Source organism: Ptychodera flava, chromosome 13, assembly GCF_041260155.1.
Source record: "Ptychodera flava strain L36383 chromosome 13, AS_Pfla_20210202, whole genome shotgun sequence".
Lineage (NCBI taxonomy): Eukaryota > Metazoa > Hemichordata > Enteropneusta > Ptychoderidae > Ptychodera > Ptychodera flava.
The window spans coordinates 8,341,284-8,485,462 of NC_091940.1; the positions used below are offsets into that span (position 1 = coordinate 8,341,284).

At 37.4% G+C, this 144,179-nt stretch overlaps 5 protein-coding genes and 1 long non-coding RNA gene across 6 annotated transcripts in view; 5 read left to right on the forward strand and 1 right to left on the reverse strand.

The window, feature by feature from the left end:
* Positions 1 to 1,232, forward strand: part of LOC139147314 (steroid 17-alpha-hydroxylase/17,20 lyase-like) — a 22,329-nt gene extending 21,097 nt beyond the window's left edge. Inside the window, exons 9-10 of the mRNA XM_070718368.1 lie at positions 1 to 79; positions 434 to 1,232. The exon at positions 1 to 79 is cut by the window's left edge and continues 20 nt beyond it. Coding sequence (XP_070574469.1) covers positions 1 to 79; positions 434 to 702 — 348 coding nt within the window. The 3' untranslated portion in view covers positions 703 to 1,232. The remainder of the gene's footprint in view (positions 80 to 433) is intronic.
* Positions 1,233 to 19,539: 18,307 nt separating this feature from the next.
* LOC139147319 (steroid 17-alpha-hydroxylase/17,20 lyase-like) lies at positions 19,540 to 75,268 on the forward strand. Its single transcript, XM_070718374.1, has 10 exons — positions 19,540 to 19,743; positions 30,156 to 30,342; positions 32,135 to 32,308; positions 33,630 to 33,723; positions 64,129 to 64,290; positions 65,534 to 65,742; positions 68,799 to 68,924; positions 69,690 to 69,926; positions 72,525 to 72,623; positions 73,361 to 75,268. The coding sequence occupies exons 2-10, from the start codon at positions 30,177 to 30,179 to the stop codon at positions 73,651 to 73,653; spliced, it is 1,560 nt and encodes a 519-aa protein (XP_070574475.1). The 5' UTR covers positions 19,540 to 19,743; positions 30,156 to 30,176; the 3' UTR covers positions 73,654 to 75,268.
* On the reverse strand, positions 48,656 to 62,924 carry LOC139148628 (uncharacterized). Its single transcript, XM_070720113.1, has 10 exons — positions 62,342 to 62,924; positions 60,230 to 60,313; positions 59,353 to 59,431; positions 58,890 to 58,960; positions 57,106 to 57,177; positions 56,578 to 56,642; positions 52,002 to 52,033; positions 50,842 to 50,935; positions 50,310 to 50,411; positions 48,656 to 49,919 (listed from the first exon to the last, which is right to left on the reverse strand). The coding sequence occupies exons 7-10, from the start codon at positions 52,012 to 52,014 to the stop codon at positions 48,656 to 48,658; spliced, it is 1,473 nt and encodes a 490-aa protein (XP_070576214.1). The 5' UTR covers positions 52,015 to 52,033; positions 56,578 to 56,642; positions 57,106 to 57,177; positions 58,890 to 58,960; positions 59,353 to 59,431; positions 60,230 to 60,313; positions 62,342 to 62,924.
* Positions 75,269 to 84,607: 9,339 nt separating the features above from the next.
* On the forward strand, positions 84,608 to 108,025 carry LOC139147315 (steroid 17-alpha-hydroxylase/17,20 lyase-like). The gene is made up of 10 exons (XM_070718369.1): positions 84,608 to 84,739; positions 91,014 to 91,197; positions 93,440 to 93,613; positions 94,585 to 94,678; positions 97,327 to 97,488; positions 98,728 to 98,936; positions 101,749 to 101,874; positions 102,921 to 103,157; positions 105,470 to 105,568; positions 106,307 to 108,025. The coding sequence occupies exons 2-10, from the start codon at positions 91,032 to 91,034 to the stop codon at positions 106,573 to 106,575; spliced, it is 1,536 nt and encodes a 511-aa protein (XP_070574470.1). The 5' UTR covers positions 84,608 to 84,739; positions 91,014 to 91,031; the 3' UTR covers positions 106,576 to 108,025.
* Positions 108,026 to 117,311: 9,286 nt separating this feature from the next.
* Positions 117,312 to 144,179, forward strand: part of LOC139147320 (steroid 17-alpha-hydroxylase/17,20 lyase-like) — an 80,415-nt gene continuing 53,547 nt past the window's right edge. Inside the window, exon 1 of the mRNA XM_070718375.1 lies at positions 117,312 to 117,450. The gene's annotated coding sequence lies outside the window, so the exon portion shown is untranslated. The remainder of the gene's footprint in view (positions 117,451 to 144,179) is intronic.
* LOC139147316 (uncharacterized) lies at positions 123,659 to 126,780 on the forward strand. Its single transcript, XR_011555703.1, has 2 exons — positions 123,659 to 123,785; positions 125,984 to 126,780. It is a non-coding gene; the product is annotated as an uncharacterized lncRNA (long non-coding RNA).

Sequence of the window (144,179 nt, forward strand, 5' to 3'; positions counted from 1 at the left end):
GGAACCCAAATATGGACAAACCTGTGGAAAGTGCATATGGATGAGAAATACTGGAAGGAACCCGAGCAATTCCGTCCAGGTGAGTTCAAAAAGTCTTTACGAAAGGAATGAGGTCACTATGCCAGTGGGGTTAACGACTGTACATAGCGGGCCCTTGCGACTACATAAGCTGAATTGAATTGAGAAAGAGTACAAAGACAAACTTGAAAGTTGATGTCATCAAATTGTTCGTTGTGCTAACATAACAAAGTTAAAACCTTTCCTGCGACCTGACTTTAGTTTCAAACAAATATGCGGTACTGGTAACAACATGACTTGCTTTGCAAAATGTCTGAACACATTCATGGAAATAATACTTATGGAGAGTGACTTTGTTATTCACATTTAATAAATTTAAAAGTCCTTTTAAAAGCATTTTCTTTTCTGCTTTCAGAACGGTTTTTGGATGAGGATGGCAAGACTTTGCCAAAACAAGACAGTTTCCTTCCATTCTCTGCCGGACGTCGTGTATGCGTTGGAGAGGTTTTGGCAAAGAATGAAATGATGCTAATATTCGCCTGCTTATTCCAGCAATTCACTTTCTTACCTCCACCAGGCAAGGAGAAACCTAGCTTGAAACCAAATTTCGACGGCCTTGCCACCAGATGTAATCCGTACGAAGTAGTTGCCAGGGAACGCATATCTGGAGAATCTGACGCTTAATATTCGCGTTTTATGTAGCGGTTACGGCTACAAAAATAGATGTGCCTGATTAAGTGTGCGTATATTTGTACTTGCATTGAATCATATCACACCGAGAGGTAGTTTATACTGTAGTCCATGCTATTCAAAAAGAATTACTATCTTTCACTGTCAGATTTGTCCAAGTGGATAGCTTCAACCCTGTTATGATGAACGTCTACCTAAAATCCAGAGATTTAGAATATATTGACAACCTTTTATAGCAAAGAAATGTTTAAGGATTTTACGATTTACCAACCTTTTCCCACACAGTTTTAAATAAGCTTGCTTTTCATTAAAAAAATCAAACACCTAAGGAACATGGAACTTCAACTGTCATTAATAACCCCTTCTTCAAAGATTTTCAGTACTTATGGTACATATTTACACTGATTACATTTTTAATTGTTGTATTTCCCCGTCGGGTTTAATTTTAGAAGCTATGGTTCGTTATAGTTTGTTTTGAATTCCAAGTCTTTCGAGAGAGTCTAGAAATAAACAGTCATATTGTTCTTCAAATACTGTAAAAAAGTTGTCCCTTCGCTCCTGTCTCTCGGAGAAATGTAACTTTGTTTTAAACAATTTATTAGATGTGTGAATTGATCTTTCTGACTGTGTATCACAGATTAGAAAAAATGATCATGGCAACTCCGTCCTAACACAAAGCGAGATGGTCGCTTGTGTGGCATTGTCAGTTTTTCGCGAAGCGCTGCTGTTAATACACTCAGTCTGGCATGGTCTAACTGAAATGTTCAATGATGACAAACGTGTGGAAACCATTACCGTACCAATTATAACACTAACAAACAACCAAGATACTTTGACGTAACTCGATGGTTAACATTGTGCCGACATCTAAATGTCCAATTCAGGAAAAGCTGTCAATGAGAATTTGGGAAAATAGGCATGATTTTAGCTCCACTGTCAGATTTCCGGTTCAATGCCTTGAAGTGAAGATATCTTGACAAATGTGAACAAAAGCCGATAGAATTTATGCAAAAAGCGTCAAGTTGACTTTTGAGGCTTGCTGTGCGAAAACAAAAGCTCATTTCAAAAATCCACGACACAGTTTTAAGCCAAGTATACCCAGCTGTCGATGGCTGTAAACAGATCACCAAGGTCAATTTGGTATTTGTGCTAAAACTTTTTTGAGTAAAAATTAAAAAAACACGCGGTATTTGGTAAAACAATCGTATGCGCACTGTTTTTGAAAAACTGACAATTTTTTTGAACTCTTCGATGACCGAACTGGTAAAAACATGTAGGGTGTGTGACTTCTTCTTAGGATTGAAAATACGTGTCAATGAACCTGAATCACATCCTTTAAAGAGGCACTCCCACTTGGTATAATTTTTAAAACACATTTTTTCAATGCCAACGGTCGATATTTGACGTGGCGACTGCGCGCGGATCGCGAGATATCGATAAAAACATGTCATTTCCCGAGCGTATTTTTCACATCCCGAAGTTTTACGATCGCTTATTTTGACCCGAAATCCCCCGAAGGTTTGTTGTTGTGCTGATTGACGATATTCTAGGGAGTCTACAATAAGTTCGAACGACACAATTAATTTACTTCCCAATGCAAAGACTTTATATACAGCATTATGCCTTTACCTCAGGTAAGTTTTTAAAAACTTCTCCTTAGTTTTTGTCTTTCCCATTATTTTTAACCAATACCACATAAACATCAGTTTTTACGTGTTAAATATTAGCCGCCTCCGATGACTACATTTTGTCATCTGCCACACAGTACGTGTGGTTCGCCGCGTGCGTGGTATGAGTCTATGCATACCACGCGGCGGCCGTTATGTATCAATCTCACGTAACTGTGCTAGTCACCTATGCGAATTTTGGTGGAATCAGCAAAAAATTGTGTTTCGTTTTTTTGCCAAGTCAGTAAGACTCAGCTTTCTCCCAAGGGGCATGACCGATCACCGACACGAGGGTACTGTGGCGTACAGCAGCGTTAGTGTAGACTCGTACTCCATAGCTTAGTTGACAATGGTCCCAGTGCCGAACGTTCGATGTTCGGAAGCTGAATTTAGGTGGGCCACCGGAATTCAAACTTTTACTTTTTTGGAGACATGTTTTTATCGATATCTCGCGATCCGCGCGCAGTCGCCACGTCAAATATCGACCGTTGGCATTAAAAAAATGTGCTTTAAAAATGTTACCAAGTGGGAGTGCCACTTTAAGAGATCATTTAAAGGGACATTAGCGTTATTTATTGGGTATAATTTAAGTTTTCTGTGTCAGTGTATCAACAACATTTTCACGTTCTATTCGCTATAGCATACTGAAATGGCCAACCTTGTCAACATAGACTAGGCCAAAGTAAGTAAATTCTTTGTTTTGCGTCCGCGCGCGCCTAGGTTTTTGGAGATTTTTCGGGAAAAAAAACACAAACTTTCCTTTCTAAATTTCGCCGTTGGTGGCGCTATTTTGTCGCAAAAACAAGTTGTGGCTTTTAACTTTGCGATGAAAAACTCCTTTACGGCAGTCAGATTTCACTAATGGACCATGCGGTGACGTAAAACAGTACTCTCTACACATTTACCCATGTCGATACTCTCAGCCTCACGCGCGCCGGGGCCTCACGTTCTCCCTGTTTGTTGTTGCTTTGCCTGTTGTGGCTTTGTCGTCACGATAAAAAATGGATGAAAGCAGGGAAAAAATCGAAGTTAAAAAACAGGAAACCTTTGCACGGCAACTTGAAGGCATGGTCACTGTGAGCAATCGGGACTTGAACAGAGAGAGATTCAGTCGGCCGATTAACGCGATTGGACTTGGGTACCACGACTTAGAGAGTATGGAAGACCGAAAAATCGGAAAGTGTTGAGCCTATCCCTGGTAATTGGTCTTTTAGGTTTGCCAAAAATTTGGTTAATTTGTCCATTTTAACTTGAAACAAAAAATAAACCAGTGATCAGTCGTGTAAACGAAAGGCCTTTACGTACTTTTTTGTTCAGTTTGGGTATGGGAAAGTATATTAGAATCCCTTTGTGAAAGTTCAAACTTGTAGTAGGCGGTCGTAGCTGCTCTTGAAGGAGGTCACACTTTCTGCATTAATGACATCGGCTGGTTATTTATTCCAGATGTCCACAACTCTTGCTGAAAAAAGTACTTTCTTGTGTCAGTGTTGTGTTAAGTCGAACGGTTAGTTTACGAAGTTTGGGACAGTGTCCTCAAGTTCTCGAGTCGGCTGCTAACTCAAGTGAAAGGTTACAGTGGTCATGGCCTTTGAAAACTAATTCTAGAGTTGAATCGTGTCGCCGGGAATTCTTTTTTGTTCAAGTGTTATTAAACCAAGCTTTTTAAGTCTATTTTGATAATTGTAGTGTTGAAGTTTAGGTATTAGTTGCCGTGCTAAGATTTTTATGTCCTTTTGTAGCCATGGTGACCAAGCTTGTACTGCATGTTCAAGCTGTGGGCTCTCAAGTTGCTTGTAAAGACGAAGAATTACATTTTTTTGATTTGATCGACAATGATCGTTTGATGAGATCAACATTCTGTTTGCTTTTTTGCAAACTTATCACATTTGCTTGAAGGTTTTAAGGTAGAATGAAGTAGATCGCCCAAGTCATTTTCTTCAGTTGTACGTCCCAGTGAAATATTGTTCATTGAGTATTTATTGAAGGGGTTGTTGTAGCCAATATGCGTCCGCCAGTGTTCACTCATTTTTTGTAGCTTGTCCAAATCAGCTTGTAGAATATAAGGATCACTACAATTTCGCAAGGGATGATATGTCTTTGTATTGTCAGTAAATTTTTGAGTTCAGAACTAATTTCACAGCCAGTATGATTGATGTAGATTAGAAAGAGTACTGGTCCAAGAACTGAACCCTTTGGGACACCACTTGTGACGTATTCTCCATTCAGATGATGCTCCATTTATGACTACTCGCTGTTCTGTATTTGTCGATCATGCTTTGACCCACTGTAGAATATTTCCATTTATGCCATGATACTTCATCTTTTCAATCTATCTTAGGTGTGGTACTTTGAAAGTGCAAGGAATATAGATGTGAAGCTTCCACCTAAATTTGGGTCTGATGAGTCTGTGTGTGGAGACTGACAATTGCGAAATGTTTTCTTTTATTTGATGGAAAGGAAAGGTGCTGGTTTTACGGATGGTCCCGAGGAACCTACAGTGAATACTTTTGTCAATTATATCACCAATTTCTTCTTCTCTCTGATGCCCCATCTTTCTAAAATTGAATGCAGAGGCTACAAGTTACCATTTTTGTTTGGTGTTTTCTTTCAAAACAGACACCTTTCAGCAAAACTATGACATTACATCAGAGCACAGACATTACAGGAAACTTGAAAAAAACGTACAAGAACTTGAGGACAAAAGATGTACTGTATACTGTTATAGTGTACCCATTCCTCAAACTGTCCAGATTTAAGTAATTTGATGAGGCTGTCAAGTTGCTGTGCAATGGTATTGACATGTGGACACTTTGAGTGCACAAGAAAAAAATCTAAAACTAATAAGAGAAAAGCAAACGTCAAAGAATGGCTGTTTATTTTGATCCATTTGTTATGAAAATGCATACAGTGATCACACAGTGTGTCACACTATGACAGGAGTATTCATGTGGTTTGAGAAAAATTGTCCAATAAAGGCAAACAAATTTTGTGTTAAATTTTCTGTGTGTGTTTTTTAGCCGCTTACCCGCGTACCTTTTAGGATTTTGAGTGGACGCAAAACAAAGAATTTACTTACTTTGGCCCTATGTATGTGTAAATTAATGACCACTGTTATCATTGACAAATGACTTCCACTCCAGACTTTGATTCAACATTCATTGAATAATAACAATGCTGACAGTGATAAGTCAGTGATAAGTGATGCTTCAGTGATCAGAACCAAGTACTGCATTTTGACATTTAGAACAAAATATTGTCTCCGAAAAACACAGTGGATGAAATTAAAACAATGATTAACCTTCCAACCATATTCAGATATTCTTCCTCAGACCCATCATGACTGTCTTCCAAACCATCAACAACACTTGGTGTTTCTGGTAACCTGACCTACCGTAGTCAAACCAAACGCAGAAAAGCTTTTCCTTCATTGAAAAGCGACCCCGCAAAATATGGGAAGAATGCCTCTCTTGAAAGTGATATCTGCATACTTTAACATACATAAACTGTAGCAGCATCATAGTTGAAAAGGTTGTTCATAATCAATCGCTATTCTTTCAGTTTTTTTACTTTTAGTTTTCTCTGTTTGACGTCATCATATAGGAGCCGTACAACTTCGAACCGAAGACGAGTTTTGTGGCTTTTGTGCAAAACACGACTATACGATAACGTCAAACAGAGAAAAATTTCCTGTGATTATATATTTATCAAATGAACAGTCTGTTTACTTTTCGTTTGATGTGGATGGATCAAAATCATTATCAAAGATTGTAAAAATAACTTTCTTTGAAAAACGGCCCATCACCCTGGAGATATGCAAGTATTTATTGGTTACTTTCATTCATAAAGCCGATCAAGTTGAAATTTTGATACACTGAATGCTATCTTAACCAATCAGACTTACGGATTCGGTCACGTGAACTTGTCAATCATTGTCTCCCGCTATCCCGACGCCAAAGAAATATGTGACATCGGTGGGTAAGGAGGGCTTCACCCCGCTAGCGCCTGGTGGCCATAGTATTATGACCAGAGTCATATAGAATATTTTCAAATATATTTATGACGGAAAAGCAACAACAAGATCGAAACAGCAGTTCTTATTCTAGAAGGTTGCGTAGCTTTCAAAATATCACGAGCCTACGATCTTGGCAAGCCCGAAAAGTTCAGTTCGCTGGCACCCTCTGACCCAGACTACGTACGCGACTACAACGGGCCGTCACCACCAGCATCAACTCGTCAATCTCGATCCCGGTCGTCAATATTTATGTCTAATCATGGACCTACCAGTACGTCCACGGTCTTACGAACTTTGATGTTTGCAGTCACTGTGACATTATGCTTCCAAATTTTGTCTCTTGACGGAGAGTCTGTTCTGTTGTCGGAGTCAACAATTACATTCGCAGCGCTGCACTGCACAGTCCAGGCTACAGCTGACAGCTGCAGGTTTGATTTTATTTAATTTTTTGTGTGATGAAGGAAATTATCGTTGTTCATTGAACGACTTAATGTTTTTTGACTTATGTCGTTTTCGAAAGATCATACGGTGCAGTAATTATTTATTAAGTTGAACTTGCGTTGAAGAGTGGCTTTCGGGTTTATGGCCAGGTTCTTTTCCTGGGTTCAAGTAGTGATCTTTCACTAAACGAACGTGAAAAACGAACGGGCTCGTCGTGTTTCCAAGCATGCTATTGGTCAGCTTTCGTCACATTTGAATGTCTCGTCGCAAAATCTGCAACCAGGTCGGACACTAGCCTGATTAATTAGTAACCGTCAGTTCTTTCCGTTATTCAAACATCGTAGTCGTTACGGTAATTTGACATGGCTAAGAGGAGAGGTGTCCAGGTAAATGCAAGTATACATGTTTGGTGATAGAAACAATTTATGAAACGGGGACAATGCAGTCTAGCTTATGTTAGACAATGAACATACAGAAGTGAACATGTGAAATGTGAAAGAAAGTTGTATTGACGTCGGATTGTTGGTATCTCGCTCAGGGTCTAGTATGAAAAGAGGTAGAATGGAGGTAGTAATTTCTTCCCACCTCTATAAGTAAATAAACTAGGATTAGGAAAGTGCATGAAACAGGGAAATACGCACCGAATCCCAAAAGGCCATACGCTGTGGACAACAATTTGCGCTGACAGATGACGCTTGACTCTTTAACGTAACATTTTATGCAGTAAGAAATGTTATGTGTGCGCTGTGTGGTAGATAGGAAGATCCGTCGCTCGAGGACGCTCCCCACGCTCCCCTCCTCTTTTGTTGAAAAGGATAAATTTATTTGAACAAAATCGCAAATAAACTAATCTACATAACTGTATATGTGTCAAAATGACAATGCAACTTGTCGGAAAAACAAAAATCAGTCATTTAACTAAAGATCATTGTATAAATACATTCTGAATGCATTCTTCTCCTTCAAGTCTTACAAGTCTTACAAGTCTTTGAAAACATTGTGATAAAATCCTCAGCTTTGTTCATCATCTTATAAGTGAAATAAAATGTATTCATCCACGAGGAAAGATAACATTTTAATCGCATAACAGGTTTTCATACATGTTAAACTGTTTCAAAGACTGTGTAATGCTTGCTACACTTATCAAGTATAGAGTCGTATCATCTGCATAACTTTAATCTGTTCTTCTTGTTTGTTTGGCGGTATGAAACCTCTTATACTGATTCCTTTTAAGAGTGGGGGGCGTATAGAGCGCCCTCGAGCGACGGATCTTCCTAGCTGTGTAGTCTGGTTCCCTGACCCATTTCCCCGGTAGAGGGCTTGGGGAAATATAGGGTCAGACTCTATAAATATGTTTGGGCGCACTGTTCTCGACACAAGAACGGTGCTCGGATGTGCCGAGCGCGCTCGATTCTCTTCGATACATTTCCGGAAATAGCCGATCTTCGTTCCGAGAACGAAGAACACAACCCTGGTCTGATCCGGGAGCAGACGAGAACAAGATGGCGGAAACAAGCCGCGCGAAATGAAAATGTCAGTGCTATGTTGCTATTGTATGAAAAACGTCTCAGGATACAAGTCGAGATAGGTGAATTATTATTACAAGTTTGATCTTTCCAAACATTTGATGTTTTTCGTTTTTGGAGAGTTGTCGAAAATTTTTGAGAGTAAACTGTTGTACAAATGTACAACAAACGTCTTCAACGTAATATTTGGGTAAAGCTTATGTATGAACGATGATTAAAATATAGCGAAACAGGATTTCCTTCGTGAAAGTTGTTTGTTGCCGTGACTATAATCACATTTGTACCAAGTTCTGCCAAAGCGAGGCTGTGTCGTTTGGTCGTCAAGAACAAGAACAGCTATCGGAAGCTCGCCCTCGTCGGATGTTCTCCTGACGAGAACGGTACGCCCAAACGCACCCATAGTTCCCCACGCCCTCTACCGGGGAAATGGGTCAGGGAACCAGACTACCTAGCTGTGTGGATGCAAAGAAAGATGACGAGTCGAACACAAATATCTATCCACGGGTCCCTCAATCACGTGGCAGAGAGACCGTGATCTCTCCATGCCTGCTAAAGCCACAGTATGGGAGGGACCGTGCTACAAGTCCACCCAAGAATCTATCAAAATAGAGTCCCGCCATCGAGGAACAAGCCTTGCAAAAAGCAAACGTGCTCAATACTGCCAAATTTCATCATTACATCATTATAAATTCTACCTTTTAAAGAAAAATCGGCAATGATATCGTCTTTCACGCAGTGCGGACGCTATAATCAACTGTCTGTGCATGCTTACGATCTCGGTTTAGCTTTGTGCGTGTTGAAGTCGTGGGCCGTGCGGTTTTTATTTTTAAATTCATTCGGCAACATTTGCCCGTTTGATTTATCCGACGCTTTCGTGTTTCCATCAACTTGCTATCATTACGTAACGCGTCAAAATGTCGTACACGTTACCTTTCCCATTTTGGCAACTATGTCAAAGCCATAAAACGATAATAACATTGACGTCCAACGCGAGAGGATTTGATAGCGCATGATATCCACATGTACAGGTGACGATATGATAAGTTCACATTTCAGTTGAATGCAAATAACCACTATATACTTTACGAGTATACGTACGTGCGAATACTGGCTGTAAATGTAATATCAATGTATAAGAAATAAACGAAGTTATCTTTGAAGATTTTGAACCATTAACGTATTTCTGTATCTCGACGACTCTCGTTGGTTATTCCCTGATGGGAGACGGGGAAGTCTTATATTAATCCTCTAAACTCTCACAGTCCCTCGTTTGCTACGCAGCTCTATCTTCAGCCATATGGTGATGCGCCCTCAATGATCTTTCTATCAAGTGTGGCTTACCGAGCCAGCCGGGCTATAGCGCCGTATGAATACTGTGTAACAGAATGAGAAATAAAAACATCTGTGCAGAATCAAGGTCATATTTGCAGAAATTTTAACAATTTCAATGATATAAATTGCCATTCATACATTGTAGTTAATGCACGGTTTCGCTATGACAAGTTATTTTACTCTGAAGTAGAAAACATAATCGGACTACTACGCTCACGCTGAGAACAAGATATAATTACCAATTCTGATTGCAAGGAAAGTACATGTACATAATCGAACAATGACTAGAGAGCACCCGCGCTCCTGCGATGGCCGCCTCCAGATACATATTTGAACTGGCGGTTTTCGTCATACTGTTACAATACGATACAGTTTAACGCAACAGATTGCGCTGAATCCCACGCGTGTAAATTTCTGACTGGTCCTTTGCCAGAAACCAACCCAAAGTAATTCTTCGTCACAGAGTATCAGCTCGTCTATCAAATGTTTTCTCGAACAATTGGAGCCATTCAGAGCTTCTCCAGCAGTCCTACCAATGTGTCATCGGTGACGGTACTCTTGTTAGTCATCGCTGCACTATGGACCATCCAAATACCTGTTGGTTTTCTTCCAGGACCGAGAGGCTTACCGTTCATTGGAAGAATGGAACGTAAGTTTCTTAACATGCGCCTCGGGGACAAATATTAGATCTCTCAAATTATCTCTAAAATATCATTTTGGCCTTCCGCATGAGTGGGATAATTTTGAAGCTTACGAGTAACTAAAATTCACTGGCTTACTTTTGTGAAAATCTTTCCCCACAGAGATAAAACTGGGATCGCGGCCATTCTGAATTTCAAACATCGGTAAATGTCGGGTAATTTGTTTCTCTGGTACCAAAATTTGCAAAATTTGCATTGAACTAGGGAGATAAGTTTCTTACCTCAACAGAATGCGCCTCAGGCAGATCTTTTGACTCAAATTCTACTCTATAATATTCTTTTGGCGGACCACTATGGAGAATGATTTTGAAGCTTACAGAGTCACTAAAATTTTCACTAGCTTACTTTTTTTATGAAAATCATGAATTTTATTTTTCCCAATAAAGATAAAACAGGGATCGCGGCCATAAGGATAATTTATTTCGCTAGTACCAGAATTTGCACCGTGAGCCCCGATTTTTATTCGAGCAAAAGTTAAAATGTTTCATTTTCATTAAATCTTTTATTTTGTACTACCTTCAAAGAAAGTTCACATCAAATTTTACGATATTTGGCAACAAACTTGGAGAGCGCAATTCGTATGTGGCTGATTAGTCTCGGTTACCCAGACTACACTTCGGGCACTACATCTTCTGATCTCCAAGTAAGATGGCGCGATATGAACAAGAGTCACGCAAATGTAGCTTCAACATGTTCAAGGGTAGTAGTACAAGTGACTTTCGAAGCCCTACCTCGCTCAGTGATGAGGGTGACTATGACTTCGTTATCTTGGATCAGATGTACTGTACTTGTCAATAAACTGATCCAAGATAAAAGTCATAGTTCACATTCATTACCAAGAAATGACTTCGAAAGCCACTTGTACATAATCCTGAAGCATATGTGATATATTCTCTGTGACTTTTTTCCGTAAAACATATAATAACATCAAAGATCAGTTGCTCCCAGGATGCATCACCACTGTCCGTGTCACGCCATTTTGCTCGGAGAATTTGATTGGGATTTCCTAAGACTTTGTTTTTGGCCGGACGAGAGCCTCGGCAATCTGATGGGTAGTGAGGCTAGTGGCCGATTTACAGAGGTAAACTAACTTTCCCTTTTAGCACCGGAGAGGGGTTCCTGGCGATCATTGCCGTTTTGTACAAATTTCAATAGTACATTGTGTAGATCGGATGTTCTTTGAACTACTTTGGTTTTTCTAGTTATGTTAACTTATTGGAAAGATGATTTTAAAGTACATGTACATCAGGGGAAAACCGTAAAGAGAGATTGACCATGGGTGCTGTAGAGTTCATGAAGCACTCGTGCTCATAACATTGCAAATAAACTTTCAGAAAAATAGTGACAACTTAGCTCTGTTATTGAACCAACCTTTTTAAGGATGGGGATTTGGCCGATTGGTTTGGACTCAGATGTCTTCACTAGATGACTGGTGCCGTACGTTGTGAGTTTGAATCCCATCGAAAATCTACTGCATTATCAAAGCAATGAATACATAGACCATGCTGTCCACCAGTAGAGCAAGAAAAACACGTGAATTCGTGTGTGTCCACATGAATACTAGCTTGCTGAATATAAGCAATGGATTCTTGACTGTATTAATGTGGATGTACACTATCCGGCTAAAATATAGGCAATAATCCATGCTAATACTGTAAGCATTAGATGTTTTTATGGAGTGATTTCATTCACGATTACTCCACTAAAGTGACCGTATGCTATCCAAGGTTTCTGAGTAATATAACTCCAGAAGTGCAAATCTTTCTTTAAACTCAAATATAAACCGGAATTTTCCAAGACAAATACGTTTACCGTATATTTTTAAAAAAGAGTTCCCGAAATTGTATTGCATGAAGTATGTGTAGGGCCTCATTTTAAGCTTGAAAATCATTATATACTCGAACAAGTATTAGCTGTTGAAAAATGATGAATCTCAACATGATGGTACAATTTACTTTTCACAACACCGGTCGAACTACATAACGACTTCAGCGAAATCTCAAACATACCAAACAGTTCTGTTATATTATAGGTGATGTGTACATGGCATGCAACTTCAAAACCGTAGCTGGTGGCCGTCTGTTAACCCGCTCGTACTTCAATAACGTTTAAAGGTTACGAAAAAACTCAGATACGTAACAGAGTACCTATTTTTGTCAAATTTGAGAATTATAATAATCGCTTTCAAAATCATTGCTCATACTTCAGTAACGCTTATAAGGGTTACAAAAAGTCTAAGTTATGCAACAGAGTACCTATCTTTATCAAATTTGAAAATTAAAATAAAGCTATGGTTTACAAACCAACGAAGACGAACGCTCCTTCCTCGTGTATTCAAAAATCCTGTTTGTCAGTTTTCGTCACATTTGTATGTCAAAGCGCAAAATAAAATGAGTTATAGGATAGTTATGTAATTTAGTATCATTGGGCCCAGTCAAACAAGGCGAGATAGGTTGATATTTGTCGGATTAGCGATTTTTCACCAAACGAACTTGAAAAATGAACGAGAAGGAACGGGCTCGTTATGTTTCCAAGCATTTTATTGGTCAGCTTTCGTCACATTTGCATATCTTATCGCCAAATATACATCATGATTGGACTGAAGAGTAATTAATTAGCAGCCGTTGAGGACTCGTCAGTTCCTTTCGTCGTCTTTCGTCGCATTATAATCTTCAGACACTGCTTTGTATTGCCGCAATGGTAGCGGTTGATGCATGCCTTCCAATTAGAAAATGGCTTCGAGTGTGACAGATGGATGGCAGGACTGTAAGTGAGTGTCGATATAAATGCACACCATTCGTTGTTTCCTGCAATATTAGGGATTCTTCATTTTATGAAAACACGCGGGTGTTTCAAGTATTGAAGGCAACGCAACCTCTTTAACTCGAGTCGCCTCTTACATTCACATACCCCGCGTCGCCTATTGTGGTAAATCATAATATATTACAAATTACTCATAAAAACAAGTGTGTAACGTAAAAAGAAAAGCAGACGAGCTTATATTTGCAGATTTTAAAGATAGTACTTCACCATCCAATTATCTCAAATTAGTTCCAATCGTGTTTATAACCCTGCTGTCTGTTTAGAGGCCAAAGTCCTCTTACACAGTAAATATGCAATGATGAAATGATATGCTCACTCATGTACGCAATGCCTTTTTGTATCAAAATATGTTTCATTTTTACTTTAAGTCACCAATTCTCGCGCATGATAGCTTGAGAGTTCCGAAATTTTAATTTTAAATGTGAGACATGTCAAGTTTCTGAGATATGGATCTGTGATCCGAATCAGAGATCTGAATCTTAGATCTGAGTCACTCTGAGAATATGAAAAGTAAATTTTACCGAGTGATATCAAAGCTTTCTAAAACCGATCGCGAAATAAATGCCACTCGTAATATTTCATCGTATGTGAAGGAGCAAATTATTTTTACTGGGACTTAGAAAAAATAGTGCTGCTGAAAGTGACCAATATTGAACATAAAGTAACTTAAATAAAGTTTAACAAAAACGTTCGCAGTTGTGTACTTTTTGTACATACACATTAGAAACTGATACTGTCTTACGTCCCTAAACTAATATAAAACACATAAACTTGTTCAATCCGCTTTGCTGTGGAATGTTCGGGAATGTCTATTTAGCAGTCTGTGCACACTAATTTGCAGTATTTTCCAGCAGAGACGTTAAGCCATAGGAGCGTTTAAGTTGCCTGACTAATACAGTAAGCACTTGATGGTTCTAAAAGACCATAAGGCAAGCCCTTTCGCCACATTCACAATGGACGACGCTGATTGGTTGGTTTATTATTATTATTATTTATTTTAGACTGGGTTGTCCATATACAGAAAAGAAATTTAGTAAATGAAAATGAATACAAAACTCAGACTTTTGGAAAAAAAGAAAGAAAAGGAAAAACTACTTCAAATACAGTTGTTTTCTCCAGAACTTGAAGAATGCACTATCAATTACTCTATCTGATGAGGAGATAGCGGCAATAAGTACATTTGTTGATTTTTCAAGTCTACATTTAAAGCTATAGATATTTCTGCGCATAACTTCTCCAAGAGACATGATATGATTTGTAGCATACATCGCAGAAGCACTACTAAATGAAGGAAGACCTAAAAGTCTTCTCCATACATTATTATACATAACCTTTAACTTATTCATAACTTTAACTATATAAGTTACCCAAAGATGGCAACAGTATAGATTTCCACAGTAAGCTGCAAATAAAGTCTTTTTCACTTCTGGACTACAACATTTAAATTGCCTCAATAACATGTTCGCTCTAATACAAAATGCCCGTCTCTGTCTTTCAATATCGTCATCGTCATACATACCTCTACAAATGACATGACCAAGGTAGGTATGCGTGGAAACAAAACTCAGTGTTTTATCATTGAGTGTCAGTTTAGGAATTCTTTGGACTTTTACTTTTGTCCCATTAAAAATCATGCACACAGTTTTACATGGATTGAAAGTGATGTCAAACTCTTTGGCGTAAATTTCACATATTCTAAGGAGACACTGTAAGCCCTTCGCACTTGGGCTGGGTTTATACATATTGAATTTTCATTATCCCTCATTGACCGGTTTAAAGGAATAAAAGTGAAAGTGTAAATTATTAAATTCTATTTTTGACACTAACTATAGTTGAACAGATCGATGACGCAATAAGTAAACGCACATGAAAAATATCGATAAGGGTACCTTTGACAAACCGTAGACCCCGAAGGGCCTATGCGCCAACCACATCGAGTGTGTACAGGCCAATCAGCAAGGAGGAGCAATACGAGGACAGGTGATATCACTGTGTCAATGCAAACAAAACAAAATCAGTGTGAATTACATCTGTATACGCAATGTCTTGTTGCTTCTGAAAATAACGAAAACTTAGTGTAAAGAATGATGTAATGCTTCATCATAACCCGGATTGGTCCGATTGAATGTAACAGAGGCCAGATTTAAGTATATTTATTGTTTGAAAAAATATTGAATACATCATATCAATATTCGTACCAGATATTTTCTTCCTTGTCATTACATTACAATAAAAAGACAGAGTGATTAATATTAATATAAAAAAATTATTCCTACACTCCCGTTACTGTTTTTAGGATACTTTGCTATTCAGTCACTCTCCAACCACTCACGGCTAATTTTAGGAGTGAGATTTTCAGCTCGCCAGCTGCAGTAACCTAGTGTATAGGTACTATTTAACACAGTTGGAGATCTTATATCACAAATTATGTTAGAATATACTCAAAGGTTGAGGCCAAAGTGAACGTATTCTATCAAGAGTTGCAGCTCCACCATAACGTCATAAGCAAGAGTCGTTGTTTGGTGATATAAAATAGACATAAATTATAGATAGATTCATAGATAGAGATAGTTTTATTGTTAGCATTGAAACTTCAAATACTCTTGTTATTCCATGCATTTCATAAATGGCCGTCTTCAAGGAACGATTCAAATAAATTAAAAAAACTAAGACAAAGAAGACCAATCACTTGATGGTTAGTGGTTCGTAAAGCATTGCAAAAAACGAAAGTGTGGCGACAGCATAATTATATATTATACCCATATATTGTTCTTCGTTCGACTAAGGAAAATACGAGTGATGTAATGACCGTGTCGACAAGTGGTGACACGGTTATTACGTCGTGAGTATTTTTCGAGCTGAGCGAAGAAAACTATTATTAGAAAACTTTTAGGAAATAATATAGTTAATATCATGAGCACAAGTCAAGAATTCGTTATTGTTTTGCAAAATCCTAGTAGTTTTCCATAACAATTCCACGGTTAACCTTTTGAACTTCTATAGGAATGATATCATTACGCCGTGGGCGAGTTGTCAATCATGTCTATTGATCAGTAGCGTGAGCGAGGAATACGGCGTTCACATTAAACTTTGTGTACGGTGTAAATGCAAGAAGACCTCTCGGTTTACACATACCTTACGCGAAGTTTACATGATTTTAAAGCAAGCATGTAGGCCTAAAACTTTAGCTCAAAACAAAGTTACGCTATTTTCGACTACAAAAGTCCACTGACCACTGTTGCAATACTTACGGAACCAAGATATTTGCAAGCAACAATGGCGGGGAAACATTATGAAAAGAAATAAAATGCGTACATATATTAAGTTTAAGAGCGCCCTTGAACCAGAGAAATACATTTCTTTAAATATTAATTTTAAAATCCGCCAAACAATAGCATGCTTTCGTTGTTCATGCCTTCCTTTAAATATAGAAAAAGGTAGACATGTGGGTTTAGTTTCAACTGAAAGATTTTGTGAAATGTGTAATTCTAACAAAGTCGAAGATGAGTTTCATTTTTTGTTGGAATGTCCCACTTATCATAATATAAGATCATTGTACTTACCTAAAGATATCTGTATTCATCCAAATATATGTAAGTTTCAGCGTTTATTACGTTGTACTGATGAACGTGTATTGCGTAAGCTTGGTATTTTTCTGTTTAAAGCTTGTCAGTTGCGAAAAGAAATACTTTGTAAGTTAAATGTAGACAATCCTTGATATAGAAATTGTTAATTACGGATTGGTTTATTTTAGTATTGTAAATTTGAAAGTTTTAATTTATTTGTATTTTTTGACGAGTAACTCCTCTGCAGATGGGCCGGAGGCCTTGAAATGCAATAAACAAACTATATATAAACTTACGGAACCAAGTAATACGGCCAGCTTCGAGTTTGTTGTTTCAGAAAATTATTCACGCAATTCCTCAGGAATATAACGGAGTTACACTTTCGTTTTTCCATTATTCGGGTTATTATGGTCGCAATCTATAAAACTATTGATTTCATGACAGGACTTTGAGATGTTCAGCGTGCAGCCTGGACGCAGCACTTGACTCCCCTCGTTGCAATGGAAACTGTATGTCTATTTTGTCTACAGCATGATGAAAGTACCCTGCGTCACGAGTTCAGGCAGACGTTAGATCTATACAAATACTAATCCAAATATTGGCGACAAAAGTGTGTGGGGTTGTTTGTGAAGCAGAAACCTTTAGAGTTCAAGTGATGGAGACAGAGGCGGCGGCTCTGTTTCTTTAAACTTTACTACTACAGCTACATTGAACTACTCCTCCAATAACATAATTTATCAGTGGGTGGATGGGACGGTCAGTTCCAGTGGTACGTCGGATACGCCCTGAGTATACGCATGCACTGTATTGATTTAGGCTGTGACATAGCCGGTTATGGTGGGACAGTAAGAAGTGTCTTTGACTTTGATTTGTTAGAGGTGAGTCACGTCAGAAAGAATTGGCATAGTTTATGATTTTAACTGGTTTTAAATCCATGTGGAGCTGACTAGGGAGATCACTGTGTTGACTTATTGTTTATCCACAAGCATGCTTGTAGTATTTTAGGGTTTTAGGGAGTCGTGTTATATTATGTAAAGCCACATTTGCATTGTGAAGGTTACATTTCCGTAAGCAAACTTATTGCCTTTCATGACACATTTGAATTGTGAAGGTCAGATTTTCATAAGCAACAATTTGCCTGTATAAGCGGGTCACTGGACCTATTCCCCAGTCTGTTTTAGCAGCAGTTTTGATGAGGTCCTGCTTCCAGCTGCCAGTCTAAGGATTTCCACCTTGACATTCAATGGTGGTTACAATGCCTGCCTTTGTTAATGGTGCTTCGAAATTTATCGATCCTCGCCCTATTACAGATGTTCTTAGGAAGGAACTTACGAGATGACAATCTGTTTTCATTGTCAAGGAATTAAGAAATAGCTATCTTTGTACAACGTTTCTCAAAACTAAGACACAAGGACTCAATATTTGCCAAATAGAGGATTTCGTTGGAGAAATACGCCATGTTGTTTGTTTACATTGACTAGCACATCGAAGATCGACGCAAAAAAGTTTCGCCGCACAAAAAATGGTGACATATAAACGCAGGTTGGCGTGATGCAGAACGACCACGATATAAAATTTGATATAGACGTAGGAGACCCTTTTTACATAGCGCTGAATATTTCCTCCACGACCGTAGATTCGAATTTATCGTTGATAACATGAGTTTCGTTTATATACACAGAAGTTTGACTCACACCAGCCAATATCGAACGCTCCGACCATTAGCACAGCAGAAATGTACAGATATGTCAAATACCTTTACGAACTACACCCATTTATTCCGGAATGTTCATGCACCAAATGACTAGATGTAACATCAATACTGTAAGTTCTTACATAGATCGAAACTCCACAGCTCAATGAACTCCAAAACTTCTAAATTCTGTAACTCAGTGAACTCGCGAACTCCATAAAACCTGACAAACTCACTAGGCCGTGACAAAAATTCTGCAGTGGTACACGCAATGTTTTAGCTTCGATGTCAATAAACAAGCCCCATTGACCGAAGGGGGCGCACAAACTCATCAAACACGGGTAAATTTGCTGAGGCGTCAATACACTTTGTATTTTTGTTCAGAGAGGACACTCACCACTCCATCCAGTATAAACAATGTAAATATTCAGTTTTGGAGTTCTACGACCGTGATATATGTTACAGTTTTCATATTGTACTGGAAATTCACCAAAATAATTTGGGTGAAATCAGTATGGATCACTTTATATGTTGTAGATTATATTGTAGATAGTTCTACACCATACAATAACTCGTTGAAGAAATCTATTTCCCAATGAAGGAACGAATCACTAGCATTCATTAGCCTTACTACTACGCGAAAAGAGTGAAAATTTAACCCCGCTGACAATTTTCCGCTACACAGTATTCAGTATTCGTCAACAAAGGCTACCCCTTCATGGTCTAATGCTGCGCACTTACGGAGTCCTATCCCTTTTATGAACCAAGCAAGTATTATTATATCATACAGTATATTGATGCAGTCATCTGATTGGTCGAGACGCGAAAAAAACCATGGTATATTCACGATATACCACGGATGGCACATACGTGAACTCACGGCAAGAGCCAAAGTCCTTTTTTTGACGTTCCATGCCAGAATTTCAATATACTGTTATGATATAATAGTAATAAATCACACCCAGCGAATGTATACCATTCGATTTTGACCAGTTCACTTCATATATGAACTCGCTATCGCTCGTGCGTATATGTTGTGAACTGGTCAAAATCTCGTGGTATACCATCGCTAGGAATGCTTTGTTGCTTAAATATATGCGGGAAAATAAGTAGGTCGCTTTTTTCATCTACGTGATCAGTATTCAGAACACGAGCCACACAAACGGCAATCGACCTGCGTGCCAAAGGTCCGTCTGGTATAGTTTACTTCGACATCGTACAAAATTGAAATACCTACAAGGAGAGAGAGAAAGTGTCGAGTTGAACACAAGCAGGTAGGTATGCCTGCTTGCTTGTTGGAATCAGTCGCTATTGATAGTACAGTCTTTCAGCTGGTTTCGGGCAATTCTATAGTGAATGTCAAATGTGAAAGATTGAGTGGTGGTGTTGTTGTGAACCGCTAATTCCTACGCCTACGTTGTGAACAGTCGACCAGCATTGTATAAACTTTAATAGGATGATATGCATATTTAACCTAAAATGTGTCATTGGCTCTACTAAATGGAGCTCGCAGTAATACATCCACCATTTTCAAATGGGCTTGTACTTGAATCTTTAAAGATCATGATCTGACCGAAGACGCTTCATTGTCTGTTATGGGAGCCCTTGTCTAAATATATAGCTATTGAATACGTACATTTCTCTACTCTCACAGCCTTGCGGGCCCCTAGCATTACACAAAGTAATTGCAGATTATTGGACACGTTTTACGTCACAGTACAGATAATGTAATCTGACACCGCGTCTGGTGTGTCCTTCAAAAAAGCAAATGGGTGCGTAGTAGCCAACCCGCCAACAAGACACCCGGCACTTTATATGTTTGTACTACTTTTAGCCTTGTAGCCACCTACCGTACACAAGCCCCATTCGCAAGACCGTGCTCAGCTTTCATAATGCTGAATCTAAGCCAGCGGAAATACTGTCACAGCCGTCAATTTTCACCTGCTGCCATTTTCTAATGAAAGCACAGCCAGGTTTTGCTGTAGCTGCAGTACAGTAGCTCGAGGTTTTGCCTGGGTATTTGGGTCGGACGGCAAAACCAGACAAAAATTAAAATTCTAAAAATTCTATTTGATATTTATGACATGTTCCTGTACCACATAAAACAGATTTAATAGCAAAAACGGCCAGATTTTATATGTCTAGGTAAAAAAATGTAGAATTTGAATTTAGCTATGACTGCAATTTTCAATGTAAACTTTGGGGTATGGGGAAAGTTTTGTTCATATTTCATGAATACTATACAAGATATTGCATGTTACAATATGCCATTTTAAAGTTTAGTTAATTATCTTTCTAATGATACCTAACAAGTGAGGTTATATTCAAACACAAGCTCAGCAGATGACTTATAGGAAGACAAGTTTAACAAAATGCATGCAAATCTGCAACACTGTGATTTTACCCTTCAAAATATGACTATTATCACATTTATAATATGTCCCTGTATCAAATAAAACAGATTTCATACAAAGCATTGCATTTTTTTTATCATGCCTAGCTAAAAAATTGTAGAATTTGAGATTTATTGTAAGTTTTAATGTACAATTTTGGGGGTATGGGGTAAGTTTGGTTATATTTCACATAAAACTGTAGATGATATTGCATAGTACAATATGTTATCTTAAATAAGAGTAAATTCCCTTTCTAATGATAACAAACAAGTGAGGTTATATTAAAAAATAAGCTCAGCACATGACTTACAAAAAGACAGATTTGACGAAAATGCATTTGGGTTGGAAAATCGTCATTTTGCGGTACCCTTCAAAACATGACCATAACAACTATTGCGTCCCTATATTTTTTCTGTTAAAATACCATTCCGTATTCTAGGGATCCCAAGGCTTCTGAAAAATACAGGTTTGTTATCCTGTGGGGGGGGGGGTGCACGTAGACCCCCTCTAGCCCACGGCCTATCTGGACTAATTAATAGCTGTATCTTTTACCATTAATTTTGTGATTTTACTTCGAAACTAAATCACGTTCGTGGGGATGTACACATTGAGGGGTGTGTAGACAAGTATACTGTCCAGGGACTGCATGTGCAATTTTGATCAAGATAGATAATAAACGTTTGCCAAGACATAAAACGGCACCCTCATGCAAAAACACTGTACGCCGTGCATATATGCATTTGAATCTTCACACAAACAACAGAGTTGTGAAATATAATGCATAGTGCTCAACGATTTCCAATGGGACATTTATGCTTTGTTTTCTTTGTAATATTACCAGTTTTTAAAAATGGCGGGAAATCCACATAACGGTTACAATTTGAATTTACTTGTCAAATTTTTCTATAGTAAAGGACACTATGTCCTTTAAATTTGTTGATTTTAAAGAAAACCAGAGAAAATAGAAAGCCCTTTTCAGATCAACAAATTCCAAGAGTTACAGCTACGGGGGCTTTAACACCTAATGCATGTTTATACGGGCTTTGTCGACAAACTGAATATTGTGTATTTAAGCATGCTGTTGGAGACAGCAAGAAACTGCAGTTGATATATTGCATAAAAATGTTGAATGAATCATCAACAGTTGCAGATTTTGCCCTGTTAGTAGGTTCAAGTTTGTTTTTTACAACAAATCATACATGTTTAGAATTTTTCAAGATATAATCACAAAATATGACAAAATGGTTCCAGATTTGTTAAACCATTACTAAATTACAAAAATTGAAAGACATAAATTATGGTATTCATTTTTAATTGAACTAACTACAAAAACTTGGCATTGGCAAATGTAAAAAATATAAGGGGACCAAAAAATTTTCAAGTCCACCCCCTACAGGCAGAGAAAAATTTTCAATTCCCCTCTACTACCGTAAGAATTTTCAAATCCTCCTGAATTACTCCAGTCCCCTCACCGCTTTTTTTTCTGAACGCTGCCTATAATGAAGCATAAATCATTGACCATTCACAGTTTCGTCACGTCGGCGTGAACATTAATCGCACTTAAATATCGGTATTGCTGTTTGTAAAGCAATTAGAAAACGAAAGTAACGTATATGGCCGCTCTACGCAAAATTTATCGGTTATTTTCCCGTATTTCAGGGAGACAATTAGACTGACATTCTCGTTTGCACAGTGCAGGGCGGCTAAGGGAACCAGGCGCTAGATACATGTATTACACGTACGTCAGTTGTGTGTACTCGTGCATGTCTGTAAAATACTAGCCGGACCATGAATGGCTTTCTCAATTTTGGGAGATGTATCGAAAAATTTAACTACTACGCAGACATTTTGGAATTAATGACGTTTTATCAGTGATAGTTTGTGAAAAAGAAGACAATACACGTACTTCTTAAAGAATTGTTTCCTTCAGTTTTTTGTCGGCAAAATCAAAATTTATCCTAGTAAGTTTGGACAAAATATATTTTCATATTATTCAGCGCTGCTGTCTGTTGTATTTTTGACACGTTTAGAGAAAAGATTTTAATAAACCGAAATAACACCATGTTTCGTTTCGGAACATCATAAAAAGTGTTCAAAGAGTTTTCAGATGCAGTTTAAAGAAAAGAAATTGCACGATACTGTGGCGAAGGCTCCGAAGCCCTGTGGCCTTTAAATGAAAAATTTGGTACGAATTCATCCATTATAATGGTTTTATAACCGAGCCACTTTTCTTTCCCATCGAAAATTGTTTGCTTTGCTAATGTGGACCGAGGATCTGAACAACCCAACCTGCGTCGACGTCTGGCGCATGAAGCGGGGACTCAGACATCCACTCTGGAGGTCAAATGACGCTCTTAGACTATCAGGAACGTACAAGTGACATTTTCTGAACAATCAATGAATGCTACAGAACGTATATGCTTAAAGGGTGTTCGGACGATCGCAAGCATCTGTCTGGCCTCGGATCAAATTTTGTTTGTGAATACAACGGTGTGGCAGGACTTTCAATTACCTCAAATGGTATTTCCTGACACTGGGCTCTAAACGTATTGCATTTGCCCTCTAAAATCAGCCTTCTATGCAACCACTGGCATTAAACTGTAAATTACAGCTGAACAATTCACTTCCTCAGTGCAGAGAGTTTTTATCTCCATACTTGGTCTAACGAGATGCGAAGAAGGCGGCCCACAAGGTGACGCTCCTCTTAGCAGTTCACCGACAACTGTACACAATAAAATGCGTACAAGCTGAACATTTCCCTGAAGTAAACCGAAAGCACAACAATTTTTTCATAATATAAATTCATTTAGTTTTGGAGTAGCATTGTAGCTTTGTTATCCAGCTATTGTGAGTCACAGTGGTTTTGAACTGTCGGGTTTATATGTCAGCAATATCAAGTTTACAGTCTCACCATACGGCTGGTCAGAATTACATATTTTATTAGTGGATGGTGAGAAATTGCAATTTTACAGAGGACTGGTGAAAGTCTCACCACGGAGTGGTTTGTACTACAAGTCCCTCAATGAGCAATGGTATCACAAATCACACCAGTGGATGTTGGGATTTTCCTGTACCATCGATGAGAATACAGAATCCGACTGCCTCTTCGTTTTTCAGCATAGTTACGTCGATTAGTGCTACAATTTCTTTAAATGTAGTATGAGAATGACAGCAAAGTCTCACAATTGGTGAGAAAGTGGTTTTTTCTCACACCAGTCACACTTCTCTTTTTCATAGTGAACGGCGCAATTCCCGCTATTTAAATAGCTTTGGCGTGCGCAAAGGGGTAAACTACGTAGTAGTGCTATGCATTGTGGGTAAAAAGTCTGCTTCTTACCACTGCAAGAGTTTGAGATAGTGATCTCATAAATATTTGGTACACTGATATAACCACTTTTATGATATTAATTTATTAAAATTTGTTTTCCGTAAATGGAAAGTATCATCCGACCGTGGCTTGCGTTCTAAATAAAAAGCCATATACTCTGATTGTGCGAAGAAGTAATAGATAACCACAAACACCGAGGGGATTCTGGTTTAGAATCGCCGAGGCCGTAGGCCGAGACGATTCTGCAAGAAAAACTACTTGGGGTTGGGGGTTATCTATGAAAGCCCATAAGGGACATTTTTTTTGAGAAAAAAAATTATCTCATGCGCACCAGATACTTTCTCGTGGCAACGAGATAGTTTCTCGTGCGCACGTGAAAGTATCTGGTACGCACCAGATAGTATCTTGTGCGTACCAGATACTTTCTCGTGGCCACGAGATAGTTTCTCGTGCGCACATGATATTATCTGGTGCGCACGTGAAAGTATCTCGTGGCAACGAGATAGTATCTGGTGCACACGTGATATAAAGTTTCTCGTGCGCACGTGATAGTATCTGGTGCGCACGTGATAGCTATTGAACCTTCTAAATCCTAGCTATCGTGTCCGAATTTCTGAAATTTCTGGAATTGGTCATTCCTTGGCCATATTGGTTTTCTTTTATGTTTCTTAAGCATTGACAGCAAATTTTTAAACAAATATATAACTTTGTTCTGCCTCTTGTTCATAATCTGACTGAGCGGTTTATTCTGCCTTTATGCTAAACAAAGTAAAGGAAGTAAAGACGGTAAACAATGGGAATTGTAGAGTTTGTATTAGTTTATTTTTGCCAGAGCAAATCAAATGTTTATAATTGCATCTCATCAAGCCTGCATCTCATCGACAGTTCAATTTATTCACCTGGTCACACTTTGCTGATTTGAAGGTTAAACCTCTTTCTTGTTCGTCTTTTGCAATTTGTTCAATGAACAGCAATCACCCTTAGTGCTCAAGATTAACTGCATGCCGAAAAATGCCGAGAGAGTTTGACCGGTTAAGAAGGGCTTGACTACGCAGTTTCTGCGTAGTGAAGCTTCATTACGTATTCATGGTGACCCCTGGCCAGCTGTCAATAACTTTGGGGGCTTTTGTCTTTTGGCCTGCTTTGCATATGCGTCGTTGGACACGACCTGCCAATCACCCAGGTAGTCAATTAAACTACTAATTGACTGTTTACCGACCCAATTAACACTATCCAGCAGTATCAGTCATATTTTAATCGCGTGGCCCGGGTGGGCACAACGTAGGAACGCGTGTATTTCTGTGTGTACGTTTCACTTGTGGTGTTGTTTGTACCATCGTGTGTCCCTTGTTTCACCTACAGCATTACCTTCAAGGTGACAGGCTTACTATTAATGTTCAGTATCATTGCACCGAGTTCTGCCCACGGTGAAAACCACTTGTTTTGCCTACTAATTACTGCCCGTCGCTGCCCGTCCTGAATGTAGCCTATCTATAGCTACAGTAATCACATAAATCATTTATCAGTTTTGATATATACTCCTAAATTGTAAGTTTGATCAAAATCGAGACCACATTCAAGGGCTATGCAGACTGTCCATGTAAGCACACACAGTGACAAGAAGGCGGCAAACACCTACTCACCAAGCACATCGAATCGGCGAAAAGAAGCATAAAAAGCTAGGCTTATCGCCAAAACAAACGCGCCAAGCGCTAACAAAAACCCATACCAAGCGGCCCTTTTCAGGGCCACCAAATACTCCAAAAAGGGAACTACCAAAAAATACGATAAGATGACATAGAACACACAAACACTTAAAAGAAATAACAAAAATCGTACACATAACAAACAACTGAAACACAACATTAAATACAAAATAAACAATCACAGTAACGTAACAGAAAACATGGCCGTGGAAATAAATCAGCTATTTCCAAAGAAAAGCCGACAACAACATGAAATTCAACAACAACCTATCATCGCTCAAACTATGAAACTCCGAAAAATAGTACTAGGCAAAAGCCTTAAAATTCATTCGGACACCAACAAAACCAAACAGAATAAAACCACCTCAGGATTTCAACAAATAAGTCGTATAATGTGGCTACGCTACATCGTGAGACACAAACAATCGCAACAACACAAATTCAAAGAAAAGTCAAATTGGACTCCACGAACAACAAAAAAACAAAACTTGAAAGCTATCTGAAGCTGCTAAACTCGCACTTCTAGAGATACCCTTTCAAACAAGGAAACAAAACATGTCGCGTGCCAAAAGAATCGCGATAAACCAGCTTGCAAACATTGGACAAATTTTGGGAAAATAACCCTTCGACAAGGGTCAGTTTTTCGTTATTGTCAACACAAACGATTACGTACTCGAATGCGAAAGGCAATTACGTAACACTCAGTATTATACACAACAAGCCAGAACAAACAGTAAACAAAGTAAATGAACTATTAATTAAAATGTACGAGAACAAGCACATCAACCAGGATACTTGTAAGTATCTTGATCCAATAAACAGAAATCCGTACCCCGCAGTGGTACTTATTGCCTAAAAATTCACAAACCTCCGCAAAAATCTAAAAGACACACCAGTCAAAACAAATTTACCGAAGTAAAGAAATATAGAACAAACAAACCGAACCACCAAACGGACTCCAACGTGACCAAAATTAATATACTTGCCTCGCTAATCGGAAGCAAGACCACTAAAATGCATTAAAATAAATTTTCACAAACACAAACTAAGGAAAGAATCTACACTGCGACTGATGAGAAACCACACTCGGGTTTCGAAACGCAAGCGTCAAAGGGCGACTCTATCAACTTTTGTAACAACATAGGTCCGGCTGCGTCTCGCCATAAGCTTTCCCCACACAAACAAAACATTACCGTACACACTAATCCAAACTTCTCTACAAATATCCAAAGCGAAACAAACATTTCATTAACACAAACAATCGGATAAGAATGTAGGAACACATTTTCGAAACGAATCAAACACAAACTCGACACAAAAACATTTAGGATAGTTAGGTGGGGAGCCTGTTTCACATTTTTTACATCTCGCTATACTGTCTATGATTCTAAAGTCATCTGCCACTTTTTCTGTATACGCGGTTTGGCAAAACTCATCTCTTCAATCGAAAGTCGGGCGATTTCATGGTTCTTTGGGGCACTTAAGTGTACGTCGAGCTTAAGGAATGTAGTTACATTCGCGATGTTTTATTCGAAAATTATTTATTCCTTCAAGGGCAAATGCACATAATTTATGCTGTTGGAAATACTGGCCGCTCATAAACAAGACAATAAACTCAATATATGTGCATTTTTACTTATATTGTCAAAGTACCACCGACACCCACAAAAAACCAAATGGTTCAGTCCAGGTATTTGCAACTCTGCCATCCGACTGGTCAACAGGAAATCAACCATAGGTGTCTTTTGGCACGCGTATACGCCAGTCACCTAGGCGACGGTAATCTGCACCACTTATCACCATCGGGAAGGTACTCCTCCCCATATACCACTGGTGATCCCACCCTCAAGGCACTGCGTCATTCGACCAAGCATTGTTATTGTAATTTCCTGCATAAAATTAACAGCGAGGTCAACCGGTCAAACTCTCTCGGCATTTTCTCTCATGTACTGAAAGAACATCATCTCTTCAATCATTTTTTAAAGAAAATTTGGTTTTAAAGTCTTTTTATCCATGTATTTAATTCAAAACAAAGCTATTTCATTTACGTCTGGTTTCTGAAAAATTCATCGATGTGATGCAATATACGTTAGTCATATCGAATGTTTGACACTGAGAGAAATCACCGATGTCACATTTTATCCCGAAAACGTACCTTTCGACCAATATGGTACCGTAGGAAGATGTGCAAATTTCAATAACTCTTTCATGAGCTTTTAACTCTGTTGATAAGAAAATGTCAGTCAGAGGAATCATCAGTGGACTTGACTTCCTCAAAGGCATGGTATTCTGGCTCTAATCAGTTAATGTTTTCTCATTAGTTTCATTAAAATTGCCCAGCATCACGATCTCAAAGTTCACAAGGCAATTTTTTAAAGATTAGTTCAAAGGCATGTCTGTCAAATTCAGATATACATGGAAGGGAAAGAGTTGTGAAAGCTACAGTGACAGTTTCTGTACTGATATAGGAAGCACAATGGAGACCGATACAGACTGACACGTATGAGATACTATCAGAAAGTATCAGGTGCGCACCAGATAGTATCTCGTGCGCACGTGATAGTATCTCGTGCGCACCAGAGAGTATCTGGTGCGCACCAAATAGTATCTGGTGCGCACCAGATAGTACCTCGTGCGAACGTGATAGTATCTGGTGCGCACCAGATATTATCAGGTGCGCACGAGATACTATCTGGTGCGCACCTGATAGTATCTCGTGCGCACGTGATTGTATCTGGTACGCACCGGAATCTATCTAGTGTGCACCGCCAGAAATTATTTAGAGGAACTAATAAGTGCCAGCGTGTTACTATCATACTTGTGTGAACATAATGGTTTCTTTTGCCTTTTGAATAGTTTAATCCTTTACATCTAACACCTTGCGCTTACAAGAAAGTTCGTTGTATACAACATATACTATCTTGTGACGGCAAGATACAACTAAAAGGTCAAAGTTACAACAGAATGTGCATCATTACATCCTTCTTTCCTATGACACACTCGGAAACCAGCAGGCTTATCATATATTATCACTTTATAATGACACAAATTAAGCATCACAGTAAACTGCTTGAAACATCGTTTAACTTATACTACTTTAACAGGTGTTGAATAGATGGGAAAACTTGTTGTTTGTGCTTTGGTAATATGTGATAAGAAGAAGTTGTTGTTCTTTAAAGAATGTACATGTAGTACCCTTTTTTTCTGTAATTATTTTGATTGAAAAGTGGAATGATCGTCACACAAAGTCTTTGAACTTCACGCGTACAAATATTCCATAGAAAGACAACAGTCGTCTACACAGCATTGATGGAAATTAGAGCTTTGAAGTTGTTGTATCAGCATACACAGAGGATTCATTTTTACACTGTAGACACTGCGTTTTCAAACGAATTCAACACCTCCGCGCACCGTCCAGTACAGACTAGTAGACAAAAAGAATAATTAAATGCCTTTGAAAACTATTCATACACATGAGATGAAGAAAATTTACTTCATTACACTATTGAAATATCAAGTGCAAAGATGCTGAGCTCAACCAGCTGAGGCGGCTCATCGAAAATTCAATGTTTGAGTAGGTTTTAACTCATGATGATAGTAAACAATAACACTCTTTCAAATGGTTTTCCGCAGTTTATATATGAGGAGTGTTGCGCATGACAATTTACATCTTGTAAACTGAAGCCTCGCATCAGTCGCTCTTTGTCCCCTCGAACATACAAGTAATAATGAAACAAAGTTGCATCAATAAAATACATTATACCGAAAGTGGGGAGGTGCATTTTCATCATGAAAATGAAACAAGCCATGATTGGCAATATTTAGCCTGACATCGAACAAAAGAATGATGGATGAGAATAAAATCAATTTCCAACCATCGCTGAAATGAAGCGGTATGCGTTCCCTATACCATACATTTCAAGTACAGCTGTATTACACTGATCATGGAACATCAGCATGGTCGGAATGTATAGTTTTAAAAGAATGAAGTTTACGCGATATCAGACCCGGCATCCACACAAATATCATAACCGTGTTATAAATATTATTCTCATGCAAAACTAATTAGACGATATTGAAATAAAAAAAACAACACGACAAAATATGTAGAAACATTTTACACAAAGCTGATAACTCTATTGGCACAATCAAATACAGTGTATCACATCTAATGCACAGAATCTCATCCCTGTGAATTTGTCTGGCTTGTCCTTTGAAAGCAAAGGGTTGTGATACAACTGTCGCATTATTGTTTACAGAGAAGCTGGTCATCTATCAGAATGGTTTCTTTAACAATTGGAGCGGTTCTGGGCTTCCTCAGCAGTCCAACCAATGTGTTGTTGGTGGTTGTACTGATGATAGTAATAGCTGCACTATGGAGCATGCGCATACCTTCAGGTTTTCCTCCAGGACCGAGAGGATTGCCGTTCATTGGAAGCATAGGAGGTAAGTTATAGGTATTATTGTATTTTGAAGCCAGATGTTACCAAACCCGATGTTATGAATTGTCGAATTGATCATAATGTAGTCTTAACGCCAAGACAAAGTAAGTTGAAAAAGGCAGAACGTTGAATTGAATGTTCTGGTTGTTCCACTAGGGAGGTAAACTGTCCTCTTTTATGACAAAATAATGGAAAGGCGGTGTTGATGATCATTGTGTGATAAATAGATACTCGTTACAAAGGTACTTCAATTTCATTAGTATTGAACTGTGAGTTATTCTTATGCCGGCGTTTTAAATTTCCTAATTATCAGACTTTCTATAGTTTTCGTGCGTATTCTTTTCAACTAATATCACAAGAGATTAAAAAAGCTGTTTTGAAATACGTTTCAGGCAAAGATAAGACCAAAGTAACGTTCTGACACCATTTGGAGTAGGAATGTGATATTAGCCTGCAGTGACGTGACGAATGTATTAAAGGCGGAGCCTCCCTTTAATAGGACGCGAAGCTATGGCGGCGTTAATTGTTGTAAGTGGACATCAAACAGGCAACACGCGGGCACATGCTCCAGAAAATGCCACTTTCTAGTTTTCTTCGGTCGCAAAAACACAGACATACTGCCAAGCGGTCAGCGCGAAGTTGCTGCCGATCGAACTCTGTGGTTATATTCAAAGTCTATTGCGACTGGAAGACAATTTTTAAGGAAATTCGAGCATTTGTGGTTGGGAATCAAGGACCGTTGGCGATTTAAACGGACCGTCAATCGAACGCTTGTATAAACTCTGTTAGCAGGATTATCGAAATGTGACACAAGGTTGAGATCAGTTTGTGTAAACAATGTTATAGAAATCAAACATCGTCCTGGCCAAATGTTTGACTGGGAGGAGGACACCACTAATGCGAGAACCTGGGATTGAAAAGTGCGGCTTTATGAACATACTGGATTACAGTTGTATCATTTTTAATAGTCCGTATTTTGAGTATGATCAAATAAAATAATAAAGAAAATTTTTCATAAATAACTCAAGGCTTTCTATAGTAAATATACTATAACCTGTGAAAAGTTTAGTCCAATACATTTAGCCAAGATTGAGTCTTGGCTTCACAAAGTTTGAAAACAGGCCTCAAATCCATACACTGCCCCACTAATAAGCATGGCCGTCATTTTGCTAATGAGCCGGGCCAAAAACAAAACTGCCTACGTATCTCCAAGGCTGGTATAAAATTTTCCATCATGAAAGTCATGCAGTTGTAGGAAAAGGTATGTAAGCTTTAAAACTAGGGGTCACAATCGACACTCGGTCGAAAAATGTGGAAACGGCATCAAAAATAAAACTTTTGACATGAAATTTTACCAAATTTAACATTTTGATCCAGCATTGTTGCCTATGAATATAATTGCTCCATTTTAAACTAATTTTTCGATGTTTGGAGCGAACGCAAAAGATGCAACCGCCTGTTTTGAAATAATTTTTAATAAAATATCATGGTTTCATGGCAACGTGTACTACGGATTCGTTTGTCAATGCTAATTTTTGTGCTTCAACATACTTCAGGGAACGCATAAAACAGGCACTTCTTTTTAGAATAAACAATTACGAAAATCATAAACTAATTTATCGTCTTTTAAGATTCCAGTGAACATTGGATTCCAAAACACTTATCCCACTTTTAAGCTCATGCGGAAGTAGCGTGCCGCTTGAAACAGCTTTACAATTGACAGGTCCGTTATTGGAAGCTTCTTGTTTCAGCAAGAAACCAAGCAACAAAATGATTGATCATCCATCTCGTTTCAGTTCTCGCCACGGATCCTATTTACAAAATAACAGACCTCGCACAGAAATATGGAGATATCTATTCCCTGAAAGTCGGAAGGCAGCGAATCATTGTACTCAATAACATCGAGCTTGTCCGAGAAGCATTGGTAAAGAAGCAGAAGGCATTTGCTGGGAGACCCACGGTTTATAGCCGTAAGTCAGAAAGTAGAATCTGTTGAACTAAGAGACAAGAAAAAAACATCGTATTGTCTTGACAAAAATTAATTTGCTCAACTGATGACATGCATGTAATTTATTATGGCACTTTAAACTACCTTATGCTAAATCAACTTACTTTGTACAAAAACAAATCCTTGGATGTACCTTAAAATAAAATTGCTCACTTTTATAGCACTAAATTAAGAGATAGACAAATTTAATTTAGAGGAAAAATCACAATGGCACAAACCCTTCGCTATTTAACATTAGAATTGAAAGACTGTTAAGAGCGTTCACTTTAGAAATAATAGGGGCACATTTATCTTCGAAATATCGCTAGTGGCGTCACGATGCTTACCAACATTTATATCCAAACAAGTGTTACAATTGTAACAGTCATTATTATACACCTACTGCCGTAACCTATGGGAGTTTGACCGTCCAATAACTTTCCGTATTTTGTATAGTACGCGGTGTCCCTAATACGGGAGACGCGCGACGCGCTATTTTCAGGGGTTTGGAGAAATTTTATTGCAACAATCACGCGCATTCCACTAATATCGCGCGTGCCGCATCCCTCAAAATTTACCATAGAATTAGTTTATACGGACGATTAATGGAGGGAGGTGTATAATAATAGGGTTATACACAAAATACGGCCCTGTGAGCCTAATACGTCACTCACTGAGCCCTCGTCCATACAGGGCCGTATTTTGTGAATAACCCTATAGTATTAGATTCACCATCGGGAGACAAGGACAGTGTTAAGTTAACAACCTAATATCTTCGACCCTATTACTTCCTTCGCTCAGCCTGTGCATACACGTTTTCTAAGAGAGATGTTATATGTGAATTCTTGTTGCGAAGTCTTGTCAGACGAGCTCCCTCTTGTTAGCTTCGATAAGCCGTGCAAAAGTGATTGAAACATGTTTGTGGTATTTTCTGATCTTATGATATACAATAACGTAATTTATCGAGCACATCAAATTTACTGGAATATTACATTTACAAGAGTCATGCCAATCGCGTTACCGTCGCAATCCTTCCAGGCCTACTTCTGCCACGCATAATAAGCTCACATTAGATAGTGGATTGTAAGATGTAAAGGACGTTTAAACTCACTGGCAGAAACGTAGTATCCTTCAAAAACTAAAAAGCATCAACGTTGCGCATATCTGTCTGTCGGTGCTCGAAGTACGGTCATCGAGTAGGTACAAGATTCAACTGTGCAATGTCTAGAATCATCTGATAACATTAAGTGATTATCGTACTGTTATGTAATTGTCCTAAGTTCGCACAATCTCACTTTTTTCAGTTGACTTATTCAGTGAGAGAGGAGAAGATATTATGTTCGGTAACTTCACTGAGAAGTGGAAGACTTTGCGTAAAATTGCTCATCAGGCAATCAGGTAATTAAAAAAATATTCACACTCTCTTTGTCACATACTGAAAGGAGATACGGTCTTAACGTGGACAATTTTTTCTGCTACTGTTTTTGTTCTTTTCCACTTACCAGTGTTGTTCGCAATTGACTAAGATGTCCGGAGTTGTTAATTGCGAATACTTTTGCGACGTCTCGGAGTTATTAAATTCGGTATTGTCGAAATACTTATTAAATATTTAATTTATTAAACGACTCGAGTTTCTATGTAACCATAAGTTGTAACGGATACACAAATTAACATCTAACTCTCGACAACCTAGTTGGCTACATATAGTGAATGATTAAGGTATATTTGGTGAATATGGGCGAATTGCGTTTGGGTAGGCTTGCATCCATTCACCGAATAAACAAGAGCTCAAATGTCTTTCACCCAGTTTAGGCGGTGTGTTCGTTGCTTCGCTTCGATAATGTTTGTGTGCGATGTACGATAGTGAGCATGCGGGAGTGAGTGCTTCACGAACTCTACAGAATGTGGGGGTCGTAGTCAATAATTGTGACAACTTAGCTCGCTTATTTAACCAATCTTTTTTGAGATTTTGTCTGTGACTTCTCCGCAGGGTGACTGGATGCCGTAGGTTTTGAGTTTGAACCCTGTTGAAACCACCATATTGTGGAAATATCAGCTTGTGTTCGTTAATCACATCGTTAAGCTTGACAGTAATCCTGCAAAACACAATATGGGATGAAACGAACAAAAGTTTGGCTTCTGATTGTTAAATTCATAGTCTGGAGAGCTAACATGCAAGGCTAAATTATAGTAAAATTTTCAAGTATGTCCATCTCGAGTATGTTGAGGCACGGCTCCCGCAAGGGCGCCCTCTATCGACGAGTGCGTTTCGGTTTTACTGGCTAAATCGGCACATCCTTTCGTATTAGTCAAACTTTGTATATGTATTTTATAAAAAACGACTCCGCAAAATAGTATTATGTTGATAAAATCCCCGAAATAATTATTAATTTCACTAAATAACGGTATTTTTGGTTCGAAAATGGTATTGTCTTTTCGAGCACAGAATCCAGCCGGTAGACTCCCCCATATCCTGTAAATAACCACACTGTCCGCGTTGACCCCACTTTCCATCACTAGTGCGACCTATACTGTAAGAAATTTCGCCCCCGTATTAAAGACTCGCTACAAAATATCAGCTGACCCTTGCCGGACGACCTCCAGTACGAGCGTAATTGGGGTCAGACTGTGCCTGCACTTGCTTTCTGGGATAAAGAATTGTCGGCATGATATTGACAAACATGTCAATATAATATCCAAATCAGCGATTTTAAAAAAATAACAAGTTTAGCGGCTGGATTTTGGCATTTTTCTTGTCGTAATTTAGGACGCTAGTCGGCCCGGGGAATCCCTATGCAGGCCCCTGGGGAAGCCCATCCAGGGACCACATACAATGCTTTATGGGTACAGACAGCTGACAGTATCCTAGTAACGGGGCGGTCGCGTCCATTTCAGCACGCATTCAGCAATCGCATCGGTGCGAGAGCAGTTCTGGAGATCGATAAAATACTTAACCTCGCTTTTGTTTCTGACGGTTTTTTGTACATGTCGTGAGTAGTGACAACCAGTTGTTGCAAAACACCCCTGTCTGTCCTTGATGAATGATGGCGAAAACAAGTGGCGGGCCACATCAGGGATCAACATATGCATGGCGGCAACCCCGGGCGGCAACCATGATGGCGTAGCTACAATGTCCTTCGTCAAACTACGTTCACTTCGATATGTATACGTCTTCGTTGGCTCTTGATATGCCAAAGACCGAAACGGTGAAGTTGGCTGACATAAATAGCCGTTCAAAATGTCCCGTTTGGGTCTTTTGCCCACGTGAGCTGAAGCCTCGAAGGCTACACTCGCGAGTACTCGACTCGCACACCATACATGTCCGCGATCCAGTTGAATCATGCTGAGCGCCCGCGCTCGTGTAAACATGAATATTTATTAGTGCAAATTTGCATATTCATAAGAAATTTCTCGAGCCTCGCCTTAACGTACTCGAGATGAGGGAAAATGCCAAGACGTTTTGACCGGTTAAGAAGGGCTTGACTACGCAGTTTCTGCGCAGTGAAGCTTCATTACGTATTCATGGTGACCCCTGGCCAGCTGTCAATAACTTTGGGGGCTTTTGTCTTTTGGCCTGCTTTGCATATGCGTCGTTGGACACGACCTGCCAATCACCCAGGTAGTCAATTAAACTATTAATTGACTGTTTACCGACCCAATTAACACTATCCAGCAGTATCAGTCATATTTTAATCGCGTGGCCCGGGTACGGGTGTGGGCACAACGTAGGAACGCGTGTATTTCTATGTGTACGTTTCACTTGTGGTGTTGTTTGTACCATCGTGCGTTTGAAGTCCTTGTTTCACCTACAGCATTACCTTCAAGGTGACAGACTTACTATTAATGTTCAGTATCATTGCACCGAGTTCTGCCCACGGTGAAAACCACCTGTTTTGCCTACTAATTACTGCCCGTCGCTGCCCGTCCTGAATGTAGCCTATCTATAGCTACGGTAATCACATAAACCATTTATCAGTTTTGATATATACTCCTAAATTGTAAGTTTGATCAAAATCGAGACCACATTCAAGGGCTATGCAGACTGTCCATGTACGCACACACAGTGACAAGAAGGCGGCAAACACCTACTCACCCAGCACATCGAATCGGCGAAAAGAAGCATAAAAAAGCTAGGCTCATCGCCAAAACAAACGCGCCAAGCGCTAACAAAAACCCATACCAAGCGGCCCTTTTCAGGGCCACCAAATACTCCAAAAAGAGAACAACCAAAAAATACGATAAAATGACATAGAACACACAAACACTTAAAAGAAATAACAAAAATCGTACACATAACAAACAACTAAAACACAACATTAAATACAAAATAAACAATCACAGTAACGTAACAGAAAACATGGCCGTGGAAATAAATCAGCTATTTCCAAAGAAAAGCCGACAACAACATGAAATTCAACAACAACCTATCATCGCTCAAACTATGAAACTCCGAAAAATAGTACTAGGCAAAAGCCTTAAAATTCATTCGGACACCAACAAAACCAAATAGAATAAAACCACCTCAGGATTTCAACAAATAAAGTCGTATAATGTGACTACGCTACATCGTGAGACACAAACAATCGCAACACCAATTCAAAGGAAAGTCAAATTGGACTCCACGAACAACAAAAAAAACAAAAACTTGAAAGCTATCTGAAGCTTCTAAACTCGCACTTCTAGAGATACCCTTTCAAACAAGGAAACAAAACATGTCGCGTGCCAAAGAATCGCGATAAACCAGCTTGCAAACAATGGACAAATTTTGGGAAAATAACCCTTCGACAAGGGTCGGTTTTTCGTTATTGTCAACACAAACGATTACGTACTCGAATGCGAAAGGCAATTACGTAACACTCAGTATTATACACAACAAGCCAGAACAAACAGTAAACAAAGTAAACGAACTATTAATTAAAATGTACGAGAACAAGCACATCAACCAGGATACTTGTAAGTATCTTGATCCAATAAACAGAAAATCCGTACCCCGCAGTGGTACTTATTGCCTAAAAATTCACAAACCTCCGCAAAAATCTAAAAGACACACCAGTCAAAACAAAATTTACCGAAGTAAAGAAATATAGAACAAACAAACCGAACCACCAAACGGACTCACAACGTGACCAAAATTAATATACTTGCCTCGCTAATCGGAAAGCAAGACCACTAAAATGCATTAAAATAAATTTTCACAAACACAAACTAAGGAAAGAATCTACAATGCGACTGATGAGAAACCACACTCGGGTTTCGAAACGCAAGCGTCAAAGGGCGACTCTATCAACTTTTGTAACAACATAGGTCACGGGCACTCTGTTGTTCTGAATTGATAGTCTGAATAAACTAAGCTGCTTATATGTAAATACGAACTTTGATGATAACTGTGTAAGAAATTTATAACAAAATGCCGCGCCGTTCAGATTGAAATGCCTACTTAGCTACAAAACCAGATCAAGGTCGGACGTGTCTACGGGAACGTCACAAGCGACCACATCGACCGTATTCTTTCGATGCTAAACGTCGCGGCGGAACGACGCACGCATACGCGTACTATAGGTACGCGCGCGACCTGCACTGTGTCGTTTCACATAACGATATATATACACAAGGGTATGCAAATCATTTCTGGACGATATTATTTACCGATGAAATGAGTCGAATTCCGTCGCGAAAACGACGTATGAAATTTGAAATGGCATCGTAGCACACATCAAGTTATGAAAATGATAGACCTGTAGTAGATATTCGAAATATGACCGAGAATAAATGCATCGCTAATCCTGACTATGTGCGTTACAAATTGCCGTTATCCGGTAGCGACTTTGGATGTTCGAACGTCGCAAAATACGCTAATATAGCAAATGCCGTTCTGTGGTTTCGTCATGCGCAGAAGAAAGGACATATTTTTTATTTCTCTTCGTTGTAAAAACCTTCCAATATAATATTCCAAAGAAGAACATTTAATTTTTTTTCAGTTTTAGTGAAAGCCTTTCGATAGAACCCGAAAGATTATTTCAAGTGTGCATTTCTTTTCACTCAGTCTGTTTTGGTCGAACCTGGGACTAGTATACCTAACAGGGATCGGAAACGACGCGAATAGAACGAATATGTGCTTCTCGCGGGTATCGTTATGTAAATAACACGCAAATATCAGAAATATTGCGCTTGCGTAGTCATCGTTGTCATGTCTTTTGAATAATTATCCATATTAGGAATCATTTACATAAAATTAACATTTAGAATGATGTTAACCAATGGGCGGTCGTCATCAAAAATGGGCCTTGCCTCCACAGGGACGCGTTATCTTTCGAATGACGAATGTTGGTACTTTGAGTACCCATTTTCGAACATTATGACTCGATCTTTTACAACATTTCTTTTCCGCGTTTGCTTGTTCACAATAACATATCAATTATTAATGAATATTTATATTTCCGTCTGATTGTAAAAATAGTATTTTCAAGATTAAGTGCTTTGCCACTGTTCTTATATAAAACACCAAGGGTGGACACAAACCGGACACCTGAAAGAAAACTGCTCTGTACGTCAATCATTTCAAACGGAAACTGTCATTGGACAGGTGGCGCGTGGTTCATCGGAACGCGTACGGTCTGTACGTTACCACGTACGACTCGCGCTCGTACCTTAGTAAAAATCACTGAAATATGAAAAAAATGACCCAAAAGATATTCCACACTTCGCATATTGTTAGACAGGCACTAGGTTTAATTAGTTGTACGCACATGTCTTACTTTAATGCCATGAAACAGTCGAAAACTGTGCGAGATCCACACTTCCGGGTTGAAACACTGAGACGTCGTTTGCAATGTTTGTATTTGCACATACTTACGTCATAGGAAAGCCGGCACTTCATAGCCAATCAGCACTCGAGAAATCTATTGTGACATCGCGACCTGTAATTTGCATACAGAGCAGTTTTCCCTTCGTTCAAGCAGCGAAATTACACTCCGTTTCAAATGACAAACGCACTATTTGGTAATGTTACCGGAAAAATTATTTATTTGACGTAAGAAATGGCCATAACTATTGGTTTTGTTGGCATATAACCCGTTACAATGTAGATTTTCCCAAACGGTCTAGTTCGGTGTCCACCCTTGGATTTGTTATGAGTAGGAGTGTGTATACAACTATTCATAGTACCCAAATTCGCAAGAGGTTGCAGCGTGCGCATGACACAGCTGGGAATATAACGCGTCCCTGTGCTTGCCTCATTCTTTGACGCAAGGTGCCTAGCTTTTGACATGTAGATCATGAAAGGACCAAACTTTTCTCACAAAATCAAAATAAGTGGGCGGTCTTTCTTCACTCATGTTATTCATTGACAATATTCGAATAAGATTTCTTGACGATTACTGAAATATTCGCCATGTTCTTCTTAATAAAATCACTTTTTAGATATATCACGAGAAAAAATAGTCCCACGTCTCGCATGTATTGGCGCGAAATTGCCTGTCGTCAGAATGTTGATAATTATCGAAAATTAGGCGATCGTCTGCGGCGGAACACCTCATGTTATGTTTACAACACAACAGGTGAAGCCGGCTACTTCGTTTTCGTACCGTGGTTTTTGAAAGTTACCAATTGCAATGAGTGACGACTTTTTAGATTGGGACCACCTGGAAATAAACCTTGACGATGTTCTCAAGGACTGTCCTGAATATGACGAGGGTGTTTTGGACGACGATGTATACGATGATAACGTGGCGCCTACAGGCTTACTAACAAGCGAAAACCGACAACCTTCAGAGAAACGGGCCGCAGACGCAGCCAACCAGACGTGCAGGCCGATATTTGTTTGCCCAGTGTGTGGGCGTGAGTATCTGTCTATATCGGGTTCAGGGGTCACGTCAAGTTGAAGCACGATCGACCAGAATTGAAAGGTATGACAATAAGGCCAAAGTAAGTAAATTCTTTGTTTTGCGTCCACTCAAAATCCTAAAAGGTACGCGGGTAAGCGGCTAAAAAACAAACACAGAAAATTTAACACAAAATATGTTTGCCTTTATTGGACAATTTTTCTCAAACCACATGAGTACTCCTGTCACAGTGTGACACACTGTATGATCACTGTATGCATTTTCATAACAAATGGATCAAAATAAACAGTCATTCTTTGACGTTTGATTTTCTCTTATTAGTTTTAGATTTCTTTCTTGTGCATTTAAAGTGTCCACATGTCAATACCATTGCACAGCAACTTGACAGCCTTGACAGTTTGAGGAATGGGTACACTATAACAGTATACGGTAGCAGTCTCTTGTCCTCAAGTTCTTGTACGTTTTTTCAAGTTTCTTGTAATGCCTATGCTCTGATGGAATGTCATAGTTCTATGGAATGTCATAGTTTTGCTGAAAGGTGTCTGTTTTGAAAGAAAACACCACACAGATATGGTAACTTGTAGCCTCTGCATTCAATTTTAGAAATATGGAGCATCAGAGAGAAGAAGAAGTTGATGATATAATTGACAAAACTATTCCCTGTAGCTTCCTCCGTAAAACCAGCACCTTTCCTTTCCATCAAATAAGAGAAAGCATTTCGCAATTGTCAGTCTCCACACACAGACTCATCAGACCCAAATTTAGGTGGAAGCTTCACATCTATATTCTTTGCACTTTCAAAGTACCACACCCCAGATTTATTGAACATATGAAGTATCATGGCATAAATGGAAATATTCTACAGTGGGTCAAAGCATGATTGACAAATAGAAAACAGCGAGTAGTCATAAATGGAGCATCATCTGAATGGAGAATACGTCACAAGTGGTGTCCCAAAGGGTTCAGTTATTGGACCAATATTCTTTTTAATCCACGTCAATCATACTGGCGTTGCAATTAGTTCTGAACTCAAAAATTTACTGTAGTGATCCTGAAATTCTACAAGCTGATTTGGACAAGCTACAAAAAATGAGTGAACACTGCCAGACGCATATTGGCTACAACAACCCCTTCAATAAATACTCAATATAATGAATATTTCACTGGGACGTACAACTGAAGAAAATGATCTACTTCATTCTACCTTAAAACCTTCAAGCAAATGTGATAAGTTTGCAAAAAAGCAAACAGAATGCTTGATCTAATCAAACGATCATTGTCGATCAAATAAAAAAATGTCATTCTTCGTCTTTACGAGCAACTTGTGAGACCACAGCTCGAATATGCAGTACAAGCTTGGTGACCATGGCTACAAAAGGACATAAAAATCTTAGCACGGCAAATAATACCTAAACTCCGACACTACAATTATCAAAATAGACTTAAACAAATAAACTTAAACACTTGAACAAAGAAGAATTCGCGGCGACATGATTCAACGCTAGAATTAATTATCAAAGGCCATGACCATTGTAACCTTTCACTTGATTTAGCAGCTGACTCGAGAACTTGAGGACACTGTCCCAAACTTCATAAACTAACCGTTCGACTTAACACAAGAAAGTACATTTTCAGCAAGAGTTGTGGACACCTGGAATAAATTACCAGCCGATGTCATTAATGCAGAAAGTGTGACCTCCGAGAGCAGCTACGACCGCCTACTACAAGTTTGAACTTTCACAGAGGGATTCTTATATACTTGCCCATACCCAAACTGAACAAAAAAGTACGTAAAGGCCTTTCGTTTACAGGACTGATCACTGGTTTAGTTTTTGTTTCAAGTTAAAATGGACGAATTAACCAAATTTTTGGCAAACCTAAAAGATCAATTAACTAGGATAGGCCTAAAAACTTTCCGATTTTTCGTCTGCCATACTCTCTGAGTCGTGGTACCCAAGGCCAGTCGGCCGACTGAATCTCTCTTTGTTCAAGTCCCGATTGCTCGCAGTGACCATGCCTTCAAGTTGCCGTGCAAAGGTTTCCTCTTTCCTGCTTTCATCCATTTTTTATCGTGACGACAAAGCCACAACAGGCAAAGCAACAACAGACAGCGAAAACGTGAGGCCCCGGCGTAAGGTTGAGAGTATCGACAGGTGTAAATGTGTAGAGAGTTCTGTTTTACGTCACCGCATGGTCTATTAGTGAAATCTGACTGCCATAAGGGAGCGTTCAGTTTTTACGGCCTGGGGGGGGGGGGGGCCGGCAAAATCTTGTCGCCGGTGTTCAAAAAAATATAGACCCCCCTGCATTTTTTGTGAAAAAAAGATGACCCCCCCCCTTTGTCAGACGAAATAAATTGATGACCCCCCCCCCCCCTGAAAAATAACCAAAACCCATATGTCAAATTTACCCGCATGGTTTGGATTTGAACTCCGGTACGCGGCGCACTTTATTCGATGCCAGTGCACAAACTTCTCAGCCACATCCATTGAAACGTCTGTTAATTAGGATGACTGTAAGGCAATTTTTAACTTCATTTCCATAGACAACTCATGTCCATGGACATTGTATAAAGTAAACTTTATTGGAGTGGTTCGCCAAAGGCAGCCCTTTGGTTAAGAGGGTCATGGGCCATTACGTAAAGTGGGCCACCACGCCGGTAAAGAGGGTCGATCATGGCTATTGCATAAAGTAGACTTTACTGGACAGGGCCGCTGAAGGCGCGCGGCCATTACCATTATTCAGTGTGTGATCCCAGGGGTCCCTCAAAAATGTTCCTAATACAAGCCGCGGCTTCAATTGGGAATTTTACGGTAAGATTGCCATGGGGTATTACATAAAGTCAATTTATTGTAGTGGGCCGCCGCAGGCGGCCCGCCGGTAAAGAGGGTCAATCATGGCCATTGCATGAAGTAAACCTAATTGGAGTGGGCCGCCAAAGGCGTCTGCCCGTTAAGAGGGTCATGGGTAATACATAATGTATATTTATTGTAGTGGGCCGCTGAAGGCGGCCCGCCGGTAAAGAGGGTCAATCATGGCCATCGCATGAAGTAAACCTAATTGAAGTGGGCCGCCAAAGGCGTCTGCCCGTTAAGAGGGTCATGGTAATACATAATGTATATTTATTGTAGTGGGCCGCCGAAGGCGGCCACCGGTAAAGAGGGTCGATCATGGCCATGGCATAAAGTGAACTTTATTGTTGGTATTATGTTTTTGAAAATGTGGTGACCCCCCCTTTCCTACCAGTGAAAAAGCGATGACCCCCCCTTTGCGGATTCCAAAATTATGATGGTCCCCCTGGATTTTGCCGGCCCCCCCCCCCCCCGGCCGTAAAAACTGAACGGTACCTAAAGGAGTGTTCCGTCGCAAAGTTAAAAGCCACGACTTGTTTTTTTGCAACAAAATAGCGCCACCAACGGTAAAATTTTGAAAGGAAAGTTTGTGTTTTTTTTCCCGAAAAATCTCCAAAAACCTAGGCGCGCGCGGACGCAAAACAAAGAATTTACTTACTTTGGCCTAATATTGCGAATCACACGTTACTAAATCGTTCTCCGTGTACGGTGTAGTTGCTGTAAAGCTAAATCCCAGTGCATGCAGTTCATACGATTAAATTAAAATTGTACGGATTCTTAATCTTCACTGTTCATATGCTATGTGTCCTGGAAAATTGATTTAAACTTGTTTTACAGTCACTTGGTAGTTGATTCATCAATGATTTGCAAATAGGACGGATGAACAAATGTGTATTTCTTTTAATTCTTCAGCATATAACCACAAGAAGGGAAGTGGACAAGCTCCTGTGGCAAATTCCCTAAAAACACAAGGACTTTTCTCGTCTCCGGAAAGTTTTGAAAAAATCGTCGTGTGTGGTGTAACAGAAGTTTTCTCTGCAATGATGAATAGTGAATTCCTTGCTCTTGGTAAACATGGTAGCATTGTAAAAGAACTTTTAACCGAAGCAGAACGTTTGGATCTAAATGAAGTCAGCAAATTTTTGACAGAGGAACTGTATCCATTGTTTCAAAAGGTTGGAACAGGTACCAGCTTATCATCAGACTATGAGAAGTTTTTTGCAAATTTTCATGCCAAACGTTGTGACATGTCTTTTATGGACAAAATAGCTAAGAAGGTTTTCAGCACTGAGAGTTCAAATGCCCATGTATATTGTCAGGTATTCCTACGAGAATTGATTGATCTTATCATTGGCAAACAATCAGAGTCAATGGCGACAGAGTTGAAGGACCAGGACACATCACTAAGTCAGCATGATCAGGAAATTTTGGCTTATATAGCAGGGTACATAATACATGCACTTCAAAACAAATACTGGAAATCAGAAATTGTGTCAAGGGAGTTAAAAAAGCTAACAAAGGAATGTACACAGAGTTTCAAGGGGTATGGTGCATGGTTGGAAATCAGTGATAGGGGAGGGTTAAAATATCCATCAAATGATTTTTTTCTTTTAATAAGAGTAATTGAAAACAAATTAAGACAACTGGTTGACCTAGAACGGCTTAGTTCTACATCCATGTTGAATGATAAGCTCCTTGAAGATGTTATGTGTGACACCTTAGTAAAGTATCAAATGGAGAGGGCACTTCAGGGTCCATGTGATGGGGTTGGGTTTTTCATTTTGGAATCCGTTGTCAAATGTTTCTCCAAAATCCGTGGTCATGCTGTCGCCAAACTATGAAGGAAACAAATGTAGAAAAAACGGTCATCATTTAAACAAGCTAAAGCTGACAAAAAGTCTTTGCGTGGTAGCCTAAAAGATAAGAACCATTAATAAAATATCCAATAATCCAATTGTGATAAAGCCAGCATGATACAAGTATCAACAATATTTTCAACTGTTTACGGAATTCATCTTCAGGTTTTGTCATACCTTTTCTCATGTATTCATAAACGATCTGTATGTGTATCGCGAGCAGTTTGACAGCATTTGAGTTTAGCAGATAAAATTCGAACTAGTCTTAATGTGATTTTAGAGAGCATGTACTCAAAACTTTGATGGGAGTAACTTTTGGCTATTATTACAATTGCTTGAACTTTTAGTGTAAAGACCATTGTTGTATAGATTTGGCTGCATTTAAGGTCACACGATCTTTATTCCTGAAATGTCAATTTTTGGTCAAAAATCCATTTTAAATAGAATTTTTGATGACTTTGTCCAACTCACTATGGCCTCATGTATTTTGATCCAGCTCTGCTGTCAACTAGTACTCATTTTTTGGTGTATGTAGCATTCAAAAAGTGCAAAAATGCAATTTTACCAAATTTAATTCATTTTTACCCAAATTTCATACATACTTGGGTCAATTGGTGAAATAGATGGAGTTTTGTTAAAGTACATCAAATGTACTTTGCAATGACATGTGTGGTTTTATTCAATATCTTGTTTTTAAGTTCTTGTTCAACATAAATGAAGTATTTTGTGGGTATGAACCAATGGGATCAGTGGACTGAGGGTTATGTTGTGGGGAAACTAGTAATGAAACAGTGATATTCAGTTTGTGACACAAATTTACGATTCTGAAACATATTTATTAAATTGATATGAACAATTGTCACATCCAGTATTAAATCTCTGGTATATATAATGGTTTTGTTATATAATTACAATAATTGTTTTATACAAATAAATATGAATAATTATTTTTTCCAGTAACATTGAAGATTTTATCCAGTTTAAAAATACAAATGTACATCATTCTACTTCACTTGTTTTACATTCAATGTAAATAACAGGAAGGGTAGAGCAGTTATTGTGCAATAATTATGTAAAATCAACAGTTTGTACAAAAAATCATTCCATAATGAAGCCAAAATTTAAAGCAAGTGCAAGCAAGACTGTGGATAATCTACATTACTACAATCAGTTTGTCAATACAGTTAATTTTATTAAAATGTTATTTTTGTCTGTTGTGAATTTACAGTTATGACAATCAGTCTCATTATATCTTTTGTGATAAAAAGATTTGAATGTAAAACCTGTTAAAAATTTCAATATTTATGTTACAATTCAATGTGATTCTTAGTGAAAATACAGCTTGTACATACACTCAATAAATCAAATGAATTCTCTTTGAGTATAATACAAATATTTTATACACAAATATGTCCAGGTGTACCTTTTCTGATAAAATAGTAGTGTAGATAAAAGTAATATTTGTTATAAGTATAAACATTTTAATGTTACTTTTCAATACAATTCATTTATACACTGAATGTATCCTATCTGAATATGCAGTTTTCTGTATCTCATCAGGTGATAAATCATATACCATATGAAAAAATTTTTTTTGTCGTTATGATACTCTTGCATAAGTAGTTGGATATATAACCTACATATGGTATCTTTGTGAGCAACAAACTTGCACAGACATAACCTGATAACAGTGAAAAGTTTGTTGGAACACTGAGATTGTGCTCTTTAAAGACAAACAGGCTGCAACTTTTCGCATTATTTTTAAATTTTTACTTAAAATAAAAAACTTTATATATAAATGTACTTATTTGAACAGAACTATTGCGTACAAAAATTTCTTTCCTTATTTACCAATACAATCTAGGACAAGGTCTACATCAATAACATAAACTGAAATTTGTCACAGTAGGTCAACAGGCAAACCTAATATTTGTATGAAATTTGCAGCAACAGCTTTTTATAGTGTAATAAAACGTTAAAAAATATGTTGACAGATGGACATTGACCAGGCCTACAGACAGATTAATACTTAAAGGCATTGTGGCATCATATTGGTAGGGCACTCCTGCATGCCTTTTATAATGCTGTCTTCTACTGAGGTCACATGACATGTTTTTAAAGGTGCATGATGGGAAATTTAAGTTGAGGATGAGAACAGTTAAATTTTAATGACTCAAACCACATCTCTCCCTAGGTGGAGGGCCTGTGACTGTACACTGTAGATAGTTGCACTTGTGACTGTTAAACTGTCGTAATTAATACAATATCACACATGTCAGAGTGGCCCATATGGTTTGACTCTCAACACTACAAGTATCAATGTATCACACAATAACAGTTACTTATTTACAGAACGCCTTCTTAATGGCGTATCATCTATTCGATTGTGCCCTCCACCCTGCGTGTTCCCTCTTTTCGGTACAGAGCTGAAGCACCAACAACTCTGAGTTTGTTCAGTGTGTGCCTTACATCAAATACTGTTGGATTTGCACATGACCCACCCTTATGTCTATAGTGACCAAAATGCTGTTCGATAGGATCCTGGTTAAAAACTGATGTCAATACAAATGGCATACCAAGACCAAGGAGATATTTTACACTCTCTACAATTGACTTTACTGTAATCTTTAGACCAGAAAGTGTCTGATGAGACAACATCATCTTGTTACGGTCATTTTGAGAGAACTCACCTGGCCTTTCATTTACTGATTGTTGCCATTCATTGAAATAATCAAGAAACTCATTTAACAAATAGTTCAATCTGACATCATCTGCATCAGTGTATGGATATAAGTTTACATTTCTTTTATTCACACCCTCATAGCACTTTGTGTTTAAACAATCAAAGAATTTATTCATGTGCCTGATAAACTGAACAGTTTCTTGCATTTGATCATCATAGAGCATATCCAATGCATTGGCAACTGTTGAACTCATTACCTGAGCGGCAAGACTTACATTCATTTGACTGTAAGCAGTCAGATCTATGTGTGCTCTTTTAAGCTTTGGACATACCGTATACAAATTATTTTCGCAATAATCTCTGTACAAGTTGACAATATGCATCCAGCTAATGTCCCGTCCGTTTTTCCACAAACGTCTAGACATCTTATGGGAATAAGAATTTGCAAAACAGTTGCGGGTGGTTTTGAGTAGATGTGGCACATCGGAAATAAAATACAATTTCCTTCTATCTTCAGAGTAAATGTTATCAGTAGAATATACAATTTCATTTTCCAGTTGTCTGTGCAAATTAAAAAATTTCCTGTTTGGAGACGCACCATCACATGTAATAAATAATACCGTAAGAGAAGCAGTCAACTCAATAATCTCTACAGCTCTCCAAAGTATTGGATACAAAAGATCACTAGTGATACCATCAGTAGCAAATGCTGCAAGTGGATATTTTAGATCACTTCCTACACCACGCACCATAATCAAAAGCACAAATTTGGCCAGATGCTGATTTTGGTTATTTTCACCCTCTCCATACAATACATTATGTAGATTAACCAAGTCATTACCAGTTTTATCTAGATCAATGAATCCTATCAGTTCACCTGTATGGTGATCATAAACAAGATCTTCTTTAACATTTACCTCATCCTGAAGTATACCGACATAATTATTCCAAGGTTTCTCCTCACAATACATGTTACGTTTATGAGCTTCTTCAACTAACATTTTAGTTGCATCAACTTGGAAACCTGTTGCACTTTTCATAAAGTGAGAATAATCATACAGTGTTCTCTCTGATGGCAGTTTGATAAAGCCAGAATCCCTAAATAATCATATGCCTTTGCTGATCTAGACGGATATAGAGACACCAACGTATCATCATTGGATGCCATCGCATGGATTTTTTATTATGCAATTTATTAAATTTGATCTGTTCTTCCCAGAACAACCTCTGAAAACTATGAGGATCTGGCCAACTCTCCTCAATTTTACTCTGGCACATTTCAATCATGGACAACATGTCATCATTTCCCTTTCCAGACAGGATGTGGCCATTCACATCAATTGATTTCTGAATATCATTGGTCAAAGTCTGAATTTTATGGTCAAGTGATTTCACATGACATTTATACTGACCAAGTTTTTCACATAGCTCATCTCTGGACATATTTGAATGTGTTTTTCTTGATGACAGCAGGCTATCAGTGTTAATCTCACTTTGCCTGGATTTTTCAGATCGACGCTTACGCAGAGCCCCACGATACTTGATACATTCTTGGCACCTTTGCCCAGTACACAAAAGGGAACATGAGAATGTTCTAATTGTAGATATATGAGCAGTACTAAAACCATACTCTCTATATGCTAATTGTTTGTTACTTGAAGAAAACATGTCTGCAAAGTCTTCATCAGTATTACCTTCACAAACATTGTACTTCCTGATTTTGATTAAAATTGCAATTAGGTCACTCAATGTTCTGACTTCATGAGGCAATCCTTTCCAGAATTCATGATCTACATCAACTTTTAGTCTATGAACAGACAATGAAGGGATGAAATCACTATCTATTTTCAGAGACATCTTTACAATTGGAAACTCTGAACCTGTATAATGGGAAACAAGTGTAAGATTACAGTTACTTTCTGAGACAGCCTCAAGCATTGTAAATCCAAACAAATCATCACATTGCTTTACATCATTACAAAGATTACTGAAAATAAATTCATCAATATCAATTGCAGGATCATACACATATGGCTTATCTAAAATCACTATGAATTGATTTGCACTATGACCTTCAGTATCAGTTTCCTCTGTCTTAATTAATTTGTTCTCATACTCAGTTGACTCACTCAGAAAATCAGTCACCCACAATTGATTATCCAATACACTACTACATGTATCACCAACTGTACTATCTGTGGAGGATATTTCACATTGTGATTTCTGTGGCTCTGCAAGAACATCAACAATGGAGTCAGGGGCTGTAAAATCTTGATTGCATGGCTTATTCAATGATGATGATGCCTTGCTGTGACTGTAGTGGTATTTTCTGTATGCTGCTATTTTCTTATACCTTCTTTTCCTACAAATATATTTTAAGATAGAAAAAAATGGTAGCTGATTTATAAATATACAAATGTCAGGAAAAAAAGAAAACTTTATATCATTTTATAAGGAAAAAACAGCTTATCTTGCACCATATGCAGCTGATATTTTCAATAATATTAAGTTATTATGAAACTAATGCTTGAAATCATGAGCGGCGCTGTCCAAGTAGACAGTTTGCGGCATTACAACATCTTTGTTTGGTTTTCATCAGGTTCAAGCTTACAGGAAATACACAGCATGTTGTGTCAGTGACATTCACAAGGTCAATGGTTAGAAATTCCAACAGTTTCCATGAATATCCAGGGGTGTACAAAGCCTGATTGTGAACTCTGGCATGAAACAGGACTGAAAAGTGAATACTTACCTTGTTTGTTTGTTTGGATTAACAACATGCTGGTTAGTACACACTTCTGATTCAAAATCTGTTTTAAAGTCAGGCATTGAAGACAATTGAGAATCAGCAACGCTACAGATAAAGAATGGTAACTTTGTTACACAGATGGAACAAAAGTTTTTCACTGAGACACAATAAAGTAGTCCAAAGTAATGCATATAGGATTGAATGCTTTCCATTGTGACATGTTAGATTACAAGTTCTAGAATATGGTGTGAAATAAAATGATCATTAAAATTTGAATTTACTTGTCCAATCTTTCACAAAGGAATGGCTTTGTAATGCAGTGAAAGACTATATCTCACCTTAAAGTGAGTGTTACAAAGAAAATCAGAGAAAATAGGAAGATATTTTGAGGACAACAAATTTCAAGGGTTAGGGGTAGTGGACCCTTAGTCACATCTGCTTCCTAATTGCACACTCTTATGACATGGCAATGAGCTCTACAAATTGCTTCCCAGATATCAGAAATAACATAACAATGGTTGATATATATACAAACCTGACATGGTCTATACTTTCATTTATAGGCTTCTTGTAGTGGTACTTTCGTTTCTGCGCAACAGACTTCCTTCGTTTTTTCCTTGGCTGACACACTGAAAATGTCCAAAAAAGTCAAAGTGTTTGTTAGCAACACAATTACTTTTAGATGATTGATGTTGGAAGTTTCTATCATGAATAATTTGGTGATTCCTCAGCTGGTGAATACCTTAAGCTAATTCTGTGGTCAAATTATTAGGTACTAGTTGTAAATGGTAATTATTCTCAACCACGGGTCATCTGGGTACTTGCAGTTTCTTACATCTTTTTGCGTCAGCGCCATGAAAACAAATAATTGAAGTTCGGATTTTTAAACCACCAAAACAATATTCAAGGTTTCAATATACATAAATGACATAACTTTTAGTTCTGCTTTTTTCCACACAATTTCTGTATCATTCGCTCTTCTGTATCGTCTGATCTCTCATTCACCTTGCTCATATGCGTTTCACATACTAACGTCACTCCGCGGTCTTGAATAGCAAGGTTCTAGTTGTTTTTAGTAAGGCAGCTGATCAGATGCACCATATTTACCCGGGTCACCGCCCACAGTGCAGAACAAAGGAATCAACACAAACAAAAGGAAGGGGCGGTTAACAGAGTAACCACCGGTGAAATTTTGAAAACACCCTAGTTTAATATGCATATTTGGGTGGGACTTCCCCGCAAGCTAAAGAGGATCGCGGATCAGCCAAATATTACAGTTAGGGATGGACTATTAGATCATGGGAGGGGATGGTCAAATACAGACAAAAAAATTTCAAAGCAAAAAGTTATGAAACAAAAAATCTTCAGATTAGTTTGCGAAATAAAAAAATAAATAAAATAAATGCATAAAAATTGTAAATCTGACACAAATAGCACATCATAACTCTCCTGGAAAAAAAATTATAATTTAAAAAAATATTCCCATTCTGATTTTGACCACTCCCCCTCCCAAGATCTAAAGGTCTGTTCCTTACATAAATAATGGGAAACAAGGTCATAATGTTAAACCTAGGGATGGGCATTTACCTGCGTATGGGCCGTGATCCGAGGAAATACAGTATAAAGCCTGTGTACAGCAGTATTTGATTTCACTTGGATGTGCGTCGTGCACATATATATAAATTGTCTACTTACATGACTTTTCCATCTTGTCAAGTCTATGTTAACTTCAGAGTAATGTTGCATTAACAGATCTCAGGTAAAATTCTAAATTAAAAAAAAAAGATTCATCTAGAAATTAATTATATTTGAAACAGTTTAAAATATTTTTACAATTTGTAAATACAGTGCAGCCACATATTTATGTTAAACAGTATAATTCATTGCTGATGACATAAACCCTGCTTTTGATATTGGAAATTAATGATTAGAAATAAATGAATCAAAGTCAATATGACGCACATGAAATGTGGGATTACACATACAAATGTGTGACTGGTAGCCATATTGAATTGTATCATGATACAAGTTGACATGCCCATGTGAGACATAGGCACTGTATTTTTGGAAATCTGTTAACATTACCCCGGCAAAATGTCAACCGTGATGTACCATGATCAACAGGGTATTTGATGGTTTTTGATGTTTGACCATGAAGTACCATGGTTGGCTATGATATGAGACCACAGTAAGCAGTCAAATACCTTGGTCTATCACAGTTCACCACGGTCTATCATCGCTGATCTGTTCATGATTGTCGGCAACCATGGTCAACCATGTTATTTAATGACTGATTATATTTCTGACCATCGTTATCACTTATAAACTATGGTTGACCATCGTCCTAGAATGACCAATTTTCTTGATGACCAGGTTTTAAATTTTTATTTTGGTTAAATTGTAATATTGCAAAATTCTCTTCAACAAATCATAAAGAATATTTTCAGGCAGAATTTAACACATGTGTCCAACGATGAAGACAACAGGATACCAAATATCATAATCACTCAATAAATATACAAAATCGAAGTAAGTTATAGGTGGTATGTACTGTAAATTACCACATAATCCTTAAGAAAAAGAAAAGTCAAAGGATTAATGATTTGAGAAATACTATTTTTTGAAAAAAAAATTAGATAGGTCAATTTATGGAATGCACAAATTTATCAAACCATTACCTTGGAATATGAAATAAATGTAATGAAAAACATCAATGCATGAAGGTTATTTCTCTGGACATTAATGTTTTTAAATAATAAGTTTCAAAAAAGCCATGACGAATTTCAGGAAAAGAAACTACAATTCTTTTATTTGGTTTACAAGTCATACCACTGAATAGCTGCAATGTAGCCCATGGGCCCTGTTCAAGGTTTTTCTGTGTTGCCGTGTAACACCGAGCACTAAATAAGGCCATTGCCTCAGTCATGTGTCGATCAGAAAGTGTTACTGTCCTACGTTGATACATGCAAACACATTTAGAAAGGTAATTGGCTTAAAATCTGACTACTCACGATCATTACTTGCATAATCATACATGTTGGAAGGCCATAGAGGTACACTGACTGATTTATAGTGTATAAAAGTTGGCATAAAAGTAATATACTCTCCCATTCTCGCAAAACTAATGTTTGAAAAGGCAGCGGCAGCAGCCAGGAGGTCACAGGTCAAACAGATCATCATGTATTCGAACTTTGACCTTACAGCATCACGTGTTGTAAAACAAGACTTCTGATTGGCCAATTTTGCCAAGGTTGCCATTTTGAATTCCAGTGTTGGAATATGTGAGTCTGGATAATCATTCACTCCATTAAGCCACGGTTTTTGGGAGAAATCGTCGATTACTTCTCTCAGTCGACGATGAAAGGAACACAGAAGAGGTTTAGGAGAACAACTGTAATGATTGAAGGACGTTGCCTGCGTTAGACACTTAGAGTTTATGTAAGTTAAACTTCAATCAGTGGATGTCCGTTATTTACAGTGTAATGGCCGGCCATGGACATGTTGAATTTTCCAGCCTTTTCGTGACGTTTCAACTGAGAGTTTGCTACTTCGACACTTTCCACACCTTAGGGGACTATTTCAAACCAACCACTGTTCTTTGAGAAATTGAGAACATATGGCGACAAGAAGTGATCTCTGTTCATATCGATTATGGATTGGTATGGTACTTATGGTAGCAACTCTACTGCATGCAGTGCATAGGAATAACATAGTATAAATCGGACATGATACAGTTTTATTCTCGTCTCAGGTGCCAATCATTCGATGTCTTAATGATGGAAGAAATGTGTTCGGACTTGATAACTACTCTCTTTCCAAGTAGTGCGGGTGGTGGCATGGTTTGTACTGTGATTCATTTCTTTTGCAAGTTTTACTGTTCATCAGCTCTTACCATGAAGGACACCACAGACTCAGCTGATCCTGATTTTTACATGTAGCAATTGAACATTGTTTTACTATGATGCCTTGTTTATTTTGGCTGAAACTAAACATCTAATGATAAAACATCAAATCAAAGTTCTCATGTTTTCCATGTACACTTCATTTTCAGCAAAGGCATTTTGAAATATATAAAGTGAAATTTATTTGTCAACAAACTACATGTAACAAAAATTGCAAAGTTTTTGAATAAGTTTTTCATAGTTAAATTTTTATATATATATGTGAATTTAACATAACGTTTTTTAACTGATCAGTTTCCATTTGATACACATTTTAAATATTGTGATCTGTTTATCTTACCGTTCCAGGTCTTTCAAAGGACAGATTTTTCATTTTTTTGTATATTCCATTATCAGATTGCACTTAGTACGTGTAATCCAAAAAAGATATCAACAAAAGTACCAAGAATTTATAATCATTATTCTTCTAACACTAAATTCAATATTGATATATTTTTATAAACAGTTACATGTACTCGTTAAAAATTTGTGGTGTTTCACTTTGTGATGACGTATCTGTATAATCTGTCAAAGCATTTTTAAACAGACAGAATTTATCAACAGACTTTCATGTATAATTCATTTCCTAAAATGTTGGTTATTCTTCCAACATATATAGATATGTTTTCTACTAACATTAATATTTTGCATTCAGTATCCAGTATAATAGATCAAAGTACAAACGTTTTTATTTTGTATCTAACTAATATTTACAATGAAAACATATATTTAACAGTCTATTTCATGTTGAAACTACAATTATTGTATGTTCATAATAGAAGAGATATTTGTGTTTATTGTACAGTAATATATTTTTTTTTTAATGAAACATTTATTGCCTGAGAAGGTTTTTCTTTTATAGTCAAGTGTGATTGAATGTGTCCACTGGAATGAAGACGTGTTGGAAGTATATCCTCTCAACTTTTTCATGGCTGTTCAGACCTTCTGGCATCTGTATACATGACTCCAAGGTGAATTTTAGAATCTGCTGCTCACAAGGTAAACGTATCAAAAGAGTTACTGGGTACTGGGTACATTTATATGTCACTTTAGAAAACTATCATTTGTATACAATACAGGGGAAGAAGCAGCACAATGATGTCATGTACCACATGCTGACTGTCAGAATTGCTGTGGAAAAGACAATGTCAGGATTTACAATAATCTGAATACCGTGAAATATTACAGGTAGTGTGTATGCTGTTGTTGAGCCAGCAGTTACCATGCCTTTCATATGAACCTCACCCCCTAATCTTCATGCACACTCCATACAAACAAACACAATTTAACTTCTACTTCTCTGTGCAAATATATATTTTTTACTATTGCCCAAACTTGGTGCAAAGTTCATAACACTCTTAAAAACCATGGTCACCTGTCATTGACCACGGTGGTGGCTGTGGTTGATCATGATTGACCATGAGTTTTGGCCATGTTTGACCATGTTAGACCATAGTAATTTGTGCCATTTAACAAACATGGTCGTCTATGGTTGACCGCGGTCATATAGCCATGGCTGACCATGGTTTTTTGGCAATGGTTGACGATGGTAGACCATAGTAATTTGTGCCATTTAACAAACATGGTCGTCAATGGTTGACCATGAATTAACATGGTACACCATGGTCATATGACCATGAACTAACATGTTAGTTCCTGGTTGACCATGTTCACTTTCGCCTGGGCAAGGTACTATAATGCGCCTCAAATGTAAAAGACTTAAAATTTCACTCAAATTTTCCTCAAGGAATCTTTCAACCATTGACTTTCAACATTAAGAATTAAAATTGGGGTCACCATGCACGTTTCGATACTTCGTACAGAGACAAATTTCCCAAGCTGTACCGATATTTAAAATTCAAGATGGCTGCCATCCCTGTGATAACTCTATACCAAAAAATAAATTTTTCAAATTTTCAAAAAAACTGTGACGGTGAGTTTTTCCTTCTCAAAGAGCTTCAAAATAAAACCCAACAAGCGGTAGATCAGAAAGAAATGGAAAAGTTTAAAAGTACAAATATCTGTAGTCCCTAAGACGTGTTTACCTTTATCAGAATGATACGGCTGTCCTTTAGTTTAACTCTTCAAACATTGTGCACAATACATATATGTAGGCCTAGCCGGGAATTCATATTGACAGCGGTACAAACCAACCCACATGCAATGACACACACAGACATACATGTACTACTATACATGTTTGTGCATGTGTTTTTTGTTTATATCATGATCACATGACTTTTCACTGCCCATACTGCAGTTGTGGGTGTGCATACTTTTTTGCCAGAGTAGGCCAATTTTTAAATCACATATGCGATGTAAATACTCACACTTAAAACTGATACTGTAACATCAGTTCTGCCCTGCCTGTCACTTGACCAACCAGTTGGTGAACCTGTAATCAGAATCAAACCAAATTAAAAGAAAATTCCAGAATATCATGTGAACCTGAAAATCATGTGAACCTGTATTCAGAATCAAACCAAATTAAAAGAATGTTTCGGTAAGACAGATGCACTGCATTCTTAATCATTATCAACAAATGTAAAATAATCATCCTAAGATCTGCTGGCCTGCAGTTCCACTCTTCCAAAATAAATGGTGCAGTTTGACCAAACTTACTGGTACGGGATACAGGCCCAAACAGTAACTGTTGTGTTTACATGTATGTTATGACCGCAAGAGAATATCTGAAAAGTTTTGTGAAACAGTATGATATTTTGGGAAAACATGGACATTAATTCTTAGGGCAGATGAAGTGGTCCCTAAAACATCTTTTTTCAGAGTTCAAAATCCTTACATCAAAACACACCTGAATTACATAATTCTTCACTCACAAATATGAAGCAGATACTCACAATTAACATTGATATTGTAACACCAAGCCTCCACACCTGTCACTCAATAAACCACCAGCCCAGGTGGAGAACCTGTAATTAGAGTCAAACCAAATTAAACGAATTTATCAGTGTACAAATACATACTAGGTTGGTATTGTACATCCACAATGAAAAGTAATATATTCCAAAATAAATCATGAATGATGAAAAATCATGTCAATCTAGTCCACTCCACAATGAAGTGTAACATTTGCTATATGTTTAGTATTTTTACAGGCCATATACGGTATGTGATACCCATGACGCAACTTTTTGTCATGATAGTATTAGCCTTAAGAAACCCCATCAGACACTGTGGTGGCAAAAAGAACAAGTCAATGACAATGACATAGTCCCCACTTGTAATAGGAGTATTAGTCTTGATGGGGCAGGGAAATGTGGTCATTAAGAAGTATCACTGGAGTGTATATATTGAGATCTATGGGCACATAGGTCTATGTCGTTGTTCCCAATTTGAAACACATGAGGCATGTCTAAGTTATGGTTCTAAATCGGGAAAAAAGATCAGACCTCTAGCTGTATTGGCCAGCCAAGAAATACATGTATATGCGCATAATAATGAGGTACAAGATGTGACATCTTAAGGTCTAATATCCTATCAGAATTGGAGGGTATAGAACTTGTGGTTACTGAGTTATGCATATATACGTATAATCAAGGTCAAAGGTCATAAGGTCACGTGACATTTTGAAAAAAAATTGTATTGCTAATTAATCCCTATATGCCAAAAATCAGACCTCTAGCTCTATTCCCTTGCCCAGAATTAGATGTGTGCTGAATTAAGGTGAAGTACTGCGAATTACGTCAAAATTAAGTTGTGGTGTCATTTTCTTGAAACTTTGCACAAATATTCTTGGAAGTTGCGCAAGTGCAAAAATAAAATAAAAAATAGCGCCAATGGCACTTGATCACAACTGGTACATTGTGAAACTACTCATAATTAATGAGGTACAATATGTGGCGTCATGCGGTGTCCCATCATACCATATATGAAGGGTGTAGCACTTGTGGTTACTGAGTTATGGACAAATATGTATATTTTAGGTCAAAGGTCACCGAGGTCATGTGACATTTTGTCAAAAAAAATGAATTGCTAAGTCATCCCTATATACCAAAAATCAGACCTCTAGCTCTATTGGCTCGCTCAAAATTAGATATGCACATAATTAATGAGGTACAATATGTGGCGTCATAAGCTGTCCCATCATACCATACATGAAGGTAGTAGCACTTGTGGTTACTGAGTTATGGACAAATATGTATATTTGAGGTCAAAGGTCACTAAGGTCAAGTGACATTTTGTCAAAATATCTAAGATATCTGCGTGAACGGATGGACTCACGGATGGACTCACGGACGGACATGACCCAATCTATAAGCCCCCTGGACTTCATCCGTGGGGACCAAAAACTGTGTCACTGCATCCTTTTTGCAATATGAATACGAATGAGAAACTAAATTTTTATTTTTCTTGGCCTTATACATGGGAGTCTATGGAGGTGAAAACTAAAAAGTCCTCTAACACGGCCAAATTTGATCGCATTGTGAAACAAATTGACGTGCATCTGTATGGGGTAGGGTACTATCCTTGTGCAAAGTTTGAAAGAAATTGACCAGGGCATGTCTGAGATATCTGCGTGAACGGACGCAGGCACGCACGCACGCAGGCACGCACGGACATGACCAAACCTATAAGTCCCCCCCAGACGGTGTCCGTGGGGACTAAAAAATCAAGTTTTTACCTGATACAGTGTGATGAGTTCCCACACCACTTTTGTTGTCCTGTAACTGGGTCTGCTGATGTTTAGGATTTCTGTTAACATCAATCAGAAAGACAACTCAAACTAGCACATAATCATCATAAGATCTGCTGGCCTTTAATCTAAAACTATTCTACATTACAGCTGGACCAATTACTAATACAGGCCCATATGTATGCCAGCAATAGAAAAAATATCTGAAGCTCACAAACATAAAGTAAAACTGATATAATAGAGTTAGTACCACCTGGAAATATTACCGGTAAATACCATTTTTACTGAACAGGGACAAGACAAAAAAAGGACCAGTATTGACCCGAGAGTTTGTCACTTCAACCTTTTTTCTGAGCCACAGCTTCCTTGCTACACTATGGGAAAACACTGCAACATTCTGTACAGTAAATTTTAGATTACAATATTGCTGACAATATATGCAGCTACTCACAATTAAAATTGGTAGTGTAACATCAGTTCTGCCCTGCCTGTCACAAATGCAATCAGCCAACCACCCAGTTGGGGTTAACCTGGAAGAAGAATCAAACCAAGTTTAAAGAATGTTTCAGTGTAAAGTTACATACAAGATGGGTAAGGCATAATCACAATGCTGAGAAAATTTTCCTTTTACAACTTCACAATCAATCATGGGCACTGAAAATCCACTTCACAGTTAAAGGATGAACTCCGGTATAAAAAAGACAGAGCTTATTGGAACTATTAATTTGTGTTGCTGACTTGAAGGGGTGGATCATACTATTCATAGACAGTTATTGCATTGAAAATCACTGTATATAAAGACCTTTGGATAAGCTTCATTCACATACACATGTAATCTTGCATTTAGAACTCTGCAAATATGATCAAACCATTAAGGTAGACAGGAGCATTGCTTACAAAAGCTCACTATCAATTCAAACACTAATGCAAACTATCTCCAGATTCTATTTCTTGGGATTAAAATTTCCCCTTTTAAGAGTATATTGACAATTAGGTCATTTGTATGGAGCATTAGGTTGAACAAACTTCTGTAAAGGTACATGTTTTCTGCCAGTAGCTTGGTACTTATCAAATAAAACATAAATTTGATCTTTATTACTTGGGTGGCATCATTCTTTGGAACTTCAACATGTAAAAATGTTCCAACTTTTGTACTTAATGGCTTGAAGAAATAGGAAAATACAGATTGAAACATGTTGCACACATTCATGATTCTGCAAGAAATATGAACTTCAGCATGCATATTTCATGGACCAATTTGCTTGTATTATTGAAAAGGGTCAGTTCTACAGAAAAGTAAATGCTGAGAACTATAATTACTCACTTACCATCTGTGTTAGAGTCTGATCCCATGCCTTGGCTGTACAGTTTTGCTAACTTGGGAAACAACCCAGCATTCTATGATGAAATAGCTTCAACATAAACAAGACAATGTACTATTAATGTCTCTAGTACAAAGCAAGCCAACCCTAACAATCCCCCAAATGCTAAAATGAAACAAAATTATAAGAAAATTTGCATTAAATTTTTTGAAAATGCTAAAAAGTCAAGGGTCAACATGTTTTCTAGGGTCAAATAACACACAATGCATCTTATTTTGGGGCTCCTAACATGATATTGATTAAACACATAAATTGTGCTCAGGAACAACATAATGAAAATGTCACTTGTGTAACGGGTAAGATAATGCTGACATACCCTCATTACAGAAATTTTATACCAATTCTAAGTTAGATACCAATACTACCAATACTTTTTGCAATAAAACATAACAAAACCTGCAATTTGGTGCACAATTTGCTCTCCTAGCACAATTTTTGACAAAATAATAAGAAAAATGCTGAAATACTATGTCATCAACAGATCTCCTTGGTGGAATTGTGATTCCATTCTGACATCCACTTTACCAAAGTGTACATTACTTTTACAAAGAAAACAATACTTTCCTGCAATCAAGCATAACAAAACCTCCATTTAGGCACATAAACTTGCCCATATGGCACAGTTTTTGACAAAGTTTAAAGAAAAATGTTGTAGTATTATGGTGTCAACAGTTTTTCTTTATGGAACTATGATGCTATTCAGAATCCCAGCTAACAAAATTGTACACCATTTTTACACAAAGCAACACTTTCTTGCAATCAAGCATAACAAAACCTACAATTTGGTGCATAATTTTCTCTCCTGATACAATTTTTGACAAAATAATAAGAAAAATGCTGTGACATTATGTTACCTACAGATTTTCTTAGTGAAATTGTGATTTCATTCTAACATCCACCTTACCAAAGTACACCTAAGTTTTACAAAGAAAATGACACTTTCTTGCAATCACACACAACAAAACCTGCATCATGGTGCATAATGTACTCATATAGCATGATTTTTGACCAAATTATTATAAAAATGCTCTTTTGTCTAGTTGTCAGCAGACTTTCAGAGTGGAATGTAAGGATTGAAAGTGCCATTTTTGACATTCAACCTACCAAACAGTACACAAATTACACAGGGAAAAAAATACTTTCATGCAATGGTACATGACCAAACCTACATTTTCATATACTAATTGTCCCTGTAAGATATATTTTTACCAAATTATAGTAAAAATCCTGTGAAATGCATTTTTTGGTGAGATTTTAGGGACTTAATGAGGAATTTTTGCAGATGGCACAACAAAAAGTACACCGTTTTTTCAAGAAAATCAATGTTTTCTTGCAATCCAGGGTAGCTAGCCCAACATTTTGGTACTAAATTTGTCCGTATAAAATGACGCCAAAAAAAATAATAACAAAAGGCCCGTAAGTCTCATATTTCTTTAGACATATTTAAGGAAATTCTGCAATAATTTTCACTACATAGCACAACAGGTCCAATATTTTATCAAATCTGTAGAAATAAGTTTGGCCCATTTGCACTACCTAACATGAACAGAATCGAATTTTGTGGGTCTCGATATTGTTTGCCACTCACCGATTCAAAATTATTTTGTTTACAGGCTCAAAACAAAAATTTGAAGTTAAAGGTGGAAATTTAAAAGCAGATAAAAATAAAACGAGCATTGCCGAGGGTCACGAACAATCTCGATACACATTTCAAACGATCTAATTTTTCGTATTTGGAGACCTTGTTGTCACGAAAATACACAAAAACATGTATTCAATCCCACTTGACACTGTTATTAACGGTTGCAATAACAGATTCTATTGAAATTAGACACTTTGATCGTATGATTTGTGATAAAAAATTTACACACGAACTTCAAGAAGATCGAATTCTATTTTTAACGCCATGATGTTTATGTTCGAATTTGCCGGACTTACACAGCTACGATTTCGCGGATTTTTACCATTCTGGAACTTTTCAAGTGCGATCAGTCTATTTATAGCATACGAAATATGTCATTTGGTGAAACAATTGTGAACAAAATGAGATATAATTACCTTTTTTGTCGTAAAATTGACGACCGACGTAGAACACTGAAACACAGCAACTCACTATAAACAAATCGTGACCCGATCGTCTGCTCCACAGGCGAACTCTCGGGCGCTCTTCCAAATCACGCCGAGAACGGGATGTCACAGCGTGAGCGCGAAGAACAAAGGCGTTTCCGATCCCTGTTAGGTATATTCGTCCCAGGTATATACATCTCTGAGGCCGGGACAGCAGACGACAGTTCAGAGGCGCTCGCGTGCATAGCTGTCGTCGCGTGCACGTTCCAATGACTGCGCTCATGTACATAGCAACGTACCATCGTCATTCTACGCGCTTCATGATTGCGGTAAATACGCGCTGGTAAGAACTCTGCCGTGCATGCCGCGGTGCACGGTGCAGAGAGACCGGGCGTGAGAAAGAATAATCAGTTAGGTGAACAAGCAGAATGCGACTGTTTCTTTTGTATTAATAATACCTCATTTTTTTTAAGCTTTTATTTTTTTTAAATCACGATGTAAGTTCTCCAGCGGCAAACGGAAACTAAAATACGGAATCATGTTCACACGCTTATACACAATCATTTAAGAACAACAGAATGCCCGTGCATAGGTCCGGCTGCGTCTCGCCATAAGCTTTCCCCACACAAAAAAAAACATTACCGTACACACTAATCTAAACTTCTCTACAAATATCCAAAGCGAAACAAACATTTCATTAACACAAACAATCGGATAAGAATATAGGAACACATTTTCGAAACGAATCAAACACAAACTCGACACAAAAACATTTAGGATATCTAGGTGGGGAGCCTGTTTCACATTTTTTACATCTCGCTATACTGTCTATGATTCTAAAAATAAAGTCATCTGCCACTTTTTCTGTATACGCGGTTTGGCAAAACTCATCTCTTCAATCGAAAGTCGGGCGATTTCATGGTTCTTTGGGGCACTTAAGTGTACGTCGAGCTTAAGGAATGTAGTTACATTCGCGATGTTTTATTCGAAAATTATTTATTTCTTCAAGGGCAAATGCACATAATTTATGCTGTTGGAAATACTGGCCGCTCATAAACAAGACAAGAAACTCAATATATGTGCATCTTTACTTTTATTGTCAAAGTACCATCGACACCCACAAAAAACCAAATGGTTCAGTCCAGGTATTTGCAACTCTGCCATCCGACTGGTCAACAGGAAATCAACCATAGGTGTCTTTTGGCAGGCGTATACGCCAGTCACCTAGGCGACGGTAATCTGCACCACTTATCACCATCGGGAAGGTACTCCTCCCCATATACCACTGGAGATCCCACCCTCAAGGCACTGCGTCATTCGACCAAGCATTGTTATTGTAATTTCCTGCATAAAATTAACAGCGAGGTCAACCGGTCAAAATGTCTTGGCATTTTCTGGCATGCGAAATACAGTCACAAGCTATCCATAGCACGGAAGGTAAAATACTTAGTTGACTACTACACAATAGCCATAATGTCGGATGGAAAAAATAAACAACATTAAACTGTACTGTAGGTTGCGCAAAGCAGAAAATCACTGACCTTCAATTCACTTGATGGCAGGCTTGGTTAAAGGTCATAACAGCATCATTTGCATAAAATCAAATGGCGCCCCATCATAAGTGATTAAAAATCTTTATAAAACTACCATCACACTATGACACATGGTCACATCTTCAAAAACTATAGGCTACCATACAAAGGCGAACAAAGCCTATAGGATTTTGTAGTGTTGAGACGGTAGCACTTTCAGCTTACAGCAGTTTTACCGTCCTGTAGGAATTACGCCAGTGGACACAAATTGGAAAATCTAGTGACGAAGGATGCGTTTCCTCGTCTTAAGAAAAATATTGAAGAAAATGATGGAGAACCGTTTGATCCACAGCCCTTGCTGTTGTTGGTAGTCTCCAATGTGATGGCAACTATGTGTTTTGGTCAAAAGTGAGTATATTGAACCTTTTTCAATATTGGTAAGAGCTTTATGAAACTTACATGGAAATTGATTGGTTGTAAGTTACCAGTAGTTAAAAACGATATGTGGGTACCTTATGAAAGTTTTAATAAAAGTAAAAAATTTCTTAAATCAGACAAATTGGACTTTTTCGTAGAATAGTTTTTCTTCGATTGTTTCCTTCCGGTAAAAATATGACAAAAATGTCAAAATAAGAGTCCACCAGTAACTTCCGACAGCTTGCACCGCAACGGCAGGGCGACAGAAACTGTATGGCAGAATTTTGGGAACATTCAGGTTTTGTTTAAAGGTATTTCTTCATCGCGTCAAATCACAATCATCAGTGCCTATGTGTGAAACGTTAGGACCGAACAAGCTCAGAAACTGCTGCACAAAGTTTCAGTCATGATAACTTACATGGTTTGGATATGTGTTGTGATAAAGCAGAGTTACATTGGCAATGCCTTAGGTAAAGGCACCTACGATCGGCTCAGCCATCTCCACAGCCTCCATTGTAGTGCTTGCTAAAGCAGAAAGTTTCCCTCGTTAAACTAAGATACGTCCTGAAACAAACTAGGTTGGACCTGTTTCAGATATTATTGGAGTAGTGCAAATAGGCGTTGGATTTCTAAATTATGTTTTCTTCTTTCTTCTAACTGAATATATTAAGCAAAACGAAATGATAAAGTTGAATAGGATACATAAAAGCAAACATGCATACCTTTGGTGCAAGTCTGCAATCCCATGGTCACGATTGAATACCATTCTTCAAAAAGATGACCAAAGTTAGTCATTCGAAATGAACAACATCACAGAGTAACATTGCAATAGACTCTGACAGGAATTCTGGTCCAACATTGTAAGAAGAAACAAACTGCTTGCACTTCTAAAGAATATTGGAAAACAGGCATAGTATATTTTAATGTCCAAAAAGAGATATGTCTTGTTAAAATGAAATTACCGAATGTTGTCACAATGGCGATCGAGGATATCGTATTTCGACTGTTATTTAATGGCTAAATATCATCCTAATGAAAACAGTCTTGTTGCGTCGCCTGATTTTGTCACTTTGTCATATAATATTGAATGAGTACTTGGGCGTCACGTCCACTTCCTATGAGGGAAAATACGATCACACTCTTGAAATCGTTCTACAGTTTGGAAATATCTGTACACCAAACATAATATCCTCTTCTCAAAACTCGTAAGACAGTATATTTATTTTTCTTTCAGCTATGAACTTGATGATATCGAGTTCAAGGATATCTTGAAGTTCATCAAAGATTTCAACGAAAGCTTTGGAAATGGTTTATTGGCTGACTTTGTGCCAATATTCAAGTACATACCTACCAACGGCCTTCGTGAATACAAGAAAATCATGAATATGTGGCTTTCTCTTATCCGGTCCAAAGTCGATGACCATAAGATAAAAAGGCAAGAAGGTACGGTTATGACTTCTGCTCAGTGACTGGCACTTGAAAGATGTATATTGTGTTCTTAGGGACAAGTACCCTAGAAAAGTGTAGAGTGGTTAATAATAATTCCATACCTGATATATATTGTAAAATGATAGATCACTATGATCTTTCCTTTCATCATCATTATCATCATCATCATCATCATCACCATCAGCACTGTAACCTCCGTATACATAATAATCTCCATAAATGTAACAACCATATTTGTAATAAGATGCATGAATATACAAGTAATGTAAAGGTAATGAAAACAACAACCTAAAGTGTAATAATATAACACCCATAAATGGAAAAATCAAGAACTATATGTGTAATAATGAGCAAACCATTGAAGAATTGCCATTTAAAATATATTAATTATGTTATTATGAGGGTACTTTCTGTTTTGTCAGTTGAGTGGAACGCAACTTTAACGCTTTGGATAACTTCAACCGTATGTAGACAGTGCCGCCCCACTGCCTATACTTTGATATTATAAAAATTTCTAGTTACTAGTGACCTTGATTGGCAAATATGAGCCGTCATAAGTGGTGTTGTAAACGTTTGAAAGTCTGAATATCTGTCTCTGAAGCGCATTCTACCTTAAATATGCACTTGGAAACCGGCCTAATATCTTAATCATCTGCTCGATTAATTTCTTTTTTTATACGAATTTTATTTATTTTGTAGTAAATGAAATGAACAGTGACCCGTGCGGGACTTGAACCCACATCCCGTTTTCTTTTCATTCCTTATTTCATTTCTTTATTTCTATGATTTAAGGGTTTTGTTGCAAAACAGGCTAGAGTCGTTATAGGTTATGCGTAATTTGGAGTTTGTGGTGCCAGAACTCTGGTTGGTTGTTTCTATTTGATTTTGGATAAATTTCAAGCCTTTCCTTAGTGCTTGTATATTGAAGTTTATCGAGGGTTGTGTAAAGGGCTTGTGAAAGGAAAGAAACTTTCACCGTTCGTTTGTTTCATGTGATAGGCAACACTGTTTGTGTCAAGGGTAGCCGTCTGTAATGGCCTTCAAGTAAACTCTTTTGTTGAAAGAGGCAATGCCTGGTTTCGGCTTTATCTGACGAGCATATTTTTTGTTTTATTTAAGAACTGTTTTTGAGATATTAAAGTCTTTCACCATCTGCAACAAAAATATCACCTCAACATATGTTCTAAACTCTGGCAACCATTAATGTAGCAAAATCAACAACTTCTTTCACAAAATGTTCACAACAACCCTTGATAACTTCGAAGCAGAAGCACTATTTGCAGAACTTTAACTCTATCGAAACGTGAAAAAGTCAAAGAACCAGAGTCATTGTCAAAGATATATTAATCTTAACAACATAAATAGATTAATATTCCGTGACTTAGTACCGCAATATAACAATTCTGTCTACTCTTGTTGAGAAAAAAGGGCTATTAAAAACCTACAACTATGAAACCAGGCAATACAAGATAAATAGGGGTTATCCCAAGCTCTTGAAAAGTACTGTGAAGCTGATAACAAAAAAAAGTTACAAGTAACTACAGTCATATGCCAAGGACAGTGCTATTCAACCGTGTTTCGCTATGTGGCCTACCATACGATTCGTTGAACCTACCTTTATTTCTTTCATACATCATCATCAAGAACAAAACTATGCTGTTAACTAAAACAACTTTCAATGGCCGAAATCTTTTCTGTATTGAAGAATGGAAGAAGTCTATGCAGATAATGTACTTCTCCGGTGCATGCGTATGCTTTTTGCCAATCTGTATCGTAAGCTGCTGGAAAGTGTTACCTTGGCAAAGTTGTGCATATTATATTGGTCAACCGGAAACAGAAACTCCCAGCAAAATTGTGCCTTCAAAAGATATATTTTGGATGTCAAATCCATCGATAAAGATATTATAACAGCTCAATTAATGTGGTCTATCAGCATTAAATTTAGTGTTTTTAATGATTATTTCATTTAAGGTTACTATGTTTTTACAACTATAGTTGTGTTTAATACTTATATGGTTGTTTTTTCATCATATTTACGGACGATGTTACTTTTTTGTCATCCATTTCAGTACAATAATAGGGTTGGTATAACATTAATTGCGATTATTACATTTAGGCGATACCGACGGATTCAAAGCGCGCATTGTTTGCTATCGATGGCACGCGCACTCTTGCACGTGCAAAATCTGACTATTCCGTTTTCGACTCCTGGTTGTTTGAAAATGCTCAAAACCCTTAAACTCTCTCAATTGTTAATCAATTTAGCTGACTTCGGTAGGATTATTAAATTCATAAATGCGAATATAGATGAGAAAGCGTTTCTAAAATTTCTGGACCGTAAGTGAGATATCGCCGTAAAACCCTTCAAAATTTCACAAAATGACACAGTAGATATTTTCCTGTTAAAAATCGTTTGCACTTGAACAGATAACCTAATCCATGCTAGGGGCTCTAAACAGATATCTCATTTGTTACATTAATAATAATAATAATATTTATTTCTTACACGCACTACACATACGTCTCAGTGCGATTTACATATTTAAAAAAAGAAACAAACAAATACTAGAAACCATCAACAGCAATAGAAGAAAACGAAAACAAACAATGTCAAAATCTATCAACACCTGTACCATTCTCGTACAATAAACAAAAGACGGTGATAAAAAAATTAAAAAAAAATTAATTGATAAAAATAAAATAAAACAAAAGATTCTGAAATTTGGAAAATTAGGTGCAAATTTGAAGGAGCTTAAACGTTTTAAAATAGAGCTGTAAGAATTTGTATATGTGTGACGTCACTGACCAATCGCGCGACAAACCTGCGTCTTTTGGAATCGTATGGTTCTGTAAATCTTTTTATGCAAAGAAAATCATGAAAAATTGTATTTTGATAGATTTTGGAAATTACCCTTAGCAACCGTTGCTTAGCAATTTGAATCCTTCGGTATCGCCTAAAGGTCATAAATGACCATTATTGATTTTTGATCAAGCACTTAATAATAAGCCTTGTTAATTGTTCTTTTCATTATCAACGATTGGATCTTCAGGGAACGTCTTTGACCTTGTCGATGACGTCCTGAAGATCCAAGCGGAAGCAAAGGCTGCAGGTGAAGACCAAGCTGATTCGTTGACAGACGTTAATGTACGACAAATAGTTTCAGATATCTTTATTGGTAAATTAATTTTACTATGTAATTACTCGAGAAGAGGTTTTAAGATACTTGGGAAACGAGAGTTTCTTCCATCTTCTGATATTCGAAAAATCAAGAAAATTTGTATAAGCTGTAACTTCTTTAAAAAATTGAGATTTTAAGCGGTACAGTTTGTAAGAAAAGTCCTTCTTTCTGGATTGTAATTGCCAATCCTCTTCCAGTCAAAGATATCTTTATTTACAATTTTGGTCATATGCCTGGTACATTTTGAACATATATATATATATATATATATATATATATATATATATATATATATATATATATATATATATATATATATATATATATATAACCTATATATAGATATATAAACCTATGTATATACAAACACATACATATGTCATACATACATACATACATTACATTACACTACATTTTACAACTTAAGCTATTTCCTCGTAGTTAACAACAAAGAAGACTAATTGCGCAATCTTTGAAAACCATATTCCAAAAACGAGGACACCAATGAAGTTAAGTTTTAACACAGCCTCTTCTTAAATAGCTGTAGCAGAATCTACTAAACTTGGTGTACAGTGGTGTATGTAGATGCCATAAATTTCAACAAAACTCTTGAACGTTCCATCACGACTGCATTTTGTCAACAGTATTGTCATATAAATTTGGGCAATTTTTTTATTGGATCAAATTGCCACGGATAGCGTTGAAGTCATAGACCATTGAAAAAATGGAATAATAGTAATCATATTTCTTCTCTTCACACAGCCGGGATTGACTCTACTATTAATACTATGAATTGGTGCATATCCTACTTGGTAAACTACCCGGATGTACAGAAAAAGGTACAAGAGGAAATAGATGACGTCGTCGGACAAAGACTACCGGTATTATCTGATAAGGGTAAATTACCATACTGTGAAGCAGTTATTCATGAAGTAATGAGAATAAGAACAGTAGCACCTGTCGCGCTTCCCCATGAAACTATCGAGGATACCTCTGTCGGTAGGTACTTCGAAATCTTATGAAGGTACTCCGAACAGGACAAATGCATTTAAGTGACCTTACCTAGGTTTATGTAGCTTCCCTAAGTATGGGAAATCTGTTTTTACTTGCAAAAGAATTTTGATTTTCATCACACAATTTCATGCTTTTGTCATCATTGCTTTGTTAAAGAGTAGACGGAAAACTTAAGTCGCGTACTGGTCATTGCCAACTCAAACCCAAATATCGACCGAAGGCGCGGTGTACAACTAAAAGGAATGAATTGTCTCCTACATCTGACACATCAGGCTTCTCAAATACGCAAAAAAATTACGATAATTGAAATAGTCATCAAGCGCGATTACATAAAGAGAAGGGGCGAGGAATATTCTCATCAGATCAAAAGCTATGATTTGGACGATATTCTTACCCCGTAGGCTGTCAATAATATCACAGAGTAATATCATAGACAGAGTGGCAACACTTGCATGCCTTTTGTTCCATGGTCGTCTCGGTAGACTATTGGCTTTTCATATTAAAATGAGCTTTAAAGGTGTTAAACTTTTTGGAGGCTTGGTTTGTGGTTGATAATTACACGAGATTATGCGAAACATACGACGAGATGGCATCGTACTACCAGTCGCGTAGCAACCATATTTACTTTGTGAGCTCTCAGGCCAGAAACACTGCCTTACGCCAATCAAAACATAAAACGCCAGCAGTTTCATAAATATGTCCTTTCTTGGCGCACGTGTAAAAGACGGTATGACTGACCGTAAACCATTGAGTAAAACCAGACAGTATCGATAAAAGACTTTCAAATTTGGTTCAAACACACTCATTATATATTCATAAAAATATGAGAGGAATTTTTAAAACGGTAAAACCCACTTTCCTGAAGCTCAAAACACTCCCGTTTTCACCAGCACATCATTTCCGATCAGCACCACACGACAACAACAACACAAGCTTTGTCGAACATACTTTCGCTTAACAGTTGGTGAAAATCCGAAAATTATCGAAGGGTGCATGGTCGGCACTCTTCGGAAAAGAGAGCCAAGAGCTTCGTGAGGCGAGGCAAACATGGATTGCTTACGTAACCGCTTCACGCCTTAAACAATAGCTTTTGCCACTCTGTCTATGATATTACTCTGTGATAATATCAACCGAGACAACAAGATTTTGTTGTTTTGTTGGAAAACAGATACTGAAAACTGCATCTTCAGTCGTGGCTTGTATTGGAGTTAGCAGAGACCCTTACACGACCGAATCTTTCAGACTGATTATAGAGTCTCCCACATTCTTTGCCTGAGGGGTAAAGTTCAATAACGACGTCGACCAATGCACAAAAAATGTTCACGCGCAGAAAAGATGATCATTGAACTGAAGTGCCATAGTTCAGCAGCATAGATCAGGTCACTGAGCAGGCAACAGTCTCCTAAACCATGATTTATCACTTTTCGTCATATACCAGATGGCAAAGCAGCGTAAGCAAATAACGATAATATATGATACGATAATATGTGAGGAGTAAAATTTATTGCAACATTTCATTTGAGAGGTCGCTGCACCCAACACAGCGTATTTTGCTCAAAAACACTTTTTTTGCAGATATAAATTCAATTTGAAATAACTTGTTAACCCAAGGTTAAAATATTGGTTGAGTTTACCTTTTAGCTTGTCAAGCAGTCATAAGTTGTTTGATAAAAAAGTGTGAATTTATGCAAATGTATGCAAATCATCCGATTTCCTGGCTTCTATTTTCTCCCCACTTCACAATTTCCAAATAATCTAACTCCACTCTTGCTGGGTCAAATATTCTGAAATTTCCCATCATTTTCCTTAAATGCTATATAACAAAAGGACTTTTTTGTTTGCCAATAAAGTTATTACATTTTGAATAAGAGGTATTTTATTTTTGCTAATCAAGTTTTTAATCACTTTTTGAGTGTCAGTCTTTCAACCCATGCCATTTTAGAATGAGGACAGATAATGCAAAATAAACTAGTCGTTTTTGTTCTACATGTACTCTTCTTCCAAGTGAATTATTACATTTCAGAAAACATTGTCATGTTCTTGACTTAAATTAATTTCTATCATTAATACCAAATTGAGATTTTTAACCCAAATATTCAGCCCTTCATCCTTCGAGTAAGCTATTGCTACGAAACTAAACTTTAGATTCTCTGCTTTATATATAGTATGACGGGGTTTCTTTGACATCTTAGATGAGAAATATTCCTTTGAAAAATACTGTGTCGGCAACTCCAGCAAAGGGCAACGGGCAGCTCCAGCTTGAGCGTAATGTAACCCTGTCTCCAGGCCTTTAAAGAGTCTTTCCCTCGGTGTTTATTGAGTAAATTTTCGGTCAATAGGAGAAAGCATCTCAATACTAGTAGTCATTACTATCAACTATGAATTACGGTTTGCTATGATACACTTTTTTTGCTTTACTACCCGAACTGCTGCAATGTTTGCAAAAAACATTTTGTCAAGATTAAATCAACATTGCTTATGAAAATAAGAGAGCACGAAAGTAATTTACAGTTGAAGTTATGATGGCATAAGATATCTACGCGGATTTACATTTGCTGACAATAAGGAATAATTCTTACTTAGGTGGTTATAACGTTCCCAAAGGAACCCAAATATGGACAAACTTGTGGAAGCTTCACTTTGATGAGAAATACTGGAAAGAGCCTCAAAAATTCCGCCCAGGTAGGTTGAGTTAAAAATGTCGCACTTTCTGAAACAAGGTCACTATGCGGCGAGAAGGGAAAATGAGATGATAGCTCCTTTAATCCTAGCGAACGCCCTTTTATTTTGATTTTTTTTATTGTTTTTCATAAATTTCCCGACAAACCTGAAAGAAAAAGCGTGGCGGGTATTGTCATTTTGTTAGGGCACACTCGATCTGCTGAAATGACCTCAGTGATTGAACAGAGTGATGTGATAGGTCAGTTTCACCTAAGCTGACACAAGTACGATAATGCATGCCAAATTTGTTGACGATAAAAATTTCTGAATCAACTAATCACTCTTCAGGTGACAGCTGGCAGAATGAAAAGTTGTCGCACTCCAAAAAGCAAAATAGACAGTATTACTCTTGTAGTTCATTTAGAGTAATCTTGTCCTATGGTTATTGCATAGAACTTCTTGCTATTCGTTGTAAACATTTTTAGGGTTCAAACAACATGATCCACTGGGTGCGCGATGTATCAGAATAATAATGCACGCGACATTGTTTCTATAATTGATATAAACAAACAACATTAAGCGATTTCCTGTGATTTGTAATATTATGGTCGTGGTGTATGCTAAAGTCTAGGTAAAAACTTCAATTGGAATGCATAACGAATAAAAACCTCCGTTGCATGACTTCGTTTGAAACGTTTTACATGCATAGAATGGTTTACATCTCATGTAGCTTAACTTTTCATTTTTTCTGCTTATAGAACGATTTTTGGATGAGGATGGCCGGGCTTTGCTGAAACAAGACAGTTTCCTTCCATTCTCTGCAGGCCGTCGTGTATGCGTTGGAGATGTTTTGGCAAAGAATGAAATGCTACTGTTACTCACCTGTTTATTTCAGCAGTTTACTTTCTCACCGCCACCAGGCAAAGATAAACCAAGTTTGGAACCAACTTTTGCAGGTCTTGCCACAAGATGTATTCCTTACAAAGTAGTTGCTAGAGAACGCATTTCTGGAGAATCTGGCACTCCTTTAGCCTGGTTGCATCATTCTTGAGAATACGTCTTGATGTACTGGTGAAAGTCGATAAAATATTCCACCCCAATTTGGGCGATTAGTTTGAATGGATATATTTGAATCAGCAGATATCACACACAAAAGCCTGAGTCCATAGTATTCAAATCAGAAACTTTCAAGGCTTGATGCCTACCAATATACTGCTTTTACTTATTTATGATTACCTAAAAGGTCATAGATGGAAAAAATCGACAAAACACTTATTAAGACAGTTCCTGGCATTTCTTAATATCATGTGGGCAAAGATACAGGTGATTCATAAGCTATTTTCCACTTGAATAACTAAATTAGGCCGTGGGCTAGGGGAGGGTAGATCTTCTTGTGCGTCCTCCGCACTAGATAACAAAATGTATTTTTTTCAGAAGCCTTTGCATCCCTAGAATAAGAAATAGAGTTTTAAACGAAAAATATGGTTTGAAGGGTACCGCAAAATCAAGATTTTGCGACCCATGTACATTTTTGCCAAACATATCTTCTTGTAAGCAATCTGATGAGCTCTTTTTAGTATAACCTGGCTTGAGGGGTATAATTTTAAAGACAATATATTTTTCTTCAAAATGACATATTGTATACGGAATATCTTCTATAGTTTTTACCTTTTTTACCAAGGCATAATATAGAAGGCAATGCTTTGTATTAAATCTCATTTATTTGCTACAGGTACATGTCAGAAATATGAAATAGACTTTTATCAGGAAAAATATTCAAATGCAATAGCTGTAACGGCCATATTTTGAAGGGTACCGCAATATCACAGTATAGCCGACTCGCATGCATTTTTGTTAAATCTGTCTTCTTTTAAGTCATCTGCTGAGCTTCCTTTTTACAACACAAAATGGTTGGTTGGGTATTATTAGGAAAGCATTTTATGTACTTTTAAATGACATATTATAACATACAATATATTCTATATTTATAATGAAATATGACCAAAACTCACCCAATAGCCCAAAGTTTACATTTGAAAATTACTGTCACAGCTAATCTCAAATTCTACCAAAGTTTTGCCTAGAAAAAATACAAAAGGCAAGGCTTATGAAGTCTGTTTTATTTGCTACACGGATATGTCCGAAATATGAAATACACTTTTAAGAGAAAAATATTGAGATGCTATAGCTGTAATGGTAATATTTTGAAGGGTACCACAAAATCGGATTTATCGAATCGCATGTTTTTTTCTTTCTTCTTGTAAGTCATCTGCTGAGCTTAGTTTTTAACATAACGTAGTGTGTTTGAAATCATTGGAAATACAATTAATTTGTCTTTAAAGTGACATACTGTAATATGCAATATATGCTATCAATTTTATTGAATAGGGTCAAAACTTACGGCCTATTTAATGGTTTATATTGCAAATTAGTGTTACAGCTAATCTCAAATTCTACCAAATTTGACAAAAGGCAATGCTTTGTATGAAATCTGTTTTATTTGCTACTTGGAAATGTCACACGTATGAAATAAACCATTTAACGGGAATATGTTACGATTGAGTTGCAATTTGGATCATATTTTTAGGGGTACCAAGATTTTTATCAACCAAGTCTTTATGAAAGTTGTCAGCCGACCTAAATTTGATACATAACCCAGTATTGTAGGATAGCGTTGGAAATCATATTTTAGTCTTCATTTTGGCATATTATAAAGTGTACTATCATCGACAGTTTTCATGCAATAGCACGAAAACTTATACCCCTACTCCCAAGTTCCATTTACAAAGTAAAGCTGTCCGCCAATAGGTAGTTTTAGCATTCAATTTATATATATGCTAATATTATTTATAACACGCCAATGCTCATTCCGTGTCGCCATTCGCCAGAATACGTCACGTGACGAGGAAATAGATACGTCTAGTCCCCACCAGATCGACAAAAGTGACGTCAGAGGGTATTTTTTGAAAAGGTATCTCCCTAGGAAAATAGTTCTGACCAAATTTGGAAAAGTGCCCGGTCACGTGACCGTAGTGTCGTCTGCAGCTTTGCAACAATGGCGGGTGACTATCGAACGTGATGTGCGCCCGTTATAGGTGACGACACATTCCCTAAAAAAGATTTTCCAATATTTTCCAATATTCCAACAACGTAGGAACTTGAACAGCTCATCGACGGAAAAGATTAAAGTGCAACTAAGGATGTCGCTGGGTATGCTTCGAATATTTTTTGAAAGAAAGTGATGCCATGTACAACTGAAACCGCTGTCGAAACATCGCCAAGTAAACTTGTCACAATGGATTGTTGCGGTGCAAAATATCAAAACACATTAAAAACTGTATAACAATACAACATGAGCATGTGGTGTGTTATAAATCACCTATAGCCTGGTCTTTATTCGGGCTATAGCGCTCGTCTATTACCCCTCGTGGCTGTGTGTTACCAGAAAAACATCGCTATACCCCTCGGCCTACGGCCTCGGGGCATAGCGATATGTTTCCGGTAACACACGGCCCCTCGGGGTAATAGACGGGCGCTATAGCCCTCATGACCAGGCAATAGGTGTCTAATAGTGCTCAGCCCTTGGTGTCGCGCCAGGCGTTGAGATTAAAAATGTCATTCATGATTAGTAATCGTAAAGGATAAAATAGAATTAATTGTTACTTTCGATATACGTTTGTACAACTATAACCGGTTTACCCTCTGAGTTCTGATGAAAACACTTCACGTACACGATGCCAGACCCTGTAGGTATAGATTTTCTGTAATGTGTAAAAAAGTTCGACAAAAATTTGCAATTTTTACCATGATAGCTACCTATTGTTTTTAACAAGGGACGTATTGTGCCACCATTTACGTTGCAATAGTAACTGTACCGCCCAACTTCCGATATTGTAAGCTGAAAACCAGTGTTCCGTCTAAAAACAGCAAATTTTGCACCAAGTTATTGACACAGGGGGTGCTTTTCTAAGATTCAATCCAAGCATTCTTTGCGAATGTTCTCGTTCATATGCACGACAGTTTTCTCTCTTCTTCTATTTTTTAGGCTTGATAGTGACGATATTTTGTATCAACGACAGGGTGGATAATATAATTACCAGCAAATAAAAAAGATATATTTTATTAATGGCATGCTATAAAATAATAGCGAGCACGTTTCGTATTTTTTTATTTACGAGCACTCAAAAAAATATCGCGGCGCCAACGAAAGTAGGATACACTTCCGGTTATTCACATAGTATATTACAAATATGCGCATGCGTAGTCAGTAAGCCGCTGGCGCGACTATTAACAAGACACACTTTTTTATGAAACCGATTTTATTTGTTACATAGACATTTTCAAACTATGAAATATACCTACGTTTAACGGGATAATAAATATGATCTAATAGCTGTTGAATCATGTTTGAAGGGTAGTAGGATATATTTTGCTGAACCCTTAAAATTTTACGAAAATAAGTCTCCATGTAGGCCCTAAGTTATCTTCAAACCTGAATTTGATAACGTAACCCAGATTGTAAGGTATCATTAGAAAGAATTTTCATCCCTTTTTATATTGACATATTATAAAGTGTATTATCATCTTAGCTTGTAATGAAATAGCAAAAAATACTTCACCAGCAACTGAATTTCGCTGTATGATGCAGCACCGCTGGCTATGGTATTTCATTCACCCATCTTATCGACAGCAAAATTCTACCGCAAATACGATCATTCTTTCGTTTTCATGTATACTTGTATACTTTACATTACGTCGGATTCTTCATGAAATGGAGATTGCACTCCCAGAGGATGAAGCGATTTTCAAAGAAGGCGACAATCCATATATTCTCGTGAGATATGAACTTTTCTATAGTGAATTTGGCATACCCACAGCATCCGACTTTCAATATCACAAAGGGTCGTCTCAAAACTCAGGTCTGGCTATGGTTATGTATATTACACTAATCGCGGTCCTGTTCAACAGCCTGTCGCTGAATACAATGGTCACAACTTTTTCCTATCCTCCAATAATGTTTACTACACACATACCATTTTGGAAAGAAAGAAAGAACAAAGATAGACCACACTATTATTTATTCTGAAATGATACAACAGAGAGGCTATACATTAGTTTCATCCCTCAGAAGGGAGAGGTTCTATGTAAGACAGGCCGGTCTCGCCTGCCTTAATGAAAGCCTTGAAGCATATGTCTATTGCATCCTTGGCGCACAAGCGAATATTCCTAGTACTGTAATAGGCCATAGTGGCAGCGCACAGCAAGTAAGAAAAGAATTCGGCGTTTTCCTCGAAGCTGAAATTTATAACACTGACAAAGTAATCAGTTATGGGCGATACCAAAAAAACAATAACAAATACGGGTGTAAAACATGATATGGCTATTTCGCCTAGTTTACTTCTCTTACCGTCTTAAATGGTCATTCTTTTGGGTCCGGCGATTGCAGATAAGGATAATGACCTGCAATACGCAATAGAAAGTAGGGCCTTTGGGGTAAACGGAGATATAAATACAGAAATCAAAGAAAGTGCCGACCATGAGGCAACAACGGACAACAAGGATGCTTTGCAGTGGCAGGAGCTGCCTCACACGAAAGTGAATGCTACCGCAAACACTGCAGCTGTCGGAGATGCTGCTGTTGCAAAAAATGCTGTTGCAGAAGATGACACTATCGTAGAAGACCCCATTCATGAATATAGCAAAAATGGTTTGTTATCTTTAGTCATATTCATTGAATTTATGTACAGTGTATAGTTAAAAGGTGACATACTTTACCCAAACTCGAATGGCAAATTCCATGAGCTTGCAAAGTAAACAAATGTCGGTGTAAGAGCACATGGATACGGCATACAATGGCAATGTTTCAAGTTCAAGTTCCACGGTAAAATAAGAAACATTCACACGGTGCAACTGAGTTACAGCTAGTTAGTATATCTAGTGAAACACAATGTCGCTGTACTGAGCGAGGTCCTGATTTGACTCTCGGCTAGTGAACTTTGTAATTTTACCTGTGGAAAAGCCCGATTCTCCGATATTTCATTATGACATCGTTCACAGTGTTGAGGAGGCGCTGCATTTCTGCGGCGATACTGGTTTTGGACACGCCTGTCAATCGTTTTTAGCTCACGTGTTCACACGAGGGCTAATGTCATAGCGATGTCTCTCTGTCTATTCGTGTGTGTCTGTCTGTCTGTTTACACGATAACTCAAAAACGCCTGAACAGATTCAAGTCAGATTTGGTACACAGGTACCATATACTACTTTCAAGGACTGATTAGGTTTTGGTTTGTGTGGCTTGCATATTAATGTAGTTATGCAATATCAATTTTTTCCGTACAATGGTTTCCCTGCAGACGATAATGACAATGTAGACATATATCAAGAAATACTTAACAAAAATTCATGAAACTTTTCACAGATGACAATCTCAGAATATCATGATTATACTGTGAGTGTCAAGTCAATTATCTGCTCATTTGCATATTTAATGAACTTTTGTTATTAGTGACATAACTCTGTAATTCCTGCACCAAACTTGATGATACGTGCACCAAATATTGATTTGATAAATATATATATATATATATATATATATATATATATATATATATATATATATATATATATATATATATATATATATATATATATATATATATATATATATATATATATATATATATATATATATATATATATATATATATATATAATTATACTAAGAAGCATTGGGCAGTGTCAAGTTAAGAAATAGCTCCTTTGCATATTTTATGAAGTTTTATAATCAGTCATATAACTCCAATATAACTGCACCAAATGTAATGAATTTTGCTACAGATACTGATCTGACTGATATCTAACTGTGGTGTAAAGCACTGAGTAGTGTCAAGCTAATAAAGGGTTCATTTGCATATTCAATTAACTTTGTAATTAGGTATATAACTCTGAAATTACGGCACCCAAGTCAGTGAAATCTGGTACAGATATTGATCTGATAAATATCTAATTGTACTGACAAGTATTTGCCAGTGTCAAGTTAACAAGAAGCTAATTTGCATATTTTATGAAGTTTTATAATTAGTCATACAATTCCGATATAACTGTTACATGTGATGAATTCTGCTGCAGATACTGATCTGACTGATATCTAGCTGTGGTGTAAAGCACTTAGTAGTGACAAGTTCAGTGAGGGTTCATTTGAATATTCAATTAACTTTGTAATTAGGTTTATGACTCTGAAATTATGGCACCAAAGTCAGTGAAATCTGGTACAGATATTGATCTGATAAATATCTAATTGTACGTACAAGCATTTGGCGGTATCAAGTTAACAAGAAGCTCATTTGCATATCTTATGAAATTTTGTAATTAGTCATTTAACTCCGAAATAACTGCACCAAATGAGATGAAATCAGCTGCAGATACTGATATGACAGATATCTTATTGTGGTGTAAAGCATTTAGTTATGTGGAGTTAATTAAGGGTTCATTTGCATTTTTAATGAACTTTGTAATTAGTGATATTACTCCCAAATTACAGCATTACATTTGATGAAACTTGATACAGATATTGATCTGATAAATATTTAATTGTACTGAGAAGCATTTAGTGTGTCAAGTTAATAATTAGCTCATTTACATATTAAATACAGTTTTGCAATTAGTGATTTAACTCTAAGAGTACCGTTCGAAAGTTGATGAAATCTGCTACATATCATGATATAACTGTCTGATTGTTCTTATTACACGCCTCTCAAGGATGTCGATTATATTGGTATGAATTGGGCTCATTGACAGGAATATTGAAAAACATAATACACTAAATCCTCGTCAGAGATAGTTACTCTGGCAGTAGACCGTATACACGGCTAGTCTTATCAGAAGTCTGTCTTCTACTCCGCGTCGTGTGCTCAATTGAACTGCTGTCAAAATATACAATGTCTGTCTTTGTTCTTGTGTTTTGGTAAGTGATAATCCTTAGGTCTGCAAATGTTGCCAAACATCTCCTTGCCCGTTGTTTTGTCACTTTATACGAGACAGGTCAACGGTACAATTGTTGTACAGTAATTCATGTCATATTGTATTATTTATACGACGAGGACGTCATGTCTGCTGCCGATCAACAGCATAGTGTGAACTGGCATGCACTGACTCATGGAGTGTAGATTGTAGAGAAACTGTCTATGATTTACTCTACGGAAGAGCAACTCAACATTCCAATATCAGACAGTCAGCATCTTGTGAAAACAACAACATAGCAGTGGAAATTGTAATAGTCACCAGTAAAACTCTTCACAGATGAAAGCAAAATTGCTTCAAACAAACGAAACTGCATGTTCAATGGATGAAAACTAACATCGTGGACGTGAATAAAAATAATCAGTGGCGGACGTGACGGTACCGGTGTGGTGAGACTATTCTATTTAGGTGACGGGAATGAGCAAGGTCAATGGACCGAGAAAGTGCTGTCATGGGAACTCCAGCGTCCCTTTGTTTTGAAATCTTTTAATAATTTCTTTAATCTAAAAGTAATCTCACCAACTTTAACGACCAATTATACTCTCCTAACCTTTCAATATTTGAGTAATACTAGGGTAGGGGCTTAAACACGGATATAAAGCATTTGTTAAATACAACGATATCAAACAGCTATAGATGTAAACTGGCGCGAAATGGTTTGATCCATGCAGAAGCTTGCATAGGGAGATCGAATGGAGATAACACAGGAGACGCAGTGTATGTTTACCATTAAAACTGACCAAAATACTTGGGTGTTTTCCTAGGGATATTGGAAGATAGCGAGGGAAATTGATACGGTCGTATCAAAGTTGGGCTTCAGTACAAATTGGCGTCTTGCTTTTGGCATGCCTAAGATAAGCCCAAAACAAATCCGAAGCAAGCCTGAGATCCATAAGCTAGCTTGCAACACCACATTATCTCCTACAAATCACACATACATGTAATGAAGTAGCAATGATAGTTATCACCTTCAGACTCAATTGCCCCGGAGAAGGTGAGAATGAAAAATGCAGACTTGCTGTCAAGATGGGCATGGTTTAGGCTTGCTTTAGCTAGCCATATGCAAGCCTAAAGCAAGCCAAGACTATAGTCTTATGCTTGCTTTCAGTCATCCTTTGGCATGCCTTTCTGAACGGTAGTTTTGCTGTGTACTGTAACTGCTTCACTGTAGTACCGAATAAGTGAGCCCACTGTGAAAAGAACAGCGGCATTGGGCACTGTGCCACAAGAAAATGACAATCTGAATTGTATAATACTTATACAACATTCTGTAATCTAAAAAAAATTAAAGAAATGTACAGAAAGGCAAAAAGTTGCATCTCTGTCACTACAGTCTCTGAGTACATGTGTACGTTGGATCTACCAGAGCATTCTCCTATGACGTTTCATTGCTCGACATATGGCTGTCAAACAAGTCCAGTTTCCAGGTCAGATCTTTCAGATCTTTGGCTCATCAACGGTAAAAAATATCACTGTAGATTTAATGTTCACTTCTCTGCTATACTTAGATTCTGTAAATGTGACATACACAGAATATGATGGTGAACGCTTTCCGGGTGTCTACAATATCTCTGATTTTCAATAATTGTATTCTTTTGTTGACAACATGTATACATTGTTTTTCTGTCTGTATGTGTTGTTATTTGTGCCTTCCTTTGGCCAGGAGCTGTAACCAGACAAGATAACCAAATAATCATGATGTTGACTTTAACAAAAAACATGTAATGATATTTCATTAAAATTTCAATGAAACAGTGTCAGTGACACTGTGCTCCCATTTTATAAATATACTTAGTGCTAGCCAACACATAACATTGTATTCAAACTGATTGATTACTATGAAAATCCCACTGCAAATCAATCTTATACAGCAGCATATTTGAATTGATTCACCTCATAATGACCTTGGTATCTAGCTTGGCAGTAATGGGATAAACGCTTTCAGAAAAGAGGATTATTCATGACGGGATGCTTGCACCTAAAAAACATTGCACTTTTTGGTGCTCTTTCTGCATGGATAATATGCAATCTAAAGTAGTTATATCAGATATAATCAGACATTACATAACGCTTAGTCAACAACTTCAGATACCAATAGCTTGGCCGGTACTACTTTATGCCAAGGTATTGTACAGTGAAGCGGCACAAACTCAGTCTCGTGTAAACCTTGACAACAGTATTATCATTTCAGGACATCGGAATTTGTTCCTACTTTCATTAATTTGAACTAACATATGGCTTGTAGTATATTTATAGGTCCTATTCTGTGAAAATTAGGGTACAATGTTCAAAGAAGTTCAAGGCGAACGATTATCTGTATGAGTGAAGTGTGTAAGGCAGAGATGTCTTCCCTGTACACCCACTTAATCGCTATCTCTAATCACATATTACAAACAGCTTACGAGATGGCAAATAACTTTAATTAGGAGCTCCATACCCCTTGAAACCCCTATTTCAAGGGGTGAATGTGCATTGAATATGCATTGTTTTTTAGATGGAAACATCCCCTAATGTTGAACAAAATGGCAAATATCCCCCAAAATACAAATATGACAATTTCACCGTCATTTTTATGAATCATGACAGGTTCATTCTAACAACTGGATATCTACATCAAACATGGCATCACTACGCAAAAATAAGCTTATCACGAGAAAAGGTTTTGGAGTTTTGATCTGGAAGGACCGACAGAGAGACATATTACATACAGTCAGACATATTACATGCAGATATTTTGATGCCATATAACCTCGCAGTTGTCATATGTGTATGGAAAACGGGGGCTAAAATTGAAAATTTTGAGCAGAAAAATATTATTGGTTTTGCTTTCATGGCAATTGTGACATTGTCCAATAAGCCAAATTTTGTGCGGAAATAAACAATATTATGACTTGGCTTTCATGATGACTGTGAAAATGTCTGTAAGTTTACTTTATGATCCAAATGTATTAACACGTACATGTACCAGTGGTTTTTAGTGGTCTCCAGTTAGCAAAAAATGAATATTACTTGTGCATGGAAAGTGCAATATTATGCTTTAACCACTGAATCTTTTCAAATCAGACACAGAGATCAATGCTTGCTTTTGTGTATATTCCGTCAATTCATGGCATTTAGAACCAGGTAGGCAAGTTGTGTCTAGTGTTAGAAATATTAAAAAATATGTGTAACAATTTTTAATTTTTCAAATTAAATTTTCTGAGACTGTAATTTCAGGTTATTTTGTATTTCAAACATGTCATAATGAAACCTGTCAGAAAAAGATGAGTTTTTTCCAGCAACAAATAAGATTTTTGATATTTAAGGTTAAGGATTTTTTTGACATGTTGTTTGAAGATGTTTTTCTAGCAATCGGGAAACCATTGGCATTTTTATCACCTGATGATTCTGGCTCCTTCCCTATATAGGACAATTATCCCTTTACATGTACGATGAGGCATAACTAGATATAATTCGAAGGATAGAGTTAGGTCACATGTCCAGTGGATAAACTTGGGGAAACTGTCCTTAATACACTTCTTCGATGGCAGGTGACAGTTTTGAATTGTACGACCGATCGTATGTACTTTCGGTAAAACAATATAAACATTCAGTTTCAAGTTCCATAACCGTGCACGTGAAATATGCTACTGCAAAGCGTTTTCACATAGTACTGGAAATTCACCAAAATTACGAGGGTAAAAATCAGTCACGATTACATTGTATATTGCAGATTATTTCATTTTAGGTAGTTCTACACTATACAATAACTTGTTCAAAAAATCTCTTTTCCAATGAATTAGCCTTACTACTACACTAAAAGAACGAAAATTTGACCCGCTAACAATTTTTCACTACACAGAGTCGCAGTATTTAGCATTCATCAACAATGGCTACCCCTTCAAGATCTACTGCTACGCATTTACGGAACCCCTTCATTTAAAAAACCGAGCAAGTCATATACACGGGTACATACGTCAACGCTGTTTTCATCCACGTGATCAGCAGTACCAGCCTTCTGAACATTAGCCATATAAACGGCCATCGACCTACGTGCCAAAGATCCGTCTGGTCTAGTTCGCTCGTACAAAGGTGAAATCCCTACAAGGAGAGAAAGTGTCGAGTTGAACACAAGCAGGTAAGTATGCCTGTTTGCTTGTTGGAATCAGTCACTACATCTTGATAGTGCAGTCTTTCAGCTGGTGTCGGGCAATTCTAAAATGTCAAATGTGAAAGATTGAGTGGTGATGTTGTTGTGAACCGCTTCCTACGCCTACGTTGTGAAAAGTCGACCAGCATTATATAAACTTTAATAGGATGATATGCATATTTAACCTACAAGGCGTCATGGGCTCTAGTAAATGGTGCTCACGGTAATACATCCACCGTTGTCAAATGGGTTTGTACTTGAATCTTTACAGATCATGATCTGACCGAAGACGCTTCATTGTCTGTAATTGAAGCCCTTGTCTAAATATATATTTAGCAGCTGAATACGTACATTTCTCTACTCTCACAGCCTTGCGGGCCCCTTGCATTACACAAAGTAATTGTAGATGGTGAACTACTTATTGGACACGTTTTACGTCACAGTATAGATAATGTAATCTGAAGCCGCGTCTGGCGTGTCCTTCAAAAAAGCAAATGGGTGCGTAGTAGCCAACCCGTCAACAAGACACCCGGCACTTTAAATGTTTGTACTACTTTTAGCCTTGTAGCCACCGAGCGTAACGGCGAAAACACTTGTGCACAAACCCCTTTTGCAAGGCCTTGCTCAGCTTTCATGATGCTGAATCTAAGCCAGCGGAAATGCTGTCACAGCCGTCCAGTTTCACCTGCTGCCAGTTTCTAATGAAAACACAGTCAGGTTTAGCTGCTGCTGCATTCATCTCCTTTTTTACATCCATGCTGATGATATTTGCAAGGGGTCATTTGGTCATAATAATAATAATAATAATATTTTTATTGCTTGCTTGTAAATATAAGATTTACATCACATTTGTGGCAATAAAAGTATGATACAAAAATATGTTAAAATTTTCTTCAATAAAGATAAAGTATTGCAGTATAATAATAGTAGCTAATAATAAATATAACAACGGTATTTCTTTGTTTATATAAAATAAAAATATAATCTGCAAGTTGTTCATTAAAAGTAACTCTTGTTTTGTTAGTAGAGAAATAAGCTGATTTTCGGTATCGTCGTTTGGGAAATTGATTTTATTGAAAAAGTTCTTTCTTTGGACTTTGTATTTCTGACAGACTAATAATAAGTGTGTTTCATCTGCAATACTGTTGGTGTTACACTGATTGCAGTATCTTTCAGTAATTGGGGTTTTGGAACAGTGTGTCTCCCTTTTTCAATTGCTAGATCATGATTGCTAATGCGAAGTTTGGTGAGTAATTTTCTTTTCTCACCTTGTAACTGTGATAAGTAGGGTTCTAATCTAAAATTACGGGGTTTTTTGGCAAAAATTCTTAATTTACTATTTTCATCAGTGATCAAATTTTTCCAAAAGACTTCATAATTGTTTGTTAAATTTGTTTTCATTAATCCAGTTATAACTTTGTGGTGTTTAAGTGATGGAGCTTTATCAAGGAGAAAGTCCATTCCATTGTCTTTAATTTCAGCACTTAAAAAAATAAACCAGGATCTATTGGTAGTGTTGTTTACCATTTGCTCCAGAAAAGCTTCTTTAGCAAGAATACAATTTGGCAGTTGTACGATATGAAGCCAGTGTTTAACAATACTAAGTTTGATCTCAAGTATAAGAGGGAATTGTCCTAGTTCACCCCTCACAGCGGCATTACAAGCTTGTCTATTACACTGTAAAATGTTCTTACAAAATTTGAGGTGAGTTTTTTCAATTGCTGATTTATCCCACTTCTTGTAATCCATGAAATCTTGTCCCCAAATCTCTGAGTCATACAGTGAAACAGGTTTAATGAAAACATTGAATAGATATAGGGAAAATTTTATCTTTTTGTTGTGCAATAAAACCCTTTTTAAACTATACAAAGATTTTGCTGCTTTATCAGCCAAATTTGTAGTTGTGTCACTAAAACTACCATTTGATTTAATTGTCAGTCCTAAGTATGTATAGCTCTTAACAGATTTGATGCATGTACTACCATAGTTAAATAAGTGTTTATATACCAAATGAGATTTACTAAAATTAATTGCGTGGGTTTTCTGTAAATTAACATCAAGTTTCCAATTGGAGCAAAATGTGTGTAGTGTACTTAACTCCCTCTGCAAACCTTCTTTTGAAGTAGAGATTAAGACTAGGTCATCAGCGTAAAATAATGAGTTAACTGGGGTATTATTCAACACTGGTGGTTGAGTATTTACTTTGTCTAGATTTGTTTTCAAGTCATTGACATATAAATTGAACAGACTAGGACTTAGAACACAGCCCTGTTTTACTCCTTTTTCAACTTTCAGGCTGGGCGAGATAAAATTATTTGTTTTGATGTGTATTTTTGTGTTGGTGTACATGTGTTTTATAAGTCTGTATAATTTGCCATTAATGTTATTTTTGAGAAGTTTATGGAAAAGACCAACTCTCCATACCGAGTCGAAAGCCTCAACAAAGTCAACAAAACAAATATAAATGTTATGCTTATTGTTAATATATTTATGTATTATTGTCTTCAGGGTAAATATGTGATCTATTGTGCGATTTTTTTTGCGAAATCCAGCTTGATTATAATGTATAATATGATTGTCATCTAAAAGACTATTTGGCCTTTCATTTAGAATATAAGAAAATACTTTTCCTACACAACTTCCGACAGAAATGCCCCTATAATTTTTCGGGTCATATTTATCTCCTTTTTTAAATAAGTGTGTCATAATGCTTGTATTCCAGATGTCTGGAAAGTTGGATGTATCTAGAACTGCATTAAATAATTTAGCTAAGGGTTTAAAGAGAAAGGAGGAACCATGTTTTAACAACTCTATACAAAACCAATCAATCCCTGCTGCTTGGTCATATGATCACCTACGGTTATCTCCAGCTGTCTATGGTAAAGCTGCATCTTTCTTCCTGTAAATTTGTATATCTAAGGAGCGTTAGATATGTTGCAAAACTGGGGACTAAGCAAAGTTTCGAGAAATGCAATCATTACGTTTTATATTCAACAACGCTCAATTACTTTGGTGCGTTAAGGCTGCGTTCACAAATAACGATTGGGGGAGGGGGGCTGGAGTAATTGGGATCGAAATTATTTTTTCAGACCCCTCAATACCCTAAAAAATTCAAATCACCCCTTTATATGATCAAAATTTTTCAAGTCCCCCAAACTATCACAAGCCTGCGTATTTGTAAAGGATGTGCGCGCAGAAAAAAATAAACACGTATTGCCCTGTTCCGCTAGCAGGTGTTCAACACTAGCTGTTATTGGCACTTTGTAAAGTCATATTCCTAAGGCAAGTTCTTAAATTGATTCATTTTTTAAAGCCATCAGTGAACGTTTTGGATTTATCAGTCTAAGCCAACTTGAGTTAATCCAACTCTGGCCTGGTCAATTGCTCCTGTCGAAGAGCATAAAAAACGACAATCATGACAAACATCTGGCTTATTGCCATATTTTAAAAATCTGAGCACAGTGACCTACCAAAAATTTGTTTCAAAAGTGCAAGACCTATATGAATTAAATGCTACTCAAAATTGACAATACTGGAAGGTTAAAATATTTTATCAAACAAATGTCTTAAGTCTGAATTTTTGGGTGTAATAATGACAAATTTGGTTAAAAATAAATAATTTTCACATTTTTTCATTTAGTCTTTACTGTTCAAAAATTTTTACTTTTGTATTATTTTATGATGAGAATGTGAAAATTTAGAAAATCAAGCATGGTGACCCCATCTTTTTTCTTTAATACTCATATGCCAGAATTAAAAAAATCCCCGATAACTTTTCAAGTCTCCTGGTCTTCCATGTGTTGCTCTCTGGCCGGATCTTGTGTACAAGTATGTTTCACTGTCATGAGCGTCATTTGACCAAACTCTTCTTCAACTACCATGTACCAGAGTCAGAGCTATCTCTGTTGCTACTCAGGTATGCAGTTGACAGTGACACTGCAGTAGCAGGACAGTATCTGCAGTGACACTGCCCGTAGGTAGTAGCTGTATTAACTTTGATAATTTGGCAATATTTTTGTTCAGTTTATATAACTGTGTTCTTGTTCTACTCCCTACAGCATGTTGAACTGTCCAGTATTCAGCTTGCTATCTCAGCCTGTGTATATGTACCATGCATTTTTATCACTGATAACTGACGGTCAGTCTGGACTCTAATTAATAGCTGTATCTTTTAGCATTATTTTTTTGATTTTCGATAAACTGAATATTGTGTATTTGAGCATGCTGTGGGAGACAGCAAAAAACTGTAGTTTATATATTGCATATTTTACATATTTGATGAGTGGAGAAATCGTAGTTTAAGAGAGGACTGGTGAGTTTTTCAAGTCTCACCACGGAGTGGTTTGTACTACAAGTCTCCCAATGAGCGATGGTATCACAAATCACATCAGTGGATGTTGGGATTTTCCTGTACCATCGATGAGAATACATAATCCGACTGCCTCATCTTTTCTAGCATAGCTATGTCGATTAGTGCTACAATTGCTCACAATGTAGTATGAGAATGACAGCAAAGTCTCGCATTTCTCTTTTCCGTAGTGAATGGCGCAATTCCCGCTATTTAAATAGCTTTGGCGTGCGCAAAGGGGTAAACTACGGGGTAGTGCTATGCATTGTGGGTAAAAAGTCTGCTTCTTACCACTGCAAGAGTTTGAGATAGTAATCTCAAAAATATTTGGTACACTGATATAACCAATGCTATGAGATTAATTTATTAAAATTTGTTTTTCGTAAATGGAAAGTATCATCCGACCGTGACTCGCGTTCTAAATAAAAAGCCATATACTCTGATTGTGCGAAGAAGTAATAGATAACCACTAACACCGAGGGCACTCTGGTTTAGAATCGCCGAGGCCGTAGGCCGAGACGATTCTGCAAGACAAACTACTCGGGGGTGGTGGTAATCTGACGTAAGCCACATGGTCATAATTATCACATAGCCCATTTATGTGCCAGCCAATCCGAGTCGCAACGTACCTTATGAAAAATGGTTGTTACCATTCGGTTCTGCACAACCGACCAGTCTTTGTTTCCATTTTTTGAAGTCAAAAAATAAATATCGATAGTGATCAATAATGATTTGCATATCGTGAAGGTGTCAACTGGTTACAACGGACATGGTGATGTTTGTTGCATGCCTAATATTCATCTTTGATTTTCAAAACCAAGCTGTCAGGAATCGCTTAGTGGTTACGCGTAGGGCTTTCGAGTGAAAGTCTGAAGGTTCAAATTCTGGTGTAGGCATGCATTGTTTAGGGCCTTGTTAGGTAGTGCATGGAGGTTGTATCCATGGGTGATGTTAATGTGACACATTGACAAAGAGGTCACCTCCATGCACCACCTAAAAATGCTGTAAACAAGGTTTGTCTCGATTGGAAAAAAGAAGTCGTTGGCAGGTAGTGAACAAGGACTGAGCAGATGTGAAGTACCACCGCCGTTGTAAAGAGAGACAAAACTTTTTATTACACTCAAACCTGAAACATATTTTAAGGCATCATTTTAAAGTGGTATAGCCACAAAATGATGACGTCAAATCACCGTAAAAGGTGTCTGTGTTTTGTGTACGGCGATTTGACGTCATCAGTTATTGGCTATACCACTTATAAAATGGTGCCGAGGGATTACTGATCACGCGGGCATTTGCTTTCACTGGGTGGGAGTTTTCGAATTCTCATAGCATCGCTTTGACCGTATGATAAATTTGAATAATCATGATTGGCACTTTCGTGACATATGCAAAGAGGGGTCAAATAGTTTTACAGGGAACACATTTGGAAACATGCACTATCCGACAAAAACGGAAGATTTTTTCATTTTATTTTCGACTCACGTTTAGTCGCTATATATTTACAGACATCATATGCAAGATTCAATGGCAATGAATGCCTGAAATATGGCAAAATCATGGGATTCTCTGACCAAAGACGGCACGTCCGATCAGTAGCATGGCTTCTTCACATTCGTAAAGACTTACGATAATCCGGCTTTTATATGGGAAGTTCCTATTTAAAACTGCTGAGAACAATACTGTGACATAGGGAGTGTGGTTTAAAAATCGCATTGACTGCTGAAGTGAAACCATCGCAGCTGACGCGCTGACCACTGTGTACGCCAAATCAGCGTTTCAACACATTGCACCCTATTGGCACAATCAAATACAGTGTATCACATCTAATGCACAGAACCTCATCCCTGTGAATTTCTCTGGCTTTTTCTTTGAAAGCAAAGGGTTGTGATACAACTGTCGCATTATTATTTACAGAGCTGGCCATCTATCAGAATGGTTTCTTTAACAATTGGAGCGATTCAGAGCTTCCTCAGCAGTCCAACCAATGTGTTTTTGGTGATTGTACTGATGTTAGTAATAGCTGCAATATGGAGCATGCACATACCTGCAGGTTTTCCTCCAGGCCCGAGAGGCTTACCGTTTATTGGCAGCATAGGAGGTAAGTTATTATTATGTTTTGAAGCCAGATGTCACTAAAGCAGATGTTATGAATCGACGAATTGATCATGATGTCGTCTTAACGCCAAGACAAAGTAAGTTGAACAAAGCAGAACGTAATTTACGTGAATGTTCTGGTTGTTGCACTAGGAAGGTAAACTGTTCCCGTTTTATGACAAAAATAGGCGGAAAGGCGGCATTGATGATCATTGTATGATAAATAGATACTCGTTTCAATGGCACTTGATTTTCATTAAGATTGTATTGTAAGTTGTTCTTATGTCTGCGTTTTAAATTTCCTAATTATCAGATTTTCTAGAATTGTTGTGCGTGTTCTTTTCAACTAATGTCACAAAAGATTAAAAAACCTGTTTTAAAATACGTTTCAGTCAAAGATAATACCAAAGTATCGTTCTGACACCTTTTAAAGTAGTTCTACCATTAAAAAGTAGTGTGATATTAGCCTGTTCATTAATTAATGCTGAAACTTTAATATTTCAAAAATCCGTATAATCTTCAAAATGGATAATCCGTTTTGCATCAAATAAAGTGCATTCTTCTTTTAAGAGTTCTATCCTGATACAACATTTCTGATGCTGTAATTAATTTTTACATGAACAGGCTAGTAATATATGATATAAACAAATAACATTTTTGTGAAAAAGGGTAAATTTAGCTTATTACAATGCTTGAAGTATTTACCATTACAGTTAGTTTGTTTGTAAAATGCAGTTTCTTATTCTATACGTAAAATCATATCAAAATGGAGATGAATCAACGTGGTATGTATATGCGGATGATGTCAAATGAATGTTAGTCAGCCAATAACTCATGCTAAACACGATTGGAACTAATTTGGGATAATTGGATTTTCACATTTTTGAAAGCTCTCAACTTTGTTAGGTGCCATATGGCTGAATGTTGCAATATTAATGAGGCACTCCCACTTGGTAACATTTTTAAAGCACATTTTTTTAATACCAACGGTCGATATTTGACGTGGCGGCTGCGCGCGGATCACGAGATATCGATAAAAACATGTCCTCAAAAAAGTAAAAGTTTGAATTCCGGTGGCCCACCTAAATTCAGGTTCCGAACATCGAACGTTCGGCACTGGGGCCATTGTCAACTAAGCTATGGAGTACGAGTCTAAGCTTATGCTGCAGTATGCCACAGTACAACTCGCGTCGGTGATCGGTCATGCCCCCTGGGGGAAAGCCGAGTCTCACTGACTCTGAGAAAAAACGGAAAACAAAGTTTGATTCCACCACAATTCGCATAGGTGACTAGCACAGTTACGTGCGGATGAAACATAGCGGCCGCCGAGTGGTATGCATAGACGCATACCACGCGCGCGGCGTACTGTGTGGAAGACGACAAAATGTAGTCATCGGAGGCGGCTCATATTTGACATGTAAAAACTGATGTTTATGTGGTATTGGTTAAAAATATAGTACAACTGATTTGGAATAAAGAAAACGACAAAAACTAAGGAGAAGTTTTACAAACTTACCTGAGGTAATGGCATAATGCTGTATATAAAGTCTTTGCAGTTGGAAGTAAATTAATTGCGTCGTACGAACTTATTGTAGACTCCCTAGAATATCGTCAATCAGCACAACAACAAACCTTCAGGGGATTTCGGGTCAAAATCAGAAACGATCGTAAAACTTCGGGATGTGAAAAATACGCTCGGGAAATGACATGTTTTTATCGATATCTCGCGATCCGCGCGCAGTCGCCACGTCAAATATCGACCGTTGGCATCAAAAAATGTGTTTTAAAAATGATACCAAGTGGGAGTGCCTCTTTAAAAGTTACTCATAAAAATTAGCGTGTAACTTAAAAATAAAAGCACATGAGAATACATAGGCAGATTACATCGACATTACTTCACCATGCAATTATTCCAAATTAGTTCCAATCGTGTTTGAATCAACACTTATCTACACCACGGAATCGTTTGTCAATTCTAATGTTTGTGCTTCAACATACGACAGGGAACGCATAAAACATGCATTTCTTTTTAGAATAAACAATTACGAAAATCATAAACTAATTTATCGTCTTTTAAGATTCCAGTGAACATTGAATGGTTACAAAACACTTATCCCACTTTCAAGCACATGCGGAAGTAGCGTGCCGCTGGAAAAAGCTTTACAATTGACAGATCCGTTGTTGGAAGTCCCTTGTTTCAGCAAGAAACCAAGCAACAAAATGATTGATCATCCATCTCGTTTCAGCTCTCGCCACGGATCCTATTTACAAAATAACAGACCTCGCAAAGAAATATGGAGATATCTATTCCCTGAAAGTCGGAAGAAAGCGAATCATTGTACTCAATAACATCGAGCTTGTCCGAGAAGCATTGGTAAAGAAGCAGAAGGCATTTGCCGGGAGATCCTTCGTTTATAGCCGTAAGTCAGAAAATAGAAACTGTTGCCCCAGACAAGAAAACTACATCGTATTGTCTTGAGAGAACAATAATTTTGCACAACTGATGAAATGCATGTAATTACCTATGACACTTTAAAAAACGTAAGTATGCTTAATCAACTTACCTAGTACCAAAACAGACATTAGGGTGTACCTTAATATAAGTTAAGAGATAGACAAATTTAATTTGGAGGAAAAATCACAATTGCACAAACCTTCGCTATTTAGCATTAGAATTTTAAAGACTGTTAAGAGCGTTTACTTTAGAAATAATCGGCAAATTTATCTTCAAAATATCGCTAGTGGCGTTACGATGGTTACCAACATTTTGATCCAAACAAGTGTTTACAAGTAACAGTCAGTGTTAGATTCACCATCGGAAGACAAGGACAGTATTAAGTGAGCGACCTCATATCTTCGACCCTATAATTTCCTTCGCTCAGCCTGTGCATACAAATTTTCTAAGAGAGATGTTGTATATGAATTCTTGCTGCGAAGTCTTAAACTATTTGTGTCAGACGAGCGCCCTCTTTTTAGCTTCGATAAGCCGCGCAAAAGTGATTGAAATAGTTACGGTATTTTGTGATCTTATGATATACAATAACGTTATTGGTCGAGAACAGCAAATTTACTGGAATATTGCATTTACCACAGTCATGCCAATGGCGTCACCGTCGCAATCCTCCAAGGCCTACTTCTGCCTCGCATAATGGGCTCACATTAGATCGTGGATTGTAAGATGTAAAGGACGTTTAAGCTCACTGGCAGAAACGTAGTATCACTCATATTCTAAACGACCAACGTTGCGCATATCTGTCTGTCGGTGCTTGAAGTACGGTCATCGAGCAGGTACAAAATTAAACTGTACAATGTCTAGAATCATCTGATAACAATAAGTGATTATCGTACTGTTACATAATTGCCCTAAGTTTGCACGATCTCACTTTTTCAGTTGACTTATTCAGTGAGGGAGGAGAAGATATTATTCTTGGTAACTTCACTGAGAAGTGGAAGACTTTGCGTAAAATTGCTCATCAGGCAATCAGGTAATGAAAAAAAATATTCACTCTCTCTTTGTCAATTACTGAAGAGAGATACAGTCTCAAAGTAGAAAATTGTTTCTGCTACTGTTTTTGTTCTTTTCCACTTACCAGTGTTGTTCGCAATTGACTAAGATGTCCGGATTAGTTAGTTGCGAATACTTTTGCGACGACTCGGAGTTATTAAATTCGGTATTGTCGAAATACTTTTATTAATATTTAATTTTTTAAACGACGAGTTTTTATGTAACGATAAGTTGTAACGGATACACAAATTACATCTAACTCACAACAACCTGGTTGGCTACATTCAGTGAATGATTGAGGTATATTTGGTGAATATGGGCGAATTGCGTTAGGGTAGGTTTGCATCTGTACACCGAACAAACAAGAGCTCAAATGTCTTTCACCCAGTTTAGGCGGTGTGTTCGTTGCTTCGCTTTGATAATGTTTGTCTGGGATGTATGATAGTGAGCGTGCGGGAGTGGGTGCTTCAAGAACTCTACAGCGTGTGAGGGGGATCGTAGTCGAAAATTGTAACAACTTAGCTCGGTTATTGAACCAATCTTTTTTGAGATTGGGGATTTGGCCGGACAGTTTTGTCTGTGACTTCTCCGCTGGGTGACTCGGTGCCGTACGTTGTGAGTTTGAACCCTGTTGAAACCACCATATTGTGGAAATATCAGCTTGTGTTCATTAATCACATCGTTAAGCTGGACAATAATCCTGCAAAACACAATATGGAAGATGAATGATATGGAATGAAACGAACAACAGTTTGGCTTCTGATTGTTAAATTCATAGTCTGGACAGCTAACATGCAAGGCTAAATTATAGTAAAGTTTTCAATTATTTCGAAATACAGTCACAAACTGTCCATAGCACGGAAGGTCAAATACTTAGTTGACTACACTAGATGGCAGGCTGGGTTAAAGTTCGTAACGGCATCATTTGCATGCAATCAGATGGCGGCCCATCATAAGTGATGAAAATCTTTATAAAACTACTATCACACTATGACACATCGTCACATCTTCAACAAGTCATTGGCAATGACATAGTCCCCACTTTAATAGGAGTATTAGTCTGGATGGGGCAGGGAAATGTGGTCATTAAGAAGTATATGTGGTCATTAAGAAGTATCACTGTAGTGTAAATGTTGAGATCTATGAGCACATAGGTCTATGTCGTTGTTCCCTATTTGAAACACATGAGGCATGTCTAAGTTATGGTTCTAAATCGGGAAAAAAGATCAGACCTCCTGCCAGCCAAGAAATACATATGCGCATAATAAATGAGGTACAAGATGTGACATTTTAAGGTCTAATATCCTATCAAAATTGAAGGGTATGGAACTTGTGGTTACTTAGTTATGCATATATATGTAAAATCAAGGTCAAAGGTCATCGAGGTCACGTGACATTTTTGAAAAAAAATTGTATTGCTAATAAACCCTACATGCCAACAATCAGACCTGTAGCTCTATTCGCTTGCCCAGAATTACATATGTGCATAATAAATAAGGTAAAGTATGTGTTGTCATACAGTCTCCCATCCTACTAAATATAAAGAACATAGCACTTTAGGTCACTTATTTATTGACATGAACAAATATTTTAGGTAAACGGTCATCGAGGTCACATGGCATTTTGTCAAAAAAATCCTATCCTATAGTTATCCCTATATACCAAAAATCAGACATCCAGCTCTATTGGCTTGCTCAGAATTAGATATGCGCATAATTATTATGAGGTCAAATATGTGGCGTCATAAAGTCTCCCATCATACCAAATATGAAGGGTGTAGGACTTGTGGTTACTGAGTTATGGACAAATATGTATATTTGAGGTCAAAGATCACCGAGGTCACGTGACATTTTGTCAAAAAAATTGTAATGCTAAGTTATCCCTATATACCAAAAATCAGACCTCCAGTTCTATTGGCTTGCTCAAAATTAGATATGTGTATAATTAATGAGGTACAATATGTGGCGTCATAAGGTGTCCCATCATACCATATATGAAGGGTTATGGACATATATGTATATTTGAGGTCAAAGGTCACCGAGGTCACGTGACATGTTGTCGAAATATCCGAGATATCTACATGATCAGATGAACTTATGGATGGACTCACGGACAGACATGACCCAATCTATATACCCCTGAACTTTATCCGTGGGGACTAAAAACTGTGTCACTGCATCCTTTTTGCAATATGAATTTGATGAGAAACTAAATTTTTATTTGTCTTGGCCTTATACATGGGAGTCTATGGAGAACTAACTTATACATGGGAGTCTATGGAGAACTGCCTTATATATGGAAGTCTACGGAGAACTGCCTTATACATGGGAGTTTATGGAGGTGTAAACTAAGAAGTCCTCCAACACGGCCAAATTTGATCGCATTGTGAAACAAATCGACATGCATCTGTATGAGGTAGGGTACTATCCTTGTGCAAAGTTTGAAAGAAATTGATCAGGGCATGTCTGAGATATCTGCGTGAACGGACGTATGGACGCACGCACGCACGGACATGACCTAATCTATAAGTCCCCCCGGACGAAGAATAAAAACTATAGGCTAACATTCAATTCTAAAGGATTTAGTAGTGTAGAGACGGTAGCTTACAGCAGTTTTACCGTCCTGTAGGAATTACGCCAGTGGACACAAATTGGAAAATCTAGTGACGAAGGATGCATTTCCTCGTCTTAAGAAAGCTATTGAAGATAATGATGGAGAGCCGTTTGATCCACAGCCCTTGCTGTTGTTGTTTGTCTGCAATGTGATGGCGACTATGTGTTTTGGTCAAAAGTGAGTATATTGAACTTTTTTCAATATCGGTAAGAGCTTTATGTAACTTAAATGGAAATTGATTGGTTGTAAGTTACCAGTAGTTAAAAACGATATGTGGGTGCCTTATGAAAGTTTTAATAAAAGTCAAACATTTCTTACATTAGACAAATTGAACCTTTTCCTAAAAATCGTTTATCTTCGATTGTTTTCTTCCAGTAAAAATATGACAAAAATGTCAATATAAAAGCCCATCAGTAACTTCTGACAGCTGGCACCGCAGCGGCAGGGCGACAGTTTATGGCAGAATTTTTGGAACATTCAGATTTTGTGTGAAGTTATTTCTTCACTGCATCAAATCACATTCATTAGTGCCTGTGTGTGAAACGTTAGGACCGAACAAACACAGAAACTGCTGCACAAAGTTTCAGTCATAATAACTTACATGGTTTGGATATGTGTTGTGATAAAGCAGAATTACATCGGCAATGCCTTAGGTAAAGGCACCTACGATTGGCTCAGCCATCTCCACAGCCTCCATGTACTGCTTGCTAAAGCAGAAAGTTTCCCTCGTTAAACTAAGATACATCCTGAAACAAACTGGGTGGGACCTGTTTCAGATACTATTGGAGTAGTGCAAATAGGCATTGGATTTCTTAATTGTGTTTTCTTTTTTCTTCTAACTGAATAGATTTAGAAAAATGAAATAATAAAGTTGAATAGGAAACATGAAAGCAAAAATGCAAACCTTTGGTGCAAGTGAGCAATCCTATGGTGACGATCGAATACCACTCTTCACAAAGATGACCAAAGTTAGTCGTTCGAAATGAACAACATCACAGAGTAACATTGCAATAGACTCTGACAGAAATTCTGGTCTAACATTGTAAGCAAAAACAAACTGCTTGCAATTCTAAAGATTATTGGAAGAAAGGCACAGTTGATTCTGATGTCCAAAAAGAGATATGTCCTGTTAAAATGAAATTACCGAATATTGTCACATTGGCGATCGAGGATATCGTATTTCGACTGTTATTTAATGGCTAAATATCATTCTAATGAAAACAGTCTTGTTGTGGCCACTGATTTTTGTCACTTTGTCATATAATATTAACTGAGTACTTGGGCGTCACGACACTTCCTATGAGGGAAAATACGACCACATTCTTGAAATCGTTCTACAGTTTGGAAATATCTGTACACCAAACATAATATCCTCTTCTCAAAACTCGTAAGACAGTATATTTATTTTTCTTTCAGCTATGAACTTGATGATACCGAGTTCAAGGATATCTTGAAGTTCATCAAAGATGTCAACGAAAGCTTTGGAAATGGTTTATTGGCTGACTTTGTGCCAATATTCAAGTACATACCAACCAAGAGCCTTCGTGAATTCAAGAAAATCTCGAATATGTGGATTTCTCTTATCCGGTCTAAAGTCGATGAACATAAGATAAAAAAGCAAGAAGGTACGGTTATGACTTCCGCTAAGTGACTGGCAGTTGAAAGGTGTATATTGTGTTCTTAGAGTCAATACCCTAGAAAAGTGTAGAGTGGTTAATAATAATTCCATATCTGATATATATTGTAAAAGGATAGATCACTATGATTTTTAACATTATCATCATTATCATCATCATCATCATCACCAGCACTGTAACCTCCGTATACATAATAATCTCCATAAATGTAACAACCATATTTGTAATAAGATGCATGAATATACAAGTAATGTAAAGGTAATGAAAACACCAACATAAAGTGTAATAATATAACACCCATAAATGGAAAAATCAAGAACTATATGTGTAATAATGAGGAAACCATTGAAGAATTGCCGTTTAAAATATATTTAATATGTTATTATGAGGGTACTTTCTGTTTTCTCAGGTGAGTGGAAAGCAAATTTAACGCTTTGGATAACTTCAACCGTATGTAGACAGTGGCGCCCCACTGCCTATGCTTTGATATTATAAAACATTCCAGTTCCCAGTGACCTTGATTGGCAAATATGAGCCGTCATAAGTGGTGTTGTGAACGTTTGAGAGTCTGAATCCCTGTCCCAAAAGCGCATTTTACCTTAAATGTGCACTTGGAAACCGGCCTGATATCTTAATCAGCTGCTTGATCAATTTCTTTTTTATACGAATTTTATTTATTTTGTAGTAAATGAAATGAACAGCAACCCATGCAGGACTCGAACCCATATTTCATTTCTTTATTTCTATGATTTAAGGGTGTTGTTTGGCATTCTTCCTCTGCAAAAGAGGCTAGAGTCGTTATGTTGCCTGTATTACTAGGTAATGCGCAATTTGGAGTTGGTAGTGCAAGAACTCTGGTTGATTGTTTCAAGCCTTTCCTTAATGCTTGTATTTTGAAGTTTATCGAGGGTTGTTGTGAAGGTTTTGTGAAAGGAAAGAAACTTTCACCGTTCGTTTGTTTCATGTGATAGGCGACACTGTTTGTGTCAAGGATAGCCGTCTGTAATGGCCTTCAAGTAAACTCTTTTGTTGAGAGAGGCAATGCTTGGGTTCGGCTTTATCCGACGAGCATTTTTTTTTGTTTAATTAAGAACTCTTTTTGAGAAACTAACCACTTTCACTACCTGCAACACAAATATTACCTCAACAAATGTTCTAATCTCTGCCAACCATTAATGTAGCAAAATCAACAACTTCTTTTACAAAATGTTCGCGAAAACCCTTGATAACTTCGAGGTAGAAGCACAATTTGCAGGACTTTAACTCTATCGAAACGTGAAAAAGTCAAAGAACCAGAGTCATTGTCAAAGATAGGTTAATTTTGTCAACATAAGTAGATTAATATTCCGTGACTTAGTACCGTACTATAACGATTCTGTCTACTCTCGTTGAGGAAAAAAGGCTAACACAAAACCTAAAACTATGAAACAAGGCAATACAAGATTTATCGAGTGGTTAACGAAGGGGTTATCCCAAACATTTGAAAAGTACTTTGAAGCTGATAACAACATAAAAAACTACAAGTCACAAATTACTGTAGTCACATACCAAGGACAGTGCTATTCAACCGTGTCTCGCTATGTAGCCTACCATAAGATTCGTTGAACCTAACTGCATTTCTTTCATACATCACCATAATAAGAACAAAACTATGCGGTTAACTAAAACAACTTTCAATGGCCGAAATCTTTTCTGTATTGAAGAATGGAAGAAGTTTATGCAGATGAGAAATGTACTTCTCCGGTGCATGCGTATGCTTTTTGCCAATCGATATCATAAGCTGCTGGAAGGCGTTACATTGGCAAAGAAAATGCTGTATAATACTGATCAACGGAAACAGAAACGACCAGCAAAATTATGCCTTCAAAAGATATATTTTGGATGTCAAATCCATCGATAAAGATATTTTTACAGCTCTATCTATGTGGTTTATCAGCATTAAATCTAGTGTTGTTTTTATAATTATTTCATTTATGCTTACTATGTTGTTACAACTATAGTTGTGTTTAATACTTATATGGTTGTGTTTTATCATATTTACGGACGATGTTACTTTTTTTGGATTCATTTTAGTACAATAATACATTAATTGCGATTAGGCGATACCGAAGGATTCAAAGCGCGCATTGGTTGCTATCGCTGGCACGCGCACTTTTGCACGTGCAAAATCTTACTGTTCCGTTTTCGACTCTTTGTATTTTGAAAATGCTCAAAATCTTTAAACTCTCTCAATTGTTAACCAATTTAGCTGACTTTGGTAGGATTATTAAAGTCATAATGAGAATATAGATAAGCATGCGTTTCTAAAAGTTGCTGACCGTTTATGAGATATCGCCGTAAAACCCTTCAAATTTTCGCAAAATGACACAGTAGATATTTTCCTCTTTAAAAATCGTTTGCCCTTGAACAGATAACCTAATCCATCCTAGGGGCTCTAAACAGATATCTCATGTGTTACATTCTGAAAGTTTGGAAAAATTTGGTGCAAATTTGTTGGAGCGGAAAAGTTTTAAAGTAGAGCTGTGAAAATTTGTATATGTGTAACGTCACTGACCAATCGCGCGACAAACCTGCGTCTTTTGGAACCGTATGGTTCTGTAAATCTTTATTAGGCAACGAAAATCATGGAAAATTTGTATTTTGACTGATTTTGGAAATTACCCTAAGCAATCGTTGCTTAAAGATTTTAATCCTTCGGTATCGCTGCAAGGTCACAAATGACCATTATTGATTTTTTGATCAAGCACTTAATGATAAGCCTTGTTACTTATTCTTTTTATTATCAACGATTGTTCAAAAGGGAACGTCTTTGACCTTGTCGATGACGTCATGAAGATCCAAGCTCAAGCTGAGGCTGCAGGTGAAGACCAAGCTGATTCGTTGACAGACGTCAATGTACGACAAATAGTTTCAGATATCTTTTTAGGTACATTACTTTTGCTGTGTAATGACTCGAGAAGAGGTTTTAAAATACTCGGGAAACGAAAGTTTCTTTCAACTTCTGATATTCGGGAAATCAAGAAAATTTGTATGAACTGTAACTTCCTAAAAAATTGAGATTTTGAGCAGTACAGTTTGTAAGAAAAGTCCTTTCTAGAATTTAATTGCTACTCTTCTGCAAGTCCAAGATATCACTATTTACAATTTTTTCATATGCCCGGTACGTCTTGAATAATCAAGGAAACTAATTGTTGTAAAGGGCAGACACATACGGATTAATTTTAATGCAATTTTCACTTGACAGTATGAGAGGCCCAAAACACTTTCTTGGTAAGGTGAATGGATGCTATCACTTGACAAACCTATGGATCTGCAAATTGCATTGATAGATAAACTTAAGTATGTAAAATAAATTGTAGAATGAAACGCCTTTATCAATTTAGAGGCGATCATTTTTATTTGTTTCATAATGTGTCTCACCAGTGCATGTTTGCATGCATGCATACATATATACATAAATATATGTACATATACATACATACATACATACATACATACATACATACATACCATTGCATTACATTACATTACATTACATTACATTACATTGCATTGCATTACATTACATTACATAACATGACATGACATTACATTACATTACATTACATTACATTACATTACAATTTACAACTTAAGCTATTTCCTCGTAGTTAACAACAAAGAAGACCAATTACACAATCTTTGAAAATCATATTCCAAAAACGAGGACACCAATGAAATTAAGTTTTAACACAGCCTCTTCTTAAATAGCTATAGTAGAATCTACTAAACTTGGTGTACAGTGGTGAAAGTAGATGCCATAAATTTCAACAAAACTCTTGAACGTTCCATCACGACCGTATTTTGTCAACAATATTGTCATATAAATTTAGGCAATGTTTTTATTGGATCAAATTGCCATGGAAAGCGTTAAAGTCATGTGACCACTGAAAAAATTGAAGAATTATAAACACATTTCTTCTCTTCACTCAGCCGGGATTGACACTACTATGACTACTATGAATTGGTGCATAGCCTACTTGGTAAACTACCCGGATGTTCAGACAAAGGTACAAGAGGAAATAGATGACGTCGTCGGACAAAGACTACCAGTATTATCCGATAAGGGTAAATTAACATACTGTGAAGCAGTTATTCATGAAGTCATGAGAATAAGAACAGTCTTACCTGTCAGTCTTCCCCATGAAACTATCGAGGATACTTCTGTCGGTAGGTACTTCTTATGAAGGTTCTCCGAACAGGACATTTGCAATTAAGTGACCTTACCTAGGTTTGTGTAGCTTCCCTGAGTACGGGAAATCTGGTTTTACCGGCAAAAGAATTTGGATTTTCATCTCACAATTTCATGATTTTGTCACCATTGCTTTATTTAAGGGTGCACGGAAAACTTCAGTCTTGTATTTGTCTTTGCCAACTCCAACCCAAATATCGACAGAAGGCGCGGTGTAGAACTAAAAGGAATGAATTGCCACCTATAACTGACACATCTGGCATCTCAAATACGCAAAAAAATACTATAATTGAAAGAGTCATCAAGCGCGATTACATAAAGAGGAGGGGTGAGGAATATTCTCATCCAGGTCAAAAGATATGATTTGGACGATATTCTTAAACCTCATATGCTGACAATAATATCAACCGAGACAACAAGATTTTATTGTTTTTTTTGGAAAACAGACACTGAAAACTGCATCTTCAGTCGTGGCTAGTATTGGAGTTAGCAGAGACCCTTATACGACCGAATCTTTCAGACTGATTATACAGTCTCCCACATTCTTTGCTTGTGAGGTAAAGTTCAATAACGACGTCGACCAATACACATGATCATTAAACTGAAGTGCTACAGTTCAGCAGCATAGATCAGGTCACTGAGCAGGTAAAATCTCCTAAACCATGATTTATCACTTTTCGTCATATACCACAGGGCCTCATAAGTGGCTATTTAAGTCAATATTACAGCGTTTTTCTTTCTTTTTCAATGTTACAAATAAACCAGCTGAAGAGCACAACACTTGTGTAGCTGTCTTTTGTGTAGCGTGTATTGGCATGTATAGTGCGTCCTCGTAAATGTGACCTTTAGTTCCGTGACCTCTAGGCTCTAGCCATGCCTACTTCCTGCCCTGCCCTCGCTATGCTTACTGAACTAATTTCCCTTAGTACAGTAAACACAGCGACGTCTGTACGCATGTCCAGTAGGCATGGCCAGAGGAATTGGCTTGAGGTCACGGAACTAAAGGTCGTATTTAAATATGATCACATTCCCCATTGAGGGCGCACTATACATGTCAACACAATCTACACAAAAAGACAGCTTCACAAGTGTTGTTCAGCTGGTTTATTTGTAACATTGAAAAAGAAAGAAAAACGCTGTAATATTGACTTAAATAGCCACTTATGAGCCCCTGTGCATATACCAGATGGCAAAGCAGCCTAAGTCAATAACGATAATAGATGATACGATAATATGTGAGGAGTAAAATGTATTGCAACATTTCATTTGAGGGGTCGCTGCACCCAACAAAGCGTATTTTCCTCAAAAACACTTTTTTTTGCAAACATAAATTCGATTTGAATTAATTTGTTAACCCCAGATTAAAACACAGGTTGAGTTCACCTTTTAGCTTGTCAAGCCATCATAAGTTGTTTGATAAAAAGGTGTGAATTTATGCAAGTCTTTGAAAATCATCAAATTTCCTGGCTTCTTTTTTCTCCCCACTTCAAAATTTCCAAATAATCTAACTCTACTCTGGCTGAAATTTCCGATCATTTTCCTGAAATGCTATACAAAGGAATATTTTGTTTGCCAATTAAGTTCTTATATTTTGAGTTAGAGGCATTTTATTTTTGCTAATCATGTTTTTAATCACTTTTTTGAGTGTCAGTCTTTCAACCCATGCCATTTTAGGATGGGGACAGATAATGCATAAAAACTACTTTTCTTTCAAGTGAAATATAACATTTCAGAAAATAGTGTCATGTTACTGACTTACATTAATTTCTATCATTAATACCAAAATTGAGATTTTCAACCCAAATATTCAGCCCCTTCGTCCTTCGAGTAAGCTATTGCTACGAAACTAAACTTTAGAGTCTGTGCTTTATAAATAGTATGAGGGGGTTTCTTGGACATCTTAGATGAGAAATATTCATTTGAAAAATACTGTGTCGGCAACGTGCAGCTCCACCTTGAGTGTAATGAAACCCTATCTCCAGGCCTTTAAAGAGTCTTTCCCTCAGTGTTTACTGAGTAAATTTTCTGTCAATAGGAGAAAGCATCTCAATACTAGTAGTCATCACGATCAACTATGAATTACGGTTTGCCATGATACACTTTTTTCGAATGTTTTTTTGCTTGACTACCCGAACTGCTGCAATGTTTGCAAAAACATTTTGTCAAGAGTAAATTAACATTGCTTATGAAAATAAGAGAGCACGAAAGTAATTCACAGTTGAAGCTATGATGGCATCAGATATCTAGACGGTTTTACATTTGCTGACAATAAGGAGTAATTCTTACTTAGGTGGCTATAACGTTCCAAAAGGAACCCAAATATGGACAAACCTGTGGAAGCTTCACAATGATGAGAAATACTGGAAAGAACCCGAAAAATTCCGCCCAGGTAGGTTGAGTTAAAAATGTCGCACTTTCTGAGACAAGGTCACTATGCGGCGAGAAGGGAAAATGAGATGATAGCTCCTTTCATCCTAGCAAACGCCCTATCATTTTGAATTTTTTTATTGTTTTTCATAAATTTCCCGATAAACCTGAGAGAAAAAGCGTGGCGCGTATTGTCATTTTGTTAGTGCAGACTGGATCTGCTGAAATAACCTCAATGATTGAACAGAGTGATGTGATAGGTCAGTTTAACCTAAGCTGACTCAAGATTGATAATGCATGCCAAATTTGTTGACAATGAAAATTTCTTAATCAACTGATCACTTTTCAGATAACAGCTGGCAGTATGAAAAGTTGTCGTACTCCATAAAGCATAATGGACAGTATTACTCTTGTAGTTCATTTAGAGTAATCTTGTCCTATGGTTATTGCATTGAACTTCTTGCCATTCGTTATAAACATTTTTAGGGTTCAAACAACATGATCTACTTGGTGCGCGATGTATCAGAGTAGTAATGCACGCGACATTATTTCTATAATTGACATAAACAGACAACATTAAGCGATTTCCTGTCATTTGTAATATTATGGTCGTGGTATATGCTAAAATCAAGGTAAAAACTTCGATTGGAATGCATAACGAATAAAAAACTCTATTGCATGACTTCGTTTGAAACGTTTCACATGTATAGAATGGTGTACATCTCGTGTAGCTTAACTTGTCATTTTTTTCTGCTTATAGAACGATTTTTGCATGAGGATGGCCGGGCTTTGCCGAAACAAGACAGTTTCCTTCCATTCTCTGCAGGCCGTCGTGTATGCGTTGGAGATGTTTTGGCAAAGAATGAAATGCTACTGATATTCACCTGTTTATTTGAGCAGTTTACTTTCTTACCGCCACCAGGCAAAGATAAACCAAGCTTGGAACCAAATTTCGAAGGCCGTGCTACCAGATGTATTCCGTACAAAGTAGTTGCTAGGGAACGCATTTCTGGAGAATCTGGCACTTAACTAGCCTGGTTGCATCATTCTTGAGAACACGTCTTGATGTACCGGTGAAAGTCGATAAAATATTCCACCCCAATTTGGGCGATGAGTGTGAATGAATATATTTGAATCAGAAGATATCACACACAAAAGCCTGTCCATAGTATTCAAATCACAAACTTTCAAGGCTGGATGCCCAACAATATACTGCTTTTACTTATTTATGATTACCAAAAAGGTCATAGATGGAAAAAATCGACGAAACACTTATTAAAACATTTCCTGGCATTTCTTAATTTGATACGGGCAAAGATACAGGTAATTCAGAAGCTATTTTCCACTTGAATAACTAAATTAAGCATTGGGGTTAGGGAGGGTAGATCTACTTGTGCATCCCCCGCACTAGATAACAAAATGTATTTTTCAGAAGCCTTGGGATCCCTAGAATAAGAAATGGGGTTTTAACAGAAAAGATATGTTTGTTCACTTTTTATATTGACATATTATAAAGTGTATTATCATCTTAGCTTATAATGAAATAGCAAAAAAAACTTACCCAACTTCTTAGTTTTATTCACTCATTACATCTTTTTGAAAACTACAGTAAGTTTATGAACAAGTGTAGTAGTTTACATTTGTTTGAAAACTACAGTAATAAAGGGATGTTCTGATAGAAATTATCCACAGTGAGCTGACTGAACTGTCTGCCATTCAGCCCTCATAAGGAATCCATTTACAACCCAGGTTAGGCAACTGCGAATACCAAATGGTCCATGCCCTTGACTATTAATCACCTCCCGTCGTCCGAAGGCATCTGGCATGTTGTTGCGTATCAACAGAAAAATTTCTGTGTCTATTCTTGGCAGTGTACCTTTTGCAGATATGGCTGACTCTAAATGTCAGCCTAGCTTATGAATTCATCCCCAGACATAGGAATTTTGCTTTGAGTAAGTGCTGGCGGAAGCCTAATCAAGCAGTTTTCCTCGAGGACTGACCACAAGGCCTTTAATGATATGACTATCAACTGTCTTGTTCACTGTAATGATATATAGGTTTACTTTAGTCTTCTTTCCACCAACATTCAACTCTTATCTGACTTTTTCTGTACAAAATACAGTGTCACTTCCGTTATCCAAGAATGCATATGTCTGAATACTTAGGCCTGTAGATTTACAGTTTAATTTGACTTGTATTACCGCACATTTATAAGAACGCTGTTGTAACTCTACAATTTGGCCTAATTCTCAGCATTATTTCAGTCAGAATAATACAATACTGTGGGATGTTTCTCCACATGTCTCGCAAGTCAACTTGATTGTGCAATCTTTATCAAGGTGTTTTGCACATCTGAGACAGCCATAGCACAGACCCTTTAATTTCAATAACTGTTTCTTATCCTTGCTTGAATTTTCAGCGAAGACTTTACATTTTTGTATTTTATTATAGGTACCCATGCAGCATAAAAACTTAATATAAAATTCTGGTCTTCGGTTCTGTTATTGATTTCGTTTCTGTGCTTACAACCAATGTAGTGCATTTCCTGACATTTCCCCTCTTTTCAGACATTGTAACCGCTTTGCCATTTGCCGAAGTACTGGTCAGGTCACCAAACAGCTCTTGGGTCACTATCTAGGCTTCCCTGCTCACAAATGCTACCAAATCTTTGTAACGTACTAGTCTGCACTGTTTTACATCAAATATCTTATACGGCACTAACTGCACCAAACTTGCCGATCTGCACATAGCTATAGCAGATTGGTTTCAGAGCTGTGCCAGTTCAATGCAGCTCAAATGCCGTTCTGCACAGTATATGTGCAGCTGTCATATGTCAACTGCAGACTAAATTATCTCTGAAAAACAAAATTGAGCTTTGCCGGCCCCCTCTCAGTATATGAGCAATAATTCTACCCAGAATGTATCCATCTCCGTAGTGTGTTATCTGATTTTATAATTGTAGTAAAAGGATTGATCTTGAAATGAATTGGTAAACCGAGTAATATAATGTATGAGTTCTCAGGCATAAGCCAACAGCATAAATCTAACAACTTATATTTGTTATCATTTTTGTCGAAATAAATCACATTTGGAGTCGCCGGCAGTTCAGTCACCCCACCTGCAATTACACTTTCCAATATATCTGACTCTTTTCGTTTGACAGAGCAAAGGGGTGAAGTCATTTGCAACTTTTGTGGCGGCTATACTTTCGTCTACACCTTCCATACTATAAAACTCTTGAGAGTAGTCATGTTCTTGAACAGCAGCAGCAGCCAAGACAAACTGTTTCTCTCTGCTTTATATCGAAAGACGTAATCCTTATTATGGTTCCTTGAGATCTTGGTTTTATTGTTAACTTTAACATCACACAGATATTCGAGCTTGAGATTTAGTCCGTAACTTACCTACACCGTAGTTACTAGTGCTGGACATAATTTTCGTATAATTGTAGTAAGAGGATTGATCTTAAATTCAAGTTTCTGTGCTATGGCTGTCTCTTGAAAGTCAAGGGACTGTGCTATGGCTGTCTCAGTACCACCTGAGTAGCTGTTTGTGGAGCTGTTAGCGGATCTGTTTGCGTAGCTGTTAACTATTTTGGTTTTAAGCGGGGCTGTTAGCAGTTTCAGTTTGAGGCGTGGCTGTTTGCAAAGCTGAGTCAATTGAATTCGGATATTATGTTAAAAAAAGTCTAACACAAAGTCTACATGATAACCTGTTATTAAACTTGTGGAAACTAGAGCAAGTACGGGTCCCCATGTGAAGGCTATGTGTCCTGTTATCCCCTTCATTTCACTTTTTAAAATAAAATCCGTTGTAAGATCAGTGGAATAGTTTTCCCAGTCGTCGATTGGAACTACCTGGTTGATTGAGCGGGCTCCTAGGTTTATGTATTTTTGAGTGACAGTATCACTTATCAGGGAACTGGATTTTGCTTCATATAGTTTAAAACGTTTTTTTACCCTTCTTGATCTGTTGATCATTCTACTTCTGAACTTGTTCAATTGAACACCTTGCCGAAAATAACTTGCTTTGACCACTTGCTATGATAGAGTAATTTTTCTCGCTTTTTCTCTGTTATAGATCTGGTACCTGCCACAGGCGCTGCTATTGCAGACGCTGTTGTCCAGACCCAGCTGATTGAATAACATTTCCATTGTTTGCAACATGTTATCTATTCTCAGTAAAAAGTAAGATATACGTTTAAACCTATACCAAAAATATATCAGCACAGTCGCCGATGGAAAGACGAAAAGAATATGTAAATTATAATCCATTTAAATATATCTATATATATACAGACGTAAGTAGTCATGAATAGTGCATTCCCGATTGCTTTTCAATTGAATAAGAAACATGTACCATCGGTACAACATGCGGCTAAAATTACCCCTACACTGGACATAAAACCCTTTCTCATGATCTGAAAAATATATGTAACACCAACAGATCAGTTTACTTTCCACCCGCAGGACATTTTGAAAGATAATAATAATCACTCATTGATCAGCCAAAGAAAGAAATGTGTTGTTGGGTGGTTCGCACATGAAGTACTGGGACCAGCAATTGCATTTCGCTGTATGGTGCAGCACCGCTGGCTGTGGTATTTCATTCGCCCATCTTATGGACAGCAAATTTCTATGTATACTTGTATACTTTACAGTACGTAGGATTCTTCATGAAATGGAGATTGCACTCCCACACGATGAAGCAATTTTCATAGCCGGCGACAATCCATATAATCTCGTGAGATATGAATGAACTTCTCTGTAGTGAATTTGGCATATTCACAGCATCCGACTTTCAATATCGCAAAGGGTCGTCTCAAAACTCAGGTCTTGGCTATGGTTATGTATATTACACTAATCAGGTCCCGTTCAACAACCTGTCGCTGTAAAACTTTTTCCTAACGTCCAATAATGTTACACACACCATTTTGGAAAGAAAACAACACACTCTGCCCGACAAGGATAGACCACACTATTATTTCTTCTGAAATGATGGCACATAGGGGCTATACAATAGTTTCATCCCTCAGAAGGGAGAGGTTTTAACACAGGCCGGTGTCGCCTGCCTCAATGGAAGCCTTGAAGCATATGTCTATTACATCCTTGGCGCACAATCGAATATTCCTAGTACTGTAAAAGGCCATACTGGCAGCGCATAGCAAGTAAGAAAAGAATTTGGCGTTTTCCTCGAAGATGAAATTCATAACACTGACAAAGTAATCAGTTATGGGCGATACCAAGAAACAATAACAAATATGGATGTAAAACATGATATGGTTATATCGCCTAGTTTACTTCTCTTACCGTCTTAAATGGTCATTCTTTTGAGTCCGGCGATTGCAGGTTACGATAATGACTTGCAATACGCAACAGAAAATAGGGTCTTTGGGGTAAACGGAGATATAAATACAGAAATCAAAGAAAGTGTCGACCATGAGGCTACAAGGGACAACAAGGTTGTTGTGCAGTGGTAGGAGCTGCCTCACATGAAAGTGAATTCTATCGCAAACACTGCTGCTGTCGAAGATGCTGCTGTCACAAGCACTGCTGATGCAGTCACTGCTGTCACAGATGCTGCTGTTGCAGAAGATGCTGTCGCAGAAGATGATACTATCGTAGAAGACCCCATTCATGAATATAGCAAAAATGGTTTGTTATCTTTAGTCATATTCATTGAATTTATGTACAGTGTATAAATAAAAGGTGACATACTTTACCCAAACTTGAATGGCAAATTCCATGAGCTTGGAAAGTAAACAAATGTCAGTGTAAGAGCACATGGATACGGCAATGGCAATCTTTCAAGTTCAAGTTTCACGATAAAATTAGAAACATTCACATGGTGCGACCGAGATACAGCCAGTTAGTATATCTGGTGAAAGACAATGTTGCAGTGCTGAGCGAGGCCCTGATTTGACTCTCGGCCGGCTGGTGAACTTTGTAATTTTACATGTGGATAAGCCCGGTTCTCCGGTATTTCATTATGACATCGTTCAAAGTGTTGAGGAGGCAATGCATTTCTGCGGCATTACTGGTTTGGGAAATGCATGTCAATCATTTTTAGCTCACATGTTCATACGAGGGCTAATGACATAGCGATATCTGTCTGTCTATCCGTGTGTGTGTGTGTGTGTGTATATATGTGTCTGTCTATCTGTCTGTTTACACAATAACTCAAAAACGCCTGAATAGATTCATTTCAGATTTGGTACATTGGTACCATATTCTACTTGCAAGAACTGATTAGATTTTGGTTAGTGTGGCTTGCATATTAATGCAGTTATGCAATACAATTTTTTCTGTACAATGATTTCCCTATGGAGACGGTAATGACAGTGAAGGCATATATCAAGAAACACTGAACAAAATTTCATGAAACTTTTCACAGATGACATTCTCAGAACAGTATGATGATACTGTGAGTGTCATGTCAATTATCTGCTCATTTGCATATTAATGAACTTATGTTATAAGTGACATAACTCTGAAATTCCTGCACCAAACTTGATGATACGTGCAACATATATTGATCTGATATATATCCCATTATACTAAGAAGCATTGGGCAGTGTCAAGTTAATAAATAGCTCATTTGCATATTTCATGAAGTTTTATGATTAGTCATATAACTCCAATATAACTGCACCAAATTTGATGAATTCTGCTGCAAATACTGATCTGACCGATATTTAACTGTGGTGTAAAGCACTTAATAGTGTCAAGTTAATTAAGGGTTCATTTGCATATTCAATTGACTTTGTAATTAGGTATATAACTCTGAAATTACGGCACCCAAGTCAGTGAAATCTGGTACAGATATTGATCTGATAAATTTCTAATTGTACTGACAAGCATTTGGCAGTGTCAAGTTAACAAGTAGCTCATTTGCATATTTTATGAAGTTTTTTAATTAGTCATATAACTCCGAAATAACAGTACCAAATGTGATGAAATCTGCTGCAGATGCTGATCTGACAGATACCTAATTTTGGTGTAAAGCATTTAGTTATGTTGAGTTAATTAAGGGTTCAATTTCATATTTAATGAACTTTGTAGTTAGTGATATTACTCCAAAATTACAGCATTACATTTGAAGAAACTTGAAACAGATATTGATCTGATAAATATTTAATTGTACTGAGAAGCATTGGGTGTGCCAAGTTAACAATTAGCTCATTTACATATTAAATAAAATTTTGTAATTAGTGACTTAACTTTGAGAGTACTGTGCGAAAGTTGATAAAACCTGCTGATATAACAGATATCTGATTGTTCATAACACACGCCTCACACGGATGTCGATTATATCGGTATGAATTGGGTTTATTGACAGGAATATTAAAAAAAGATATCACAATAAATCCTCGTCAGAGATAGTTACTCTGGCAGTATACCGTATACACGGCTAGTCTTATAAGAAGTCTATCTTCCACTCCGCGTCGTGTGCTCAATTAAACTGCTGTCAGAATATACAATGTCTGTCTTTGTTCTTGTGTTTTGGTTAGTGATTATCCTTAGGTCTGCAAATATATTGCGTCACATCTCCTTGCTCGTTGTTTTGTCACTTTATATGAGACAGGTCAAAGGTACAATTGTTTTACACAACTTCATAACAGTCAAAAAGTGTACAGTAATTCATGTCATATTGCATTATTTCGTACGTCCAGTAGTGTCTGATAAATGTCAATACATCAGCAGTCAATTTCAATGCTTGATTACTGAGTTTGTAATTTTGTCAAACTCAAAGTCATTCCTTCCATTCATTACACATTAGTTGGTCAAGTTGTGCTGTTGAGTAAATGCTAAAATTTTCTAGTCTGTGTACTGGATGTTCAACATTCTGTGAAGCGCACTACTATTCACAAATCTGTCGTAAAACACGTGATCACAATCAGTTCATATCTAGTTCTATGATGTTCTTTCTCACCTTTAAATCCATTGTAAGGCAAATCGACGTCGACAGAGGGAAAATTATTCTCACTATTTTATGAACTGGCATGCCTTCATTACATCAGGGTCTCTCTGAACAGGCCGTAAGACATTAATACTGATCGCAACCAAAGATAAAAGACAACAAAACTCAGCCACAGTTTTCGAGCTTAACTGACACAGTCTTTTATATCGTTGTTTCAAATCAAACTGATAACACAATATCTAGATGCACAAATGACATTTTGGTAAAATTTCAGCGTAAAAAAATCACAAAACTTGACACGAGGACGTCATGTATGCTGCCGATCAACAGCATAGTGTGAACTGGCATGCACTGACTCATGGAGTGTAGAGTGTAGAGAAACTGCTATGATTTACTGTACGGAAAAGCAACTTAACATTCCAATATCAAACAGTCTACATCTTGTGAAAACAACAACATAGCTGTGAAAATTGTACAAGTCACCAGTGAAACTCTTCACATCTATCAAAGGAAAATTGCTTCAAACAAACGAAACTGCATGTTCAATGGATGAAAACTAACATTGTGGTCGTGAATGAAAATAAACAATGGCGGACGTGACTGTGTAGCGAGACTATTCTATTTAGGTGACGGGGATGAGCAAGTTCAAAGGATAAAGAAAGCATTGTCATGGGAACTCCAGCGTCCCTTTGTTTTGAAATATTTTAATAATTTCTTTAATCTAAAAGTAATCTTACTAACTTTAACGACCAATTATACTCTCCTAACCTTTCAGTATTTGAGTAAAACTAGGGTAGGGGCTTAAACACGGATATAAAGCATTTTCAAAAATTCTTTGATATCAATAGAGGGGCTTATAAACGAGCAGGGGACATACTCGGACAAGTAAAGTAGATACCGATGAGGTAAGTGTATTCGCATGAAAAATGTACTTGACAATGTTGAAGTGAAGTCTGTATATGCGATGTAAATGAAGGAGTTCCACAGAAGATCCTTCCTTTTTTGTTATTTTAATACCGTGATAGATAACCAGTGTGCCGTGACCTTTGTTAAATACACTGATATCAAACAGTCATAGCTGTAAACTGGCGCGAAATGGTTTGATCCATGCAGAAGCTTGCATAGGGAGATCGAATGGAGATAACACAGCAGACGCAGTGTATGTTTACGATTAACACTGACCAAAAAACTTGGGTGTTTTCCTAGGGATATTGGAAGATAGCGAGGGAAATTGATAGAGGCATATCAAAGTTGGGAGCCAGTACTAATTGGCGTCTTGCTTTTGGAATGCCTGAGATAAGCCCAAAACAAACCCGAAGCAAGCCTGAGATCCATAAGCTAGTTGCAACACCAAATTATCTCCTACAAATCACACATACATGTAATTAAGTAACAATGATAGTTATCACCTTCGTACTCAATGGCCCCGGAGAAGGTGAAAATGAGAAATGCAGACTTGCTGTCAAGATGGGCATGGTTTGGGCTTGCTTTAGCTAGCCTCATGCAAGCCTAAAGCAAGCTAAGACTAGTCTTAGGCTTGCTTTCATTCAGCCTTGGACATGCCTTTCTGAACGTTAGTTTTGCTGTGTGCTGTAACTGCTTCACTGTAGTACCGAATAAGTGAGCATACTGTGAAAAGAATAGCCGCATTGGGCACTGTGCCACAAGGAAATGACAATCTGAATTGTATAAAACTTATACAACCTACTGTAATCTAAATAAAAGAATAAAAAATGTACAGAAAGGCAAAAAGTTGCATCGCTGTCACTACAGCCTCTGAGTACATGTGTAGGTTGGATCCACCAGAGCATTCTCCTATGAAGTTTTATTGCTCAACATGTGGCTGTCAAACAAGTCCAGTTTCCAGGTCAACGTACTTTCAGGTTTGGGCTCATCAACGGTAAAAATTTCACTGTAGATTTGATGTTCACTTCTCTGCTATACTTAGATTCTGTAAATGTGACTTACACAGACCACAATGGTGAACGCTCTCCGGTGTCTACAGTATCTCTGATTTTCAATAATTGTATTCTTTTGTTGACAAAATGTATACATTGTTTTTCTGTCAGTATGTGTTGTTATTTGTGCCATCCTTTGGCCAGGAGCTGTAACCAGACAAGATAACCAAATAATCATGATGTTGACTTTAACAAAAAACATGTAATGATATTTCATTAAAAGTACAATAAAACAGTGTCAATGACACTGTGCTCCCATTTTATAAATATACTCAGTGCTAGCCAACACATAACATTGTATTCCTAGTGATTGATTACTAGGAAAATCCAACTGCAAATCAATCTTATACACCAGCATATTTGAATTGCTTCACCTCATAATGACCTTGGTATCTAGCTTGGCAGTAATGGGATAAACGCTTTCAGAAAAGAGGATTATTTGAACAAAATGGCAAATATCCCCCAAAATACAAATATGACAATTTCACCGTCATTTTTATGAATCATGACAGGTTCATTTCAACAACTGGATATCTACATCACATATGACATCACTACGCAAAAATGAGCTTATCACCAGAAAAGGTTTTGGAGTTTTGATCTGGAAGGACAGACAGAGAGACATATTGCATACAGTCAGACATATTACATACAGATATTTTGATGCCATATAACCTCGCAGTTGTCATATATGTATGGAAAACGGGGGCTAAAATTGAAAATTTTGAGCAGAAAAATATTATTGGTTTGGCTTTCTTGACAATTGTGACATTGTCCAATAAGCCAAATTTTGTGCGGAAATAAACAATATTATGACTTGGCTTTCATGATGACTGTGAAAATGTCTGTAAGTTTACTTTATGATCCAAATGTATTAACACGTACATGTACCAGTGGTTTTTAGTGGTCTCCAGTCAGCAAAAAAAATATTACTAATTGTGCATGAAAAGTGCAATATTATGCTTTAACCACTGAATCTTTTCAAATCAGACACAGAGATCAATGCTTGCTTTAGTGTATATTCAGTCAATTCATGGCATTTAGAACCAGGTAGGCAAGTTGTGTCTAGTGTTAGAAATATTCAAAAATATGTGTAATAATTTTTAATTTTTCAACTTAAATTTTCTAAGACTGTAATTTCAGGTTGTAATTTCAGATTGGCATAATGAAACCTGTCAGAAAAAGATGAGTTCTTTCCAGCAACAAATAAGATTTTTGATATTTAAGGTTAAGGATTTTTTTTGACATGTTGTTTGAAGATGTTTATAGCAATCGGGAAACCATTGGCATTTTTATCACCTTCTGATTCTGGCTCCTTCCCTATATAGGACAATTATCCCTTTACATGTACGATTAGGCATAACTAGATATAATTCGAAGGATAGAGTTAGGTCACATGTCCAGTGGATAAACTTGGGGAAACTGTCCTCAATACACTTCTTCGATGGCAGGTGACAATTTTGAATTGTACGACCGATCGTATGTACTTTCGGTAAAACTATGTAAACATTCAGTTTGAAGTTCCATAACCGTGCGCGTGAATATGCTACTGCAAAGCAGTTTTCACACAGTACTGGAAATTCACCAAAATTACGAGGGTAAAAATCAGTCACGATTACATTGTATATTGCAGATTATTTCATTTTAGGTAGTTCTACACTATACAATAACTTGTTAAAAAAATCTCTTTTCCAATGAATTAGCCTTACTACTACACGAAAAGAACGAAAATTTGACCGCCAACAATTTTCCACTACACAGTCGCAGTATATCAACAATGGCTACCCCTTCACGATCTACTGCTATGCATTTACGGAACCCTATCATTTTATGAACCGAGCGCGTAATATATACGGGTACATAAGTCAACGCTGTTTTCATCCACGTGATCTGCAGTACCAGCCTTCTGAAAACCAGCCATATAAACGGCGATCGACCTACGTGCTTAAGGTCCGTCCGGTCTAGTTCGCTCGTAGAAAGTTGGATTCCCTACAAGGAGAGAAAGTGTCGAGTTGAACACAAGCAGGTAAGTATGCCTGTTTGCTTGTTAGAATCAGTCACTACATCTTGATAGTGCAGTCTTTCAGCTGGTGTCGGGCAATTCTAAAATGTCAAATGTGAAAGATTGAGTGGTGGTGTTGCTGTGAACCGCTTCCGACGCCTACGTTGTGAACGGTCCACCAGCATTATATAAATTTAATAGGATGATATGCATATTTAACCTAAAAAGGGTCATTGGCTCTACTAAATGGCGCTCGCAGTAATACATCCACCATTGTCAAATGAGCTTGTACTTGGATCCTTAAAGATCATGATCTGACCGATGACGCTTCCTTGTATGTAATGTTATGGGAGCCCTTGTCTAAATATATAGCAGCTGAATACGTACATTTCTCTACCCTCACAACCTTGCGTGCCCCTAGCATTACACATATGGTGAACTACTTATTTGACACATTTGACGTCACTGTGTAGGTTATTGTAATCTAACGCTTTGTCTGGCGTGTCTTTTACACAGACGAGAGATAGGGCGAGTAGACGACCCAGCAACAAGACGCTAGGCACTTTTAATGTTTGTACTGCTTTTAGCCTTGTAGCCACCTACCGTAACGGCGAAAACACTTCTGCACAAACCCCATTTGCAAGACCTTGCTCAGCTTTCATGATGCATTAACAGCTTTCTTGTGTCATATGCTGTCGGCTTTTAATGAGAACACAGTGAGGTCTCGCTGCTACTGCGAGATCATCTCTTTTTTTGATCCATGCTGATGATATTCGGAAGAGGTCATTTGGTCATATGATCACCTACCATCAGCACAGCGGTAAATCATCTCCCGCTTAACTGTCTGTGGGTATGACGAATAAAGCTATGATGACCGATTAAACATCTTTCTACCTGTAAGTTCCGTGTCTTTAAGGACCGTTAGACATGATACAAAACTGGAGACCAAGCGAAGTCTCGAGAAATAAAATCATTACGTTTTATATTCAACAACATTCAATTACATCGGTGCGTTAATGAAGCATAAATCATTAACCGTTCATCGTTTTGTCACGTTTATCGTCATGAAGATTAGTCGCACTTAAAATATTTATATAGCCGTTGGCAAAGCATTTAGAAAAACGAGGGTAAACTTTGGAAGAGACGTATGACCGCTACGCAAAATTTATTGGTTATTTCCCTGTATATCAGAGACATTATCAGAATAACATTCTAGTTTGCACAGCGCTGGGCGGCTGAGGGAACCAGCCACTACAGACATGTATAACACCTACTATACGTCGGTTGTGTGTATTGATGCCTGTTCGCAAAATACCAGCCAGACCGTGAATGGCTTATTCGGTAACTTTATCGAATAATTTAAGCACTACGCAAACAATTATTGCATAATATGAGGCACGATTCATTTATGCAAATGAGATTTTGGGTAGCGAAGGGTAGCGGAGGTAGCGGACCATAATTTCAAAGTTTCATCTATTTTCATCTACTTAGCAATTGTTTAAAAATATAGTAATTGCTAAATGTCAAACAATTACACCAAACTAGCAACCTTTAACGTGTCAATCAAGCGCAACACGGCACGCACTACATTCTGAGCTCGTATGGTTATGTCTGCCATGTGTGAGTAACTAGTGCAAACAACTTCAGCCAGCGGGATCGACTGTACAGCCACGGTCCCGGAGAGACGTGGTACGTCTACCGAACACTAACTACGTTCCTGGTTTTCGTTCAAGTTAGAGAAGGATATAGTGGTAAGTGCCCACTGCTTTGTATTCCTATATGACACTATGCGGCTGTTATGAAGCTATAACCTTTCCCCATTTTTGTCGCGGGTGACTTGTGAGCTGCAGCGGCTTCTACAAGTCACTCGACCCTAGGCCTCTGACCGTCTCGACCACTTCGGTATGAATGAAACTTGTATCATTATCATCTCGAAATTATGTCCTCAGAGTTGTCGATGCTAATAGCACTTTGAAAGACTTTAGTTGAATCTTGTAACGTCTGGAACGCACCTGAATGGGCTCGACAGATACATTGTATACGTGGGACGCCGGGAACACACAGCACGGTATTCAGGGCACAGTGTGTGGTTAACACAGCGGCCGCCGTTGTGCATACCACGGCGGCCGCTATGTAATTCTTGATGCAGGGCCAGGCCGGGCCGAATAAAAAAGAGGTCGGCCAGTTGCGAGTTCGGCCATTAGGAGTATGGTTATATGATGAGACTACAGTGTTCTTCTATTTACTAGGTCTCGCTAAAATTATAATGTGAAAGCGATGTCAATGTCATTCAAGAGCGCGATGTTTGCAAACTTCCTTCCCCATGGAGGTTACCTCGCTTCACGCTAGCTACAGGATGAAAATCGGCTGCGCAGTGTATGTGGTACATCGTGTTTTGCTTTCCATTAAAAAACTCTACGATTTACTACCATAAAAACCATAGCATAAAACGTTATTCATCCAACGATCAACGATTAAGTCATTGTTACTGCTTGCTGCGAAAACGAGCCCTGCCAGTCCTTGGCATGTTCTTTTGGGAATGACCAAGCTACCCGAGTGGCAAAGGCTACGAATTCGCAGCAATGTTTAACTGCCAATTTGTACCTTTCGATCGTACGCCCTACCCGCGATCTGCTGAAAGGCTGAGGGCCACCAATGTGTTTGTCAGAGTGGAACGTCTTTTCGTTGTTTACTGAATGTTCAACAAAATAACATCATAACATCACTGTTGAATGTGAAGAGAAAATGTACCCAATCATATAAATGTAAGTGGCCGACCTCTCCCACTGGCCGAGTTGGTCGGCGCGGGCACTGGCCGAGCTCGCAACTGGCAGACGGCCGGTCGCAGTCCTAGCCCAGCGTACGACGCTGTTTGTTCCCGGCCTTATACGGCCTCCCCGGTCCGTATAACTCTGGGGACACACAGCATTGTACACAGGGCTAGGGCCGGGTCTATCAAAGTCACCAAACTCTACGAACAGCTGTCTGCGCGCTGCGCTTGGTCGTAAAAGTGTCTGAGCTCTGCATTTGTGTATCGAAACAGCTAAATTGTTTGTTCAGAAGCCAATTTTCCCAGGAAAGATGCATGATATATTCAGTAAAACGTCATGAAACAAGAAAGATATGACAAGGTAGAGGTGAGCACAATTAGCGACAAGAGAGTGTTGGGGTCGAAACGGACAGGTGTCGAGGTGACTTACTCCGAGCCCGGGACTCAGTCCTACTGCAGCTAACATTATGAGCTCTGTCTCCAAATATCTCTAATCTTTCAGTGGAAGCGCAAACCGTGCGCGTCTGGGCCATGTCAGACATCTGCTTCCAAAGGAAATCTGGAGATATTTTGAGACAGAGCTCACTCTTCTTTTGTTCAGTTGTCCCTTGGTCCTTCGCTATGACCCTTCGTTTAGCCCTTTCCCAGTGAATGTAAGCCTTTACCATTGGCGTCACATTGCCTACATGTGCATTCAAATCCAGCTTAGAATACCTAGGCCAGTCCAAACATTCAATAATTGTTGTATCTTAAGGAATGCTCTTTCCCCTATATATTTCCTCTTTGTCTACATATATTTGAAGTTTTTCTATGGGCGTGGGTGAAAGAAATTTTATTATATTACATCATCAAGTGAAGTAAGAATACTTAGATTATGTGTTAATATTATAGTGTTCTTGGGAGTTTGAAACTAAGTCTTGGCTTATAAATATAAAGTTCACGAGCATATCCTTTGGGAAAAAATTAATCAGAAAGTCAGCAATGCTGAAGGGGTAAGCCTAATTTATGTTTCACATTCCATAATCATGTACCAAGTTCCCATGTCTTATGGTTTGCGATTCACTCAGAATTTAATTCAGATGCGTGTCTGACTTTGCTGAGAATAAATCTACATGGAAGCATGAACAATCTTTATTTCCTGGCATGCTGTACTATCAATACATTTTCAAGATTTCAGTGTGTTAACGCTCATGGCATGTTTCAATTCCCAATAACAATCAAAAGCTATGTTTCTTGTACCAAACTAAACTAAGGGAGACTTCAGTGATTATGAGCAATGGGTCGGGGGTTGATTGGTATGCATGAGATTCAAGGAGACACTCCGATCCTTTTTTTTCTCAAATTCTGCCCTCCCCAAAGCTTGTATTCACAAATCAAATGAAACCGTCCACTTCTTAACATCAAGGTGGCAAATTCTCTGACATATTGGGGAATAGCAATTCTGTTTACATAGTAATATAATAAATCTTGCAAATTGCAACATCAATGGTCTCCACGATTGGATTGAAAATTGTGCTGCCTCATTTCCACATTTTAGCATAACAATATTAGCATACTATTTGCATAAAATTTAAGTACCTGTCACAACTTTCCTCAATATGTCACTCTACACAGTAGACATGATGATCACATGATAAATACACTCTCAAAAAGCAATCGAGAATACTACATGGAACTTCACTGTGTATCAAGTGAAGTTACATGAAGCATAAAACCGGTCAGTTGTCCAGAAAAAATGTCCTTTGAAGTTGAAACACTTCGTAAGAGTATTGACAATGATAAATACTGAAAGGTTTAAAAATACAGAGTTGAAAGAAGAGTCACATCCCAAAGTGGCCTTACATGTCTTATACAGTATTTTGTTACATGTTTTTGTTTTGTTACATGTAAGTGGGTAATTCCAGCACGCTGCCACATTTAATGGGCCTGTGGAGAACTGTGATTATAAAATACAATTTTATACTCTTTTAATGGGGTCCAGTAGCTAAATTAGTGACAGAAGTTGCAGTTTAGGGCTTCATCAACTTGATTTATTTTGAATCATGGGGGGAAAAAGTGCCAAGGTTGTAGAAGTGGTGATAAAGACTTAGAGTCACAAGCTTTCATTTTGAACTCACTTCGGTGTGTATGTGATTTGTTCTTTTAAAGCTATAGGAGTTGGGTGAAGATGTTGCCATGGATACCTATCCTAGGACACTATAATGGGTCCCAGTCCTGAGGTCGCTGTCATGAATTTCTGTCCCAAGGATGTCGATCATAAAAGTGATATTGTAAGTTCTGAATAATTTTCCTAATGCAGTATAAATATATGCCAGATAGACTCAGATGTATCATGCACCTAGAAGTCATGTTATCATGGTACAAATACTGGGCAACAGTATGTGTGTACATATAGGAATAAATATGACCATTTTATGCATTTGTTGTTGTTACTTCCTTGTTTTGTCGTAGTTGAGCAAAGGCACTTCTGCAGTTGTGGACTCAAATAACCATTGGCTCATTTGCATATCAACCAATCCGATCACTTCAAAAAAGATAAACAAGATCAAAATCAAACACTCACATGATGAACTACATGTATACTATACATAAATTTCATTCCAAAGTATCACTTTGTTTGCTTTTCAATCTTTTAGGCCAAAAATGAAGTTGGTTTCTCATCATCAATTTATTAATATAGACCAACTGCATCAACCTCCCTCCTAAAATATCAGGGGCTGTACGTGCCATATACATGTACCTGAAACTATCAATTGCCAAGAAAAATTGCAAACATGATAGCGTGTGCATGTTTGGTAAATAAACTTTTTCCCGGTGCCTGGGATTCATCAACTGTCTCAGAATGCTGCACATGCTCTTGTTCTTGCATCTTGCAAATTTCTTGGGGGCATGGTGCTCACAGAACATGAAATTGATAGACTGGAAGATCAGGCTTCATTAAAGTCTAGAGTGTTTTAACTGAAGGATATTTGGCATTGTAAGTAGATCAAGTCTCCCGTTCAGTCATTTGAAAATATGAGAATGAAAGTTACTTTGTTTTTAAAAGCTTCTCATTTTTAGCCTTCTTTTTCCTCTATCATGATTTGGGAATATTCTCCTTCTTAATTGTTTTTTTTTACCTAAAAGGTAGTAAAACTTGTGAAGCAAAACATGTCCCATACATTGCATTTTAACATAGACTTGAAGATTTGAAGGTCCCTGAAGACAGAGATACTGTACACATGATTTTCAGACTAAAGCTGTTACAACATATAAAGCCAAGTGGTTGAAAATACATATAGTTATGGCTCAATACTGCTTTTTACTGACTCTGCAGGTGGGAAAGTGATACTGTCTGGCAGGTGTTCCCAAGTCATGATTGAGTAGTGCTCATAAGTTATCTCTTCTTCTGCAATGTCAAATACAGACAATATTCTGCATTTCTAAGATGGATATTGAGTTACATGACTGCAGGTAAAAATATTTAGTTTTGCTAAATGATTTATACATGGTGTATGCTATTTTTTGCTTTGCTTCAAGGGAAAAGATGCAAAGGAAAAGAAAGCACCATGTTCTTCTGAAAATGGGAAAGAGAAGCCATATAAAACTGGTCAGTGAATTGTTAATGATATACTGACGCCTTGCCAGTGTACTGAGTGGTTGTAAGGACAACACAGTACATGTACATGTGTTTGCCTGTTAAGTTGTGAGTTACCTGAAATTAAATAATTTCCTTTAATTCTTAAGTTAAGGGGAAATTATTTTGGCAACTTGCAGTCATTAGGACCTACAGCAAGTCAGTATGTTTCTAGATATAGACCTCATTTATGCACACTAGAGGGACACAGTACAATAAATTACCCACAATACTCTTTGATTTGTATCCTTGAAGGTAACATTTCTAAAAACTTTTTCAGTTCTGCATGTAAGTACTAGTGTGCAGCATCAGAATAATTTTTAAATAATATCTAGTAAAAGTATGTTTAGATATTTCAGTGAAATTTTGAAAATAACCACTAAACAACCATAAATGTCACATTCTGCGGGTACTACAAATGCCATACTTTTTAGGTAGCAAGTTATGACAAACTGAAGGAGTCATTCTCTCAGAAATCTTAGCATGCAAACTTCTTTTGTCATTTTCATTGCAAAAATCAATATCCTTTTGTTTCATAAAACAGGTGCAACTAGTCTCCCTACTTCCATCACATTATTCTGTACGGCTGAGGACAATCTCTGGCAAATTTCACAAAAATGCTATCTCCTCTCTCAATTATGCATAATTTTCCAAATTATTTAAAATGAGAATTGAGAAGAATGGTGTGCATAAAAGTACGTTTTCAAAATTTTGATAGATAGTCTGTGAATTTGTCTACACATGGGAGACATAGTAGACTTCACTCAAGTATCTCCGAGGATACAAATCGCAATGAATTATGGGAAATCTACAGTACTGTGAGGGATGAATGATCATCGATAGGGTTTCTTTGTTCCTCTCACTCATGGCAGCTTGGATGTGGCACTGACGTTGAAGTAATGGTGATATTAAACTCTGGAATTTTATTCTCCTTCCCAAGTTTTCTGCAGTAATACCTCTTCTTGACCTTTATCCTGTCCTTTCTTCCCTTTTTAAGTGAGGTATAAACTGCTTTTGTGAAAGATCTCCACCATCTCTGAGTCTGATCCTGTCACATCCGAGTTCCATTAGATATGCGTATAAATACATGTAGGTTGCATATATTCATATTATCAAAACCAGATTCTGTGGTATCCAGGGAAATTCAGTGAAACCATTTTTATATTGACCATTTTTCAAAACAAACTATACAAGCCTAGTTGACTGCAACCTATCTATTCAGAACAACTCTCAGACACTGTGTTTGTTCTCTCAGAACAGTAGCTGTAAGTTTTGATGATTTTATTATTAATTTTGTTCTCAATTGTACCAACTGTACTGTCTTCTTCTGTTGCGAAAAGCACGTTGCATGTCCAGTGTTCAACTTGTGAAGACAGCATACATCATATATTAAATTGTGATTGTTAGCAAATTAATTTTAGTCCACACCAAAATTCACAGTGCACTTTGATGAGGTGAAAACTTGACATTTCAAGGGAGAAGAAAAGATAGTTAAGTTGGTACAAAAACAAAATATTTTTACAGGTGTATTGTACTGTTTTAAACTTAAATTAGACTGTCTAATGATGTGTGTTTTTGTGATGTCTACACAAATGTGTAGTTTATGTATTACAGCTAATCAAACCAGTCTCAAAGTGGCCTTTCAGTTAGGATGTAGTGGATGCTAAATGTAGCTTTTATCTATACTGTATTGCATTATTCAAGTTAAATTCCATAGAAACTATGTCAGTTAAGCAAGTGATCTCCCTCCATTCAACCCCAGTGCTTCAAAATCTGAGACAGTACCACAGATTTCTTCGCTTTAACAAGGTATATCTGTGTGATTGTTTGCTTTGAATGGGATCTTTAAAACTGGTTCCTTTGTAAGAGTCATGCCATGGATTTTACTTGGGAGGGCTTGGGAAGGAATTATCATGGGGTAGATAGAATATTAGACAATGTGAGGGGCTAATACTCAAGTGTAGGCTATCATTGAACAACACTAATTTTGATGCATGGCAGTATCTTGAATCCATATAATCATCTTTCTACCAGGCTCCATAGACAAACCATAGAAATAAATACCACCTGGGAGAAAGAGGATGAAACAAACTGACATCCTGAGCATGTTCAGTGTCCTCATGTCTCTAATTTTTAAATTGTTCAATTTCTCATTTCTTACCTTTCCATAGGAAGGAAGCATGCTACATTCATGGATGAAAAGTACCACTGACTGAGGCTGCGGAAGAAGCCATTGACAGGCATTTTTGTCACAGTGACAAAGTCTGAAGCTGAAAATTACCTAGTACAGGGAAAAGTTTTGTACAACAGGGACTGGAAATAACTGAAATGGCATGTTAAAAGCTGAACCATAGCATTAGGAAAGCAAACATTTACAGGAGACTACAATTTCACATAGACTACTCCCAGGCAATGCAAATGCAGGATCATATTAATTATCACACTGGTATGATTAGTCCAACCCCATGTGGACTGCATCTTCATATAAATGATACATACATGTACAAAGGAGTAAAATTGATATGATGATGTAATTCTCACAAACTTAAATAGCTTTTTAATCCCTAGACACAAGGACAATGTATTTGAGCATACATATATGCAATGTTACTTTCTTTCTGATATTATCAAAATTTGCCAGCCATTATTATTTTTATGTCTGGAAATATTACTTTGGCAGGTGTGAACTGAGGAAAGTGCACCATGACCCACGTATGTCCAGTAATTTTCTTCAAATGTGATAAGATCTGAAATGTCAATGTGATGGCCTGCTATCAGTTTCACTTTTTATCATGCAAAGGGCAATACAGAAAAACAGCAACTTTGTTGGTGATTTTGAGTCTTCTCACTGAATTGCAAGCACAAACATTGTGAATTTCAAATAAGATTTCATTCAAACATATTTCTTTTTATCACATGCAAGAGGTCTCTATATATTTCAATTAAAGCACCTATTTACCAATTTGAACTGTATCATCTTTTGTGAGTTCTTTTTCAGGGGGTGTCATAATGTTAGTTGCATTATGGGTGAACAAGTTCAACATCATCTTAGAGTTTGACGATGTTGAGTATTGTGACTTTTGATGGAAAAATGCCTTTACAGATATTTTCTTTGCATGTGTGTTTCATCTTTCATGTAGTGAGAACCGAGAATCAGTGCTATACAATATCTTCCTTTCACACTAATTTTGCTCCTGAAGCACAACACTTCTTACAGACTGCTTCATAAGTGAGATTTTAGCCTGCTGCCAATGACACAGAGCTTTATTCAGATAAGTGGATTGTCCTCAGTCCTCCATCCTCTGTGTTCCATCAACATTCATCTTCTTTTCAGTAACTGCTAGTTCAGTTGCAGGTTCTTAAGGATAACTGAAGTTCAAATTTTGGATATTTGTATTTTCCAGCAATTTCGTTGGTTTTTTGTCAAAAAATCTTCGCCTCTGAAATCATTTGTGCTATTGGTCTGAAATTTGGTATGTGGTTTGCTGGAGGTAACAAGTTTGTTCGAACAATTGTGGAATTTGTAAGTCTGGGACAATTCCCATTTTTGGTAAAAAAATCTCTAAAAAGAGTTTGTTGCACAAGTTTGAAATTTGATGTGCAGGTTGCTAGGGGTGACATGTCAGGTTTGTCAAATTGCAGTGATTTTGCATATTTTTATTTTGGGTCGGTTTTTCCTGTTTTTGGTCAAAAAATCTTCGCTGACTACCAACTTTGAGCCAAAGGGATTTTTTGAGTGACAAAATATTAGAAACCTGTTTCAAGCTAAATGATATTCGAGAGTATGCAGCTCCAAGATTTCATTTTTTCTGGAAATTTTGTTCTGTTTATCACCTGCTCTGTTGGCTAAAGTATGTCAAAATGTTTGTATTTATCTGTTAAACACAGCCTGTATGTATATTGTCAACATTGTTACTGTGAAAAAGTGAATTTCAGTTCAGGCTATCCAGACTGTTTAGAAAGCTGAAAGCACTTCAGCATAATTAGTGGCAAGCAGGTGCAGTTGACTCTCACCACACTATAAATATCAAAATTATTATGAGTGAGCTATTATACCTCTACTAATCTTCCTGTAAATCTTCTTATGTCCGTCACATTCTTATTTCAATAATGACATACTTTTCATTGAAATTATACCCTGTAGGTGCAATTAATGTTTTTATTTTTTTGTTTAAAATAATTTGCTTGATTGTTTGCTAATGAGAGACAGATGTCTACAAATACACCATATATACGGCTTAGTTATCTATGTGAGTTAAGCAAACTATGTTGACATCACTGACAAACATCTAGGCTCCTGTCGTTATTACAAGTAAATCAGTTGCATAGAAAGATGGTATTTGAACATTTTCCATTGCAGTGTATGGCTGCGTTCACAAAAATGAGGGGGAGTCGAAAATTTTTAGGGTAGTAGAGGGGGGACTTGAAAATTTTGCTCTGCCTGAAGGGGGATATAAAAATATTTTGCTTCCCTTTTTTACAATTCCAAGGTTTGGTGGGTAATTCATGAAAATTGAATAACATTTTAATGTCATCCAATTGTTCTAATGTTAGCAATAATTAAACAAGATCTAGAAGCATTTTGTCGCATTTCACTATTTTTGTCTTGAAAAGATGTACACTGTACATGTATGTATTTTCATAAAAAACAAACAAGTAGGCCAATTAGTATCGGAGCACTGCTGCACCTGTTAGCACCTGTTGATAATTTTTTCAATATTTCTATGGCTGTCTCCCTACAGTATGCTGAAACACACAATATTCAGTTTGTCATCAAAAGCCTGCATATGTGAATATTTGGTGGTAATTGAATTATAGACTCCAGAGTAAAGTCATTTGTCTGTGATACAAATGCAGGATACATATTCACAGACTGTGTTCGCAAGCTGAATACTTGACAGTTCGAATTGCAATATGCTGTAGGAAAAAGAGCAAGAATGCAGTTGTATAAACTGAACAAAATTATTGTCAGAATTATCAAAGTTAATACTGCTCCTGCCCTGCTGCTGCTGCCTATGGACAGTGTGACTGTCACTGCATACCAGCAGTGACAGAGATAGCTCTGACTATGAAATAGCTGAAGGAGAGTTTGGGTCATGTGACGCTCATGGCAGGGAAACATACTTGTACATAAGATCAGGCCAGAAAGCAGCACATGGAAGAGTAGGAGACTTGAAAGTTATCAGGGAGTTTTGAGTTCTGGCATATGAGAATAATCAAATATTAAAGAAAAAAGATGGGGGTTACCATGCTAAATTTTCTAAATTTTCACATTCTCATAGTAAAATAATAAACACAAATTAAAGTAAAACTTTGTTCAGTAAAGACTAATTTATATGAAAAATGTGACTAATTGGTTTGATTTTACCAAATTTACCATTGTTACACCAAATGTTTCAGAGATTTAAACGTTTATTTGATAGAATATTTTTACCTACAGTATTGTCAATTTCGTAAAACCTTTAAGCATATAATGTATGCAGAAATTCACAATTTGCATACTCTCATGATCGTCATTTTGTGTGTTCTTCAGCAGGTGCCATTGGCATGGCCAGAGTTGGATTTAGCTAAAGTTGACTTGGACTGATACATCAAAAAAGTCCACTGATGTGGTTAAATATTAGAGAACTTGCCTTAGGAATATGGCTCTACAAATTGCTAATAACAAGCAGTGTTGTACATCTTTGAGCAGAACTGCCAAATACATGTTTTTTTTTTCTTTGAGTGCATACCTAATAAATATGTGGCTCTACGAAATTTTTTTTTGGGGGGGTGGGGGGGGGTGGATCAGAAAAAATAAAATTTTAATCGCGATTCCTCCAGCCCCCACTAACCGTTATATGTGAACCAAGCCTAAGGATAGTCAAATTTAAATGCATCATTTTAGCTCATGTGTTAATACATTAGCTTATGTCGCAGCGATATCTGTGTGTCTATTTATCCATCTGTTGGCCGTATATCTCAAAAACGGCTCATTAGATTAGAATCAAATCTGGTACATAAATTTAGTTAGCAAATGGCAAGACTGATTATTTTTTGGTGGGTGTGGCTTGCATACTTTTTTGCTAATTTGCATAATTAATGATTAAAATAACTGATATACATTGAGAATGACTGTACACAATTTGATTAGATTTGCTACAAATGTTGATCACACAAGGATATATCAGCTCTGAATGATAGTAAGGGGTTACATGAAAGATTATAGCCAATTTGCATATTTAATGAATTGTCCTCATTAGGTATATATAGTTATATGGATTGACTCTACAAAAGTTAACAAAACTTGCAATGTATATAGAAGATACTATATAACATTATTGAAAGTTATCAAGCATTTTTACTTCATGGCAATTCCTAATTGCATGTTTAATCAACTTTTTAGTTCCGCTGTCAGTCAAGCGGAGCTTGTCAAATAGGTTGATTTTCCGTCATTGTCCGTCGTCGTCCGTCAACAATTGCCTCCTCCTCTGAAACCGCAATTCCAATTGCTTTGAAATTTTATATGCAGTTTATTTGGGGTGACCTCACTTAAGTTTCTTCAAATCGTGGTGAAATTTGCATATTTGTATTTTTGGGGCATTTTTTGGTGTTTTTGGTAAAAAATCTTCTTCTCTGGAACCACCTGTCCGATTGCTTTGAAATTTGATATACAGTTTACTTAGGGTGACTTCAGTCAGATTTCTTCGAATCGTGGTGAAATATGCATATTTGTATTTTTAAGGCAATTTTTGTCATTTTTGGTAAAAAAAATCTTTAAGAATCTCCTTCTACAAAACTACCAATCAGATAGCTTTGATGTTTGGTACATATGTCCCTTGAGATGATCTATTTCAGATTTGTTCAATTTGTGCAGAAATATGCAAATTTGCATTTTTAAGGCAATTTTTGCCATTTTTGGTCAAAAAATGTATTTCTCAAAAAGTAATGGTCTGATAGTTTTGAAATTTGGTATACAGGTTTCTATAGATGAACTAAGTAATACGTATTGAATTTCTGATGAAATCTGTAATTTGTATTTTTGGGGCAATTTTGCCATTTTGGTCAAAAAATGTGTATTTCCAAAACTACTCATCTGATAGCTGTGAAATTTGGTATACAGGTTCCTATAGATGAACTCAATGATATTTGTTGAAATTATGATGAAATCTGCAATCTTTCTTTTGGGGGCAATTGTTGGTCAAAAATTTTATTTTCAAAAAACTACTCATATCAGATAGCTTTGGTTGGCATGTTCCTAGGGATGATCTGATGTGATATATTCAAAGTATGATAAAATTTTCAATTGTGTATTTTAGCAGCTATGGCCACTGAAATGAGCTATCAAAGATTTCCACCTTCTTCATCAACATGTGTCAAAAATAGTTATTCTCTACATAAATACAGCGGAGCTATATCGGCCGCTAGGTCACTTGTCTAATTAGGGATATATATCTTGATTGACTTGACCAAAGTTGATGAAACTTACTAAATACGCTGAAAACACTATGATTCAACAATATTCAAAGTCATTAAGCATTTTTACTTCACAATACCTAATTTGCATGTTTAATGAACTTTCCAAATAGGGATATTTATCTGAATTGACCCCCGAAGTTTACAAAACTTGCTATCTACATTAAAGATACTGTGATACAACATTATTGCAAGTTGTTAAACATTTTAAATCAGCCAATTCCTAATTTGTATCTTTAATGAACTTTCCTAATTAATGATCTATATCTTTATTGACTCAACCAAAGTTGATGAAACTTGCTATGTACATTGAAGATACTATGATAAAATAATATTAAAAGTCTTTTAGCAATTTTACTTCAACCAATTCCTAATTTGCACACTTAATGAACTTTCCTAATTATGGATAGTTACCAGGATTACTTGATCAAAGTAGGTGAAACATGCTATGTACATTGATAATACCCGGTTAAAACAATATTGAAAGTCATTTCGCATTTTTATGTCATCTAATTTGCATATCTAATGAGCATTCACAGTTTGGCATACGGAACATAAAGGACTTGACCAAAGGCAATTACACTTGCCATATAAAGTGATGATACAATGAGAGAAGTCCAAGACAGTATATTTCAGCTAATTATACATTTGTATACTTAATGACCTTTAGAATTAATATGTGGTGAATATTATTCATGATGTTGATCATAAAAAACTTTCAATGAAGTTGCAAACATGTGGCAAAAGATTAAATTTACGCAAAACTGCAATATGTAATGAAACATGTGATCAGTTCATATATGGTCTGCTATGACATAAAGATGCATTAACACTTGTCTCATGTCGAGCGGTGCTTGTTGATTATTTGGTCATTTGAATATCCATTCTTTGGGCTATATGTCCAGAATTGTTTCACCTTTTTTTATCAGTCTATCATCCAACGGGCGTTAGCCCAATTACAGGATGAGCACAACACTGTGTTATAGACTTGAACTCACCGTTCTCCAACAGTGAGTCATTTACTCTGGACCTACCCGCTCTTGAACCGGGTCTCGAACTCACCATCCTCAGATAGTGAGTTCATTACCCTATCCACTTGTCAAAAGTGTCTCCAACATCGAGGTAACCTTGCATTTCACATGTACTCTCATCATACTGTAGTAAATAGTACTATACGTACAGTTTTGAGTGCTGAGCCTGCTATGTAACTGTCCATTTGTATCTTTAATGGATTATCATTTTTTCCGCCAAAATCAATAATTACTCAAATTAAAATATTCACCGTATACTACTAGTATTAAAGTACTAAGTATGGTTTGTGGAGCACAATATGCCATATTTCAGGATTTGCTCAAGAAGATGTCATGTGCATGACTTTTCAGATCACAGTCATACCTTTCAAGATGTGCACCACACCATATCTTTCAAATGCATGCCCATTGAACATAGTGACCACATAAGTCTACTTTGATTCATCAATTGAGTGTCTGTTTTTCCTCATTCAGCAAATCGTGTGAACAGCATGGTTAATTCTGTCACTTTTGGATTTTTTCAAGTAAAGCAAATGTATTTAACAACTTGTTCATCTGTACGTGTAATTACTTAAATAAAAAACCCTGATATCATGAACTTTGGACTATTTTTAGCATTTTTATTCCTTGTAACAAATACAGTCACTGTGTCTTTTTCAATTCCCTCAAGATAATGAAATCCGGAGAATTTGTCTTCACGACACAGTGTGTACAATCAGCACTGGTATCACTACAAATTGAATTGAAATGTGGACTTGAATTTGACAACAATAAAAAAAGGTTATTACTAATATGGTCGCTGTGTTGGGATACTAAAGAATAGGTTTTTCATAGTGCAGTAGGAAATAGAAATCCAAACTTGAAACACTGAACAAAATTACTGAAAATCATGGCCAACAATCACAATTAATACTGAATTCACGATGGTTGAATTTAGCACTGGTTCTTATTGTGCAAGCAATCGATGCTGCACTCAACAATTGAAAAGTACTCAACATGATACTTTGTGAACGTAGGAAATTTCGCCTGAAATATCAGCAGTGCTTGCCCTTTATTTGTCAGCACAAGAGCGAGCTGAGTAAGAAGAGCAAGTTTGAAAAAATTCTACTTGTATGACTTATCTCAAAGTATGCTTTCTTCAATCAATTGCAGAGTGTAAATCCTCTTGAAGTATCTCTTTTTTCCTTTAGTCCTTAGTTAAATACAACTTTTCTTGCAAGGTCTTACTTTGAACTATATTACTGTATGTATGTATGTATGTATGTATGTATGTATGTATGTATGTATGTATTATAGTATGTGCGGATGTGTGTGCATCTACATCAAAAACTCCAAAACCACATCACCTACCATCTTATTACTTGGTGTACAGGTGCACGCGAGGGTGGAGATGTGAATTTGTTGACATGAACATGTCAGTATCAAATATATGCAAATAACGTAGAAAAAGGGAAATCCTGTAGTAGTATTCTACCTACCTCATCGTACTTTCACTGGGTAAAATATACTCGATATACGTTCTTGTATATATACATATATGAAAGTATACGGAACACCACATTAGACTTTAACGACTCATTAGCTGTAACTTTGGTCATTTTTTAAATTTTGTTTGTTCTGTGTATCATCTGCAGTTTCTGGTTTGAATCCCTAAACCATGGGGAAATTCCTAATATTTAGCTCATAAATATACCCTATATGAGTATAACCGATATCTGCATTGTTATTGTTTAAATTGTGTATTCAGCTAGATCCGGATTACAATTCATTTATCAACAATAGCAATGGTCATTTCACATATACAAGCCGTGTTGGCAACCAGGACACCGAGTATTGGTCATGATGATCGGATTATAGTAAAATTCTGTAGTTGATACATTGAAACAGAGTAGTGAAAATTAGTCAAAAGTTACAGCTAATGTCCCTTTAAGGTAAATTTTGTCAATTTTGGTAAAAAAAATTTTCACCAAAATCACTTGTCTGACAGCTTTTGTATTTGGTATACAGGTTCAAAGGGATGGGCAAAATGTGAGATATTCAAATTATAACGTAATCTACAATTTAGAGTTTGGGGGCACTTTTTGTCATTTTTGGTCAAAAAATGTTTCCTAAAAGTACTTGTCTGATAGTTTTGAAATTTGGTGTACAATTTTTTTGCATTGTCACAAAGGATTTTTAAAGGTTATTTAAATTTTCCGTAACATGATACTTGAGTAAGCACTTGATACAACATAAGCGCAGTTGGTTTGGTTAATATATAAGCTTTCGAATATTAAATGGTTCATATGCGTTTCTAGGTAATTATTTATCAGAGATTCTTAGTGTGAAAGGGGGCCGTTTCCTCTCAGCGACACTGAAACACTGAAATACCTCATTGCTCATGTACTTGTCTCTTCTTTTCATGTGTTACAGCTCGCTTTTTTATCGTGGCATGATCTTTAAGTTTAGAATTGCGTCTTAAAGTAATTCAACGCTTAGTGTTTCTCGTCCTTAATCGTGGACTACAATTTGTTTCGTCGGGGCGTCATCTGTGGTGATTTTTTATGCCTGTGTAATAACGTGATCCGTCATATCACTGTAGCAGGATTTCGTCAGTCACAGTCGCAATCTCATTTTTGTCAGTCTGTCCTCTCGGTCATGGTGACTTCGAAGACGTCAGTATATTTGGCTTGACCAGTCTGCAGATCTCATTCGCGGCTTACAGATCCACCTTGGCATATTACAAAGGGTTTTGGTTATACTCGAGTTTATTCGAATGGAATAAGAATGGGGACAGATATTTGATGTATAACTTTTGCACCGTGTTACACGAGGCACAACTCTGGTTTCGTGGAAAATAGTGAGACCTTCCCCAATCTTTTGCATGAAAAATAGTGGCCTTGCCCTAAATTAATGACCCCCACCGTCCCGATTTTAATGCCGGTACATATACAAATAAAGTGTTAATTATGATTTTCTAACAATTATTATTAATGCAATACTGCCCCCCGTCCCGGGCCATAGTGAAGGAAAAGAAACTGCACAAATAATGTCTGATATGAAGCCGATTTAATTATTGTCCGGGAGGGGTACCATTTATAGTTTTGACAGAAATGTCCGACAGCTATATCGATTAAATCCCGTCCTGGCCTATGCGTATCAGTCAGTAAATCACAATAATGACATAGTAACATGCACAGAGTGATTTTTTAAATAATTACAAAGTAACTTGGACATTTTGGGTTTGCCAAAGTTGTTATGAACACGTGACCCGAAGTGACTAACGTGTAAATGACAACATACTTTATTTAGGTGAAACACTTTACTCAGTTAACCAAGCGTTCAATAAACCATAGAAACAATAGAAATTGCAGCGACGAGTCAGTGTAGGTACAGCGACACTGGAGATTAGTATAAATTCATCAATCCAAAGCACGCGTGCTGGGAATCGCCCCGGAAAATATAAGTGTTTTATAAGCATCTCTGTGTATTCGAAAAATTTGCCTGCTTACAAAATTCAAGAGGGGGCGGGGCAGCTGTCCCCCTTCGTCCCAACCCCTTGCAGGCTACGGCCATGTAGTTTGTTTTGGTAACCTCTCTGCTGCCACAGAAGAATGATAAATCACACTTTGGTAGTGATAATATCTCCGAAAATAAAACTAAGGACTTACATGGAAAGAGCCTAGATTCATCTTTGAAAAGAAACATGACCATGTCATAAAGTTATCGGAGATCAAAACCTCATTCAGGAGTTTCAGCTTGCAACTGCACTGAGAAATAAGGTCAGATACTCAGCTTTCTGATAATATTGTGTGTTCGTATATCGGGGGAGTTGTGTTCCGGCAAAGTTCAATATAGCGTAATACAGGCTTAAACATGCTATGTAAAGAGTGCTGCTCTACCTGTGGAAAGTGACTTTAAATATCAATTTCTGCAGGTTTAAATTGCACTTTGACTTTGAAAAATTACAGCGCTGTATTGCTCAAGCATTGCATAGATGGCCTAATTTTGTAGATAATTAGACTGTGTTTTGTGCATTTTCATTCCAAAGGTATATGATATAAGCCATAAAGCTTTTCCTCCTTTTCCCTAAAAAGTTTTTTTCGACAGGGCACTGCCTTGGCAACGACCCTAAGTAGGTATGACCATGACCTTCAATGACCTATATTGCGATAGCAATTAACTTGCCAGCTTCAAATACCAACAAATACATATACCTTTAGTGTCATGGTATTTTCGGAGATGTCAGATTTTAGCTATTGCAGTGTCATGGCAAGAGGACCAACACTCATACCCACCGCCAGATTAATGACAAACAAGCATATTATGATAACCGAATATCCTAGCTCACTGGAAAACATAGTGATGGGAAGATGGTATTTGGGAGACAATAGACTGTGATGGCCCATTGACTATATTGGTTATACCAATAGGCGATCCCACACCATGCTTGGTATGACAACATTTCTGCGAAGCTTTTAGTCAATGCAGCCGAACATATTGCAGCTCCATTTTGTCATATTTTCAATTTTTCTTTTGCAAATGTAAATTTTCAGATGCTCTTAAAGTTGATAGAGTAGTACCCATCTTTAAAAAGGTCCAAAGAGATTCCTGCAAAATATTCCCTATTTCAGCGTTACCTCTTATTAGCAAAATTTGGACAAGACTGTCAATAATCGGCTTGAAATTATTCTAACAATCATGACTTGTTATAAGCATCAGTATGGTTTTCGTAAGAACCATAGTGCAGAGTTGTCTCTTATAAATTTACTGAGGCACCTGACATCACAAATTGACCAGGAAAATAGTACAATAAGAATCTTCCCAGATTTTTCGAAGGATTTTGATACCATTGACAATGAAATCCTCTTAGTAAAGGTCCTATATTATGGTGTGAAAGGGGAAATCCTTTACTATCAGAGATATCAACATGTGTCTGTAGATTGTATTAATTCAGTTCATGACAATTACCTGTCGCATGTGGAGACAGGGATCAATACTTGGTCCTACACTCTTTTTTCTTTACATTAATGATCTTCCTATTCATGCGATTACTTCGACTTTCGTCTATTTGCAGACTCAACCCTTTTTCATACATATTCTAATGGCACTATTTTGATCTTTCACCAGTAGAAAATCTTTTGAGAAATGTAACACGTTGGTTTGACGCTAATAGGCTCACCTTAAACATAAATGAGACAAACTATGTATTTTCCATCAAAAACGTAGAGCGGTGTATTTACATGGTTATCTGTGTGTGAAAAATCAACCTCTAGTTCAGATTCACCAAGCATCATTTGTCGGGGGTAATTATTAATAAGCACTTTACATGGAAACAACACATTACAAAGGTAAACGCGATGATAAGAAAGAAGGCCGGAATATTATTTAAATTAAGACACGCTGTACCACAAAGTATTCTCATTTTGCACTATATATCATTATTCAACCCATGTAACATATGGCTTAGAAGTATGGGGGAATACATTTTCATCGTATCTAAATCCAATTCATATCGCTCAGAAAATGTGTATGCGCAGTATAATATTCTCTGAATTTAGAGAGCCATCTTCACCTTTGATCCAAAATCTACGTATTCAGGATGTTCATAAGCTCTGCAAGTTGCTAAATCTGTACTTTTATGTTTGATTTGCTCCATCAAAATGTTCCTTACTACTTATCATATTATTTTCATATTATCAAGAGTGTTCGCGTTTACATGCACAAAAAATGCGTATTCACGCATTGGAATTGACTCTCTCTCTACGCATTTCTTTCATTGTTATGCGTTTTCTATTCGCAAAGGAAAACAGTAAAATGTTTCCGAAAGCACTCCCTGTGACTGAGCTCTTGTGACAACCAGAGGATATTAGTGCCCGCTTGACATTAAATTTGTTGCAACGTTTCTGTCAATCACTCATTTGTGTGGAAAGTTTCGGATTCTCTGGGCGTTGTCTAAAACATCGGTATCGTAGTTAAAAGGCACGTTATCATGTCAACTGTGCCTATGAACTACGTATACGTTGCTAATTTTCAGGCGAGCGATAGTTTCTGAAACATGTGACGCAAAGTGAGTGACTGACAGAAATGCCAACCGTTCATGATGATCGCTTCTCGCTGTCCCCAAATTTGATCAAAGAGTCCGTGAAAAAATGATTCAGAGGATCAATCGAAAGACACTTCTGGGCAACCCAACATGGAGAACACGGAGAAGCGCAGTGAAATTGAACCCATGTCGGAATCCACGACGTATTGTCCTGTTGTCGGCGATACAACAACAGGGGATCAGCGCCAAAGTGAAGCCGTGAGCCGTGATGATAATGCACCGGTTACCAAAACAATTCCATCCACAACCACACCCAGGCTACCAAGAGCAGTGCAAGACTGAATATCCATAGTTACGTTTTGATGTATAAATATAAATGTTTACATTTCGAACACTGCTAGTGCCTGAATTAGCTGCAATACCTCTAACCTTTGGGTTGCCCGATGTGTTTTGACGGCCGCATGTATACCCTTCGCTGTTACGTTTCAGCATGTTTGAAACACAGCCCAGTTGTTCAAGTTGTTCGTCGAACTTGTTTACATTAAATAATGTTACATGTACATCGTACAATCCGAATTGGTAGTGTAGATTTATTGAACGGCTCATCGTATTTTGTAGTCAGTTTTCATTCCATCCATCGAGTGCGGAAGTGAAATTACGCATGCATAGGGGCCCTACAGCCATTACGCAATTTTAGCACACTATTAAATGCGTATGCCGCACATGTATACATCTGCAGGTCATTCTTCAATATCTTACACAGGTGCAAAAATATAGAACATATTGTTGAATTTTGTTAAAAATCAAACTTCTATGTGTAAGTTCACAAAAGCTATCTTTTATGAGAATGTCTTGCTCTATGTTAATGTGCTTAAGTACATGTACGAAGGTAAAACGAATTCTAGCTGTAATCATCTAACTTTGTGGGATTTTTTACTGTCACAGTTACCATCTTCTCTTCACAAAATTACATGTATCAATATATATACATCAATACCTTTTCAATACAATGTACATATATTAAAGTTAACAGGCTAGGCTCGACTAGCACAAGACTATATTCGTAGCTTCTTATTGTCAATGTATTCTGCGGAATTTGAATTGTATTATATTTCTTGAATATTAAATATGGCAATAAAATAATGATGAAGATGATGACGATGATGACGACGATGATGATGATGATGATGATGATTGACTTGTCGCCTGAAAAACCAACGTGTCGGTTTTCCACGCGGCGTCGCCTGACCTCATCGGACGACGCGACGATATCATACAAACGAGGCAACTCCACGGGCAACTCGAATTGCCTACCGCGTTGCTCGTCGCGTTGCCTACCGAGGTGCCTCGTGTAACTCGACCATGCGACTGTTAGGTAGCCGTCATTATTTACGGTCTGGCGGGGGTGGGGGGGGGTGGGTTGGAGTAATTTCATCGGAAACTCCGAAATTTCGAGTACCCCTTGCAAACCATGATGAATTTGAGTAACCCCCCTCTCTAACTCAGAAATTTTGACTGACCCCCCCCCCCCCTTAGAAGAGCTAATACCAATACACGTACTTGTAAAATTTACAAAAATAGAGCGATAGTAAAGACCTTTCAAATCCTGATGTACCCTGCTTATTATTTCGTTATTGTCGGTTATCTAATGACGGTTGAAAAAGGTGAAACAAACTAAATGAAATTCAAAGTGACAACGAAATATAGATATTAAAGCTCACGCTATAACCAGTATCTAACCACATAGTACTGTTTAATTTGGATGGTATCATGACTAGGTTTTCACTAGGATATATGACTGGGCAGAGTTTGAAAGTAAAAGGGGAATAACATGTGCGAGGCTGAGGGGGAAGTGTCAGAGGGGATATTCACGATCTTGCGTGGAAAACTTTGAGAAATTGATTTGTTCAATGGTGCAGCCTGGTGCAATTTGAAAGCCTCAAAGGTGTTTTTTAATTTGTTTTTAACTAGTAAAACTGTTAGAACGCCCTAAGGGAAGAGCACGGGAGGGGTGTCCCCCTCTCGCATCGAAAATTTTGAGAAATTGATGGGTGCAACCATGGTGCAATTTGAGAGGTGTTTCAATTTATTTTGCTTAAAAAATTGAGTAACCCCCTTCTTCCTCTCCACATTTTGAGCAACCCCCTTGAAGTTTTCAATTTTTGAGTTACTCCCTCACAGGCTTACGATCCCCAGGCCGTAAATAATGACGGCTCCCTTAGGTATACTAGTCCCAGATCGGCCTGAAAGTTCTTATAAGGTTCCGTGGTGCATTGCGCACAGTGAACGTTCATAATTCTAATAAACTCAATTAAGGTTTCACCCTGACAAATATTTTCGTGGCCGAATTATGAAATACAACATTCATTTTGAGTTTCATTGATATATACCAGTCCTGTACGCCAATACGTTGTACAACATAAAATCTCATAATTTGGTTGTTTACTGTACATATACCTACAGAGTTTGACACGACCAAGGAAATGCTCTATGGGATGACCAGGAATAGGCGTAGATCTCTTGCGTGGATCGCTCCGGATCACTGTTGTTTCTACCAAGAGTATAATCAATATTTTGGTCAAGAGCACCAGCCTGAGGGCATGTGTTGTTAACTTTATTGCACCGACAATTTGAAATCATCACAAAATACAGTATTTGTACTGTGCGTATGTGCGCTACCAATGGCGTTCGGACGGCTTGCCGGCAAGAGGGCAATAGCAATTCAAACCACGTTATATCACAGTTTTTTGGAATGTCACGTTGCGGAGTTGCATCCAATCACGAGATCAGTACTGTAGTTGAGGTGTAATATTATTATAGCTTTGTCAATACCAGTGAATTTTGTGACCTCATACCCTCAGATACGTACTGATAATGTATCCAATCATCCATCATTGCTATCAAAGATGTTTTGTACATCTTCAAAGTCAGTGACATCTCAAAAACTATAAAATAACAGCATTAATATATCCCCGTCCTCCCACAATTGACTCATCAAGCAAACTTTGCGCTCCATCATGTACTCGGCTCCGCCTTGTTGTGCAAATTTTGCTTTCGTCCATTATAAGCTGGGAGGGGTACATTTCTTTAACCTGATTTTTCACCATTAAAATGAATCTTTAACCCAACATGTAGTATATGTTTGGGTAGGTCGACAGTTGAAGATTATAAAATTGTGAGAATATTTCAAAACCTGTTTGCGTGTGTTTGTTTTGCTCAAAAATGTGTGTTTTTGAGTTTTTTCACTTAAAAAAGTGTAAGTACGAGAGGGTGATGGCAATTGGTGAGCCGTTTACTGCAATCGATAGCAGGGTAAGGTGTGAAAAAACTGTGTCTTGGATTTTTGATACTCCGCTTTGTTTTTGCACAATTAGCCTCGAAAGTGAGAAGTGGTGGATTCTGAATAAATTAACGGCTTTTGTCCACGTTTGTCACGATATCTTTTGTTTTCGGAACATTATCGGAATTCTGAGACATGGTTTTGTAGAAACAGTCACTAACTACAACCTGTGCAAAGATAAGGCTAATCCGTCAACGCGGCGCCAAGTTACACTCTCCAGAAGTTGCGATACATTGCCACAAACGGAACGGAGTAAATCGCAGAAATGTGTAATGTGCGACCCTTCGAGTCGCACAAAGTCAGCTTAAATTCCGGTTCGCTCACATTTTCGGTGGAAATTCCCAGCCCACAATGAAGCACAGGACTTTTTACACAATTGTCTGAATTTGTGGTATGAATGAAATTATACATGACGTGAAAATTGGAAGAAAATGAACACTGAAACGGCCAGTTCGCGGCGTAAGCGTTAGGCTTTATTTACACAACTGTCATTCCGAGCTAAATCTGGGGATAATCTTCTAGCTAAATACAAACTAGCGTATTAACTGTGCACTGTAGTGTACCAGTTAAAATTTGATTATCAAGCGAAGAAATGGCTGGCTGCATATATACTTCGTAAACTTATGTGAGTTTGCATGCCAAGTCCGATGACATCGTGTTTTCCTCTCTTTTGGTTGCGCAACCGTCACGGCGTTTTCAGCTTCCTGCCTGGAGAGAGACACGTGACCATGAATTTACAATGTGGTACATACCGACAAAGACGAATTCATTCAGACGCCGTGTTGCGTACGTTAGCTTTTACGTTCCGTACTGCATGTTGAAGTACGACCACAGTCCGCCTTGAACATGGCATGGAGCTAAAAACGGACAGCTACATGAACGCGGTTTCCGACCTCAGAAGCACCAGTGCCGGGCTAACTTTGTGTTGTGCCATGTTAGAACCCATCGTTAGGCTAAACTAAATATAACACCTGGCAATATCTGGTATCTAAAACGATTTCCTGATAGAAAGATAAAAAGTTGGCGAAAAACTGAAATAAATTGAATCTGACACGAAACTTGAACAATTCTAAAAGCAACTAGTTTTGGCTTCGCGAGTGCCATGGAGGCGAGTACCTAACACAGATGTGAATCTCTGACCACGCTGATATTAAACTGAATGCGTCATTCTAAAACCGCGACGGTCGAATTTTGTACAAGTAATGAAATGCGTGAACTTCAATCAAACAGTTGAATATTGCGTTGGCTGATCTGTGGAAACGAGCATTCGTCGTTCTCCGGTGGCGACTGTCCGTTGACTATAATAGCGACGATAGACAGGCCAGCAGCACGCTGTTTTTCAGCGTGATTGAGTTTATCCACAGGAAAAAGTAGTTGCTGATTCAAAAAAAAGCACGTTCACGGTTGTTTATTTTTTCTCAAATTCATGGAAAGTATTCTCTCATTTTCAATTTTGGCTTGTTTAAATTTATTGCATAAGTTTATAATTACCTAATAACAATTCAATCGCAATGATTTTAAAGCTATACCGACATGAATTTGTGCTGTGAAATATCGCATACTTTTCAATCGAGATTGATTTCGACCCTGGACTTCGACTCACTTCATGAGCAGTCCGCCAATAAAAGTTCAGTTGATCGAGACAAATTATGTATGCTCTATGATTAGCTCCGGTACAGTTGAAAAACAAATGCTAGGTCAACATTGCGTTTACATTGTAAATCACGGCATTCTAAACTCTACGTGCATTACCCGCATCACGTTCCCTCTGTGTCCGCATAGAATTTACAAAACAATAAGCTCACGTTTCCAAACCGGGCAGAGCAGACAGACACAGGCGCGATTTTCTCGTTAATATAAAATTCGAACTGTTGGCATATTTCTAATTTCTGCTGAGAGGAATGTTGCTCGCCCGACTGTCGAAACAAAAAGACGTCGCAACCATTTTCACAAAAAAGATAGAAAACTTGTGGTGACGTACAGGAACGTAATCTTCATTGCATGCTTTACGTGTAAACCGTAACGTAGCGGTAACAATTTTGGTTGCCGGATTTCACTGGGCATTTGCAGACGTTAAAAATCATCTGACATTTTTATCATCAGTCGCAATTAGTTCGGAGCGGGATTAATTTTGAATGTCGGCCTTCATATAAGGTGCAGACAAACATGTAAACTGTTATCAGAAAAAGACGTAATTTTTGGATTTTTGGAGTAGCCTGGTTTGATTGGGGCGGGGTCAGTTTTGAATGTCAGACTATACTTTTCATTGAGTCCACGTCATTTGTTAGCGGGCACAAATGTACGTTTATGTTTTCGGCGGCGATTAATTTTGAATGCTGGACTTTATTTAGCAAACACGTAAAGACAATGACCTACTATTTGGATTTTCGGCCGTTATTTGTTTTGTACGGGAACAGTTTTATTAAATACGTGTTATAGGAAACGAAGTAAAAATTACGTAAACTACAATGAGCAGCCTCTCTGTTGTGCGCAAGATGTATCACCAGTTTTTGTTC

Excerpts from the sequence above, each read along its gene's own strand:
- LOC139148628 (XM_070720113.1), bottom strand. Across the intron at positions 50,412-50,841 it reads GAAAGTATAGACCATGTCAG|CGTTGCTGATTCTCAATTGT; the intron begins GTTTGTATATAT and ends CTTTATCTGTAG. Across the intron at positions 49,920-50,309 it reads AATCCAAACAAACAAACAAG|GAAAAGAAGGTATAAGAAAA; the intron begins GTAAGTATTCAC and ends ATATATTTGTAG.
- LOC139147315 (XM_070718369.1), top strand. The coding sequence starts at position 91,032 with ATGGTTTCTTTAACAATTGGAGCGATTCAGAGCTTCCTCAGCAGTCCA. Across the intron at positions 91,198-93,439 it reads GTTTATTGGCAGCATAGGAG|CTCTCGCCACGGATCCTATT; the intron begins GTAAGTTATTAT and ends ATCTCGTTTCAG. Across the intron at positions 97,489-98,727 it reads ACTATGTGTTTTGGTCAAAA|CTATGAACTTGATGATACCG; the intron begins GTGAGTATATTG and ends TTTTTCTTTCAG.
- LOC139147319 (XM_070718374.1), top strand. The coding sequence starts at position 30,177 with ATGGTTTCTTTAACAATTGGAGCGGTTCTGGGCTTCCTCAGCAGTCCA. Across the intron at positions 30,343-32,134 it reads GTTCATTGGAAGCATAGGAG|TTCTCGCCACGGATCCTATT; the intron begins GTAAGTTATAGG and ends ATCTCGTTTCAG. Across the intron at positions 32,309-33,629 it reads GAGACCCACGGTTTATAGCC|TTGACTTATTCAGTGAGAGA; the intron begins GTAAGTCAGAAA and ends CACTTTTTTCAG.